The sequence below is a fragment of the Myxocyprinus asiaticus genome, chromosome 25 (assembly GCF_019703515.2).
Source record: "Myxocyprinus asiaticus isolate MX2 ecotype Aquarium Trade chromosome 25, UBuf_Myxa_2, whole genome shotgun sequence".
In the NCBI taxonomy this organism is placed as follows: domain Eukaryota; kingdom Metazoa; phylum Chordata; class Actinopteri; order Cypriniformes; family Catostomidae; genus Myxocyprinus; species Myxocyprinus asiaticus.
Window position 1 is genome coordinate 35,879,530 of NC_059368.1, and position 144,179 is coordinate 36,023,708.

At 40.5% G+C, this 144,179-nt stretch overlaps 1 protein-coding gene across 1 annotated transcript; it reads left to right on the forward strand.

Moving 5' to 3' along the window:
- Window positions 1–10,563: 10,563 nt before the first annotated feature.
- On the forward strand, window positions 10,564–114,153 carry LOC127416000 (disks large-associated protein 2). The gene is made up of 7 exons (XM_051655076.1): window positions 10,564–11,004; window positions 12,386–12,455; window positions 71,371–72,524; window positions 92,227–92,441; window positions 103,196–103,352; window positions 105,252–105,471; window positions 112,752–114,153. Exons 1-7 carry the CDS (start codon window positions 10,564–10,566, stop codon window positions 113,582–113,584), a joined length of 3,090 nt encoding a protein of 1,029 aa, XP_051511036.1. The 3' UTR covers window positions 113,585–114,153.
- The last annotated feature ends 30,026 nt before the right edge of the window (window positions 114,154–144,179 follow it).

Genomic DNA, 144,179 nt, shown 5'->3' on the forward strand with positions numbered 1-144,179 from the left:
AAATCCCCTTGTGTGTCATGTCCGATATCAGATCATTGTTATTATGATTGTCAATGTGAATGTTTGGTGCTGTGTAGTTCCAGAAGTGTGGTTACCTTTTGCTTTGCCTGTGATCATCGCCCAGTTCCTGTGGAGGACGATTCCTCGGTCTCTGCCCGCGTGTCAGGGGAGAGACATTTCCTGGGCTTGCTTAGTTTGAAAAGAGAACTTTGTGTTGAGTAATAAATCTGATTGAACTGCTTCCCTCTGCTTTTGGGTCCTGTCTCTCAACCGCCTGACAACATAAATATGGTAATTGTATAACAAAGCATGCCATGGTATTACCATCTGATACCATCAGAAATCATATTATTATTGCCCAGATGTTCTCTCTTTCTCTCTCTCTCACACACACACACAAGAAATTTGGCCTCTGATGATATATCCTGTAATTTTGTGTCTAGCTGCTGTATTTCTGTATTGTATAGATGAATATATAGATGAATAGTATACTGTATGTACGCAGAGTTTTTATACAGGAATGTGCAAATGAAATTATGTTTCAATGGCTATGGGTTTGTAGAGGTAGTAGTCTAAATCTGAAAAATAAAATGTAAAAAATAGTGATTTTTCATATTGAACACATGTTTGTAGAGGTAGTAGAATAAATATGAAAAATAAAATGTAAAAATAGTGACTCTAAATGTTGAATAGAGGTCGACCGATATATCGGTTTTGCTGATGAATTCCCCTAATGCAGATTTCTGGAACTATCGGTTATCTGCAAAAATCCACACCGATAGTTTTCCCCCTTTACATCTGGTGCTGGAGTGGCTGGGAAGGGTCCGCTGTCGTTATACAGGATGAGAGCACTGATGCCTTGTGGTGTTTGTTTTGACATGTGAGACTACACTCTGCATGGAGTGGAACACTTCAGATGCGGATTTAAAAAATTAAATAATTAATTTGTTGACTAGATGCTGCATTAGTAGAGAACAGCAGTATGTTCGCTGAGAGGACACTAACATTAAAGCTAACCTCAAGCGGTTAGAACAGTTTGACAAAAATACACGCAAGTCCTACTCAAATGTTTAAATGATACGATTGTTACCATCTGTTACCATCTATTTGCATTAGTTTATATCCAGCTGGTCAAGTTTATGCATTTGTTAGCCAACTAAGTTGCATATTTAAAGCTAGTGACGTGAGAAAGCAAATTAATATCTTCATGCCGCCGAGAGAAACACATAAACAAATCAGAAACGCATCTGATTTCAATTAAGTTTTTTTATCCTCACTGTAATACGATGACTTCAGTTAATCACATTCTTGCGCTAAAAAAGTCTAGACACAGTGCAACAAATACAGTTTAACACAAAGCAGGTGTCTCAATGTGCTTTTAAAGTTCTTTTTAATTAGACACATCATCTAAAAAACAATGCTCCTGCACAAGACGCTGAATAAACAAAAACAAAGGGAAACAAAGACATTCGTCTAGTGTGCGTTTACATAGAAAAACAAATGGATGGTTGCAAAAGCGTTGGTGGAGGTCTTTTGCCGCTGCATCTTGCTCTCTTATAAGCGTTTCTCAGATTAAGCGATGAGTTGTTTAAATGCTTTGTCAGGAAAGATGTTCAACTTGGAAACGTGTGTCTCGAGATCCTCGCGTTCGATTCCAGTCTGTTGTGTTCTGTCTGTTTGAACAGCCCCTGGCCTGGGCTCATAGTCTGAGCCGCTTCACCACCGAGTTCAGCCGAATACCACTGCTATCTGTGAATATTACTACTCTACATACAACTGTACTGAATAAAAACAATGTGGTATTTTGCTGTTATTATGAAGCTTGAGTCTGGAGTACTAGAAGTCAGTGTAACACCATGTGAACTGTCTATTGAAGTGTTTTCCCCCCTCATTTTACTTTTGACTTTTGAGAATATGGACCGACAAAAACATTTTATTTATTTATTTTATGCACATTAGTTGAAAATGAAATGTTCTTTTTTAACAGCCAGGATAGGAATGTTCTATGCAATAATATAACTATGCTGAATGGTTTATGTATTTATTGCGCCCTCTTGTGGACTAAGGAAACAACGTCAATTTAAAAATCAGCTGACTTCAAAATTTGAATATTAGTTCATATATATTAATATTTATATATTTATTTCATTTAAAAAAGTACAGTACATTTTCATGGTTCAGTCAGTACTGTTTATTTTTGTAATAAAGTTCAGCGCTATTTTACTTAGTGTGTTATTTTTTCATTCAGTATAAATTTTAAAAACTATCTGTTGATTAATCGGTTATCGGTAAAATCCACTATCGGTCGACCTCTAATGTTGAACACATGGGTTTGTATAAGTAGCATGTCTAAATATGAATTTACCTTTTCTTTTTTCTTTTTTACATGCACATACTGGTACATATTGCACCATACTGTATACTTGTATACTGTATTGCACTAAACTGTAATATACTGTACCAAGGCTTTGATAAACATCATGTGAATACATCTTTTAGATGCTTTGTCTATGACGGTATGCTCCGTGCATCTGCGGTTGTAAAAATATGAAGTAGTTTAAATGTAGCATGCTACTTTTGGCGTGTAGCTTGTAGTGTAACTTGCTACTTTCTCTGATGTGTAACTTTTAGCTTAGCTTAGCTAATTTGTCTGTTGAGTAGTTGGTAGCTTAGCTTGCTACATTTTGTTCCATACAATGCAAGTAAATTGGTGCAAAAATGTTGAACATTTTTTACATTTTGAAAGATTTTGAAGTAATCCATATGACTCCAGTGGTTAAATCCATGTCTTCAGAAGTGATATAATAGGTGTGGGTGAGAAACAGATCAATATTTAAGTAATTTTTTGCTTGAAATTCTTCTCCCTGCCCAGTACGGGGCAATATGCATGAAAAATTTGAATCACCAAAACATAAGAAGAAGAATGTGAAAGTGACCTGTTTCTCACCATCAGCTGAGAAATTCTTCTAAAAATCTTAATTTGTGTTCAGCAGATGAAAGAACATCATACACATCTAAGATGGCATGAGGGTGAGTAAATGATGAGAGAATTTTCATTTTTGGGTGAACTATTCCTTTAAATAAGCTAAAGGAGTGTGTTCAATAGCACATAAGCATATTAGCATATTTTTGCTGTGTTATCGATATTGGAATCGAGAATCGTGAAATTGAACTGGTATCGATACAGGCTACTGAAATTTTGGTGTTGTGACAACACTAATACTCAGGTATTCCACCAGAGGCTGTGGTAATTGAAAATTATCTGTATTTTAGTGAATTTTAAAAACATTGATGGTTAATTCAAATGCTTTGAAAGTCAGGGTTTTTCTTTAATTAAACATTTTTTGGTAGCCACCAAAGCTCAATTGCAGGTCTGTTGTGTTCTTGCCATTTCAGTGGCAGAATAAACATAAAAAAGCAAGAAACCACAACATAGTACTTTAACGGTGCTTTCACACTAGCACTTTTGGTGCACACCCGGGGTCGAATGACGTTAAAGTTCAGTTCGTTTGGATAATGTGAATGTTGTTTTCCGAACTCGGGTGCGCACTCGGGAACCGCCCCCGAGTCCACTTGAAAAGGTGGTCTGGAGTACGGTTCATGTGAACTCCAGTACGGTTTGCTGCTGATATGAATGTAATCGTACCAATCGAAGTGAACCGCTTGTGATGATGTATAATTCGCTTCTTTGCAGGATCGCAATCACAATTATTATGGTATAATGCATTTCTCATACCTGCATGTGTCCAAATACACCGCCTTCAGAGAGCAGCTCACATTCTTCACATCTCTTGCAACGCATCCGCATGCTTGCGGCAGAGAAACGCTAATATTCATCACATCATTGCACATTCAATGCATCCGCAGGAGACAAATCTAAGTGTTATTATGTGCATGGCAAGTTTTCGTAGTAAATCCAAAGAGACAAACTTCAATACTTCACTTAACACAGTGAAGTCTTCTCGAGTTGTTACCTAGTTACAGTGGTAAACAGCTGCCGCTTGTACTCACGTTGATGACATAATCGGACCACAGTCCATACTCAAATAAAATGATGTGAACAGAGACCAGCACGGGCAGCAGGAGGGGGAGGAAACGAACTCGTGTTCAGTCCAAGCAATCGAATCAAGTGTGAAAGCACCCTAACAGCGGATGACACTAGCGTAACCTCATCACATAATTAATAACTTACGTAGTTGTATCCGCATAACGAAAACACATTTGCAATTAAACCTTCTTTGAATGTGGTCAGAATTTTGAGTGTGGTCCCTGAACACCTCCAAATGTGGTTTCAGTGATCTGATCATGATCCACTCACAATGCGTCTTGGGTGCATTTACACCTGTCATTTAATGTGGTCAAGTGCAATCTGATAGTGATCCGATCACAGAAAACTCATGATAATGTAAGGTGTAAATGGGGTCATTTATGTATCGTGGCAGTTTACTGGTGAATTATCACATTGAGAATCAATAGGGACATCCAAAAGCTGAAACATGTTGCTTTCAGAGGCTTTATATGGAGTTAGGATGAAATAAGGTGCATTTTGAACTGTTCTGAGACCAGTGCAGACAGATACCATGCTGGAGGTGAAGTCATTCACTAAATATGGAGCAAGGGAGCACTCTATAGCTTTCCTATGCAGCCAAGTGCATTAACTCCAAACTTCCAGTCAAAAGATCAATTTCAGGCTGCAGATGATGTTTGGACCACTCAACATGGTTGGCAGACATGGGACAATGGTAATCAGTACATAGATTCAGAATTTATGATGCAAAATTTTATTTTAACATGGTTGGCAGTTATTGGATGATGCTGGCCATTACTTTAAATCAGAATTAATTATGATAATTATGTAGGGTTAGGTTAGGGTTTTTCTTCTATCAAAGTAGAAAAAAAAATACAAAAAAATAAAAAAAAATAAAAAAAACATTTTAACATAAAAGTCAAATCAAGTATTTTTTATTTGTATAGTTTTTTTTATTTTTTTTTATTTGTGCTTTTTTGAGCATGCTTATTAGGGGCTACTAGTTACAAATCAAAAAGGGAAATTGAAAATGCACACAGCAGTCGTGCTCAGGTCTCAGGAGGTTAAATATGGTTTATATTGGATTGTGATAGGGAGAGGGAATGCAGTGATATTTGCACAAAAATATTATTCTGTGAAACACTTTACAGTTGATATGTTTTAAAACATATTTTTTATTTAATGAAAGTAAATGGAATACATGCAACAAATGTTTCACAATTCCAACAAACTGACATCCTGTGGAAAGACCACAAATTACTTTCACACTGAACCGCTCAGAAAACATGATGCATGTCATATACTCTCTTCTGAAACATTGAAATGACTACTTTGGTTCCTTTGTGGTACATTATTGCAAGACTTAGAGAAAGTGATTTTACCAAACAGTTTAGGTAGAGTAAGTGATTCCTGAGAAAGACTGTTGATATTTGAGCTCAACAGCCAAACAAACACACTCCTCCCTTCAGTGCTCCTTCAGAAGCTCTGCAAATTCATGCACACGCAGTAAGTAGTGTTATGTGGATCGGTCCGATCCAATTTGTTTATTTTCCCATTTACAGAGCCAGGGCTGTGTACAAACACCAGATTTTTTTTTCAGTGCACACAGAGAACGGACAGCTAGCAGAGGTGAAGAGATATTTGCGGAATTTGACTAAAAATGTATTGGATTAAAATGACTTACTCCACCTTTAATATAACTGTATGATAACTGTAAAAGTTAGTTCATGGTTATTGATGGTAGAATGCTGTTTGCTGTTCTCTGGAGCTTCTTAAGCTTGCTGAATCGTACCTAAGCAAACATCCGGCTCCTGTGGCTCAATGATTAAAAGCTTCTCTAATTAGATCAAACTGATAGCACCCTGGCGTCATTCCAAAGCATAGACCCTTGAGGAATTTCTTGTACAGTTGTACACATGCCAGTGTTAGTGGTAATGTTCAGATGTGAGCACATGCTGTGATTCTGCTTGGCTATTTGTTACTCAGTTCTGTTGTACTGTTGTATTTAACTCAGGTGTGATGAGCCTGATCAATTAGAAATGGATTGTGCCTCATTGTTGATGCTGTACTGCTCCTGGGGCATCTCATTAATCGAGATAAATCGCTATCTGACTCGTTTCGATCAATATGTGCTGCACAACACACCCATCCTCTCTCCACAGTCACGCTTGTATTCATGATGTGCATGTCTATGGCTCATTGCTGCTCAGCGGATTTCACATTAACTAATTTTGTTTGTGTTCTTTGACTCTTGGTTGGGAACACTCGGCAAGTAAACAATGTTTGATTTGATCTGTTTGAAGATGAGAAAATGAGTGAATTATGTGTGCAATGAAATCTCCTCCTTTAACCAGCCCCAAACAGTAGGTGGCTGAATGTGAAAGTGAAAGTAAGTGAAAGATTGGATTCATACTAAAAAAGGACTTAAATATTGATATTTTTCTCACCTACACCCATCATATTGCTTTAGAAGATTTGGATTTAACCATTAGAGCCGTATGGATTACTTTTATGCTGCCTTTATATCCTAGTGGTGGTGGTGTAGTGGACTAAAGCACTGAACTGGTAAGCAAAAGGTTGTTGGTTCAATCCCCACAGCCACCACCATTGTGTCCTTGAGCAAGGCACTTAACTCCAGGTTGCTCCAGGGGGATTGTCCCTGTAATAAGTGCACTGTCAGTTGCTTTGGATAAAAGCATCTGCCAAATGCATAAATGTAAATGTTTTTGGACCTTTCTGGTCACCATTCACTTGCATTGGTCGGAACTACAGAGCTGAGATATTAATCTGAAAACCTTCGTTTGTGTTCTGCAGAGGAAAGAAAATCATACACATCTACGATGGCATGAGGGTGGGTAAATGATGAGAGAATTTTCATTTTTGGGTGAACTATCCCTTTAAAGTGAATGTGTGAAGCCAACCGCTCATAACTCCAAACTCCACAGAATCATGTGCACTGTGTGATTTATGAGATGACCGAGCAGAGCACTAAGCCACTGTGAAGTGCACAGCACATGCAAACTATACAGTATATTTATATAATTAAATCACAGTATTTGCATTTTAATGATTACACTGGGCCGTGTAGGGAAGTGTTGAAGCTTGTTCCATCAAAAACACATAAAAATAAAAAACATCACGTCAAAATAAAAGCTAGACGCATGAAATTGAAGAAATTGCCAAACTACTGAAATTTTGGTATTTAAGGTTCCATTCATAAATATTAGTTAATCCATTAGGTATCATGAACAGACAATTAACAAAATATTTTTTTACAGCATTATTAATCTTGGTTAATGTTAGTTAATAAAAATAAACTGTTCATTGTTAGTTCATGTTAGTTCATAGTGCATTAACGTCTCGGTTACTGTCGGATTACACATCTTTGCCTCTTTGGAGTGGAAAGGCGCTATACGCAAGCGATACACCTGGCCAGCTGCCCATGAGGATGCCAGACTCCTTGTGGAGTGTGCTTGTATTCCTGAAGGGGTAGGCACGGCCTGGGCCTGGTATGCCATAGCGATGGCATCCACGATCCAGTGGGCAAGCCTCTGTTTGGATACAGCGTTCCCTTTCCGCTGTCCGCCAAAGCAGACAAAGAGCTGCTCAGAGCATCTAAAGCTCTGCGTGCAATCCAAGTAGATGCGCAAAGTATGCACCGGACACAGCAACGACAGGGCTGGATCTGCCTACTCCTGAGGCAGCGCTTGCAGGTTCACCACCTGATCCCTGAAGGGGGTTGTGGGAACCTTGGCACATAGCCCGGCTGGGGTCTCAGGATTACGTGACAGTCACCCGGACCGAACTCCAGGCAGGTATCGCTGACAGAGAATGCTTGTAGGTCCCCGACCCTCTTGATGGAGGTGAGCGCAATCAGGAGGGCCGTCTTCAAGGTGAGGGCTTTCAACTCAACTGACTCTAGCGGCTCAAAGGGGGCTCTGTGAAAGCCTAGGAGGACCATGGAGTGATCACATGAGGGGAACAGGCTTGGCCTAGGAGGATTCAGCCTCCAGGCGCCCCTCAGGAACCTGATGATCAGGTCGTGCTTCCATAAGGACTTACTGTCCACTGTATCATGGTGTGCTGCTATGGCGGCCACATACACCTTCAAGGTGGAAGGGGACAGCTGTTCCTCCAGCCTCTCCTGCAGGAAGGAAAGCACTGACCTGACTGCGCATCTCTGAGGGTCTTCCCGTCGGGAAGAACACCAATTCACGAACCGACGCCACTTCAGGGTATAAAGCTGCCTCGTGGAGGGAGCTCTGGCCTGAGTGATCATGTCTACCACTGCTGGTGGTAGGCCACTTAGGTCTTCCATGTCCCATCCAAGGGCCAGATGTGGAGGTTCCAGAGGTCTGGGCGCGGGTGCTAGATGGTGCCCCGTCCCTGAGAAAGAAGATCCTTCCTCAGGGGAATTCGCCAGGGAGGGGCTGTTGCGAGGAGTGTGAGGTCTGAGAACCAAGTCTGGGTGGGCCAACGAGGGTGACCTGCTCCTCGTCCTCCCTGACCTTGCACAGGGTCTGTGCAAGTAGGCTTACTGGGGGGAACGCATACTTGCGCAGCCCCCGGGGCCAGCTGTGTGCCAGCCGTCAAAAGCAAACTGTAGGAAGGGTCAGTGTCGAGGTAAAACCGCACTTCAGGTCTACCGCCGCAAACCGATCTTGATGCCGGACACATGTCTAAGTCGCAGGTGCTCAGTGCCCGGTTGCCATGATAACGGTGGTCGTAAACACTGGCTATGTGACCCAGGGAGTGAGGAAACTGCTCTTTTATTGAGAATGTGGGTACCGCAGCCAGTTCGGGGTGCGGTGAACATAAAAGAAATGGAAACCAAGGATTTACCTCCCAGCTCTCCACCGGGAGATGGAGTGGTCTGGATACCAGCTCCGGGTTTGCAGCAGACATCTCGCTCCCTGGGTCGTCCGTCTCAGGGGTGCTTAGGAGCCTTCTGGGTCCTCGTGCCAGCCCATGAGGCGGGGGGCGTCAGCTTCCTGTGGGGGCTCTACGCTGGGGCCGAGAACTGGGCTCTGGCTGAGTCGGAGCCACCTGGGCTTTCGCTTCTGCAGGGGGATGCCCTCAGCGAGCAGATGGGATACTGGATCTTGTGTGTTGTATAGCATCCGTCTGCTTCCTCACCACCGAGAACTGCTGGGCGAAGTCCTTGACGGTGTCGCTGAATCAGCCGATCTGAGAGATGAGGGCATTGAGAAAGCGAACCTTGTCCGCGTCCCTCATCTTGACCAGATTCAGCCACAGGTGGTGTTCCTGGACCACGAGGGTGGACATCGCCTGCCCGAGTGCTCGCGGCGTGACCTCCGTTATCCACCTGAGGGACCTCCGTATAACCACGGGCTGCCCCGCCATCAAGGGTAGTGAGAGTGGACGAGTTGGGAGGTCGGTTTCGTGCAGAAAAAGGTGCCCTCCATGACCTCATCAGCTCGTCGTGCACTTCCAGGAAGAAAGGGACCAGCGGCGTGGCTGTGAGTGGCACCCCGAACCCAGGAACCAATCATCTAGCCGTGAAGGCTCAGGGGAGGGTGGAAGGTTCCACTCCAACCTGACACATTTGGCGGCCCGGGCAAGCATGGCGGTCATCTTGCCGTCAGCCTCAGACTGGGCGGGCCGACCCAAAGGTGGCAGCCCAGTCGAGTCCTCGGCATCTGACATCGCCAGTACACTCTCCGATGCAGCGATCGAGCACTCATCCTGCTCCAAAAGGGACACTAAGCTGGCCCTGGGGTGAGCTGGTCTCCTCTCGGAAGTCACCGGGGGCAAACGAGCGTGCTGGGGAATGGGAGGTAAATCGCCGGGTAAATCCCTGCAGAGCCGTGCCCATTGAAGCACCCAAATTGCCTCCAGCGCTAGCCAGGCTGGCCTCGTACCCGGAGGTAGAAGGCACGGCGCGGTGGGCGGCTAGAGTGGCTTTCCCCCGGAAGAAGGAAAGCCGCGACCGCAATGTTGCCATGGTCATATTCTCGCAATGAACCATCCGCGAACGCCGCCTCAGTGTGATTACAACCCAGACACGTGAGGCAGCGCCCGTGGCCTTCGGAAGCGGAGAGATAACGAACACATCCAGGAATCACACAAAAATCGAAAGGCATCTTGAAAAAGATGAGTCTTTAAAAAGACGTTCACCTCAATGTGTTTGCTGTAATAGAGAAAATATACTCTTTGCAGGAATATAAACTGTCCTAGCACTGTCGAAGCGCCCAGGGGCGTAATCTGCACAGATCTGTGCAGAAGGAGAGAAAAGACACTGGAATGCGCCGTATATCCATCAGCAAACGCTTCTTAGGAGGTGAATGGACCGGTAGTGGAAGACAGCTTGCTGATACACAACCGCTCGGCTCCGAAGAAAAAATCTGAATGAGTGGTTGCGAGCCAGCTCCTTTTATACGCGTATGTCCGGGGGAGTGGCATGCAAGTTCCACTCGCCAATTCTCATTTGCCTTTTCTCAAAGATCTGAGGTGTTTGGGGCTCCCAAGGGCGAGTTAAGAGTCCAGAGTCTTCAGTGGGTATTCCACCAACACCGATGAGCATAGTCACTAAGAGCATGGAGCTGATGGGTGCGTTCATGGAACTGTTCCGACAGGATTTTCCTCTCCTGGAATATTCAACTAAGTTTTACCAACTTGCTGCTACAACCTCTATATCGGACTCATACCTCAGAACCATGTGGAATGGGAATAAACTTTCACAGACCTACAGCTCTTCCGGAGGCAGAGAATCTTTCTTTTGCGGATTATGTCCGAGCCATGTGGTCATCCATTACCCCTCGCCATTATCGACAGGCGGGACAGAGGAGGTCACTCCCAGCACCCCCAAGGTAACTCCTCTCCCAGCATTTTCCCCTTACAATGTGGGTTATTGCGGGAACCCCGTGCCACCACCGCTGCCTGCTTCAAAGACCACGGAGCTTACCTCGTTATTTCCTGCACTATCATCTAAAGTGCATGATCCCCCACTGATGTCGGTACGTTGGGCCATGAAGACCATTCCTCACAAATTATCTACACCCATGCCTGCCACGGTTAATGAGCCAGTGCCCATGCCTGCCACGGTTAATGAGCCAGTGCCCATGATTGTAGCCTCGACCGTCCCAGAGCCAATGCCTGTAGCCTCGACCGTCCCAGAGCCAATGCCTGTAGCCTCGACCGTCCCAGAGCCAATGCCTGTAGCCTCGACCGTCCCAGAGCCAATGCCTGTAGCATCGACCATCCCAGAGCCAATGCCTGTAGACTCGAACGTCCCAGAGCCAATGCCTTTAGCCTCAACCATCCCAGAGCCAATGCCTGTAGCCTCAACCATCCCCATAACAACTCCCAAGCTGTCTGGAAGAGGTGGAGTAGAAGAGCTCCTACTCCCCAGTCGCCACCGGTGCTCACGACCGCGGAGGTTGTTCCCCAGTTGCTGCCACTGCTCACGACCTTGGAGGTCGTTCCCCAGTTGCCCAGTTGCCTTCATTGGCTACGCCCCTCGAGCCTCCCATGACTCCGCCTTACAAAGCTCTGCCCCTCGGGCATCTCCTGGCTCCACCTTCCTTGGCTCCTTCCATTGAGCCTCTATTGGCTCCACCTTCCTTGGCTCCTCCCATTGAGCCACTATTGGCTCCACCTTCCTTGGCTCCTCCATTCGAGCCTTCCATGGCTCTGCCTTCCCTGGCTCTGCTCCTCGAGCCTCCTATGGCTCCGCCCCTCGAGCCTCCCGTGGCTCCGCCTTCCATGGCTCCGCCCCTCGAGCCGCCCATGGCTCCGCCTTCCTTGGCTCCGCCCCTCAGGCATCTCCTGGCTCCGCCTTCCACAGCTCCACCCTTCGAGCCTTCCATGGCTCTGCCTTCTGCGGCTTCGTCCCTTGAGCCTCCCTCAGCTCCGCCTGCCTTTTCTGAACGCCTGGAGTGGCATTCCGTCTGCCAGGGGTCGGAGGACTGGCTCTGGTCCACCTGGGGAGGAGTGGCTGTTGTCCGCCGGAGGGTGGAGGAGTGATCGAGGACCAGGCGGCGGCGTGCCTGAGAACTGGCGAGTAAGTTTTGACTTTCTCTCTCTCACTCTCTCACTGTCGCTCCATGTTGGCCTTTCCCTCTCCTCTTTTTGTTTTGTTTTTCCCTCCCCTTGTCTCCCTCCCAGGACGCGGAAGGAAGGGGGGGGTGTACGTCATGTCGGGGGTTCCCCGGCCTGAGGCAAAGGAGGGAGGAGTGTGACAAGGAGGAGGGCGGGGCCGGGCTGTGACTATGCACGCCCGGTCCCCAGTCGGGCTAATCATCCGAGGAGAGGGATAAGTGCAATGAGATGCGGCAGTTAGAGAGAGAGAGCTACAGGCAGCTGCCCTGTATGTGTTTGTGTGTCTTTGTGTTTAAGTTTATTAGAAACATTACTTTGAAGCTTCATCCAGTTCCCACCTCCTCCTTTCCACTGAACCCTGTTACAGGTCTGTTTTCCTCTAAGACAAAAATACAGGGTCATTTTAAATGCTTTGAAATGATTCATGGTTGTTACAGCTGTGACCACTATAGATTATATAGTGATTTGGAATGTCTTACCATTTGTGGCAGAGAACCAAGGACATTGAATTGAAACATAAATCTTGCTTCTAAATATTGTTATTGCTTGCCAAAATATCATGCCCATGAAATTTTAGCCTCTTTTTTAAAAAACAAAACTGTCCTTCCTCAATGTAAAGTCTTCAAAACCTGACAAAAAGAAATGCAGGGAGTTTAGAACAGATTTAGGGTTTTGGGTTGGGAACCAAGAACCGGTTCTTGTTCAGAACTGATAACATTCTTTCAAAAATACTGGAATCGTATGATATTCATGACTTTCGGTTCCGTTAACAGTTCTCCAATGTGCAATTTTCCGCCGATGTTGCTGGAACACCGTCCTGAAATAATCTGACAGTGTTTCCAGCAGTGCAACTCTACAGCAGTGCTGCTCTCTACTGACTCTACAGTGTAAAAACACACAGTTCTCCCAGTGTATTTAATTCCCAATCTAACAAGTCTCGAGCCAGCTCTTTATAGCGTGAAACATATGCGTTTTCGGTACATTTCGATTTCCAAAATAATTATTCAAAGGAGCCGGTTCTTTTGAATCAACAGCGCAAAACATATGGTGCTTCCGGTATAGTCTGATCCTGAAAGAGCCATTCTAATGAGCCAGTTCTTTTTAATCTACAGTGCGAAACATGCAGTGCTGCCAGTATACACGTATTCTTATACTGATGTGCAAGTTATGAATGTCCAACTTGAAATTAAATAAGAACTGTTGAAGTCTCACAAGTCAGAAATACAACATCAGGCTACAAAACACAGTCTAAGTTGTCTCTGGAACTGTTACTGTTTATTTAATGATGACCTGTATCTCTATTAAATCAAGCAGTACAGTTACTGACTGGTTGTTCATATGACAATATATTATTAAAGATACACAAGTTTTGTTGTACTTGTAATAAGTGGAATTTTATAAAATAATAAACAAATTAATCAAAAATGCCATCACAATTCATGTTGGTTTAGATTTCTTTATTTAAAATAGAGTAAGGATCTATTATTGGATTGTATTTATGTCTCTAAATAGTCTGCAAACACACCTTTTACAAGAACTGTATTAAATTTATTTCTGATTTGTTATCAGAATATATATTTATGTATTTCTGCTCTGTACAAATCTAAAAGTCTCATTATTTGGTAAGAGACAGCAGAGGGTAGTAAATGCAATTAAGAATTGCATTTCTAATTTCTAAATAATTATTTAAAAAAAAAAGTACTAAAATAATTACTTGAATCGTTACTGGAACCATTAAGGAACCGGAATCATTAAAAGGAATCATTAAGAGGAATCGGAAATGTAAAACTCCTTATGATTCCAAACCCTAATCATGATGTTATGTACCACAATAGGGCTGCAACTAACGATTATTTTTAATCTAATGATAAATTAATCTAATGATTATTAGAACGATTATTCGACTATTCAGAGATTATTGCAACGATTAATCATTAGCTCTTAACCAATTATTTAGCTTGTGCCCCGACTTAAAAGTTTGCATTAAACATGCTTACTAATAATAAAGAGGACAAAATCATCTTTTAAAAATACCTCTAAATGACATTCACTGAATTAAAGGGGAAAAAAAAAAAACTTTTTATTAAGTTTAATTCAGTAAAGAAATTCACTGCACAAAATCCTATTATCAAGTGTTTTGTCTTGTTTTCCATTTAAAATAGTTTTAAAATCCTTAAAACAGGATACATTTACTTGAGAAGCAACCGTTAAGATATTTAGACTTGCTTTAAGAGAATGTATCTTAAATATAAGTGTATTTTTATTTTTTTTGGAATGCCCAATTCCCAGTGCGCTCTAGGTCCTCGTGGTGGCGTAATGACTCGCCTCAATCTGGTGGTGGAGGACGAATCTCAGTTGCCTCTGCGTCTGTGACGTCAGTCTGCACATTTTATCACTTGGCTTGTTGAGCACTCTACCGCGGAGACATAGCGCATGTGGAGGCTTCACACTATTCTCGCAGCATCCACGCACAACTCACCACTTGCCCCACGAGAGCGAACCACATTCTAGGGACCATGAGGAGGTTACCCCATGTGACTCTACCCTCCCTAGCAATCCGGCCAATTTGGTTGCTTAGGAGACCTTTCTGGAGTCACTCAGCACACCCTGGATTCGAACTTTGGTCTCTAGGGGTGGTAGTCAGCTTCTTTACTCGCCGAACTTCCCAGGCCCCTATAAGTGTATTTATTCACTTGGTTATACTTCTGCGAGTGCAGTAAAGACAAAATATACTTATATTCAAGATCTATTCTTTAAAAGCAAGCCTAAATATATATGCTGCCTCTCAGGTGAATGCATCTTTTTTAAAGGATTTTTAGATATTTTTAAATATTTGTATCTTTAATATTGTATTCAACATTCTCAGATTTTTTTTTCTTCTTCAGCATAGTTCCTAAAGTAAATGTACATTGTTTTAAATGAGTTTTAGATATTTATATTGTGAAACAAGCCAAAACAAAAACAAATCAAAAATGTATGTTGTTGCAGTGTATAATGGGGCAAAGACTACCCTCTTTCACCTTTCTGTTCACTTCAATCCATCTTTAACTCACAAAAAAAAAAAAAAAAAAAAAATCTCTCTGTTATTGGTAAAGCTACGTATTGCCAGTTTTCTTCCCGATAAGAAATGCACAGTGATACATATACTATGATTCAATAAGTCATGAGCCATCACATTATAATCTAGCTGCATTAAGTGTGCGCACTCGAGGGACGAGTGTCCCTGCGACAGAGTGTGCGTCAGCCAGATGCAGTTTCAATCTCTCCCCATTAGATCGGGACATTCGTGCAACTCATAGAAGAGGCGCTGACCGCACAGAGAAATGCCAGAACCAGTGTTTGTAGTTATTTACATGATCTGCTTCCATATTATTTGAACTTTAATAAAGCTATAACACATGAAATATAACTGCATTTAAGATGTAATTTTCGGGGTATTTCCTTTAAAGACGCTTGACACGCAAGTTTTGCTCCAGCTCCACATATTCCACAACGAGAGTGCTTCTGTATTTACTTATTTTGCATTTTTGCATTATAATTCCCTCATACATTGTTTGGAAAGTGCATCTGAACTGTGAACTGTGTAATTCTTCCTCTCTTCAGTCAGACACGAACTGCAGGGCTGCTCTCGCATGTCATCATTGAGTTTAATGTGATCTTATGTTATGTTAAATGAGATCAAACGACTATTCGACAACAAAAAATGTTGTCGACAATTGATTATTGTCGACGTTGTTGATAACGCCGACTAATCGTTTCAGTGGACAGCAGTGTTGGGGAAGCTACTTTGAAACAGTAGGGGCAGATCTTCCTTTGAGTGCTATAGGTCAAGGGTCTTCAACAGGGGGTCCGCAACCCCCAGGGGATCTGTGGTTGTACCGCAGGGGGTCCAAAAATATTGTTTGATCCACCATTGGTGGCATTTGTAATAATCACTCACTTGCACGCGAGTGACAGCGAGCGACAGGAGTATGAATTATCAACATGTTGAAGTCCTTCGCTGCTGCATGCTAAATCTTAAAGTGTGACTAAACAGAGCTAGTCAGCAGAAGCGCACAGCCCGGACAAATTCTTCACATGACCACCGCTTATCACGAGCCGCTCAAAGCACGACACCTCGGCAGCGCTGCAGTGGAGGGTCGCATGAGTAAACACGTCTGCTTTGCATTGGTTGCACATTGGTTCTGTGGTTGAGTAGATGACAGCCTGCTTTCAGAACAATAGCATACTTGCCTGGTGTAAATAAATGGTTACTGCTGAGATTATAAAGCTGGCATACAGGGTCCTTGATGTTCCACACACACAAGACAGTGACTCTAAAATCAACATAACTTTTTTTTTTTTTTTTTTATGGACTTTTTGGCTTTTTAATGGGATAGGGAAAGTAGAGAGGTGAAAGGAAATGAGAGGGAGGAGAGTGGGAATGGGATTGGGAAAGGACCTCAAGAGTTGGGACTCGAACTCAGGTCACCCGCAATGCATCAGCGCCACATGTCATGAGCGCAGCCCGCTAGGCTAAAATAATTAAAGTCATAAATAAAATCAACAGTAATATTAAAATATATGTATATGTAGATGAAGACTCCATTTTAGTAACCTTATAAAAGTTGTTTTATTCTGCATGGACAGGGTCTGTTTTTCTGTCTGTCTGTCTCTCTGTCTGTCTTTTTCTTTCTTTTTGGTGGTTTGGCACAGGGATTTACTGGTTTTGAACACTTTTTAGCTCATCAGGCTGGGAGACTAGCTAAGACCAGCCTGACCAGCTAAGACCAGCCTGACCAGCCTGACTAGCTAAGATCAGTATGACCAGCTAAGACCAGCCTGACCAGTAAAAAAAAAAAAAAAAAGGGTTTAAAACCAGCCTGACCAGCTATGACCAGGCTGGGCGACCAGCTAAAACCAGCCAACAACCTTATGTTGGTTTTAGCTGGTCTTTTCAGCAGGGCAGCATTTAATGATTATTTCAATGGCTTTGTAATGTAAACATCATGAAGTATACATACAGTAATATGTTAGCCTACCATCCATGTTTTTATAGGCATAAAACGCAACACTCAATTTTATACAATATGTAACGGGGGTCCCGGCTCCATCTCTCTACCCACCAAGGGGTTCTTGGCCTGAAAATGGTTGAAGACCCATGTTATAGGTTATGTATAACCACTGTTTTTTTTTTTAAACATTTTTCAACTCGTTTAACTCATTATTTATAACATAATGAATAGTATCAGCCTGATCTCATGCAATTTACGTGAACATGGCAACATTTTTGCAATTCAAAATGTACGTGCTGTATAACATGTTTGGCTGCAGTTTTCCAATGAAATGTCCAACTGAGGGCACCAAAAGCGAGTAAAATGGTGTCGTATTCAGACGAAGTTTTAAGGTGAATTTTAGTTAGATGTTTTATTGATTAAAATATACCTCCCTAACCTAAAACTTTTGCCTGAAACTAACCAATAGTGGTTTAAAATACAAACAAGACAGTAAAAAAGACATCCTTAGCTAATCAATGCCTAAACCTATCCAATAGTGTTTTTAAATGCAGAAGTGAAATAAAAAGCAAATTCTCTGAGGCAACCATGTCATTTCTTGTCGCTTCTATGACTCTGCCGTGTCACGTGTCAGCTTGAGTTCTTGGCTGGTCTTGAACCGTGGTCCTCAGACGCCCTATGAGGTAAGCTACCACGCAAGCTAATTATTCAGGAATAAGTGTATAAATGTAGGTGGTTCTGTAATACAAATGTTAAAATGTATTGTTTTTCAAAAGATGTGTTAGAGTAAAAGTGTGTCAGTATCATAAAATAGCAGAGTCTGAGTAACAGAGAGAAAAATAAGTGTTTATAAAGTCATAATCAGCCATTAAAGTCAAGATTTGAGTGAAAGCCAATAAAACACACAGATGTTGTAGTGCCTCTTGTGTTAATGATACCCCTATAAAAGAACTATCTACATGCCATTTACACTTTCCCACAGTACTAAAAAACAATGCTTAATAATAATAATATTAATAATAATAATATTTTAAATCACAGCAAGTTTCAAGTAGTAAACAGGTTCACAGTAGAAATGTTTCAAATCACATAAACCTACTCTGCTGTATACATCCCACTGTCCCCTTGCTCAATAAGAACAAAAAAGTAAATATGGGAAACATAATTTTTTATTCAGTTCAGCGTAAGGCTTTTTGACACAATTGTTCGTCATACAATACATATGATGTCTTATAACCTACCCTTGTCTTTTGATTGCCATACTATTTGTATGTCTGGCTTGTCAGGACCAAGTTGTTTGAAGGCCAATTAGTCTGAATTTGCAATAGAAATGACACGTTGTTACACATGTTCATCTAAAGCGCTTGCCATGTTGGCACTGCTGGTGTTCACTAATTCTAAAATTACCTTTCGTTTGTCTCTACGTTTATGGACAGATTAATTTCTGCCCCAATGCTTCTCAATGAGGGCTCATTGCAGTACCATGTTTGACCACAGATTTCCCTTGGAAAAATGAGGGGCACTGTGGAGTTCGGGAGGGCAGCAGGTTCTTTGCCCCATATGCCGTATATCTATATTAAACACTGTAATGGGGGTTTCAGTTACATTACGACTTAAATATGTATAAGAATAAAATTCAATTCTAGGCCTGCTTTTAAATACATACGTCAGCAGTTTGAACACATTTACGGGCTAACAAATAACATTATTGGCAGTTTATAGTCTGGATCTTTCTAGTGGATGAATATTTAGGTGGGGCTCTGCCCTACCTGCCCCGATATATGAGCCGCACCTGCTTTGAAACTGTAGCTTGTAAAGCTGTGCTACTTATTGTTTAAAGTAGTGCAACTACAGTCAAGCTACCCTTTTGAAAAGTAGTTAGCTGCTTTACAAGGTACTTTTATGGGGTGAGGGGTCGAAATATAGTGAATACATAAATTAGTCAAAAACATAGTCAACAGCAGCATTTAACAAAATCCTATATTATTTTGAAGAATTATTGCAGTAAATATTACAATATTATTTTGTATATCACTACAAAAAGTAAGGGTGTTAGATTTTGAGATTCTTTGAGTCTACACCGATTTCCGACTCCAGCCGTAGGAGTCTATGGAATTGACGACTCCACCATTTATTTTTAATCAGGACAGTCTTAAGATTCAGGGCCAATGCCAGGGGTGGCCGTTAGAGGGCAATGCCTTTCCAAGTGACATACTGTGAACCCCTAAAATTGCTTGGCATAATGGGAAAATCAATGAAATTGTCAGTTAATTTTCATTTTTCAAATATAGCTTGCACAAGCCACTGATTACTTACATCTGATTGCTGCTCCATGATAAACACTCTTAAAATATTGTTGGTGGGGACTGCATACTGCATGATGACAGGAACAAGCATGGAATTTCGCTGCATTCAGTAAGACCATGGTTATTATTAATTCTTCAAGTTGGCTTCCATGGCGATGCATATATTCATGCTTGATTTGCTTCAATAATTATCAATAGGCGAGGGCCTGCATGTGATTGTAAACAAATAAGAAAATAATTCATTTGGACTGTTGTTTTGAATGAGATGTGAACTTACTGTATGTATGGTACACAAAACTGCTTTTTATGGGCCATGTGGTAAAAATGGCAGCTTTTTTAATTTGACCCCAATGTATTAAGTCATTACATTGATGTCCTGTTCATAATGACTAGGAGTCAAACAAAACTAAATGCACAAAATTTCACTGCACGAAATGTGTGAACATGCAATGTACAATAAATATACAAGAAGATATATTTAGAATAATTGTTTGTGTATCAATGTCTATGTTTTCACCTATTTTGCTTGTGAAATAGTTACTAGATGGCCATCTAGCTAGCATCTGCCCTGCAATCCAGACAACATAAATGATGCCTTCAGAGGGCACTTTGAAGGGAGAGCACTAAATGCGTGTGGCCCGAGTTTTCTAACCGTGTGCACACTGAATGCGCAGTAGGTGCATGCCCCTGGAATAATTTGCACTAATAAGTGGGTCCACAAGGTGGCAACACTTACCGTTGAGCTGTTGCCATCACAAAAAAAGTGCTAGAAGATGTAATCGCAGCTGAACAACAGGAGACGAAGGTGGAAACAACAACAGTGGATGTGCATGTTAAGAGTGCATGTGAGGAGGTCAGGAGATGCATGCATTTGTATAACTCGAGTCTGACTACAAAGACAACTTTATGGGTCTTAACGCCTAACAAGAAATAGTTCAGTATTTCATAGCAGTCGTAGCGTACATGCGCCCACCGCCTGTGTATGCGCTAACAGTCAAATGAAGTATACTTTGAAAGGTGAGCATTTTACTGTATTCAGATGCTCAGCATTTGTATCAAAACTGAAGTATATTTAAGGCTTTAAGCATCTGACGTGTACATTTGACTGTGATGTGTGATTGACCAGAACGCTTTTTGGTTGGAAGTGGAAAATGTAATCTCTGGGATTACCAACTCTAACTTCATCTGGAACGCAGCATTAGTACAGCATAAAAAAATCCCAGTACAGACTATTTCACACATAACTATGTAAACAAAGCAGCATATGCAGTTCTGCTTCTGCCTCAAACGAAATTCTGAATTTTTTTTAAAGTCTTGGGGGCGAATTCACTAAAGATTTCCTCCACTCCTGTGGTATTTCAGCAGAAAATGTGTCTTATTCACCAACCACCCGCAATCTAATTTATGCAGGTGAAATCAGTGATGAAATTGCTGTGTGTCTTGAATATTTAACACAATGGAAGAAAGGTGTCTCAGGTTGTTCCAGGAAGGGTACCCAGCCTTACAGGCTCCTTATGTTTCGGATTGGGATGGGGGCAGTGTTAGGGCATCTGCTGCCTTCCAGGAACAAACAGAGGCACCTTTGTTCAAGGGGCAGTATTTAAAGGTGCACTCAGTAACTTTTTGTGCGTGCCATCTTGGATTTACAGTGACACCTAGTGGTGTGGATGCAGCATCATTCAAAATCAATAGTTTTCAGTTACAGATGCCATTGTAGAAATTCACTATTTACAATTAGCCATAATTAATTTAATCCAAGAGTGAAAGTGTCCAAAAACAAGATGGTTACTGAGATTAAGAGAGTAGTATTCAGCTGGTCATGTGATTCTAAAATGGTAGCCCCCATGAGGGCGCCCCTGCCCCATGTAGAATAAGACAGCTTTTATAAGGTTACTGATATGACTAGAGTCCTCATCTCTTGTGAGTGTTCATGATTTTATACATAAGTTTCAAAATTACAATTCATTTCTTTAGAAGTAAATCTTTTTTAATGGGCAAAAAATTACTGAGTGCACCTTTAAATTAAGTCATTGTCATTCCTTTCCGTGCAAACACACCTCCTTTCTATGTAAATTAGGCTTATTATAGATTGCGCATCATTCACAAAATTTACATTGCACTTTTACCGCCAGATGAAAGCAGGTGGTAAAATAAATTCAATTTAAAAGAGATGTTTGTGTATATTTTCTACCAATCATATCAGCAGTAATTAATCAAATAATGGAGAAAAGTATTATAACCTAGCATATATCCAGATTTGTGGTGTAGTCAAGTGCACTTTCGTCATGTTAAAGAGATGATTCGTGTGTCTGTAGTCCATGATGCTGTTCAGTTCTGCCAAAGTGTGTCAGATTACGGTGGTCAGCTGCATCCTCCACTAAATAGTGTTCAGAATCATCCCGCAAGAATGGAATTGTGCGTGTGAATTGTGTGTAGCTGCTATTTTGTGTGCGCGTTAGTCCCATTGCTTGATCTGCATAATTCCTTTAGTGAATTTGGCGCTAAAGTGCACAGCACGTGCAAATAACCGGTGCTTTTTCCATGCACAATTCATTCTTAGTGAATTCCCCCCTTGATGTCACTAACCTTTCTATTATTCTGATTATTTCATTCCAGTGAATAAGTGCTCGTTGTATCTACATGGAACCTTGTGAACATGACTCTGTTTCCAGGTGAACTGACATAAAGTTCTATATGCTTTTACTATCTGAGGTTCCATCAAATCCAATAAGTTCAGTGCTGCCTTGTTCGAGAAAGTTTTTTTTCCAGTTTTGTGTGTCATATCCCAAGCCATGTTGGGAATGCTCTCTGGCAGCTACAAGCTGCGTCAAAGTAGGGGAGATCGGGGTACAGATTAAAACGGTGCTAGTTGTTACACACTTGGCTTAAAAGTGTTCGCAAACACCGGTAAAGCAAAACTTCAGTGGTGTGCTCATTGCCATATCAACACTCTGTAGACAAAAAATTGGAAGATATAACCAAAAATTGTTTTTCTGTAGCAAAAGTAAAATTCCACACAAAAGTTAATTTTCATATCTGATTTAATGTTAATTTGAAACAAGACAAACGTATCATTTTAATTTCCAGTCTGTTAGCTAGCATCTTGCATAGTCTTTCAGTAGGCTACTTAGCTAGCCAGCTAAAGTGACTAGCCAGATATAAATTCCAGTGTGTTACAATTTGCCCCAATTAGAAAAAAAAAACAAAAAAAACCTATATGCGATTCTATGCAGCCAGCTATTTAATTCACATAATTTCCTCTGTATGTGTGTGTGTGTGTGTGTGTGTGTGTGTGTGTGTTGGTCTTGTTTCATAAATACATTGTATGGTATCATCCATCCATTATTTTGGCCTACGATGTGGCTTTGTTGTGTGTTCATTGTCAAGTGTTAAACTTATTGCTATATTTTATATGAAAATGTAAATAAATAGCTTTAATGGTCAATAATATTAAATTAATGTATTTTAATTAGATCAGATACAATTGTTACAGGTGTAGGCCCTATTTTAGGGTGTCATTTGGTCATGTTACAGTGTGCCCCATCTGCATTTCACTTCACTTCTTTCCAGATAGACAAAGAAAAACATATACAATGTATTCATGAAACAAGACCGCATATTTGTACCAGACATGTGTAAAATTAATGTGAATGACTCGTCCCTTTAAAAAAAAAAAGCACACACACAAAAAAAGAAGCCAACAGGCTTTAGTTTACATCATAGCACATACACATAAACACATACACAAACACACCTTACAACCATGCTGCTCATGTCAGAGAGGCTACTGGAGGCTACTGGGGAAACTGAGAACCTTTCTCAATACCGGCCCGCTTGATGATCAAACTGACAACATTATTACATAACAAACCCACAAACAAACAGCACATTGTGGTGTTTGCTTATGATGAGGCTGGAACCGTTGTCCAATACAGATGAATGAGAAACAAGCGAGTCAAAGATCACAATATTTCAAAGTTTTTAATCACAATAAACTAAATATAAAGAATATAGAACACTTAGGCTACAAGTGCAATACATCCTATGATACCTCCAAAAAATGCCTGCTCTTAAAAATATGAATAAACTCCAGCCACTTTCTCCCCATCCAACTCACGTTTCATTCAGAAGTGATCACCTCTAGAAACATTCAGGTGTGAAAGGCCGAAAGAGGCATGCTCGATTTTGGATTTGACTTTGGGAAACTAATCCTAGACCAGTAGTTATGGGCCACTTTATCCTATAGCAGTAATTGAAAGCAAAAGGCAATGAATTGAAAGAGATAATTCAGCTATGAACTCTCTAAGCACGAGTGGAGGTCCTAACCAATTAAATGCTCATGTGGACATTGGCGGTATCATAGCAGAATGCTGTGCCTGCAAATTAACATTCCAGATTAACATTTTTATTGGCTGATTCTCGAACATAACACAGAACAAAGAAAAATATACATGCACAGAGTTAACCATTATCCCCCTGAACCCCCATTAATTCCCTATCCCCCTCCCAGTCCCAACCCCCAACAAACATTCCCGTGGTCCAAGCCTGAGTATACACATATAAAAGAGAAAAAAAAAAAATTCTCTCCACATAGCCCTCACCGAGAGCCTTCCAGAAAGGTCATGTATTTGTCCCATTTCTTATCATATGCATCTAATCTGCCAAGCTGTTTGTATGATATATCTTTTCGAATGCCGAATGCCCAATTAGGTGAACCATTCTTGAAATGAGGGAACGCCAGTTGATTTCCATCCTCTAAGAATTACTTGTCTGCCAATCATTACACTAGTTTGGACCAAGCTTTTTGTATATTTGTCACCTACTTTAATAACCGCACCATCACCCGATATACTGTACATAGTCTCTAGGGCATATTGAAATTTGAGTATCTAAAACCTCACAGATAAAATTCTGGACTCTTAACCAGAATTCTTGAATCTCAGTGCAGAACCACAGAGCATGGGCTCTATCCTCCAACTGACATCGCCAGCAGGTAGGTGTGTCTTTTAAACCAAGCCTGAACAATCGAGTAGGGATGTGCGATAAAACGTATTTTCTTTTCGATCCGATACCAATAACTTAATGTCCAATATCGTCGATACCAATACCGATACTTCTATTATTTTTTTATTTATTTTTTTTTATTTTTTATTTCTTGGGATAAAATGGGTAATTTAAAATATAATTTGTAGTCATAATTAATGTTTTTTTTTTTTTTTTTACATTTGTGAGCCTAAAAAGAAAATTATTAGACTTAAGTTTTGTTTACCCTTACAAAAATTAACCAAGGTTTCAATGCAGTAACTATAGTTTAACCATGGGATTTAGTTAAACTATAGTTACCACACAATTAAAACCATGGTTAACTATTTTTTTTAATTACTTATTAACAACAATTACACACAATTATAAGAAATAAGAAATGTCACCTTTAGATATGTTGTTATTTTAACGTGAATTTACTCCAGAAACTGTAATGTACTAGTGTCTGAAGAGGTGGGCATACTGTGAATTTATGAAAGATGCATCAATGATGCGTCTTTCAGCATCAGTAATGTTAAGATGAGAGGAAGAAATAGTTTCCATCCCTCACAAGTATTTGCTAATATAGCCTAATCTTTTTTATTTCACTTTGAAGCTTATTGTTCATGTTCATGGTAACCAAATAATAATATAATATCCTTAGTTTCGATCCGAGAATCGATATTTTTGTGAGGATCGATATTTTTGATGCAACATCAGTATCAGAAGTATCAATACTTTGGGTTCGATCCGCCCATCCCTAATCTAGAGAGAGTCCAATAGAAACGATGCAAAATCTTAAACTGAATAAGGCATACCCTTGCATCCCTAGACATAGTTTTAACATTTGTAAAATTCTTTCCCACTCCCCATTAGGGGTGCACCGAAATTTTCTAAAGTCATTACGGTTGTAATTCTGACTCGCTGCACTGTGAGCACGGAGAGGATAAAGAGACTGCAAACGTGTATAAAAACGAATTAACACATAAACGTGTATATAAATCTGAGTATACATGATGTAACGTGAGTCGTGACAATCAGAAGTTGTGTTGAGCGATAGAGACTGTTTGAGCGATCACGAGCACTTTCAGCTTCACTCCCTTCAATATGCTCACTCGCAGTGGCAATCAAACATGCGTGCTCTCCCAGTGCTCTCAATATTTCATCAGTCACTCATCTCAGTTCTATTCTGTGAGGATCCCAATTTAAATCAGATTAATGTTGGTCACATTACCACTAATCACAGCAATTACATTTTAACCATAACGGCACCGCGTCTTCATGCATTTGATTAATAATTAGTGATTTGTATTACAGCAAAACACCAAAGACAGTAAACAAATCATAGATAAATGATTTCTCACTGGAGCAGTTTTAGAGCTTGTAATGGATATATTTTTCTTATTTTTGAACACTGTGTGTGATGCTCTCATGGTTTTTACTGCTTACCAGTATGTCGCAATGACCTTTTTATATTGACAGAAATATTCATAACTGTTTCAAAACAAATAAATGTTAGCAATTCACAATTAATGTAATTTTAATGTAATTTTGGTAACTTTATAAAAAGGTTCCATTTGTTAACATTAGTTAATGCATTAGGTATCTTGAATAAACAATGAACAATATATTTTTACTGCCTTTATTAATTATAATGTTAGTTAATAAAATTACAATTGTTCATTGTTAGCTCATGTTAATTCATAGTGCATTAACTAATGTTAACTAATACAACTTTTGATTTTAAAAATGTAATAGTATATGTTGTAACTAACATTAAGTTCATTAGTTCATGTTAACTACAGTAATATTGTTAATTAATGTTAACAAATGGAACCTTTTTGCAAAGTGTTACCGTAATATTACTATGTGGGGCATAAACATATAACTGCACAATATAACTTGTAAAAGTGTGGCAAAGGGCAGTTTTAAAAAAATCGGTATCAGTATCGGCCGATCTTAGTGTTAAAAAACAGGAGATCGGTATCTGCCTCAAATTTCCTGATTGGTGCACCACTACTCCCCATCCTCCAATTCCAAGTTCATATCTCTTTCCCATAACCTCTTAAGAGCTGTTAAGGCCCCATCACCAAGACTCTGAATCAACGAGGAATAATACACTGACGCTTCATGTCCCTCTCCCAAGGATGTGAGCACTATACAAAGAGTGACTGCAGCTTTAGGGGGCTGTGTACAACCACCAAAAATAGTACAAAGTAAGTGGTGCAACTGTAAATACCTGAAAAATTGAGACCTAGAAATCCCAAATTGCTGTGTTATATTTTCAAATGATCTCAAAGCTCCGTTTTCATAAGGTCACCAAGTGTAGCAGCACCACTCTCCATCCATTCTTTCCAGCAAAAGGGGGATTTGTTAATACATAATTTGGGGTTCAGCCATATGCTCGAGGAATCATTTAGGTAAGTATCAAAACTGAACATACGGGAAACCTTTGTCCACACTGAATGTAAGTGTGAAATAATGGGATGCATTTTTACTTCTCTAGGCAGTTTGATAGAAAGACTTTGCAATGGTGAGATTGGGGCAAGGACCACTTGTTCAATGTTGTACCAGGGAGGAGCTCTCTCAGGTGGAAGAGACCAATGGGCAAAGTGTCTAAGATTAAAAGCGTAGTAATAAAACCAAATTTTGGGGAGGCCTAAACCTTCTTTGTCAATAGGTCTATTTAACTTACTGAAATGTAAACAAGGTAATTTACCATTCCAAATAAAAAAATAAAAATAAGAAAGAGGAACTTCTAGAGGGAGAGACTGCAATAAATAATTGAATTTGGGGATACCGTTAATTTTTTATAACAATGACCTTCCCAGCCATAGACAAATGTAGTGAAGCCCAGCTATCAACATCACACGAGAATCTTTTCATAATGGGTCAAAATTAACTCTAACTAAATCTCTCAAATTTGCTGGAAATAAAATGCCTAAATACCTAATGCCTTGCTTGGGCCATTGAAAGGCGCCAGGTTGGAAAGCTGTGGTAGGGCAATATGCTGTCAGAGCAAGAGCTTCCTATTTAGACCAATTCGCCCTGTATCCTGAAAGTTTGGAGAAAGAATTAATAATTCTGTGGAGGCTAGGCACAGATCTTCTAGGGTCAGGGACAAATAATAATATATCATCTGTGTAGAGTAAAAGTTTATGCACCAAACCTTCTGCTACAATACCAGGAAAATCATCCTCTTATTGCGACTGCTAATGGTTTCAGGTCAAGACAGAACAGCAAGGGGAGAGAGGACAGCCTTGCCGGGGTCCCCTACCAAGACAAAAAATATCTGAAATTAATCCGTTAGTATGCAATGCCACTGATGGATGTTTATAGAGTAACTTAATCCACCAAATAAAAGTGTTCCCAAACCCATAAATCTTAATCTTAAAACCCAATCTTAAAACTCAAAAATCTTAAAAAGATAGTCCCATTCCACCGTATCAAATGCCTTCTCAGTGTCAAGTGAGATGGCAGCAAATGGGGTCAGATAATTTGCTACTGACCACATAATATTTATAAAACGTCTAATATTATCAGAAGAACTGCAACCACAAATAAACCCCACTTGATCTATATGTATTAGAGATGTAATTACTCTGCTTAATCAATTAGCCAGAATGTTGGACAATAGTTTTACATTAGAAGAAGAATTATGAGCTTTATTGCCAAGTACACATACAAGGGATTTGTCTTGGTGACAGAAGCTTCCAGTGCACAAACAATTCAGCAACAAGACAGAGATAATAATAAAAAATAGAATACAAATAAAGAATAAAATAAAATAATAGAATAAAAATAAAATATATATAGAAATACACAATAGGACAATATATATATATATATATATATATATATATATATATATATATATATATATATAAATTATGCACAATATACAAATCTGTTATATACAGAAGCAAGGGAATGTAATGGCAGAAGAGGTGTGGTATGTTGGATAAAAATTCATCAATTTAAGAAAGTTCTAATGGCTCTACGAAGTTGCTAATATCCTTATCGGTTGATGAAGACGTGGAACTATAAAGATTGAAATAGAATTCTTTAAAGGCCGAGGCATATCTTTGGCAGAGGTTAATACATTGCCTCCATAAGACTTCACGGAAGGAATAGTGTAAAAAATCTCTCTCTATATCAGGAAAGTTTCCCTGCCTTGTCTCCCGACTCAAAGTATGTCTGTCTTGCCCTGAATAAGCAAAACTCTACCTTCTGTGACAAAATAGTATTGTAACCTACATGTACCTAAGACCATTGGATGACATTCGGTGCTTCAGCTCTGTTTCAGCACTTTTAATACTCTTTTCCAATTCCATTAATTCCTGTGCTATGATCTTTTTAACAAATTAGGCATATTGCATGATCTAAGAACTGCATTAAGCACCTCCCATGCCACGCCCACAGAGGACACTGAGGACCAATTGGCCTCCACATACATTTGTTGAAATGCTGGGTCCTGTAGAAGGGATGTATTGAAGCACCGTCTATATGATTTTCTTTTCACTATATGTGGCAACATCTCTAAACATACCAAAGCATGATCTGAAACTAAAATGTTGAGCAATTGGTGGCAAATGAAAGAAGTGACTTAGATATAAAAAAATATATTCTAGTGTAAATCTTATGAACTGATGAAAAAGGTGTAGTCCCTCCGAGATGGATTGAGAAGTCTCCAAATGTCTGTAAGACCAAGATTTTTACATATCCTCTGTAGTGTCAACGTTGCTCTAGGGTCTACACACTTTTGCATTACTATGATCAAGGACCAGATCCATTAAAAGATTGAAGTCTCAACCCAAAACCATATCATGAAGGATCCCAGCAGCTTGTAGCTTACCCTCAAGATCTATAAAAAAGTTCTAATCATCAGAGTTGAGTGCATAAATATTAGCCAAAATAAGATTTTGCACCTGTATTTCAACCAAAACCACAATGGCACCTTTTATAGGGTGCCCCAGCCAATTAACATTTCACATGGAAATAAACATTTTACCTATATTAAAGTGTGACATATTGACAAGCAAAGAAAAATTGTGTACCCAAGGCTAAATTATATAGACCACAATTCAATATTGATGTACCATAAAATCCTTAATAACCCACAGAACAGAAAAAAATGTGCTTCAACCTTATGCATAACAGTCTCAACGGGTGTCCATCCCCCGGAAATCCGACATTCCACGCATGCTCACGAAACCCTCCATGAACCCATTGCTACAAGATTACTTCAGTCCAGTGTTTTTTTTTTTTGTTTTTTTGTTTTTTTTTTACATCGTACTATTGAACTGCACATAAAAGTTTTCAATGAAATAGGCCCCAGTAAATAACAACATCGAACCCACAAAATGAACAAATAAACTCAACAATAGGCTGTAACCAGGTTTGTTGTTGGGTGAAGGAAGGAAGCTGGGACTGGGTGAACAATCTACATAAATCTTTTATTAATGTGACTTTTCAGTCTAAACACACAAGTTTAGCTTTTCAGCACGACACACAAACACACACTCAGGTCAGACTCCCCTCATCTGGTGTTCTCTCCCTCTTTATAACTCTCCCCAGCATTTCTGCAATGAGACACAGCTGTTAATCATCAAGAATGTGCTCAGGTGTGAACCCTTACCGCTCTCTCTCCGGACGAATGCTCAACCACACCCCCACCGCCCGACTCAGGCCAGGGAGCCCCCCCCCACACCCCATTTCTGGAGAGAAAATCAGCAACAGCCATCTGCATCCCCAGTCTGTGGACCAACTCAAACTTAAAAGGCTGTAAAACCAGATACTAACGGGTGATCCATGCATTAGCATCCTTCATGTGGTGGAGCCACTGAAGTGGTGGGTGAAGGCTCGCTCCAACAGATAGTATCGGAGGGTGAGAATGGCCCATTTGGTGGCCAGACATTCCTTCTCAGTAGTGCTGTACTTAGTCTCTCTCAGCGATAGCTTGTGACTAATGTACAGCACTGGCAGCTCCTCCTCCTCCACCACCACCTGTGAGAGCACAGCCCCCAGCCCCATGTCCAAAGCGTCCATCTGTAAAACAAATGGGAGGGAGAAATTAAGTGCATGTAAAAGTGGCCCACCGCAAAGTGCAGCTTTCACCTGTGTAAACGGCTGTTGACACTGCTCTGCCCACTGGACCGGGTCTGGAGCTCCCTTTTTAGGGAGATCAGTCAGTGGACTGGTGACGTCTGAATAATTAGGCACAAACCTTCTATAGAAGCCAGCCAGCCCCAGGAACTCACCTCCTTTTTGGTCTTGGGTCTTAGGCAGGTCACAATCACTGCAGTCTTATCAATTTGGGGATGCACCTGCCCGTGACCCAAGTGGAACCCCAGATACCGTACCTCCACCCATCAAATTGCGCACTTCTTGGGGTTTGCCATGTGTCCCGCTCATCGCAGCAACCTCAGAGTAGCCCTCAGATGCTGCATGTGCTGCTGCCAATCATTACTGTATATAATGATGTCATCCAGATAGGCAGCGGCATAAGCAGAGTGTGGTCTGAGGACCTGGTCCATAAGGCACTGAAACGTAGCTAGGGCCCCGAACAAACCAAACAGATGTGTCACGAATTGGTGTAAGCCAAACGGTGTGGAGAGGGCCATTTTTCACGGGACATCAGCGTTAAGGGAATCTGCCAATAACCGTTTGTCTTATCCAGTGTTGAGTAAAAGTAAGCTGTGCCCAACCAATCGAGCAACTCATCAATACGAGGCATTGGGTATGCGTCAAATTTAGACACTACATTGACTTTCCTATATCCACACAGAACCGTACTGACCCGTTGCTCTTAGGGACTAGAACGACTAGGCTAGATCAATCACTGTGGGATTCTTCTATTACTCCCATATCGAGCATTGCATCTAATTCTTCCCAAACTAATTTTTTCTTGTGCTGGGGAAGTCTGTAGGGACAACTACGTACCACTACCCTGGGCATAGTCTTGATGTGGTGCTGTATGAGGTTTGTACGACCAGGCAGAGGCAAGAACACGTCTGCAATACTTTTTGCAACTTGGCAACCTCTGTGACTTGAGACAGTGAGAGGTGGTCCCCACAAGTGACATGATTGGCTTTTAAGTCCACCTCTGGCCGGAGCTCCACCCTCTCCGGGACCACCATTGCCAATGTCACAGGGACTGCCTCCCTCCATAATTTCAGGAGGTTGGGATGGTATATTTGACTTGTGTCACCTCTATCTGTTCATTTTACCTCATAATCGAGATCTCCCACTCGTCGTGTGACCTCAAAGGGCCCTTGCCACTTGACAAGTAATTTGGAGCTTGATGTTGGGAGTAATGCAAGCATTTTGTCTCCTGTTGCAAATTCCCATAGCCGAGTGCCCCTATCATACAGTCGGCTTTGACGTTCTTGAGCTTGGAGCAAATTCTCCTGTGTTAGTTGACCCAAAATGTGGAGTTTTGCTCTAAGATCAAGAACGTACTGAATTTGGTTTTTACTGTTTGAAGGTCTCTCCTCCCAAGCTTCCTGCATGACATCGAGCACGCCGCATGGCCAACGCCCATACAGCAGCTTGAATGGGGAAAACCCTGCGAAGGCTTGGGGGACCTTTTGAACTGCGAATAACAGGGGTTCAAGCCACTTATCCCAACTCCTAGCATCCTCGTGCACGAACTTACTAATCATATTTTTCAGGGTTTTATTAAATCGTTCCACCAACCCATCTGTTTGTGGGTGATAAACACTGGTGTGAATTGATTTAATACCCAATAATTCGTACAGTTCACGTAGTGTACATCATCCTCATACATGTAGTGCCTTGATCAGTGAGGATTTCATTTGGAATCCCCACTCAGAAGATTATTCTGAAGAGTGCCTCTGCAACACTACGTGCTGAGATGTTGCGCAGAGGCACTGCTTCCGGATATCGCATTGCATATTCCACCAGATCTAATACAAAGTGATGCCCGCGTGATGTCCGTTCTAATGGCCCGACAAGGTCCATGCCAATTCTTTCAAAAGGAACTCTGATAAGCAGTAGAGGGCGTAATGGCGCTTTTGGTGTGGTCGGTGGATTCACCAGCTGACATACACACCACCTGCGCACATCCCCGCGAATGCCCGGCTAATAGAAATGGGCCATTATATGGTTCAGTGTTTTTCCCTGTCCCAAGTGTCCCACCATCGGATTATAATGAGCTGCCTGGAATAACATTTCCCGACGGCTCTTTGGCACTAACAACTGGGTTGTATTTTCCTTTGTCTGAGAGTTTTACCCCAGAATTTAATGATGAGGGTAACCAAAGGATAATCATGAACATACCCATGCACACACCTTACCTTCACCCTCCTATTTGTGCCCAATGCCTCATTTTGAATCAAACATTGGTGAATTGTGGTTTGATTACAACCAGAATGTTGTACCCCCCCAAAATGCAGCCTGCAGCGAGTCAGGAACCCGGACCAACGTTTCCAGCTCCATTACTGGACATTGGTCTCAGATTTTCCCAGGGTTCCTGTGTCTCCGGCAGGCAGGCCCAGACGTTACACCTGCCCTCGCGGTAGTGGGTTCCACAACCTGGGGGGGAGAGTGTAGAGAGAGAGGGGTTAGTGGCAGTTAGTCAGACCCCGGAGCCAGGATGCAATTGTACAATTGCATTTATGATCTAATTTGTATGAGTAATTTTCCACCTGTTGTCTTTTAAGTCAGTACAAAAGGGGCAGATGAAAGTATTTGGAGAGGAAAAATTTGTTGGATTTGGGGAGGTCGTTATATAAAAATTTATTTTGATTATATTTTATTTTCGTTTGAAGTGAAATTTGAATGTAGAAATATTATTGGATTAAGTTTTTCATGTTTTAATAAATCAATAAAAAATTTAAAGGAAAACTGAACGGTAGAAGTAAAGTGAGTGCAAAAAAAACAAAAAAACAATTCCTTGATCCATAGCCTAACCTGAAAGGCCAATACGATCACTGTTAATACAAGCCATGATTTGTGTCACTTCATCAAGATGATTAATAATACTTACACTCTCTATCATTTTAACTGAGCCTACATTCAAATCCTGAACCTCGTTTCTCATGCGTACAAAAGGAGCACATCATTGTCATAAAAATATGTCTGAATTTCAATATTTCTATTCTTGTAATTCATTGCATACAGTCCATTTACACTACCAACATTTTATGAATGTGCTGTCTGTTTATATCACTGGTGCTTAAGGGAATTAACTACATGGGATGCAGACGATGCAATTACTGGACAAGAAACTCAGAATTAAATTGCACTTGACCCAGCACATTAGCGCTTTGCACACACAATTTTTCAGAACCCACTTGTGGCTAGACTTAGCGCATGCTTGCATGGAATTACCAAAACTTTATGCCAGTGGCCAATGACTTTGTGCGTGTGACTTAAAGCATAGCACTACGCTCAGCACTAGTACTCTTAAAATAGGGCCAGTCTGCAGCATGCAAGATCTTTAAATTTATCATTGTACATGTTTTTGTGTTTGGAATGGCTAGAAGCTTAATTTCAACTCAAACTTGTGAGCTTTGCTCATTGGAATGTCAGTCTCTGGTGGAAACCGACTGTCTTGGCTTCACAGGTGGAACTGAACATGACGGAACATTCTTATGTACTAAACAGAGCTCTTCTCAGATCCCAAGGGTGGTGTTTCGTTTTAAAGCAGCAGTACATCTTGCTTGATGGCAGTTTCATCTACCACTGGTACAGAAGAACACTCGCCTTAGAGGCAGAAGAGAGACAGTCTCAGGCACATTAGAGTTTAGTTGTCTCTCTTGGCACCAGTTGAAATGATATCTGTTGCTCAGGACTCAAGTGAACTCAGGGGAAATAAGGCACACATTCCATGATGCCGCAGTATAAACCATCACACACAATAGGCTGCAGGTCCCAACACATGCCCAATCTACTATATATAAATTGCATTCATTGCATTAGAGAACAAAATATCAAACAAAGTGGTATCTGATAGGTGTGAGTTTCTGACGGTTAGATTACCGTCTGAGAAAAAATTGCGGTTTACCGGTTTTACGATTATTTGATAGTTTTCTTATTATGCATCAGCACTGATGCAAAAAATTCATATCACATCACAACTGAACATCTTAGTGGATTTATTTCTAGGGGATATGTGGACGCTAAGGGCAGCCATACAATTAGAAAACTGAAAAATACACACCGCTTATGCACATTACGCATATGCTCAAAAGTGCGTAAATGTAAGATTATTCTGGGTGCGCAACGTGCAGTTCACGGCATCCAGAAGTTTTACTTCTGCAGCAGTTTATTAAAGCAATTCGTTGTCTGTCAGACACCCCAACATAAAGAATCGACAATAGACTCTATAAAAATACTGTCCTCAACATCTCACAAATAAACCTTTGGACTATGCATAATAAAGAGAACATTGCTTACAGCAGGCAATTTAAAGTCCGATAATGACTAAAATGTGCATTTATTGCTGAATGTGATAAATTTATACAGAAGCAATGCTTTAAATAATGAGGATGATTTAAGATGCAACTTTTCCAAGTTTACTCGCTTATAGTAACTACACACAAATGCACCGCACGCTGTCAGAACGCTTATACATTACAAAAAGTTGCATCTTTTAATTCATCACTTTAAAATCACCACAGCTAAAAATATTAAACTTACTAGTTTGTTGTTGTGTTTCTTTCTATGACTTCTGTCTGCTTGTTTTCCATCCGTCGTCTTCAGTCAGTCATTTCAAATCAAATCAAATCAAATCACTTTTATTGTCACACAACCATATGAACAAGTGCAATAGTGTGTGAAATTCTTGGGTGCTGTTCCGAGCAACATAGTAGTCGTGACAGTGATGAGACATATACCAATTTACAATAAACATCAGATTTACACAACACAATTTAAAATATAATATACACATAATTACACACAACACAATATACAAATAATAACATACAATGTACAGTATACAATACACACAATATAGAATACACATTATACAATAAAAATAGTATGTATAGTATATATAAAATCTACAGTAGGTTGTATTGTACTGTATTGACATTCAGGCTGTCGGTTGATAGTAAGTTGCCAGTGTGTTGTTAAGAGAGAATATAATTTATGACAGTTCGGTATGAGATAATAAGAGTAATAAAGTGCAGTGCTGATGAATTTGATCGTGAGAGATCAAGAGTACAAAAGTCTGATTGCTTGGGGGAAGAAGCTGTCATGTAGTCGGCTGGTGCGGGTCCTGATGCTGCGATACCGCCTGCCTGATGGTAGCAGTGAGAACAGCCCATGGCTCGGGTGGCTGGAGTCTCTGATGATCCTCCGAGCTTTTTTCACACACCGCCTGGTATATATGTCCTGGAGGGAGGGAAGCTCACCTCTGATGATGTGTCTGGCAGTTCGCACCACCCTTCGCAGGGCTTTGCGGTTGTGGGCGGTGCTATTGCTATACCAGGCAGAGATGCAGACAGTCAGGATGCTCTCTACAGTGCAGGTGTAGAACTATGTGAGGATGTGGCGGTTCATTCCAAACTTCCTCAGCCGTCTCAGGAAGAAGAGGCGCTGATGAGCCTTCTTCACAACAGCCTTAGTGTGGACCGACCATGTGAGTTCCTCAGTGATGTGGACACCCAGGAACTTGAAGCTGCTGACTCTCTCCACTGGTGCTCCATTGATGGTGATGGGGCTGTGTTCACTTTCTCTTCTCCTGAAGTCCACCACAAACTCCTTTGTCTTACTGATGTTGAGGGAGAGGTTGTGCTCCTGAAACCAGTGTGTCAGAGTGTGCACCTCCTCTCTGTAGGCTGTTTCATCATTGTCAGTGATCAGACCTACCATCGCCGTATCATCAGCAAACTTAATGATGGCATTGGAGCTGTGTGTTGCCACACAGTCATGTGTGTACAAAGAATACAGGAGTGGGCTGAGAACACAGCCCTGTGGGGCTCCAGTGTTGAGGGTCAGTGATGAGGAGATGTTGCTGCCCATTCTAACCACCTGGCGTCTGCTTGACAGGAAGTCCTGTTTAAGCCTAGAGCCCGGAGTTTCACATAAAGCTTGGAGGGCATTATGTTGTTGAATGCTGAGCTGTAGTCTACAAACAGCATTCCACATAAGTGTTCTTTTTTTCCAGGTGGGAGAGAGCAGTGTGTATTGTGGATGCAATGGCATCATCAGTGGAGCAGTTGTTGTGGTAAGCAAACTGCAATGGGTCCAGTGATGGAGGCAGCACAGAGCAGATGTAATCTCTGATTAGTCTCTCAAAGCATTTGCTGATGATGTGGGTCAGAGCAACAGGACGCCAGTCATTTAAGCAAGTGATTTTGGATTGCTTTGGAACAGGCACAATGGTGGACGTTTTAAAGCATGTGGGGACCACAGACAAGGAGAGGGAAAGGTTGAAAATGTCCATAAAAACACCAGCCAGTTGGTTCACACACGCTCTGTTGACGCGGCCCGGAATGCCATCTGGACCCGTGGCTTTGCGGATATTCACCTGTCGGAAGGATCGGGTTACATCCGCTACAGAGACGGAGAGTGAACTAACCTCTGTAGCTTCGGCCGCAAGAGCTCTCTCCACGAGGGTGGTGTTATTTCCCTTGAAACAAGCATAAAAAGTATTTAGCTCATCCGGGAGAGAGGCAGCGGTGTTCACGGCTGAGTTTTTATTCCCTTTCAAGTCCGTGATAATGTTAATTCCCTGCCACATGCTTCTAGAGTTGGTGGTGTTGAACTGTCCTTCAATCTTGTTCCTGTACTGACGTTTTGCTCTTCTGATGTTCGGAGGGCATAACTGGCTTGTTTATGCTCCTCCGCGTTCCCGGAATTAAAAGCGGAGGTCCGTGCAGCATCGCTATTAATCCAAGGTTTCTGGTTTGGGTAGATCCGTATTGTTTTGGTCAGAACAACGTCCTCTACGCACTTTCTGATGAAACACGTTACGCTATCGGTGTAAAGCTCGATGTCATCATCAGAGGTGGACCGGATCATCTCCCAGTCCGCGTGATCAAAACAGTCTTGTAGCGTAGAGTCTGATTGGTCCGACCAGCACTGGATCATTCTGAGGGTGGGTGCTTCCTGTTTCAGTTTCTGCCTGTAAGCAGAAGAGTGGTCCGATTTGCCAAATGGTGGGCAGGGGAGGGATTTGTAGCCATCCCGGAAGGGAGAGTAGCAATGGTCCAAAACCCAGTCCCCTCGTGTGTTAAAACTAATGTGGTATTTTGGTGCGACTGATTTGAGAATGGCTTTGTTAAAGTCCCCAGTCACAATGAACGCAGCCTCAGGGTGTGCGGTTTCCTGCTAGCTTATAATCCCGTACAGTTCCTTGAGTGCCCGGTCTGTGTTGGCTGGTGGCGGGATGTACACAGCAGTGATAGTGACTGCTGTGAATTTCCTCGGTAGCCAGAATGGTCGCCACAGAAGGATGAGAAATTCCAGATCAGGGGAGCAGAAAGACTTGATAGAATGTACATTCCTCTGATCACACCATGATTTGTTGATCATAAAACATACACCACCACCTCTGCTTTTACCTGAGAGGTCTTTCGCTCTGTCTGCTCGGTGCACGGAGAACACCGCGGGTTCAATGGCTGAGTCTGGAATCTCCGCAGACATCCAAGTTTCTGTAAGGCAGATAATGCAGCAGTCCCTCGTCTCTCGTTGGAAAGAGATCCACGCTCTCAGCTCGCAGAGCTTGTTGTCCAGAGACTGAACATTTGCCAGTAGAATACTGGGTAGCGGGGGTCGATTTGCGCGACGTCTTACTCTGATGAGAACGCCGGCTCTGTTTCCCCTTTTCCTTCTGCATTTCTGTGGCCGGGCTGCCCAGACAAAGGGCTCCGGCGTGTTTGTAAACAGCGGGTCGGCATCGAGGAATTTGAAGTCTGGTTTACGGTGTGTAATTGCAGAACCAATGTCCAAAAGTGTTTGTCTGTCGTAGACAATAAGGTAGACAACATCCAAGACAAAAAACATAAGAATTGTAAACAAAACAAACAAAAAACTACAATGTTGTGTGGGAGCTCGCAACGCAGCAGCCATACTCGGCGCCATCTTGAGTCCAGTGCTCCCAAACAGCTGATTTAAGTAGCTTTTTTTGGTGGATATGAGTCTGGTAGATTGAATTCCTCTGTCATATTTTGGAGTTTGTGTGTAGTAGCCCCAGTTTCACGTGAATTTAAAGTTCACGTTCAGTCCGCGACACCTGGCCAAGCACCACGTGGACACATCCTTAACCATAGCAACAGCTCCAGTACCCACACAGGCACAAGAGTTTTCACATTTAGGCTTACAAAATCGTATTAATAACTCTTTTATATTATATATTTATACATTATTTATATTATTTTTGCCAAGTGTAAATAAAGAATTTCACAATTTTTAACTGTGGATTTAAAATTCTTACGGTTAAATTAACCGTGACGTTTTTAATTGCGCTTAATAGTAATACCATATAATCGTGGCATCCCTATCTACAAACAAATGATGGTAGAGCTTTTCTCAAACTAACGTCCCTTTTCTGAGCCATTTTACAATTACTTTTAACCAGCAGGTCCCAAGGAGATTTTTAGTGGATATATTAAATCAAGTTCAAACAGATGTCCTAGCAGAGTAAACTAACTATAGACATGTTCCATTGACATTTTATAATCTGAATTACCAAATATTGTACATGTTAATGTTGAACACCATATCTGTTGTTTTATAATTTGAAACGTGAAAAGCTTTTTTTTTCTTGCTTGTCCTATCTTTCTTTAAAATAGGTGCCACTTGGTTTGATGTTGTTATATAATGCAAAGACATTCACACATTTTTGGCCTGGGTAGCTCAGTGGTAAAAGATGCTGGCTACCACCCCTGGAGTTCACTAGTTTGCTAGTTCAAATCCCAGGGCATGCTGAGTGACTCCAGCCAGGTCTCCTAAGCAACCAAATTGGCCCAGTTGCTAAGGAGGGTAGAAGTCACATGGGGTAACCTCCTCGTGGTCACCATAATGTGGTTCATTCTCGGTGGGGCGTGTGGTGAGTTGAGCGTGGTTGCCGCGGTGGATGGCGTGAAGCCTCCACAAGCGCTATGTCTCCGTGGCAACACGCTCAACAAGCTGCGTGATAAGATGCACAGGTTGGCAGTCTCAGACACAGAGGCAGCTGGGATTCATCCTCCGCCACCCGGATTGAGGTGAATCACTACACAACCACAAAGACTTAAAAGTGCATTGGGAATTGGGCATTCCAAATTGGTAGAAAAAAGGGGAAAAAAAAATAAATAAAAAATTTGTGATAATGTTTACATGCACCCAATTAACCTTATGAGATGTGTTTGCAGTGTAGCTTTCAAACTCCCTGTATGTCCTTGTAGAGTAGCTAGATGTCAGTTTATGATTTTATAGTTCCCATAGAAACAATATTCCTTAAATACTCTCAGTATTAATAGTCTGACTGACAGAACCCTGCAAGAAAAGACAGAAACGAGCTGCAGTTAACATCTGCCTTTTTGGTTTCTCTTATCTATAGAATGTGTTCATTATTTTTGTTGACTTTTTATGTGAAAAATTACAACTTATTCACAGGGTATAATTTGGCACAACTGGCATCCTCATAGCTACAGAGACTTTTAGACCATTAACAAGTAATTTATTCTCTTTTTATTGTGAACATTCAAAGGGAGAGTTCAAATTCACAAAATTAAAATGGTGTCATAATTTACTTACCCTATGAGCACAAAAGATTAGGCAAAATGTCGCAGCATTTAGCTTTATGGCAGTATGCAGTAGTTTCCATGGCAATATTATGAAATGTTCAGCTGTAACTTAATGTGGATGTTGAAATGTCCACTTTCTTAATTCCTTCTTCATATTTTATCTTTTTATATCAGTCTCTCTTTTTCTGGTCTGGCTTTCTCTCGCCTATATTTATTTCTTGAAATATAATTTATTATTTCCCTTATCACACAGAAATTACAATACATTTTAAATTCATTTTTGGCAGTTTATGTCAAATCCCCCTTTGAAACCACATTATATTTGAGTAATAATGTGGAAAGAGTTAAGTTCTTGTTGGATGCTGTCCAGGCATTTGGACAGAGATTTTTATAATCATTTAATTGGGATTAGTATCACCTAAAAAATTGCTTGGAGGGGTTATTCAGACTGCAATTCATAGAGAGATCAAATCTTCATACTTTGAAGTTGCACTTAAGGATGCTGTCTGCTTTTTTTTATGTAATGACACAGAAAATGTCCCTATTGCATGACATATATCACTGAATTAGATTTACAAGTGTTAGATCACAAGTGTCTCTGTAACAACCCTAGACCGTAAACAGCACAAAAAAATGTGACCGTGTCAGATTCTTTGCTCACTGCCATGAGCCTTCCATCAGTGGAGTCTGTCAGTTTCTTGATCTATTCACAATCAACTTTCGCTGAAGCAGCAACCACAGCCTCCCAAATGCTGTTCAAAGAGGTGTATTGTCTTACCTCACTGTAAATCTCACATTTGAGAAGGGCCCACAAGTTCTCAATAGGATTTAAGTCAGGTGAAAAAGGGGGCCAAGTCATTATTTGGGCATCTTTGAGGCCCTTACTGGCTAGCCAAGCAGTGGAGTACTTGGATGCATGAGATGAAGCATTGTCCTGCATAAAGATCATGGCCTTCTTGAATGCTGAGGACTTCTTCCTGTACCACTTCTTGAAGAAAGTACTTTCCGGAAACTGGCAGTAGGTTTGGGAGTTGAGTTTCAGTCCATCTTCAACTCGAAAAGGTCCAACTACCTCATCCTTAATGATAGCAGCCCACACCAGTACCCCTCCTCCACCTTGCTGGCGCCTGACTCGAAGTGGTGCCCTGTGTCCATTAGTGATCCAGCCACGGGCCCATCTATCTGGTCCATCAAGAGTCACTCTCATTTCATCTGTCCATAAAACCTTTGAAAAATCTGTCTTTTTTGCCCAACCTTGACACTTCAACTTGTGAATCTTATTCAGTGGTGGTCATGTTTCAGCCTTCTTGACCAAGACCATGTCTCTGAGCATGGACACCTTGTACTTCCGGACACTCCAGGTAGGTTGCAGTTCTGGAATATGGTGACACTGGAGGATAATGGGTTCCTGGTAGCTTCATGTTTAATTCTTTTCAAGCCTTTTGCAGTCTCCATGCGTTTTTTTGTGCCCCAGTTGACTATTCGCAACAAAATGTTTGATTGTCCGGTGGTCACGCATCAATAGTTTAGCTATTTCAAGAGTGTTGCATCTGTCTGAAAGGCATTTTAAATTTTTTTACATTTCAGTGCCAGTTAAATCTTTTTTTTGGCCCATTTTACCTGAGGTAATGAAGCTGCCTAATAATTATGCACACCTTGATATAAGGTGTTAGTCACTTTCGCCACACCCTCCCTCATTACACAAATACATATCACCTGAAAATGATTGAATCCAATAAGCATTCAAGTTTATATGGTTTGGAGATGGAAAATTTGCATGGAAATAATGATAAGATCAGAATACTGACTTGCCTAATAATTGTGCACGCAGTATACAGGCCAGAATTTTGTGTAATATAGCGTGACCGAAGGTCACTTAAGTACTGTGGAGCTAGACCATTCAAAGCTTTGTATGTAGTTAACAGAATTTTAAAATTTATACGAAATTTTACAGGTAGCCAATGTAACAACGATAGAATAGGACTAATATGATCATATTTCTTGGTTCTAGTCAGAATTCTGGCAGCTGCATTTTGAACCAATTGAAGTTTCTTTGTTGAACTTGCAGTACATCCTCCCAGTAATGCATTACAATAATCTAGTCTTGAGGTCATGAACGCATGAATTAGTTTTTCGGCATCAGCAATAGAGAGCATGTGTCGTAACTTAGCAATACTTCTGAGGTGGAAGAATGCTGTTCTACAAACATTTGAAATTTGATTTTCAAAGGACAGATTGGTATCAAATATAACACCTAGGTTCTAAGCTGTAGAAGATGACATAACAGTACATCCATCAAATTATATTTTAGCTGCTTATTTATAGAGGTTTTGGAACTTAAGTGACATCCCATTCTTAATCCATAGGGTTTAATATGACGTCGGCCCACCCTTTGCAGCTATAACAGCTTCAACTCTTCTGGGAAGGCTTTCCACAAGGTTTAGGAGTGTGTTTATGGGAATTTTTGACCATTCTTCCAGAAGCGCATTTGTGAGGTCAGACACTGATGTTGGACGAGAAGGCCTGGCTCGCAGTCTTCGCTCTAATTCATCCCAAAGGTGCTCTATCGGGTTGAGGTCAGGACTCTGTGCAGGCCAGTCAAGTTCTTCCACACCAGACTCGCTCATCCATGTCTTTATGGACCTTGCTTTGTGCACTGGTGTGCAGTCATGTTGGAACAGGAAGGGGCCATCCCCAAACTTTTCCCACAAAGTTGAGAGCATGGAATTGTCCAAAATCTCTTGGTATGCTGAAGCATTCAGAATTCCTTTCACTGGAACTAAGGGGCCAAGCCCAGCTCCTGAAAAACAACCCCACACCATAATCCCATCCTCCACCAAACTTCACAGTTGGCACAATGCAGTCAGACAAGTACCGTTCTCCTGGCAACCGCCAAACCCAGACTCGTCCATCAGATTGCCAGATGGAGAAGCGTGATTCGTCATTCCAGAGAACGCATCTCCACTGCTCTAGAGTCCAGTGGTGGCGTGCTTTACATCACTGCATCCGACGCTTTGCATTGCACTTGGTGATATATGGCTTGGATGCAGCTGCTCGGCCATGGAAACCCATTCCATGAAGCTCTCTACGCACAGTTCTTGAGCTAATCTGAAGGCCACATGAACTTTGGAGGTCTGTAGTGATTGACTCTGCAGAAAGTTGGCGACCTCTGCGCACTATGCGCCTCAGGATCCGCTGACCCCGCTCTGTCATTTTACGTGGCCTACCACTTCGTGGCTGAGTTGCTGTCATTCCCAATCGCTTCCACTTTGTTATAATACCATTGACAGTTGACTGTGGAATATTTAGTAGCGAGGAAATCTCACGACTGGACTGGACTGGACACAGGTGGCATCCTATCACAGTACCACGCTGGAATTCACTGAGCTCCTGAGAGCGGCCCATTCTTTCACAAATGTTTGTAGAAGCAGTCTGCATGCCTAGGTGCTTCATTTTATACACCTGTGGCCATGGAAGTGATTGGAACACCTGAATTCAATTATTTGGATGGGTGAGCGAATACTTTTGGCAATATAGTGTATCTTATATACACATAATTACACAACATAATATACAAATATTAATATACAATGTACAGTATACAATACACACAATATAGAATACACATACACACAATATAGAATACACAGTATATAATAAAAATAGTATATATAAAATATACAGTAGGTTGTATGTGCTGTATTGACATTCAGGCTGTCGGTTGATAGTCAGTTGCCAGTGTGTTGTTAAGAGAGAATATAATTTATGACAGTCCAGTGTAAGATTAATAAAGTGCAGTGCTGATGTATATTGATTGTGAGAGATCAAGAGTTCAAAAGTCTAATTGCTCGGGGGAAGAAGCTGTCATGAATTCGGCTGGTACGGGTCCTTATGCTGTGATACCGCCTGCCTGATGGTAACAGTGAGATCAGCCCATGGCTCGGTAAACTTAATGATGGCATTGGAGCTATGTGTTGCCACACAGACATGTGTGTACAGGGAATACAGGAGTGGGCTGAGAACACAGCCCTGTGGGGCTCCAGTGTTGAGGGTCAGTGATGAGGAGATGTTGCTGCCCATTCTAACCACCTGGTGTCTGCTTGACAGGAAGTCCAGGATCCAGCTGCACAGCGAGCTGTTTAAGCCCAGAGCCTGGAGTTTCTCATCAAGATTGTAGGGCACTATGGTGTTGAATGCTGAACAAACAGCATTCTCACATATGTGTTCCTTTTTACCAGGTGGGAGAGAGCAGTGTGTAGTGTAGATGCAATCGCTTCATCAGTTGAGCGGTTGTTGCGGTAAGCAAACTGCAGTGGGTCCAGTGAGGTAGGCAGCACAGAGCAGATGTAATCTCTGATTAGTCTCTCAAAGCATTTGCTGATTATGGGGGTCAGAGTAACAGGATGCCAGTCATTTAAGCAAGTGATTTTGGATTGCTTTGGTACAGGCACAATGATGGATGTTTTAAAGCATGTGGGGACTACAGAAAAAGTGAGGGAAAGGTTGAAAATATCTGTAAAAATACCAGCCAGTTGGTTCGTGCACGCTCTGATGACACGGCCCGGAATGCCGTCTGGACCCGTGGCTTTACGGATATACACCCATCAGAAGGATCGGGTTACATCCACTACAGAGATGGAGAGTGACTAACCTATGTAGCTTCGGCCGTGAGAGTGGTGTTATTTCCCTCTAAATATTTAGCTTATAGGCAGTGGTGTTCACGGCGGAGTTTTTATTCCCTTTGAAGTCCGAGATGATATTAATTCCCTGCCATATGCTTCTAGAGTCGGTGGTGTTGAACTGTCTTTCAATCTTGTCCCTGTACTGGCGTTTGGCTGCTCTGATAGTTTTGCGGAGGGCATAACTGGCTTGTTTATGCTCCTCCGCGTTCCCGGAATTAAAAGCGGAGGTCCGTGCATTAAGTGCCGCATGAACATCGCTATTAATCCATGGTTTCTGGTTGGGGTAGATCTGTATTGTTTTGGTCGGTACAACATCCTCTATGCACTTCCTGATGAAACACGTTACGCTATCAGCGTAGACCTCGATGTCGTCATCAGAGGCGGACCGGAACTTCTCCCAGTCCGCATGATCAAAACAGTCTTGTAGCATAGAATCTGATTGGTCTGACCAGCACTGGATTGTTCTGAGGGTGGGTGCTTCCTGTTTCAATTTCTGCCTGTAAGTGGGCAGAAGGAGAATGGAAGAGTGGTCTGATTTGCCAAATGGTGGGCGGGGGAGTGATTTGTAGCCATCTCGGAAGGGAGAGTAGCAATGGTCCAAAACCCGGTCCCCTTGTGTGTTGAAACTGATGTGTTGGTAGTATTTTGGTGCTATTGACTTGAAGTTGGCTTTGTTAAAGTCCCCGGTCACAATGAACGTGGCCTCAGGGTGTGCGGTTTCCTGCTTGCTTATACTCCCATACAGTTCCTTGAGTACCAGGTCTGTGTTGGCTTGTGGTGGGATGTATACCGCTGTGATAATGACCGCTGTGAATTCCCTTGGTAGCCAGAATGGCAGACACAGAAGCATGAGAAATTCCAGATCAGGAGAGCAGAAAGACTTGATAGAATGTATGTTCCTCTGATCACACCAGGATTTGTTGATCATAAAACATACACCACCACCTCTGCTTTTACCTGAGAGGTCTTTTGCTCCATCCACTTGATGCACGGAGAACCCCACAGGTTCGATGGCTGAGTCTGGAATCTCCACAGATATCCAAGTTTCTGTAAGGTAGATAATGCAGCAGTTCCTTGCCTCTCGTTGGAAATAGATCCGCATCTCCGTGTATACACCTTAGTCTGATGAGAACGCCGGCTCTCCTTCCCCTATTCCGGCTGCGTTTCTGCGGCTGGGCTGACCAGACAAAGGGCTCCGCTGTCGTGTTTGTAAACAGTGGGTCGGCACTGAGGTATTTAAAGTCTGGTTTTCGGTGTGCTATTGCAGAACCAATATCCAAAAGTGTTTGTCTATCGTAGACAATAGTGCAGACAACATCCAAGGCAAAAACATAAGAATTGTAGACAAAACAAACAAGAAACTGCAACATTGGGTCGGAGCTCGCAACGCAGCAGCCATACTCAGCGCCATCTTGAGTCTCCTATTTTGGCAAATGGCAAAGTATAAAACTCTTATTTTGGCAAATGGCAAAGCATAAAATGATATACGTATAAGAATAAGCAATGCTAAGCAGGCTAGAAAGCTACAAACACAGAAGCGTGCTGTGTGCCAACATTATGTTAGAATCCACATTATGTTCTAAGAGTGCCACCTTGTGGTGGAATGATGCAAGGACACCACATATTGCACTTAATGTAAAAAAACATAACAAAACATAGCGCTTAGAGCAAGATCTGCCCCACCTATATCTGTAGCTGCTACTGCACTCCACAGACACTAAGCCGCCCATAGACCTGCCAAATTCCTGGGCATAGACCTTGGTGGCTGGACCGGCAATTTGTGCCACATTTAACAAGCACCACAATGGCAGTAGCGCCAGAGACAGTCTCAGAGGCTGCTTTGTCCTCTTTCCCTGTCTGTGGGGGTAAGTTATGGTAAGCACCTTACCTGAGCACCTACATGTCTCAGTAATGAAAAGACCAGCAACAAAATATCCCTGACACCACCATCGCCAAAAATAAACATTAGATTAGTTTGTAGTCTTGAGTTTCATGTGTTCACAGTGAAAGCAATAAGTCTCACTAAGTGCCACTTATAAAACAGTGTTCGTTCCCATCAGATAGAGGGATATATTGACTGTTTTCATGTGCCTGTGGAAATATTTGCAAAATGCTGTCTTTAAAATGAGGTCGTTAAGCAAACGGCTGTTTTAGTTTATTTTCATAGATAGAAAAACACACAAAGCAACACAATGCAATCATCATTAAACATGGAAGTGTTTAAAAGATACACCATCTGTTGGAGCACACAGGGAGAAAATAGAAGATCCATTTGCTGAAATAGTTCAGATCCAAATGACAGTTATCGTTGATTTGGATTCCAGAGCATGAGAGATGTTCCCACGAACCTGAAGAGGAAAATTCTGGTGATGTAGCATTGTGCCCCGGCATATATGCATTAAGCTCGCTCCAGAACAACTCGATTTGGGTGGGGAGTGTCACACTTAGTGACTGTTTTCACTGATCTTGCCCTCCTAGTCAGTGAGCCTGTCACACTTACCGATTAAAAAGTTGTTATGTTATGGCAGTCATTATGTAGAGATGTCCTACATAACGACTGCCTTTGAATTTTCTCAACGCTTCACTGTCACGCCCCATTTTCACAGCCAATCAACCTGAAGCTTTTGAATACACAGGTATTTTTCAGTATTACTCCAAGAGTCTGCAGCATCTGCTATGCTTGGTTGATTGTAAAAGACATATCCAATTGAGATTGCAAAAAGAAATTGCATCCTTTTCATTCACACATTTATTGTCAGATTTTGCAAAGAGCTGGGCAACAAATGTGTGTCATTTGGTAGAAAGTGAACTATTCAAAAGTATATAAAAGCATCATGTACTAAAATAACTCAAAAGTACAAACTTGTAAGGTATACATATTTATACACTACCGGTCAAAAGTTTTGAAACACTTGACTGAAATGTTTCTCATGATCTTAAAAATCTTTTGATCTGAAGGCATATGCTTAAATGTTTGAAATTAGTTTTGTAGACAAAAATATAATTGTGCCACCATATTAATTTATTTCATTATAAAACTAAAATGTAATAAAAAAACAAAAAGTTTTTGAAATTGATGACTTGGACCAAATAATAAAGAAAAGCAGCCAATAAGTGCCCAACATAGATGGGAACTCCTTCAATACTGTTTAAAAATCATCCCAGGGTGATACCTCAAGAAGTTGGTTGAGAAAATGTCAAGAGTACATGTCTGCAAATTCTAGACAAAGGGTGACTACTTTGAAGATGCTAAAATATAACACAGTTTTGATTTATTTTGGATTTTGTTTAGTCACAACATAATTCCCAAAGTTCCATTTATGTTATTCCATAGTTTTGATGACTTTACTATTATTCTAAATGTGAAAAAAAAAAAAAAAAAAAAAAAAAAAAATATATATATATATATATATATATATATATATATATATATATATATATATATATATATATATATATATATAAAATAAAGAATGCGTAAGTGTTTCAAAACTTTTGACCGGTAGAGTACATAATGCTGTATTAACGTATACTACAATATATTTATATAATCTAAAATTGTATACAAATATAAAGCTTATGTGTACATTATATAAAATAATATAAGACCCAAGTATTAAATGTAAAAGGTTTTACACATTTATTATCACATTGTGCAAAGATCTGGGCAGCAGAATTATTTTTCTTTTAATAGTCTGTCATGATATCATATATTAGACATAAAAACAGACTGTTTTGGCTCATTTTAGTGCAAGAAAAAAGCTTGGTGATAGAATCTGAGTGCGATGAAAACATTCACATCAGCTTGACATCTTGTCTGTTCTTCAGTAAAAGAAGCTCATTGGTCACTTGTCGAGAACACAAGCCCCCACCTCAGTGACAGAATGATTTTTTTCAAACAAAACTGCTTTTTTTCAGTCTTTGAAGCCATTAACTCAGCAGGGAGTCCCGACAGTCAAGTGATTAACACCACCCGCTGAGAGATGCTAATGCGCGCTCTGTCTCCCTCTGCCTGGCAGGTGATTATGTTAATTAATCTAACACCTGAAAATCATTGGAAAAATCAGCTAGTGAGACATCGCCTTTAGATATGTGCTCATAGGGCTGAGCAACAAGCACCACCTGCCAATATGTAACTACTGTGATTTTATAGGGTTTCAGAAATCGGTACCCCTGAGAGGAGTTCCCATAGCATCAGCTACTGATGCAGCATCGAAGTGACCGATTTGAAAGGGAACTATCTTATATTTGAGCTTCTTCAAATTTTCCACACTCTGTCTAGATTACAGCTCTGCACACTTTCACACTTTCTCTCAAGCAACTTGTGGGCTACATTTCTTTCACTATCTGCTCTAACTCATCCATTTAAAAAAAAAAAAATGTATAACATTTTCCTGCCACCATCCTGTGTGTGCCAGTGGGTGTGAGTGGGTGACTGAGTGAAAGGTGAGCTCTTGATCAGTCACCTACTAACTCTTATCTCTGGTCTTTGCTACTGTGGTAGTGGGGGCATGGTTGAGTGCCAACTTGTGAATGGAGAGAGAGATCAGGAGATGAGAATGGTAAGGATCATCACCTGGCAATGATTGTCTCCAACAGCTGTTTGTCATTGCAGTGAGAGTTGGAGATGGATTTAAGAGTGAGCCAGATGCCAGTGAGGCAGAGTGAGAGAGAGCTACCACACATACCCCGAGACTCTATTAAGCTGTGTGCACTGAAAAGCATGATTATTGAGTGAAGTGCTGAAAAGTCAATTTTATGTTATAAAATAAATACCGTTTGAGTTACGGTAAAACCTCGCTCACTGTAGCAAATCCCTTAAAGGTTTCCCTTACCTAAGAGAAGTGTCTAAGGGATTATATGCAACACCCTCAAATCTTTCCCTCAGGTAAGGGGAAATCACGCTTTAAGTGTTATACTTATGGGAAAAACTTAAGGTGTTTTGTGCAACCAGGAACTGTCCTTTTACAAGTGCGCATGCACGTTAAACAAGAGAGATGAGATGAGAGAGATGCATGGAGAGACATGGATTTACAGTCCTATAGAAAGAAACAATTAACTACTTGTGTACTTGTGTGTGGATTAATAATTTTCACAAACATGTTAAAATGAAAACACTGTGAACATGGAATGTGCTGGGATCATTTTCTACACATTAGTAATAGATGCTGCAAAGACACGGAAAAGAGTGAGGGCAGTTCTTGGAGAGCTCGCTTGGTGTCTGCATGCATCTTGTGTGCTTATGCAACTGTCCCTCACCGCGTCCAGTACATTATGCATACATTCAGTATAATGATGCTCGATACCTATACAAACCCATGTGTTCAGTATGCAAAATCAATATTTTATTTTTCATATTTATACTACTACCTCTATAAACCAATACCCATTTGAACATAACTTACTGAGCACTTCATTAGGAACACTACACTAATACTGGGAAGGGCCTCCCTTAGCTCTCAAAACAGCCTCAGTTCTTCGTGGCTTGGAAACATTTGGAATACTGGATTGTTGGAAACATTCCTTTGAGATTCTGGTCCATGCTGACATGATTGCATCACGCAATTTCTGCAGATTTGTCAGCTGCACATTGATGCTATATTCATATTTCATATTTACATGGCGCTTCAAGGTAATACAAAGAATACCATGGTACTACCATGGTACTGCACTATATGACTACCATATTCATGTACTATTGTATGCTATTGCAAGGTGCTCCCAGGTAATGCCTACATGTCCAAAAACATGGTAATGCCATGGCACTTTTTTTTAATGTGTTTTCATGTAGGCTACTAAGTGTTTTGATGCTTACGTTCACAAGCTGCATACATGTTGAACTTAATAACAGTGATGCACCGAAATGAAAATTCTTGGCAAATCCGAAAGTACTGGACACTCTAGGCTGAAAAACGATTACATTTTTTATTTTATTTTTTATTTTTTTTATTAGACTTTGTTTGGAATAATTCTTAATATTATAAGTTCTTACACTTAGAAAACACATTAATACATAACATTTAGATGAATAACTTATAATTGTTATAATAATATTTTTATTCTTATTTTTTAAATATTGCACTCTCTATACAATATGTAAAAACTGACTTTTGCCTAATACAAGTGCTAATAAACTACTTAAGAGTACACAACAAATTACAAATGCATATCCTCCTATTCTAATAGTTTTCCTTGTATCACTTACAGATCCAGTTTCAGTTGACAAGTGTGAATTTGCGCGACACTGTGAGTGGCAGATGCCGAGCATGTGGACACATACACACACACTTTAAGGAGGTATGTGTGTCTCAATTGTAAGCACGACGTAGAAATATATAATGGAGTGTCTATTTGCACCCTGGTGTAAATAGCATCTGCTACAAAGTGCAACTATTTGCACCCCCGATAGTCTGGTGGAACCACAGAATTATACGAAAAACTAAGCATAAAGTGTTGTTGCAGTGGTGTGGGGTGTAAAGACGGTGTGAGAATGAGTAGTGTTGTCCTAGCGACCGCGGTTCGAATCCAAGTTTTGTCACACTCTTTTTCCCATCTGATTTCCTGTTTCCACTCTTATTATTTCCTTTAATACTACTTAAAGTAATAGATACAAATTTATATAGATGTTGATTCCATTTCACAGTGATTTGGTCACTGTGATTGTCGGGGAGTGCAGAGAAGGGGTCTGTCGATCGCACTTGTCCACGCGGCTCGGCATCACTTGTGTGTAGATTGCATCACTGTATTACTATAGTAATATTGTAGTAACTATGTTTTTTGGAAGAAACCATAGTTTTAATGCAATTAACCATGGTGTTATTACAGTAATATGGTGGTAATATAGTAACCATGGTTAATTTTGTGGTTAATGAAAATGTACAAAAAATACCATTGTGAAACTATGGTTACTGTAGTAAAACCAAGGTTGTTTTTTCTAAGGTAAGGTTAAGGTTAGGTTTAGGGGTAGAGGTTAATGTAATGTATCTCTGGGACTATAAATAAACACAGTAAACACACTGCAGTGATGCCCATACTGTCTGATAGTATTTAAATATGGGTGCAAATAGAATCTGACACTATTTGCACCAGGGTTGGGGTGCAAATAGTGGGGGGCATGCTGCTGAATTATTTAGAGCAGTTTCTTTGTCAACGCTACACCACTACCTTATTAATAAAATAGCTTCGCTACTGAAAAGCTATTTTATTTAAAAAAACTAGCGAAGCTACCACCTTGCTACTGAGCAGTGTAGTTAAGTTACCCCTCACAGTAAGGCAACCCCCACCTGCTTTGGTGATATTTTTAGCAGAGCAGCTCATGCTCTGTTGGAGTGATGCCTGTTACTCCCCTCTTGGCTCCAGTGATCTTTTGTTTCACTAGAGGTTTGGTGTAGAGGTAGAGAGACTTGATGATGCTGTGTTAGCTAGCACTGGAGAAGGTAGTGGAGCAGCCTTTTCTTTAGAATATATGGTGCATTTTCTGTCTGTTCTTTAAGGTGCTTGGGTTAATTGCAAGCTCCTTCTATGAGAGGAATCAAGCTTTGGAAAAATATTGGTGAAAAAAACTAAAATGGGAATTTGCATCTGATAATAAAATGTTGAGTTTTGGGTACTGCAGGCTTCTTAACTAGCTTAACCAACAAGACCTTCTATGTAGATTAGGGATCGATGCCTTTTTCAGGCATCAATAATCAGAAAATTTTCCCGATTATTTTTGATCCATCCACCTTTTTCCTAAACACAGAAGTGTTCCACGATTTGCCTGTTTTCAATTTCCAGTCTCCAATGTTTTCACTTGCATCAGCGTATATTCTTAGCAGGTAATGTGATGTTAAAGTATTACATTTGTAAAAACTGTCAAAAAACATATGGCTCTTTATTGCAGATACTTTAGAGTCACGTTTTTTGACAGTGCCTCACCTAAATGGGTACACTGTAAAAAATAATCCTGTAAAAAAACAGTAAACTACTGGCAGCTATGGTTGCCAGCATTATACTGTAAAATACGGTGTGTTACCGTTCTTGAAATTAACAGCAATATACTGTTTTTGACAGCTACAGTATACAACTGCAATTTAGCAGCATATTGCTGTTAAATTACATACTGTCTACTGTTGTTGAAATTAACAGCTATGTTCCCAGCATGCACTGCGGTATGAAGAATTTACTTCGATTTTTTCTTCGAATTTGCTGGTTTATTTTGACATTGTTTTTGTTGTAGTCTAAGTTACTTGTATTTTAATGTTCAGCTTTTACTTTTTTACATAAAAGTATGTTTGTTAACTATCACCATTGTTGCATTTTGTATGCCGAGAGTTGATTTCTGTGTGTGACTTGCAGAGGCGCAAAAACCATATATGCAAGTTATGCTATGAAAAATATACATTTCAAAATGTCACTATAGCTTTCACCAAGATGATATCACGATTTTAAATGTTCATTTTCCCTTAATGCCTTGCATAGAACAGCTATTTACCGTAAAACTAGTCACTTCACAGTGAGCCTGCTCTTGATCTCCCAGAATGCAGCATTTTTAACAGCAAGCTACTGTATTTAAGAATCACAGTAGATTGCTGTAGGAATTTGGCCGTAAATTTACAATAATTTTTACAGTGTAGATGACATGAAGCGATGGTCTGATGTTAGTTATGTTTATATCATTCATTAATTTGAGTTGTTATGACACCCAAAAACTGCACTAGTTAAGCCTGAAATTAATTTTTACTCCAAATGACACTTAAATGGTTGTTGTTCTCCATCTACTTTGCTAGTTTTGGTAGTTTTTACATTGCATCTCGTGACCAGAAACAGAAAACGTCGTGGTTACTGGTGTAACCTCCGTTCCCTGATGGAGGGAACGAGACCTTGGTGTCGATGTAGTGACACTAGGGGTCACTCTTGGGAGCCCGAGACACCTCTGGTCTTTGATAAAAGGCCAATGAAAATTGGCGAGTGGTATTTGCATGCCACTCCCCCGAACATACGGGTATAAAAGGAGCTGGTATGCAACCACTCATTCAGGTTTTACGCTGAGGAGCCGATATAAGGTCCGGCCATTTCAGCGGGTAGTTCAGCATTGTGGCAGGAGGGACCAACGTCTTGTTCCCTCCATCAGGGAACGGAGGTTACACCAGTAACCACGACGTTCCCTATCTGTCACTCACTCGACGTTGGTGTCGATGTAGTGACACTAGGTGTCCCTATACAAAACGCCACAAGGCTAAACTGTGTTACGTGAACTGGCGGTGTGTGGTGGGCAGACTTGCTGTGTGCCTCATAGCCAGCGCACCAGGTCGACACGTAACCTCCCCCAACACAGTTATGAGTGTCGAACGGCCCTTTTTGGGGACAAGTCGACTACCCAGAGATAAAGACAGGCTTAACCCAGTCGTGGCCTCTTTCCCTTTCTCTTTTTCCACTCCCTAAAAAAGAAGGGGGATTATCTGACTGGGCCGCCAGATCTAGTCGGGGGGTGTCCCTCCCAAGGGGAGGACACCGCAGAGACCACACCTCGCCCCAAGAGAGGGGGGGATATTTAAGTGGAAGAATACATCACATGGTCTTTCCAACCATGTGTAGAGCCTTCAAGGCAGATCCTGCCCAATGAGGGAGGAGTTACTACAACATGGAGACTGAGGGGCTCTGCCCAAGGAAGACGCAGTTTGCCAGTAGGGAAACGAACTAGCGGAAGATATAGATTTCATGGGGTTAGCCTTACAGGGAACCGCCACATGCGGAGCACCTACCCCAAAACCGGGCTCTTAGTTAGCGTGTGTACTGGGCCGGCAGCGAGTCTCTCCGAAAACTCGACTGCCACAGGGCTCGGAGGAAGTCAACCAGGGAACAACTTTTGTGAACACTACTGGGAATTAACAGCACACGTCTTCAGCTCAAAAGGAGGTGGAAGGCGCTATGTGCAAGCGATACACCCGGCCGGCTATCCCGGGCTTATCCGCTTGTGTTGCGTGCCACTACCTGGGATGAAACCGGTTCCACCGGTTGTAGAACCTTGCAAAGGTGTTGGGTGTTGCCCAGCCCGCTGCTCTGCAAATGTCTGTTAGAGAGGCACCTCTGGCCAGGGCCCAAGAAGCCGCTACACCACGGGTAGAATGGGCTCGTAGCCCTACCGGGGGTGGCATGTTTTGGGCGAGACATGCCATAGTTATGGCGTCAATGAGCCAGTGGGCGATCCTCTGCTTGGAGACAGCGCTTCCTTTCCGCTGTGCACCAAAGCAGACAAAGAGCTGCTCAGAGATTCTAAAGCTCTGCGTGCGATCCAAATAGATGCGTAAAGCACGCACCGGACACAGCAACGCCAGGGCTGGGTCTGCCTCCTCCTGGGGCAGCGCTTGCAGGTTCACCACCTGGTCCCTAAAAGGAGTGGTGGGAACCTTGGGCACATAGCCCAGTCGGGGGTCTCAGGATCACGCGAGAATAGCCCGGACCGAACTCCAGGCACGTTTCGCTGACAAAGAATGCTTGCAGGTCACCTACCCTCTTGATGGAAGTGAGCGCAGTCAGGAGGGCAGTCTTCAAGGAGAGTGCCTTAAGCCCGGCTGACTGCAAAGCTCAAAGGGGGCTCTCTGTAGACCCTGAAAAACTACAGAGGTCCGATGAGGGAACAAGGCGCGGCCTGGAGGGATTCAGCCTCCTGGCACCTCTTAGGAACCTGATGATCAGATCATGCTTCCCTAAGGACTTACCGTCGACTGCGTCATGGTGTGCTGCTATGGCAGCAATGTACACCTTCAAGGTGGAAGGGGACAGCCTCCCTTCCAACCTCTCTTGCAGGAAGGAAAGCACTGATCTGACTGCGCACCTCTGGGGGTCTTCCTGATGGGAAGAACACCACTTAGCGAACAGACGCCACTTAAAAGGCATACAGGTGCCTCGTAGAGGGAGCCCTAGCCTGAGTGAACGTGTCTACCACCGCAGGTGGGAGACAGCTTAGGTCTTCCACGTCCCATCCAGGGGCCAGACATGGAGATTCCAGAGGTCTGGGCACAGGTGCCGGATGGTGCCCCTTCCCTGAGAAAGAAGGGCCTTCCTCAGGGGAATTTGCCCAGGGGGAGCTGTCACGAGGAGCGTGAGGTCCGAGCACCACGTCTGGGCGGGCCAGTAGGGTGCTTACCAGGACGACCTTCTCCTCGTCCTCCCTGACCTTGCACAGGGTCTGTGCGAGCAGGCTCACTGGGAGAAAACGCATATTTGCGAATGCCAGGGGACCAGCTGTGTGCCAGCGCGTCTATGCTGAGGAAGGCCTCGGTGAGGGCGTACCAGAGCGGGCAGTGGGAGGATTCTTGGGAGGTGAACAGGTGCACCTGTGCCTGACCGAATCGACTCCAAATCGGCTGGACCACCTGAAGGTGGAGTCTCCACTCTCCCTTGAGGGTAACATGTTGTTACGGCGCGTCCGCCGAAGTGTTGAGGTTGCCCGGGATGTGAGTAGCTTGCAGTGACTTGGTGCTGCTAACTCCGTTGGAGGAGACGGCGGGCGAGTTATGACATACAGCGGGAGCGCAGACCGCCTTGGCGGTTGACATATGCTACCGCTGCCGTGCTGTCTGTCCGAACTAGCACGTGCTTGCCTTGGATCAACGGCCGGAACCTCCACAGGGCGAGCAGAATTGCCAGTAACTCGAGGCAGTTGATGTGCCAACGCAGCCGCGGACCCGTCTAGAGGCCGGCGGCTGCGTGCCCGTTGCCAACAGCGCCCCAGCCCGTTTTGGAGGCGTCTGTCGTGACCACGACGCGCCTGGAGACCAGTTCTAGCGGAACACCTGCTCGTGGAAACGAGAGGTCGGTCCAAGGGCTGAAAAGACGGTGACAGACCGACGTAATGGCCCGCGGTGTGTCCCGTGGCACCATGCCCGTCTCGGGACTCGAGTCTGGAGCCAGTGCTGAAGCGGCCTCATATGCATCAACCCGAGCGGGGTGGCCACCGCCGAGGATGCCATATGCCCCAGGAGCCTCTGAAAAAGTTTCAGTGGAACCGCTGTTTTCTGTTTGAACGCCTTCAAACAGGCCAACACCGACTGGGCGCGCTCGTTCGTAAGGTGCGCTGTCAAGGAGACTGAGTCCAACTCCAAACCGAGAAAAGAGATGCTCTGAACCGGGAGGAGCTTGCTCTTTTCCCAGCTGACCCGAAGCCCTAGTCGGCTGAGGTGTGAGAGCACCAGGTCCCTGTGTGCGCATAACCCGTCTCAAGAGTGAGCTAAGATTAGCCAGTCGTCGAGATAGTTGAGAATGCGAATGCCCACCTCCCTTAATGGGGCAAGATCTTCGTAAAGACGCGAGGAGATAGGGAAAGGCCGAAAGGGAGGACTTTGTACTGATACGCCTGACCCTCGAACGCGAACCACAAGAAGGGTCTGTGTCGAGGAAGGATTGAGACATGAAAGTATGCATCCTTCGGGTCTACCGCCGCAAACCAATCTTGATGCCGGACGCTCGCTAGAATGCGTCTTTGCGTCAGCATCTTGAACGGGAGTCTGTGTAAGGCCCGGTTCAGTACTCACAGGTCCAAGATTGGCCGCAACCCACCGCCTCTTTTCGGTACAATGAAGTAGGGGCTGTAAAACCCCTTCTTCATCTCGGCTGGAGGGACAGGTTCTATCGCGTCCTTCCGTAGGAGGGTAGCGATCTCCACGCAAGGTAGCAGCGTTTCCGACTTTCACCAAGGTGAAGTGGACACCGCTGGACCTGGGCGGATGCCCGGCGAAGTGAATCGCGCAGCCGAGTCGGACGGTCCGGACCAGCCCTCGTGACGGACTGGAAAGCGCAAGCCATGCGTCCAAGTTCCGCGCAAGGGGGACCAAAGGGACAACGTCATTGGATGTACCGGCGGGTGGGGCCTCGCAGCGGGGTGGAGCTTGAGGTGCCACACTACATCGTGGCCGTGCTGAGTCCGAGGACATCGAAGCACTTACCTGGCTCCTTGTGACCACCCCCGGAACAGCCTGGGACGGGGGAGGAAGAGGCCTGTCCTCATGACCCGTGGAGACTGTCACATCGGGGGCGGATTTGTGCCACAGCTGGGCGCTCAGGGCGGGAGACCGCCGCTGGAGCGCCAACCTGCCAAATGGAGTGGTGGACGGTGGTCGTGATGCCAGCCATACACACCGGATATGTGACCCAGGGAACAAGGAAACCACTCTTGCGGAGCTCTTGAGTACTGCAGCCACTTAGGCATGCAGCGCAATTAAATGCAAAAGGTAACAAAAAGATGAAGATCTGCTTACCAGCTCCAGAGCAGCGGGTTTCGTTGTCCCTGGGTCGCCCGTCTCAGGGGCGCTTCGAAGACCTCCGTGGGTTCTTCTGTGCCGGCTGTGAGACAGGTGGCGTCGGCTTCCTGCGGTGGGCTCCAAGCCGGGGCCGGGCCGGAGGGGCGGGCTGCAGCGGAGCTGGTGCAGTCACCGCAGGGGGACGCCCTCGGCGATGAGTAGATGGGGTGCGGGATCTTGAGCCACGCTGGGGCAGGATAAGCCGGCTAGCATCCATCTACTGCTCTACCATCGAGAACTGCTGGGCAAAGTCCTCGACGGTGTCGCCGAATAGGCCCGCCTGGGAAATGGGGGCAGCAAGGAATCGTGTCCTGTCGGCCTCACCCATCTCGACCAGGTTGAGCCAAAGGTGGCGCTCCTGGACCACTAGTGTGGCCATCGTCCGCCCGAGAGACCGCGCCGTGACCTCCGTTGCTCGGAGAGCGAGGTCGGTCGCCAAGCACAGTTCCTGCATCAATCCCGGGGCGGAACTACCCTCGTGCAGTTCCTTTAGCGCCTTGGCGGACTTGCAGGAGAGCCATGTCGTGCAGGGCGGAGGCGGCTTGTCCAGCAGCGCCATAGGCTCTGACCGTCAGAGATGACGTAAACCTACAGGCCTTGGACGGGGGCTTTGGGCACCCGCGCCAGGTGGCGGTGCTCTGCGGGCATAGGTGCACCGCGAGTGCCTTTATCCACCGGGGGATTGCCGAATAACCCTTGGCCGCCCCACCATCGAGGGTAGTGAGAGCGGGGAAGCTGAAAAGATCGGGACCGGGCAGTAAAAGGTGCCTCCCACGACCTTGTCAGCTCTTCATGCACTTGCGGGAAGAAAGGAACGGGGCAGGGCGTGGCTTTGAGCGGCGCCGCGAGCCCAGGAACCAATCACAGAGCCGCGAGGGTTCAGGGAAGAGCGGTGAAATCCACTCTAACCGACGCTCGCGGCTGTCCGGGAAAGCATGTCGTCATCTCCGCGTCAGCCTGTGACTGGGCGATCGGCCCCGAAGGGAGGAGCCCAGCTGAGGCTTCCGACTGGACGAGCCCGCTCTCCGATGCTGCGCTCGAGAGCTCATCACTTTCGCGGGCTCCGAATAAGAGGTCGAACTCGCCGTGAGACGAGCCGGCGGACTCACCCGGAAGCCCGATCGGGGCAGACGAGCGTGCTGGGGAATGGGAGGTCCGCGGGGGGATACCCGGCGGAGGCGGTCCCATTGGGGTCCCCAAATCGCCCCCAGTGCTAGCCGCGCTGGCCTCAAACCCGTGGGTAAAAGGACCGAGGCGGGAGCCTCTGGGGTGGCTTGCTTTCTTACGAAGGCGAGCCGCGACCGCAACGTTGCCATGGATATATTCTCGCAATGAGAACGTGACCATCCACGAACGCTGTCTCCGCGTGAGCAGTGCCCAGACACGAAAGACAGTGATCGTGACCGTTAGAAGGCGAGAGATAACGAGCGCAACCAGGAATAACACACAATTGGAAAAGCATCTTTAAAAAGACGCATCTTTAAAAAGACGTTCCGTGTGTGCCGCTCTTTTAGAGAAATATATACTCTTTTAGAGGGGAAAAATGCTCTTTCAGAAAATATACTCTCTAGTTTTTCTGCCGAAGCGCCCAGGGGCGTTCTCTGCAGTGCACCAGTGCAGAGGAGGGAGAAGCCGCTGAAATGCGCTGTCAGATCCAGCAGGTGAATGAACAGTAGTATTCAGCTCAGCGAGCATGACCGTTCAGCTCCGAAGAGAAAATCTGAATGAGTGGTTGCATACCAGTGGTTGCATACCCGTATGTTTGGGGGAGTGGCATGCAAATACCACTCGCCAATTTTCATTGGCCTTTTATCAAAGACCAGAGGTGTCTCGGGCTCCCAAGAGTGACCCCTAGTGTCACTACATCGACACCAACGTCGAGTGAGTGACAGATAGGGAACAGGCATTTAGAATAATCGGGACGACGCCCAGTGATTGCTCAGGAAAACTGTGGATATATGCATTATTTCAGATATAAATAGGGCTAATTGTTGCACAATAGTTTTTGTCTCATAATACATTCAGTATTTCTCAACACAACTTTGGTAAAGTGTAAGTGGCAGGGTAACTTAAAGGGGGTCGCATACCAGACACATCTGGCGGACACACAGCTATTACGCTCGGCGTCTAACGGCAGCGCCCAGCTATGACTCCGGAGGCTGCTCAGCACAGAATGCAACTCACATAGTTTTCCATTAAACTTTATCCAAATCTTTATCAAAGGATGTAGATTATTTACTCTAGCCAACACTGGATGATATATTGTAAATATGTATATTTCATATAACCCATAGCCTAGCCTACACAATTTATTTTAGGAAACAAATATGTATTTTTGTGTCTGACATCTTAACTGAAACCTATTCAAGGTTACATACAAAGAAACTGCATAATAAACATAAACATTTCTTTGCACAGTTACACAAGTTTCATATACTAACCTACAAATTCATCAGTGTCACTTTGTTCCTTCTGAAGAATTAACAAAACCTTCATACATTTTGTTTGTATGGTGACTATGTTCACAACTTTGGACTGCCACTTGCACCTCATTAACTTTTCCTTAAGTATTAAAAGGGTCATGAAATGCTTTTTTTATTATCATTATTTTCCCTGAGGTCCATTGAAAATGTCAGTAAAGTTTTTTTTGCACCAAAACTCTCATAGTTTAGTAATAAATGATAATTTTCCACCCTGTCTCTGGCCCTCTGACTGAAACGCTTGGTTTTGGCCTCAGCATCTCATATAAACTTCTATGTTAATGCCCACTGTTCTGATTGGCTAACATTGTGCAGCCCCTCAAATTCAGCCATATTTGAAACTCAATCAGAAGAGAATAAACAAGCTGTCCACAACATTATAAACCAAATTTCAGAGTTTACACATAACGCACGTCCAACACATTGCATCTGAATATCTTAAACTGTTCACTCAAGCATATTAGCACCATAACTATCAAACAGTCATGACATATGAAATATTCATATTGAAACTGTTAACTGACGGTTTTGCTGTCAAGTCTAAGTGCCCCATTCTTCAATGACAGTTCCTTTGCAAAGCTTGAATCGCATTATGACTAGTTCACAAGCAGTCCACACTGATTTTAGCTGCACAAACACAGTCCATAGAACATTGAAACATGACACACACACATAGGTGCACTGAGGTGCAGATCACCAGAAACGCTTCCAAACAGTCAAAGATGTCCAGCTACTGCTTGTTTACATACACCAACAATAAAAAATAGCACAGATGGTCGCAAGAACAGCAAGACGACGCAGAACAGCTGAATAAAGCCTAATGGAGTCTCCTTTTCTGAGTTGTAACTGACACCGCGTCTTTTAAAAGCAGCGCGATAAACATGACAATGGTCAAATACGTTTGTATAATGCATTTGTGTGTGTGTAATAATAACATAATACACTGAAAATTTAATCAGATAAATAGCATATATCAATATTTGCTGGAAGTGGCCCCCATATAAAAAAAATTATTCAAATAATAATAAATACAATGAATATAATTTAGATAATTCAAAATCATTACGTTATTATATGGCAGATGAGTAAAGCATTGATTAGACAATACAATGTCAATATATTGTTTGGTTTATTTCCCTATCATTGAACATAAGATATATCACTGACCTACAGTCCACAGCAATCCATTTTATAATTGAGTTCATCAGTCTGTCCGAGGTAGACTTAAGCTGTTCTCACAGGCTGCGTTCTTGAGCTCCTTCTGTACATATGCAGAGGTTTTTGGTGTCTCACCGTGCATGCTCCATGTTTCATTGGTTTTCAGCATCTCTATCCATAAACGTAGAGTTTTCAAGATGCTCTGTCAAGTTCAATGTAGTTTAAAGCTTTACAAAATGAGTCTTGAGACCCCTGCACTCAGCTCCATCCAGCAGTCTTCGAACAGCTGTCTACTGCCCCCTGCTGACAGACTCGCAAAAATATGAATGTGGCACTTCAAGCTTGAATTGCTCCATTGGTAGGAAAATTCCTAATTACAGTGGGATTATTAATAGTGTTTATTTTTTAACACACTTTTTTTTACAATGATTAATCACACTGAATTAACACATTAAATTGACAGCCTATATACAGTTGAAGTTTACAGTTTACATCCACTTAGGTTGAAGTCATTGAAACTAATTTTTTACCACTCCACAGATTTTATATTAGCAAACTATAGTTTTGGAAAGTCGTTTGGGACATCTACTTTGTGCATGACATGAGTAATTTTTCAAAAAAGTTGATTACAGACAGATTGTTTCACTTTTAATTGACTATATCACAATTCCACTGGGTCAGATCTTTATATACACTAATTTAACTGTGCCTTTAAGCAGCTTGGAACATTTCCAGAAAATGATGTCAAGCCTTTAGACAATTAGCCAGTTAGCTTCTGATAGGAGGTGTACTGAATTGGAGGTGTACCTGTGGATGTATTTTAAGGGCTACCTTCAAACTCAGTGCCTCTTTGCTTGACATCATGGGAAAATCAAAAGAAATCAACCAAGACCTCAGAAAAAATATTGTGGACCTCCACATGTCTGGTTCATCCTTGGGAGCAATTTCCAAATGCCTGAAGGTACCACATTCATCTGTACAAATAATAGTATGCAAGTATAAACACCATGGGACCACACAGCCATCATACCGCTCAGGAAGGAGATGCATTCTGTCTCCTAGAGATGAATGTAATTTGGTGCGAAAAGTGCAAATCAATCCCAGAAAAACAGCAAAGTACCTTGTGAAGATGCTGGAGGAAACAGATAGACAAGTGTCTATATCCATAGTAACGAGTCCAACATCGACATTACCTGAAAGGCTACTCTGCAAGGAAGAATCCACAGCTCCAAAACCACCATAAAAAAAGCCAGTCTACAGTTTGCAAGTGCACATGGGGACAAAGATCTTACTTTTTGGAGAAATGTCCTCTGGTCTGATGAAACAAAACTCGAACTGTTTGGCCATAATGACAATCGTTATGTTTGGAGGAAAAAGCTGAAGAACACCATCCCAACCATGAAGCATGGGGGTGGCAGCATCATGTTTTGGGGGTGCTTTGCTGCTTTTAAAAAAATAGATGGCATCATGAGGAAGGAAAATTATGTGAATATAGTGAAGCAACATCTCAAGACATCAGCCAGGAAGTTAGAACTTGGACCCCAAACATTCCTCCAAAGTTGTGGCAAAATGGCTTAAGGACAACAAAGTCAAGGTATTGGAGTAGCCATCACAAAGTCCTGCCCTTAATCCGATAGAAAATTTGTGGGCAGAAATAAAAAAAGCGTGTGCGAGCAAGGAGTTACACCAGTTCTGTCTGAAGGAATGGGCCAAAATTAAAGTGAGAAGCTTCTGGAAGGCTACCCAAAATATTTTGTCCTAAGTACAAACAATTTAAGGGCAATGCTACCAAATACTAACAAAGTGTATGAAAACTTCTGACCCACTTTGAATGTGATGAAAGAAATAAAAGCTGAAATAAATAATTCTCACTACTAATAATTCTCACTACTATAATTTCATTTTCTTAAAATAAAGTAGTGATCCTAACTGACCTAAGACAGGGAATGTGTTCTATGATTAAATGTGAGGAATTGTGAAAAATTGAGTTTAAATGTATTTGGCTAAGGTGTATGTAAACTTCTGACTTCAACTGTATACTGTATACAGTATTTACAGTATGTATGTATATATATATATATATATATATATATATATATATATATATATATATATATATCCTAGATAACTGCAGATGACATAACAGACTCTACTACACAAGTGTCTCTGGACAAATCTCATCTCAAACACCACATTCTGTCAAGTCAGACTGACACATTTATTCAGGATCACACCACAAATCCCTCATTTCTGGGAAACTGACCCTGAATGTATCATTTTGTGTAAGAGAGTGTGTGTCAGGCAAGATACTAGATGTAGGATTACATGGTTGTCTTTCTTTGACTCATTTAGTTGCTACGGCAACCACATGTTCTTTATCATCTTCTGTAGCAATGTGTTGCAAAAATAGTGAAAGAGATGGAGGAAATGGAGGGAACATTGCATATTTAAACCTGGCTTGGTGTAATTACTTTGTCCCCAAGCTGGTACACTCCGCACTTAAGATCCATAGGTCCAGAAGTCATTGGCTCATTGAGATCTTGATCACACAGATGTGACTAAAGCTGCCTCAACTGGTAGAGCATGATGCAAGCAATGACAGGTCTTGGATTGTATATGAATGTAATGTATACCTTGAATGGACTGGTGTTCAGGCCATAAAGATTCTGGTTATGAAAGGGAAAAAAATTAAATAAAAACCTTCAGGATTTAAAAGCTGTGAACAGCAGTCCTGCTGTGCATTACTGTCATCCCTGTGTAACAACCTCTGAAATCTGGTTATCATGGTCAGAGTTCTTAGCAATGGTTACCATGAGAACTCTGTGTTATATCTCGTTCTCTCTGATATACTGCTGCAATTGATTACGGCCCCTGGGCATTATGTAAGAGGAGATTTAGCTCTAAAAGTGTTTCCTGCTCTAATTTCTCCTTTAACACATCAGTTTAATTGCAGTCTTCATTTATGTCAACATTTACTGATATTGGGCTCTATTTTCATGTGTGCGCAAAGCGCAGCACTACATGGAACCACCATGCGCAACGTCTTATTCTAATCGCAATTTTCGTTCCAGCGCAAATTGTGCGTGGGTGGGAATGTTTGTGCTATTCTGGGTGTATGTGCGCAAACTGTTGGTGTATTGTTTGCAGGGGCAGACCTACCGGGGTGGTATTGGGTGGCAAATGCCACCCTAAGAAAAAGCATTGCCACCCCATCTGCCACCCCAGCATTAGTATCCCAATGTATAAAAAATAAATGTACATTGTGTAGGGGTTTATTCATTTCGAACTGCTTTAATCGAGCCCACAACATAGACCTATTGAGTGAGTAACCACAGCAGCGACCAATCACATGATAGATTACATCAGAGCCCAGTCATGTGATAGATTACATCAGTGGCCAATCATGGAAATGCTGTGCTGCTGCAGCGCATATACAGTTTTGACCCATGCACACCACAACAACGACAACATGGACAGATACATGGAAAAAGAGGTAAATTAATATCTCAGCTGTTTCTCAGTCATAACTGAAAGATTATTAGATACATCACTTTCAATTATGGGTGTAAACGGATGAGACATGTCCTCAACACTTTTTGAAATTGCTTTTGTCAGGTATATGTATAATCCAGTTGAAGCATATCCAGTTCTTGAGTTAGAGTTTCTGTAACGAGCGATAGTGAGAACAAACAGTTCAAAGGATTTATTAACAACTAATATGAGCAGTCACTGGGTTGTGGAATGACGAAGATCGCGGCACTGGCAGCAGCGGGAAACGATCTCCAATAGCGTGCGCACCATGGCTGCACAAGAGGCAATCCGTGAAGAGTGTGTTCGTAGGATGAGTGTGTGCATTGTGGAAGTCAGGAACAGATTAGAAGAATCCTCTGTTGAAGCTTAGTGAGGTGCAGAACGACATCCAGCAGGGTAGGGCGATCTAGCTCCCGACAGGCGGGAATAGACGAGGTATCCTTCGTGGAAACACAGTTGACATGCAGCGAACTGGAAGGCAACACACACCCAACACATGGGCAACCAACAGATACATGAGACAGGACCAACTAGGCAGAGAGAGCGAGGTTAGTTACTTCACACCAAACAACAATCTAGCAAACATACTGAGAACGCGACGGGCTTAAGGAGGGAGTGAATTAGAGGAGAACAGGTGTTGCTCGGCACGCTAATCAGTGGTATGATCAGCGTTCCCCCAGGAATAATCAATGTTCCCATGGAAACATGGATCGTGTATGCCGGTCGCGCCTGCGAGACTTGAGGGAGAGAAAATGCAAAACAAACCGGCAAACTCTCCGGAGCTGTGACAGTTTGTATTTCATATGATCTGTTTGTGTTCTGACTGGCGATCTGGCATTGGATTGTGTTATTTTGAATGCTATGATGAGTGTTGTTGCGGCTGTTATTTTTGTCGTTTAGTGTTAGCAGTTTTTCCGCAGCTCATGCTCTTTTCTAGTGGAATAGTAAAGCTAAATGTGTTTCACATCTCTGATGTACAGATGTAGATGCAATATGGTTTATTATATACACTGTGTGCCCAATTATTAGGCAAATTGTATTCCTCAAGATTAATTTTATTGTTGAACAAACACAATGCTCTCAGTCAATCCAAAATATTATTGAACCTCAAACCTGAATGTTTAACAAAGAAAAAGTGAGTTTTGTCTTTCTCATATGAATATATAAGTGTGCACAATTATTAGGCAACTATTAGTGTGCACAATTATTAGGCAACTAAATTACAAAAATAATTTCTCCCAACTCAATTGTTTATTCTCAATTTTTAGAGTAGGTGCAACAAATAAGTAACAACATTTTCTGACCTTTCAAAAATATTCAGTGACCAATATAGCCACCCTTCTTTTCAATAACTGCCATGAGCCTTCCATCCATGGAGTCTGTCAGTTTCTTGATCTGTTCACGATCGACTTTCGCTGAAGCAGCATCCACAGCCTCCAAAATGCTGTTCAAAGAGGTGTATTGTCTTCCCTCACTGTAAATCTCACGTTTGAGAAGGGCCTACAAGTTCTCAGTAGGATTTAAGTCAGGTGAGGAAGGGGGCCAAGTCATTATTTGGGCATCTTTGAGGCCCTTGCTGGCTAGCGAAGTAGTGGAGTACTTGGATGCATGTGATGGAGCATTGTCCTGCATAAAGATCATGGCCTTCTTGAATGCTGAGGACTTCTTCCTGTACTACTGCTTGAAGAAAGTACTTTCCAGAAACTGGCAGTAGGTTTGAGAGTTGAGTTTCAGTCCATCTTCAACTCGAAAAGGTCCAACTACCTCATTCTTAATGATAGCAGGAGAGACTCCTGACTCGAAGCGGTGCCCTGTGTCCATTAGTGATCCAGCCAAGGGCCCATCCATCTGGTCCATCAAGAGTCACTCTCATTTCATCTGTCCATAAAACCTTTGAAAAATCTGTCTTCATGTATTTCTTTGCCCAAACTTGACACTTCAACTTGTGAATATATTCAGTGGTGGTCGTGTTTCAGCCTTCTTGACCTTAGCCATGTCTCTGAGCACTTGGTACCTTGCACTTCCGGACACTCCAGGTAGGTTGCAGTTCTGGAATATGGTAGCATTTGAGGATAATGGGTTCCTGGTAGCTTCACGTTTAATTCTTAAGTCTTTTGCAGCTAATTTGCACCTTTTCTTCTCCATGCATTTTTTGCACCCCAGTTGACTATTCGCAACAAAACGTTTGATTGTACGGTGGTCATGCATCAATAATTTAGCTATTTCAAGATTGTTGCATCTGTCTGAAAGGCATTTTACAATATTTGACTTTTCAGTGTCAGTTAAATCTCTTTTTTGGCCCATTTTACCTGAGGTAATGAAGCTGCCTAATAATTATGCACACCTTGATATAAGGTGTTAGTCATTTTTGCCACACCTTCGCTCATTACACAAATACATACCACCTGAAAATGATTGAATCCAATAAGCATTCGAGTTTATATGGTTTAGAGTTGGAAAATGTGCATGGAAATAATGATAAGATCAGAATACTCACTTGCCTAATAATTGGGCACAAAGTGTATAAAAAGTTATATTTGGGCAAAATAATATGTATTACAAACAAATCAACATACCAAAAATGTCATAAGGCATCAGATAGTCAGCTAGACTGTGTGTAGGGTCCTATAGGTTGCCATGGAAATGTGCCTAGTAGTTTGACAACTGAGGGGAAAATTATAAGTGCATTTGGATTAAAAAACCCATGGAATGATTACTTGTTATTTGAACTTTAAATAGGTTTTATGCACACATACTGTAGCTCATTGTATTTCATCTCATCAGGTTTCCCAAATATTCCATCAGATATACAGTACATAAGCCTTTTCCCCTTATGATCATACTTCTTTTAAAAAAACTGGTCTCCTTTTCTGTCATTGCTAGTTTAATGTGGTGAATAGGCCCACCTGGGAAATGGGGGCAGCAAGGAACCATGTCTTGTCGGCCTCGCCCATCTCGACCAGACGAGCGAGGTCGGTCGCCGAGCGCAGTTCCTGCATCAATTCCGGGGCGGAACTACCCTCGTGCAGTTCCTTTAGCACCTTGACGGACTTGCAGGAGAGCCATGGCGTGCAGGGCGGAGGCGGCTTGTCCAGCGGCACCGTAGGCCTTGGCCGTCAGAGACGATGTAAACCTACAGGCCTTGGACGGGGGCTTTGGGCACCTGTGCCAGGTGGCGGCGCTCTGTGGGCATAGGTGTACCGCGAGCGCCTTTATCCACTGGGGGATTGCCGAATAGCCCTTGGCCGCCCCACCATCGAGGGTAGTGAGGGCGGGGAAGCTGAAAAGATCAGGACCGGGCAGTAAAAAGTGCCTCCTGCGACCTTGTCAGCTCTTCATGCACTTCCGGGAAGAAAGGAACGGGGGCGGGGCAATCGTCCCCGAAGGGAGGAGCCCAGCTGAGGCTTCCGACTGGACGAGCCCGCTCTCTGATGCTACGCTCGAGAGCTCATCACTTTCGTGGGCTCCAAATAAGAGGTCGAACTCACCGTGAGACGAGCCGGCGGACTCATCCGGAAGCCCGATCGGGGCAGACAAGCGTGCTGGGGAATGGGAGGTCCACGGGGGGATACCCGGCAGAGGAGGTCCCATTGGGGTCCCCAAATCGCCCCCAGTGCTAGCTGCACTGGCCTCATACCCGTGGGTAAAAGGACCGAGGCAGGGAGCCTCTGGGGTGGCTTGCTTTCTTACGAAGGCGAGCTGCAACCACAACGTTGCCATGGACATGTCCTCGCAATGAGAACATGACCATCCACGAATGCTGTCTCCGCATGAGCAGTGCCCAGACACGAAAGACAGTGATTGTGACCATCAGAAGGCGAGAGATAACGAGCGCAACCAGGAATAACACACAATCGGAAAAGCATCTTTAGAAAGATGCGTCTTTAAAAAGACGTTACATGTGTGCCGCTCTTTTAGGGAAATATACTCTTTTAGAGAAATATGCTCTTTTATTTCTGCCGAAGTGCCCAGGGGCATTCTCTGCAGTGCACCAGTGCAGAGGGGGGAGAAGCCGCTGAAATGTGCCGTCAGATCCAGCAGAGGTGAATGAACAGTCGTGGGAATTCAGCTCAGTGAGCATGACCATTCGGCTCCGAAGAGAAAATCTGAATGAGTGGTTGCATACCAGCTCCTTTTATACCCGTATGTCCGGGGGAGTGGCATGCAAAAACCACTCGCCAATTTTCATTGGCCTTTTATCAAAGACCAGAGGTGTCTCAGGCTCCCAAGAGTGACCCCTCGTGTCACTACATCGACACAACATCGAGTGAGTGACAGTTAGTGAACTGTATTTTGTATAGCAGAATGTTTTGACTTGACTTACAATGAATAGAATACAATAGTAAAGCTGGTAGTTTGTATTGCCATGCTAAGCAACATAATTTGTGTTTTTTACTGACATATTTTATGCTTAGGCCCTATTATGCTTTTTGGGATTTTACCTTTCCTTTAGTGTGTAATATAGCTGTTTGTGCATGTAAATGGTCTGCAAAGTTACAAAGCACAAAGTCCATGCCAAAGCAAGCTATTTTTCCCACAGGAAACACTGCTCCTGAACTGCCTGAAGCACCTGGTTTGCAGTCCAGCCATTACTTCCGTGACTTAGATATGTCACTATGTAACACATTTGCATAATGCCCGCCTAAGGGCTACTTTAATCTGAAACTCGGTTATGGAAAGGGCCGTTACATTTCCAACACATGCTCTAAGCGGTTGATCAATCACAACAGGCTGGGCCAGCTGACCAATCAGACCAGACTGGGTTTTTCGGAAAAGGGAGCTTTAAAGAGACAGGAGTTAAAACAGAGCGTTTCAGACAGATGGTGAAAAGAGGTGCTGCAGCAATGGTACACTATGAGAAAAATAATGTGTTTTTTGAACAATAAAGCATGTAAACCTATTCTAGTAGACCCCCAAAATAAAATTATGAACCTGTAAATGAACATAAAATGGGCTCTTTAAAACTGACATGTCATAATTGCATTAACATTATGTTCACTTAACCTAGGAAGTGGCATTCAATTTAATTTTCAACTGGAAATGTTGTTTAAACCAATATAAGTCTAAGCAAATATGATTTGAGGTATAACTGATATATGAGCTTAGAGTTATTTTAAAGTTTACAATTTGACATTTAAAGAGATAATTCACCCCAAAATTAAATTATCTTATTATTTACTCGCCCTCATGCCATTCCAGATGTGTATGACTTTCTTTCTTCTACAGAATACAAATGAACTTTTTTAGAAGAGTATTTCAGCTATGTAGGTTCATTTGATGCAAGTGAATGGTGACGAGAACTCAGAAGGTCCAAAAAGGACATAGAGGCATTAAAAGTAATCCATAAGACTCTAGTCTACTCTTCAGAAGTGATATGATTGGTGTGGGTGAGAAACAGATCAATATTAAAGTCCTTTTTTACTGTAATCTCCACTTTTACTTTCCACATTCTGGTGTGGAAGTGACTTTCACGTTCACATTCAGCCACCTACTGGTTGGGCCTGGTCAAAGATGGAGATTTATAGTAAAAAATGAATTAAATATTGATCTGTTTCTCACCCTCACCTATCATATCACTTCTGATGACATGGATTTAACCTATGGAGTCACATGGATTACTTTTATGTTGCCTTTATGTCCTTTTTGAAGATTCAAAGTTTTGGCCACTATTCATTTGCATTATGTATACCTACAGACCCGAGATATTCTTCTAAAAATCTTCATTTGTGTTCTACAGAAGAAAGAAAGTCACACACATCTGGGATGGCATGAAGGTGAGTAAATGATGAGAGAATTTTCATTTTTGGGTGAACTATCCCTTTAACACATTAATTAAGATTGCATCCTCTTCTGGTCTTGGTCTTGGACTCAACTTACTCTGGTCTCAGCCTGGATTCATACTCTGATTAGCTGGTCTCAACTACAACATTGGCTCTTCTACTTTATTTGAATAGTTACTGCTGGCATGATCAATAGAAAATGTACACAAACTTTTTTATTATTATTAAATTCCGTTTACAACTTGTTTTCCACAGGTATGACGCTAGCTGCTAATCAGCAATCTTTTCACTAATCTACTAACAATCACTAATCAACATTTTCTCTTCTTTTCTTTATTTTTCTAGACCAGCAGTATTCCCCCTGGTCACTATCCCAAAATTTCAATGCGGATAGTGGTGTCATTCCATCCAGGAACATGAAGGGCTTATCAGGTGGTCGAGCACCACACCATATTCCCACACTGCCCCCGTGTGGGCTGGCAGAGTGCGAACATCTCCACGACCTGCATGGCATGCATGTGTCTAACCTGCGCCACTCCTACCTGCTCAGCCCCACGGAAACCTGTGTCATGGACTTCCATCACTACCTTTCCCCCCGCAGCTCCATCCATTCCGACTGCATGATCATGTCCCCTGTGGCGTTACCGTCCACTGCCCCTGCAGACCATGTCTCTAGCAGCACCTTCCCCAGAATGCACTACAGCTCGCAGTACTACGACCCGGCCGTGCGGGAAGACTGCACAGCCATCACCACCTCAGCCACATCTGCTGCTGCAGCTGCCGCAACATCTGCCTCTCAACACGGCGGCAGCAAGAGCAACCGCATCCCCGCCAATTTACTGGACCAGTTTGAAAAACAGCTTCCACTTCACCGCGATGGTTTCCACACGCTGCAGTACCAACGCACATCTGCCACCAGTGGCGGCGAGCAGCGCAGTGAAAGTCCTGGACGTATCCGCCACCTGGTGCACTCTGTCCAGAAGCTCTTCACCAAGTCTCACTCATTGGAGGGATCGTCCAAGATGAACGGTACTAAAGGTGACAGTGGGGGTGGAGGAAGTCATCACCATCACCACGGCAATCACCACTCATCCAAGCACGGCAGCAAGCGCAGTAAAAGCAAGGACCGCAGGCATCGGTCAGTTACGGGGGGCTGGTGGAGCTCGGATGACAACCTGGACAGTGATAGCACCTACCGCACTGCCAGCGCCATGAGCCGCCACCATCACGAGCACGTTGGTCACAGTTTCCCAGAATCCATGCACAGTCACTTTGGAGATCACTCTCTCAAAACCTCCAAAAGCAACAATGACGTCAAGTGCTCGGCCTGCGAGAACCTGTCCATGGCACCTGAGGGAAAGTTCACGAAGAGGAGTTCGTGGTCCACTCTCACTGTCAGTCAGGCCAAAGAGGCCTATCGAAAGTCCTCGCTTAACCTTGAGAAGCCCATGATACATCCGGACCTTAAACCTTCATTCCGGTCCTCACACTACTTACAGGTGAGTCATGAGTTACTTCCTTGAGAACATTGTCCTTCAGAAGATGGTATGGTTGTTGCCCAATTTTCAGAATAAAAGGTGTTCTGATTCATGGGTTACTTCCTTAAGAAGTATTGTCCTTCAGAAGATAGTATGGTAGTTGCCTAATTAACAAATTGAAAGGTGTTCAATTAATCAGCAGTTAAATAATAGGTGGGATGAATTGGTTTAAGGGTTTATTGTGAAGTGACAATATCTTCCTGACAGAAAATGCTATTTTGTTACATGTGGTCAGAACATATCTACTTTGGTTTTAGTGTACATTTTGACAGAGAAATTCCCTAAGAGATTGAATAATTGACAAAGATTTGAAATTCACTTTAGTGTTTGATTAATATTTATTGGGAAACATTATTTTAGATAACCACAGTGTGTATTGCTTAAAGCTGAAGTGTATAATTTTTCAGTCACTAATGTCACCAAATTTAATTGCAAGATTTTAAAAAATAAATAAATAAATAAATAACACCTCCCCCTGTCTACCATTGGTTGTACAAAAAGATAGTCCCACCTCAAGCTCATACCATTGGTCGAGCCAGTGTCCTTGTGTCAGGCTGGAACAGGCAAGTATTAAAGAGATCAAAAGATTTAAAGATATTGCCAAGCAATGCTGATCATTATATCCAATACTGATCAACTTATTGTACAATGGTGGTGGTAGCTTAGTGGTTTCATTTCTGTTCTAGATATTCAACCATCACCAGTTCAAACCCCATTAGGGGTGATTCATAAACTGGAAAATTATTGGGAACTCCTCTGTCATGATTGTGCCCATGAGCAACACACTTAACCACATGTGTCTCCAGATTTTCTAGTAATAAAAGTTTGGATAAGAAACGTGAACATTTAACTATTTGTGCTACACACAATAACCATGCACTGCATCTTATAACATTTTCATAAGAGCGCTAATTCTAAGCGCAATTCTTGTGCCAGCACAAATCACAAGTGAGTTGGATTGGTGTGCTTGCGCTATCTGTGGGCGTATCCACACAAACTGTGGGTGTATTGTTTTTTAATGAAGTGGCGCAAAGAGCAATTTGCTTTTTCCCAGAGAAATAGGTCATTGTGTTATGACGTCTGAGAAGCAGTGTTGGACAAGCTACTCAAAAGATGTAGCTAGCTAAGCTACCAACTACTCAACAGAAAAATTTGTTAAGCTAAGCTAAAAGCTACACTTCAAAGAAAGTAGCAAGTTACACTACAAGCTACACTGCCAAAGTAGCATGCTACATTTAAGCTACATCATAATTTTTTTCAACCAGATGCACAGAGCATACTTTCATAGACAAAGCATCTGAAAGACTTATTAACATCATATTTATCAAAGCCATGGTACAGCATAGTACATTATAGTGCAATACAGTATACAGTATGGTGCAATATGAAATGTATGTGCATGTAAAACACGTTAATTCATATTTATACATGCTACCTTTACAAACCCATGTGTTCAACATGAAAAATCACTATTTTTACATTGTATTTTTCATATTTATTATTACAGTGTGTGTGTGTGGGTGGGCGTGTTTGGGTGGTTTTTGAGGAAATTTTTTTAGTTTACAAACTGGTAATTACAAGGGTATTATGCTATAAATGTGGTTTATGAGGACATTTCTAGTGTCCCCATAATTCAAATCGCTTAAACAACATACTAAACTTTTTTTTATTTTTTTTTTATTTATTTTTTTCTTTTCTTGTGAAAATGTAAAAATGCAGACATTTTTTTGTGAGGGTTAGGTTTAGGGGTAGGGTTAGGGGATAGAATCTATAGTTCGTACTGTATAACAATCATTATGTCTATGGAGAGTCCTCATAAGGATAGCCGCACACACACGTGTGTGTGTCTGTGTCTGTGTCTGTATGTGTGTCTATGTCTATGTGTGTTAGCACAACTGGGCAATAACAGTGTGATATCTGATGGTATCAGATGGTAATACCATGATACTCTGTTATACAATTATTGTACCATATTTATGTACCATTCTGTATTTACATTGTGCTTCAAAGTACTTCAAAGTATACCATTGTACTACCATGGTAATTTAATATATGATTACCATATTCATCTACCATTTTATTAACATGGTGATCCCAGGTAATCTTATATGTCCAAGTAACATGGTAATGCCATGGTATTTATTTGACGTGCTTTCATGTTGGCTGCTAAGTGTTTTGATAGTCTTTTGGTGGTAAAATGCTTTACCTGCAGTTATCGTTCACAAGCTGCACAGGTGTTGAATTTAATAAAGACCTTCTTCATCACTGGCAAATGACAGGACGCATTTGCAGGTTTGGTTTCCAATGATTGCAGATCCACTGCAACCAGTGTTATTTTTATTTTCAGTATTTAAAAATATGCCATGAGCATGTTGGTAAGTGAGAGCGTGCACCATATGATTCAGAAGCGAGCTTTCAGTGAGCTTTCAGAGTCATTCAGATTGAATCGCAAAACAATTTAGACCACTTTGCTATCACGTGTAACCAATTTATTGTAAAGAACCAACTCAGTTGAGCAATTCATTTGTGATTTGGACATCTTTAGTTCTGATTCAAAACTGGTCTATCTGACTGTAATTGCATATAAATCCCCATCATCCCCCTCCCTTATCCTCACAAGATGGTACGCGTTGCGGAGATCTAGCTTCGTGAAGACAGTCGCCCCCTGCAACAACTCGAAGGCTGAAGACATCAAAGGTAATGGTACCTGTTCTTAACAGTGATGTCATTCAGCCCCGGATAATCAATGCAGGGATGTAACGAGCCGTCCATCTTCCAGAGGAAGAAGAACCCCGCCCCTGCCGGGGAAGAGGAAGGGTGAATGAGGCCAGCTGCCAGAGACTCACTGATGTATCTCTCCATCAACTCCCGCTCTGGAGCCGGCAGAGAGAAGATCCGTCCTTGTGGCGGAGAGGTGCCTGGGAGGAGACAAATAGTGCAGTTGAATGGGTGGTGCGGCGGAAGATATGCAGTCATAGACTTGCTGAACATCGCTTCCAGGTCCTGGTATACTGCCGGACCCCCAGAAAGATCGACCGCCACTTCCTGAAACACAGAAACAGAGGGAGAGACAGAAGACTGTGCCGACCCCAAACAGTGAGAAGAACAGTAAGGATTCCATTCTGACACAAAATGTCCAGCCTAGTCATTGTGCAGGTTGTGCTTCACCAGCCACGGGTGTCCAAGCACCACAGGGGTAGATTGAGTCTGTAGCAGGTAAAACACAACCACCTCCTTGTGATTGCCGGAAATTCTCAGACACACCAGAATAGTGGCTTTAGTGATCCGACCCAATGAAGTGCCCATGAGTGTGCAGACCAGAACAGGAGGGTTGACAGGGCCCACAGGTACACCCCACTTGATTGTCAGAACGGTGTCAAGGAAATTCCCATCTGCTCCGGAGTCAATCTGATCAGAGATCTTACAATAAGATCCTCTCCAGGCGATGACAGCTAGCAACAGGGTACGGAGCAAAGAGGACTGGTCAGGAAAAGTGGCGCCCACCCGCAGTCCCCTTGTACCGGATGGACACTTGGCTTTTACTGATGTTTCAGTCTGTGTGTTTGTGGTTCCGGATGTGTGTTTGGACAGTTCAGGACAGTCTTTGTATGTCTGTCCCGTACCTCCACAGTTAGCACACAGACCCAGGCATCACCGGCGGTCTCTTTCCTTGTGAGGTAAGGAGTTGCGACCCAACTGCATGGACTCCGACTCCTCCAAGGCAGATAGCTGAGGTGGCGGTTTTGGGGGAAGCCTCAGTAGTAACAGCCGCATTTGCTGGTGACGAGCGAGGTGATGGTCAACTCTGAGGGCCAGACTGATAAATTAATTATACATTTATAATTTACAAGTTCTTGCGTTGGCAAAGTCACCATAAGATCTCTGAAATGAGAGGGGTACCAGGTTGTTCAGTCTATCCTGAGGCTTTTCTGATCTCAGATAGTTTTAGCAAATCATAACTTTCTAACTGACGTTTACATAGGGTCCAAAATAAACTGAAAATATTATTAAACTAATTATAATATTTATAATTTATTCATAATCAAATTATTTATAAAATCAAATTCTTACAAGCCATGCAACTGAATTTTGCATTATTTTATTTATTTATTTATTTTGTTACTGTGATAGTGGAATTATTTAGCAAATTGTGTCCTTGCAAATCAGTGACAAACAACACAGGTTATTAATTCTGTCAGGAAAGTAAACTGAACCTCATAGAAAAAAAAAATATTGTAACTTCTGTTGTGGTTTTTGCCTGGGGACTTACTATTGGCTGTTGTGTTCACATAGTTAATTAGGTAGGTCTGTGCAGGTTTTCAGCACTGTTTGGGGATATTATTAATGAACATTTAAAAGTAATTGGGGGTTATAGTCAAGTTCATTTCAAGTTCCATTTAATGTTAATAATGTCGTCTTATGTTATGACAGGGGTTTTCTTTTTAAATACCATGAGTGAGATTTGTGTTCCCATGAGCTAGTTGTGATCCTGTCACTAGAAATATGAAGCGTGTTTTGTTGATTGAAGGGATTGTGTGCCTAGTTATAAAGACTGGATGTCAGTCTCCATATATAGCCAATCATAAGTTGCCATGTATTGTATATAAATTATGGATGAGTGATACCACTTATTTTCTATTCGATCTGATACCAAGTACTTAAAGGGCAGCATCGCCGATACCAATACCAATACCTCTAATAAATAGAATTCTTACGAATGCTTTGGATAAAATTAGTAACTTAAATTATATATGTATATTTTTATATATTTATAGGCCTAAGCTGAAAATTATTAGGCTGCTTTGTTTACCTTTTAAAAATGAGTAAGTATAAGCAACATATAAAACCACAAATTAACCATAGATATTATTATATGGCTACTACCAAGTAACAATATGGACACTACAGTAATGCTGTAGTAAAACCATGGTTAATTGTATCAAAACCTTGGTTACTGCCAAAAAAAAAAAAAAAAAAAAAAAAACAACATTAAAAAAACATGGTTACTACAGTCGTAGTTACTAGTCATTGTTAATACAATATTACTACAGTAAATCCATGGGTAGTTTTCATAAGGTTATCATTTATTAACAAGGATTAATGATCATTATCAATGTTTTAACAACTCTGAATTTAAATAAGCCTGTAAAAATGGTCACACAAGCCCATTATAATACATGTCATGTCTAGGTTTGTCATTACTTAATGTGAATAACTCCAGATGCTGTTTTTCTGCCATTACCTCAGGAAAGCACTGCTCCCTCTTTGAACGAGCGCTATGACTGAAAGGGTGAGCGCTGTCTGCTGGTGTATTTTAGCATTTCTGCGCATCAAGATGAGCGGAAGAAAAAATAGTTCAAGTTCCATGCAACAATTCACTAATATAATAATTTTTTTTACACTTCGAAGCTTATGAGGTGCATTAATATTCATGTTATCTAAATAATAAGATCACTAGTTAAAAAAAACAACTTCAGAATCGATATTTTGATGTGAGGATCGATATTCTTGATACCACATCAGTATTGGAAGTAGCGATACTTTAGTATCGATCCACCCATCCCTAATATAAATTTTTTTTTTGGCATGCAACAAAAAAGTAGAATTTCAATATATTATATTAGATGTTCTCTATCTGTCACTCACTCAATGTTGTGTCGATGTAGTGACACTAGGGGTCACCCTTGGGAGCCCCAAACACCTCTGATCTTTGAGAAAAGGCCAATGGGAATTGGCGAGTGGAATTTGCATGCCACTCCCCCGGACATACGGGTATAAAAGGAGCTGGCTCGCAACCACTCATTCAGATTTTTTCTTTGGAGCCGAGCAGTTGTGTTCAGCGAGCTGAATCCCTCTGCCATTCCATTCACCTCTAAAAAGCTCTTGGAATTACGGCGCATTACAGCGGTTTCTCCCCCTCGTGCACTGGTGGAGTGCAGAGAACGCCCCTGGGAACTTCAACAGAATATTTTCCCTACTAAAAGAGCGGCACTGACGAAGAGCGTCTTTTTAAAGCTGACTTTCCATCTGTGTTTAATTCCTGGTTGTGGTCATTACCTCTCCTCTTCGGATGGCCACGATCGCTGTCTCACGTGCGTGGGTGCTGCCCACGCGGAGACAGCATTCGTGGACGGGTCATGTTCTCACTGCGAGAACATGACCATGGCAACGTTGCAGTCGCGGCTTTCCTTCGTCAGAGGGAAAGCCACCCCAGCGGCTCTCTGCCTCGGTCCTTTACCTACGGGTATGAGGCCACCTCGGTTAGCACTGGGGGCGACTTGGGGACCCCAATGGGAGCCGCTCCGCCGGGTAACCCCCCACGGACCTCGCATTCCCCAGCACGCTTGTTTGCCCCGGTTGAGTTCTGGGATGAGACTGCCGGCTCGTCTCAGGGCGAGTTCACGGTCTCATTTGGGGCTCGCAATGTGCATGAGCTCTCGATGGCAGCATCGGAGAGCGGGCTGGTTCAGTCTGACGCCGAGGACTCGTCTGGCTCCCAAATTCGGGTGCGGTCACCCAGTTGCAGGAGCCCAGGAACCATGCTTGCCCAGGTGGCTGCTAGCGTCGGGCTGGAGTGGAACCCTCCACCCTGCCCTGAACCCTTGCGTCTTGATGATTGGTTCCTGGGCTCGGAGCGCCACTCACGGCTGCGCCCACCCCAGTCCCTTTCTTCCTGGAGGTGCATGAGGAGATCACAAAGTTGTGGTGGGCACCTTTCACTACCCAGACCCGATCTCTGAGCTCCTCCGCTCTCACTACCCTCAATGTTGGGGCTGCCAGGGGGCACTCGGTGATTCCCCAGGTGGACAAGGCAGTTGTAGTGCACCTGTGCCCGCAAAGCGCCACCACCTGGCGGAACCGCACGAGACTCCCATCCAGGGCCTGTAGGTTTACGTCGTCACTCTCAACTAAGGCTTACGGTGTCACAGTACAAGCCGCCTCTGCCCTGCACGCCATGGCTCTGCTGCAAGAGCACCAAGCCAAGGCGCTGAAAGAACTGCACGAGGGTAGTTATGACCCGGGATTGATGCAGGAGCTGCAATGAAGGTCACGGCGCTGACACTTGGGCAGGCGATGTCCACCTTGATGGTCCAGGAGCACCACCTATGGCTCAACTTGGTCGAGATGAGGGAGGCTGACAAGGTACGGTTCCTTGACGCCCCCTTCTCCCAGGTTGGCCTATTCGGCGACACCGTCGAGGACTTTGCGCAGCAGTTCTCGCCGGTTAAGAAGCAGATGGAGGCCATCCAGCATATCCTACCCCGGCACAGATCATTATCCCGCACCCTGTCTGCTCATCGCCAGGGGCGTCCCCCTATGGCCCGGCCCTGGCGTAGAGCCCCCCGCAGGAAGCAGACACCCCCCATCTCATGGCCTGCCGCCAAGAACCCGAGGAAGGCTTCTAAGCTTGGTAAGCAGACCACTCCATCCCCCGGTGGAGGGCCAGGAGGAGAATGTCTTATGTTTTCCTTTGATTTTGCCACATGCCCGAGGGGCTGCAGTACCCACATTTTCAGAAAAAGAGCGGTTTCCTCATTCCCTGGGTCACACACTCGGTGTTTACGGCTGTCGTTATCACGATTGCCGGACACCGCACATTTATTCATGGTGGTAGACCTGAAGGACGCGTACTTCCACGTCTCAGTTTTACCTTGGCACAGGCCCTTTCTGCGGTTTGCCTTTGAGGGCCGGGCGTACCAGTACAAGGTCCTCCCCTTCGGTCTGTCCCTGTCACCTAGCATCTTCACGAAAGTCGCAGAGGCAACCCTTGCCCCGCTAAGGGAAGTGGGCATCTGCATCCTCAACTATCTCGATGACTGGCTGATTCTAGCTCACTCTTGAGACTTGTTGTGTGCACACAGAGACCTGGTGCTCAGGCACCTCAGCTGGTTGGGGTTTCGGGTCAACTGGGAAAAGAGCAAGCTCTCCCCGGTTCAGAGCATCTCTTTACTCGGGTTGGAGTTAGACTAAGTCTCTATGATGGCGCGCCTCACGAGCGAGCATGTGCAGTCGGTGCTGAACTGCCTGAAGTCATTCAGGCGGAAAATGGCGGTCCCACTGAAGCAATTTCAGAGGATCCTGGGGCATATGGCATCCTCCGCGGCAGTCACGCACATCGAGTGGTCATCACGCCAATCTGCCGCCGCTTATTCAGCCCTTGGGCGGACCTTGCATTTCTGTGGGCAGGGGTCCCCTTAGTGCAAGTGTCCAGGCGCATCGTGGTTATGAAAGACGCCTCCGAGTGTGGCTGGGGCACCGCGTGCAATGGCTGTGGCCGTTGATCCAGGGCAAGCATGTGTTGGTCCAGATGGACAACATGGCGATGGTAGCATAAATCAACTGCCAAGGTGGCTTGTGCTTGCGTCGCATGTCGTAACTTGCCCACCATCTCCTCCTCAAGTCGTTGCGAGCCGCTCACATCCTGGAGGACCTCAACAGCATGGCAGACACACTGTCGTGGCAGGTCATGCTCAGGGGAGAGTGGAGACTCCACCCCAAGGTAGTACAGCTGATTTGGAGTCGATTCGGTCAAGTGCAGGTAGACCTGTTCACTTCCCGGGAATCCTCCCACTGCCCGCTCTGGTACGCCCTGACCGAGGCTCCCCTCGGCACAGATGTGCTGACAGCTGGCCCCGGGGGCTGCACAAGAATGCGTTACCCCCAGTGAGCCTACTTGCACAGACCCTGTGCAAGGTCAGGTAGGACGAGGAGCAGGTCATCCTAGTAGCACCCTACTGGCCCACCCAGACTTGGTTCTTGGACCTCACACTCCTCGCAACAGCCCCTCCCTGGTGAATTCCACTGAGGAGGGTTCTCATCTCTCAGGGACGGGGCACCATCTGGCACCTGTGACCAGACCTCTGGAATCTCCATGTCTGGCCCTTGGATGGAACGTGGAAGACCTAAGTAGCCTACCACCTGTGGTGGTATACACGATCACTCGGGCAAGGGTTCCCTCTACGAGGCGCCTGTATTTCTTGAAGTGGCATCTGTTCGCTAAGTGGTGTTCTTCCCGACGCAAAGACCCCTAGAGATGCGCAGTCAGGTTGGTGCTTTCCTTCCTGCAGGAGAGGCTGGAGGGGCAGCTGTCCCCCTACACCTTGAAGGTGTACGTGGCCGCTATGGTGGGGCACCACGATGCAGTTGACGGTAGGTCTCTCAGGAAGCATGACCTGATCATCAGGTTCCTTAGAGGCGCGAGGAGGCTGAATTCTCCCAGACCGCGCCTCATTCCCTCATGGGATCTCTCCGTGGTCCTGCGGGACCTGCGGGGAGCCCCGTTTGAGCCCTTGGAGTCAGTTGATCTAAAGGCGATCTTTTGAAGACTGCCCTCCTGACTGTGCTTACGTCCATCAAGAGGGTATGGGACCTGCAGGCCTTTCTCTGTCAGTGAAACGTGCCTGGAGTTCGGTCCGGAATACTCTCACGTGGTCCTGAGACCCCAATCAAGCTATGTGCCCAAGGTTCCCATGACCCTGTTTAGGGATCAGGTGGTGAACCTGCAAGCGTAGCTGCCCCAGGAGGAGACAGACCCAGCCTTGTTGTTGCTGTGTCCGGTGTGTGCGTTGCGCATCTACTTGGATCACACGCAGAGCTTTAGACGCTCTGACCAGCTCTTTGTCTGCTTCGGAGGACAGTGGGAAGGGAGTGCTGTCTCCAAACAGAGGATCGTTTACTGGGTCATTGGCGCCATCACTTTGGCATACCATGCCCAGGACGTGCCGCCCCCCTTGGGGCTTTGGGCACACTCCACCAGGGCACACTCCACCTCCTCCTGGGCCCTGCCTCTTAGCAGACATCTGTAGAGCAGCGGGCTGGGCAACACCCAATACCTTCGCAAGGCCTCAAAAGGTTGAGCCGGTTTCGTCCATTGTGCGGTCAGGTACGATCAGGTAAGTTTGCGGGACAACTGGCCAGGTGAACCACTTGCGTATAGTGCCTTTCCCCTCCTGGAGGGGGAGACATGTGCTTTTTACCCCCCAGCAGTGTTCACGAGACCGTGGGACCTGGATGTCCTTCCTCCTTAGCCCTGTGGCAGGTGGATTCGCGGAGAAATTCAATGCCGGCCAAGTACGTGTGCTAGTAGGCCCTGTACTGGGGTAGGTGCTCCACACCCCTAGTGTCACTACATCGACACAACATCGAGTGAGTGACAGAAAGGGAACATCCTGTTTACTTTCGTAACCTCAGTTCCCTGATGGAGGAAACGAGACATTGTGTCCCTCCTGCCACAACACTGAACTACGTGCTGAAATGGCCGGGACCCTGTCTTGGCTCCTCAGCACAAAACCTGAATGAGTGGTTGCGAGCCAGCTCCTTTTATACCCGTATGTCCAGGGGAGTGGCATGCAAATTCCACTCGGCAATTCCCATTGGCCTTTTCTCAAAATCAGAGGTGTCCCAAGGGCGACCCCTAGTGTCACTACATCGACACAACATCTCGTTCCCTCCATCAGGGAATGGAGGTTACAAAAGTATCCAGGACGTTTTACCAGTGCTCAATTTTTTGAGGGCCCTTAAAAGCATGAAATTGACATTTTTTCCCTGTCTGCTGCCTATGACAGCTCAGTATGGTCTTTGGATTGGACACAGTTTTGTGGTGCCATCAGCCAGTTAGCGTTGTCAGGACATAATGTTCCTTCAGCTCCAGAGTAACATGCCCCATGCCATTTACGGCTCAGGTGATTGGCTCAAAAATGAATGTTTCCGGAATTGAGTGCCCCTGTGCAAAGATTGGAGAGTTTAAATCATCTGCTTCTGGGTGTGATGTGCCAACCGAGCAACTGCCATTGAGATGAATGTAAATGCTCATGTTAAAATAAAGTAATTATTTTGATGTTCTTAGAATTCTATAAAACCACTCAGTATTTCAACAGTATATGTATGCAAAAGTTTTTTGTGCAACATTGTTCTTACTGTACGTCCTTTAGATTTGTTTACTTTTTTTTTTTTAGAGTGAAAACTGATAAAAAAGTATTCAGGAAGATTTCAGGTTTTCAGGAATGCAATGCTAACCTTTAAATTACGTCCCACTCATGTAAACTGGACATTTTCATGGTTCCCACAACCACAATGTAACATTTAAAAAAATAAATAAAATAAATAAAAAACGCTTTAAAAAATACATCTGTTTGCTGGATATAGACCTCCTTCTAATGAAGGTCATGCTGACTGCTGTAGTTATGCTGTATGTTATTCTGTAATCAATTCCTGACATCTAACTGTCATCTTACTCCTGGAAGGTTAATTATGCTAATCAGGACTTGTAGCTTCGTTGTACGCTGGCGTGCCGCAGCACGTTGGGGTGCTATCTGGCGAGATCAGGGGTGCCATGTAAAAAATCCTTCACATATTTCTAAAATCCTTATACAGGTGCATCTCAATAAATTAGAATGTCGTGGAAAAGTTCATTTATTTCAGTAATTCAACTCAAATTGTGAAACTGGTGTATTAAATAAATTCAGTGCACACAGACTGAAGTAGTTTAAGTCTTTGGTTCTTTTAATTGTGATGATTTTAGCTCACATTTAACAAAAACCCACCAATTCACTATCTCAAAAAATTAGAATATGGTGACATGCCAATCACCTAATCAACTCAAAACACCTGCAAAGGTTTCCTGAGCCTTCAAAATGGTCTCTCAGTTTGGTTCACTAGGCTACACAATCATGGGGAAGACTGCTGATCTGACAGTTGTCCAGAAGACAATCATTGACACCCTTCACAAGGAGGGTAAGCCACAAACATTCATTGCCAAAGAAGCTGGCTGTTCACAGAGTGCTGTATCCAAGCATGTTAACAGAAAGTTGAGTGGAAGGAAAAAGTGTGGAAGAAAAAGATGCACAACCAACCGAGAGAACCGCAGCCTTATGAGGATTGTCAAGCAAAATCGATTCAAGAATTTGGGTGAACTTCACAAGGAATGGACTGAGGCTGGGGTCAAGGCATCAAGAGCCACCACACACAGACGTGTCAAGGAATTTGGCTACAGTTGTTGTATACCTCTTGTTAAGCCACTCCTGAACCACAGACAACGTCAGAGGCGTCTTACCTGGGCTAAGGAGAAGAAGAACTGGACTGCTGCCCAGTGGTCCAAAGTCCTCTTTTCAGATGAGAGCAAATTTTGTATTTCATTTGGAAACCAAGGTCCTAGAGTCTGGAGGAAGGGTGGAGAAGCTCATAGCCCAAGTTGCTTGAAGTCCAGTGTTAAGTTTCCACAGTCTGTGATGATTTGGGGTGCAATGTCATCTGCTGGTGTTGGTCCATTGTGTTTTTTGAAAACCAAAGTCACTGCACCCGTTTACCAAGAAATTTTGGAGCACTTCATGCTTCCTTCTGCTGACCAGCTTTTTAAAGATGCTGATTTCATTTTCGGCACCTGCCCACACTGCCAAAAGCACCAAAAGTTGGTTAAATGACCATGGTGTTGGTGTGCTTGACTGGCCAGCAAACTCACCAGACCTGAACCCCATAGAGAATCTATGGGGTATTGTCAAGAGGAAAATGAGAAACAAGAGACCAAAAAATGCAGATGAGCTGAAGGCCACTGTCAAAGAAACCTGGGCTTCCATACCACCTCAGCAGTGCCACAAACTGATCACCTCCATGCCACGCCGAATTGAGGCAGTAATTAAAGCAAAAGGAGCCCCTACCAAGTATTGAGTACATGTACAGTAAATGAACATACTTTCCAGAAGGCCAACAATTCACTAAAAATGTTTTTTTTATTGGTCTTATGATGTATTCTAATTTTTTGAGATGGTGAATTGGTGGGTTTTTGTTAAATGTGAGCCAAAATCATCACAATTAAAAGAACCAAAGACTTAAACTACTTCAGTCTGTGTGCATTGAATTTATTTAATACACGAGTTTCACAATTTGAGTTGAATTACTGAAATAAATGAACTTTCCACGACATTCTAATTTATTGAGATGCACCTGTATGCATGTTAAACATTAAAAAAAAAAAAAAAATCTCAAAATTAACAAGTGATTTCATCTGTTAATTTTCAGTGCATTTAGTTCATTTTAAACTAGTGAGCATTTACTTGAACTTTCATGTACCTAATGTTTTTGCAAACCCAAATGACTTTCTCCCTTGGAACTCAAAAGGAGTTGGTAGGTAAAATGTTAGTCTCAGTCACCATTCACTTTCACTGTATGGAAAATATGTCTTGCTGATTCAAGTAAAATGCAAACCTGTAAATGTTAGGCTTGTGCGTTGTAGGTATTTTACTCTGATTGCTGGGAAAGACAAATGTTCAGGGGTTTAAGTTGCCAGAATTTGTCCAAGATGTTTCTTCTAAAATTCCCTTTTCCTAGCCACTTTGGGAGAAATATAAACAGACCCAAATGAGACAATACTTGACATATAGGGTGAGTATAGAGCTCTCTCCAGGCATTATAGAGCTTCTTAGTTAAAAATCTATTCATGATTTTGTTTGATACAGTGGTTTTCATTTAGTACGTCACACACAGTGGCTGAACAGCCCCCAATTAACCAATTAGCTTCCTGAATGCTAGCATGAGGAATGTGAAGTGCTGTTCATTTGTTTGCAAATGTACTTTATTTTGCAATATTTTAAAGGTGCACTCAGTATTTGTTTTCCCCATTTAAAAAGTTTTACTCTAAAGAAATTAATTGTAATTTTGAAACATATGTATAAAATCATGAGCACTCACATGAGATGAGGAATCTAGTCATATTAGTAACCTTATAAAAGCTGTTTTATTCTACATGGAGAGGGTTCCCTCATGGGGGCTGCCATTTTAGAATCACATGACCAGCTGAATACTACTCGCTTAATCTCAGTAACTTGTTATTGGACACTTTCACTCTTGGATTAAATTAATCATGTCTGATTGTGAATAGTGAATATCTACAATGGCATCTGTAACTGAAAATGATTGGTTTTGAATGATGCTGCATCCACACCACTAGGTGTCACTGTAAGTCCAAGATGACACGAGCAAAAAGTGACTGAGTGCACCTTTAAGACTACCTTCCTTCTCAGACTATCCTGGAGACACTTCTTTCTAGCAGCAAATAGAGTAAATGAGTAGCGAAATATCTTTCTGAAAGGACTGAACTCCATATGACTTTGCAATAATAGCATGCATTCTCATGTTGAGTGGAAATGTATTCTGCAGTCATTTTTTCAACATCTGATGGCTTCATCTCATTTTGATTGTTCTAAATCTCTGCTCTTGAGTGGAGTTGTATTTCTGTCTGCACACCTTCACTGTCAGTGCTTGATGAATCTATTCACTCACGTGAGTGTGTTGTCTGGAGTGCCTCGTTGTGGTAGAATGAAGTAATGCAACCCCCTGCTAACACATTTGGAAGAAGAATTCTAAAGAGATATGTTTAATTACAGATGTGCGTTGGGTTAAAATGATTTTTGCATATGTATTACCAGTTTTAAGGTTAATTTTGTTAGTATACAGAGAAACGCTGGGCAGCAGATTAATGCTTAAAATGCTTTTGGCTGATAGAGCTTGGAGATGCAGTTAATTATTACATTGCGTGAATCTTTATTGTGAATCATAACTGTGAACACATTGTTCAAAGTGATTTGAACACCTGGCAAGCCCTGTGCACAATGACAAATTTAAAGCATCATTTTTCTTTATACTTTAATGTTTAGGAAAGGTTTAAAAACTTTAAAACTAACAGGAAAAATGAAATGTAAAATGAAGCATAAAGGTTATGCTTAAACATGTTATGCTTAAAGGCCATACACACACTACAGTTGTCTTTACCCCATTCTGAACACACAGAATTAGGTTATTTATGGGAGTGACATGACAGGAGTACGTGTTTTTTTTTTTTTTTTTTTTTTTTTTTTAATCAATGGCATCCATGTTTCTTATTTACAGCCACAAGTCACCAAAATAGAGATCCAGAAAATGATTTGGTTCTCTTCTCTTGATACTGTCTAGAACTTATCTTTGATTTTATCACAGTGATGTGAATCAGAATCCAGTCAAGGCACAGAGAATATTAAACTTTATCATTTAGTACTACAGTTGAATTAGTCGTACTCAGCTGAAGATGCAGAATGAAGAACATGGCATAGACTGCCAGTCCTGGGTTTAAGACGATCTTTGACCCTCTAGGAAAGCACTCAAATCTTTATTGCTCTAGATACGAAAAATCTTTTTACAGAAAAATGAGGAATTATGATGCACTTATAAATAACAAGAGCAATTCTGCAGTACCTAACTTTATGAGGCCTGATTACAAGCACTATGCTTACATTTACTTTTGAATGTGATCTCATCCAGAGACTGGCTGTATTTGAATGAATAATTGTTTTTAACCAAACATGGTTATTGTTTGGGTTTTAACCTATTTAATATGCATATATATTCCTGTTTGAACGGCATTTTATGCAGTAATCTTCATAAATTGCTCTGGGTGCCTCTGGTATAAGCAAGCTCAATCTTTTATCTGGAGTTGTAACTGCATTGTTGCATATGCATGGAGTGTTCATGTTTATTCATGTGTGGTTGCTATGACTGCAACCTACACAACATTTCCAACACTATCCCTTGAAAACAGATCTGGAGGTGTTATTTTTTGTGTTCAGATTTAAGACATTTAGGTTCCCTTACCCCATTTTCTCATTGCGGTCATACCGGCAATTAGCTTGTGTACTGTCATTTTCATTTTACCAGTATTCTGATGTAACTTTAGAGAACTGTCTAAGGAAAGACTGTTTAAAAGACATTTTTGGTTAGAGCTGTAATCTAGATGTGCTCCCATACATTGAGTGTGATGCTCATGCAGGTGGTTTGAATCTGGCTGGCAGCATTTAATGACTGAGTGTCAATCAGGTGGTCAAGTTTTAGTGTTTGTGTTGGAATTTAAGCTTCAGCAATTTGTGACCTCAGTTTTTTATAAGGTTCTATGCAAGGGTGTAGCCAGAAAATTACTTTTGGGTGGGCCTCAACAAAAATGGATGATATATATATGTATATATAACAGATTTTCCTAAATAACAGAGAAGCAGTACATTCAAACAGTTCTTTCACACTTTCAGAAATCAGAATTTATGCATTTTTAAACTATTTATAAATATATATTTTAAGTCAAAGAATAATCTCTAATATTCTGGGTGGGCTTGGGTCTAATTTGAGTGGGCCTGGCCAACCCTTCACTATGAGTAAAAATGAGTTAAGCCAAAGTCCCTTTAGGGCAAGTCACTTCATTCGGCGACGATGTTCAAAACACCTCCGGGCAGTTGGCGGGACACTGTTTTCTATGGATTCAAGTACAGCTCCTAGACCGAAATCTCCAAAACAGTTGGTCAAGATTATCAGCAAAAAACATATTTCAAATCAGCAATGGAATCTGACAAATTGTACCATTCAAATTGTGGTTCTTTGCCTCAGATCACGCTTAAAAACACTTAAAAACGTACATTTCTACAGCCGGCATATTCAGTGTTGTGATTTTGCTCATTCATAAATACACCAGTGACCCATCTTGTTCTTTACAGTCTCTGGTTAAAGGTATAGTTCACCCAAAAATGATAATTCTCTCATCATTTAGTCACCCTTATGCCATCTCAAACTTGTCTGACTTTCTTTACTCTGTGGAACACAAAGATCTTTTTTGATAGAGATATAATGAAATAAATCCATACAATACAAGTCATTGGGGTCATAATATTTGATTTTCCCCAATGCATGTCAATGGGTGAAAAAGGAGATATATTTTGGTCTGTTCACACCCAAAACTGATCTTATCGCTTCAGAAGATGTGGATTAAACCACTGTCTTGTGGATTACCTTAGCTTTTTTGTTCTTTTTGGAGCTTAAAAGTTTGGACCTCATTGACTTGAATTGTGTGGATATATTCCATTCAATCTCCATCAAAATATCTTACATTTTGTTCTGCAGAGAAAAGAAAGTCTGAGAGTTTGAGATGGCATAAGGGTAAGAGTAAATGATAAATGAATTATAATATTTGGTGAACTACATACACCTAATCAGTAACGACAATGATTTTGTGTGGTTATTTTTGTATTTCCAAGAATTATGGGTCTAATATTTTAAAAAGCCAAATGTTATATCTAAGCCTGCTAGCCAAGAAGTGGCAAAACTATAAAGCCCTGTATCTTAAAATGAGTCAGGGGGCAGTTGGAATCTTCAAGGTCACAAGCTGTGTTCTGTTTTTTTTTTCTTGTTTTTTTTTTTCTGCTAACATATAAACTTAAAAAAAATTATATTATATTATAGTAAATGTTTAACCCTTAACAGTGTTTGTGAATGAACAATTACGCCCCTTCACTGAACCAGTGGAGTCGGTCATTTGTGTCTGAGCAAGATGAGACTTCTAGTTCATGAACGAACTGAATGTACTGGCACACTCGTTCATGAACGAAATTACTCTGTCATCTCGTTTGTGAACGAAGATTTGCAGAATGAACACAAGGAGGCATGCCATTTGTTCAGTTCGGCATGTGAGTCAATTGCTTTCAACAAGGAAAGAAAGGGGTGAAATGCACTAAAAAAGTTTATAGGTATGCACAAAACATAATCCCCAATTTATGAATGTGTACAAATGACTGAAGACCATACAGTTAAAATTGCATGAATTACCAATGGAAATGTTGTGCTTTGATGCACATTTCTTACCTTGGTAAAAATTAAGCCTTGCATTTGACAAAACACAGGAATTGTTTTTGGGTGAAAAAGATTTTTACAGTGTCTTCGTATATCGTACATTTTAGACATGCAAATTTAGTTTGTGTCGCTTTTAAAGACTGACTTTAGTGCGAGCCAATAGCATTCGAGAGCAGGCTGCGAAGGTGCATATCATTGGTTTGACCCACTGAATGAATACAACCCTTTTACTGAACTAGTCAGTCATCTCATTCGTGTATGAACTCAATGTACTGGTACACTCGCTCATGAACTAAATAAATGAACCAGTCATCTCGTTCATGAATGAGGATCTGCTGTTCGACTGAACAAGAGGAGAAGCTGCATCATGTTGTTCATTCAGTTCATCAATCTCGTTCAACAAGACAAGGGGCCGGATGAATTATGAATAAAAGTGAGTGATGACCACACATTAAAATGACATACGGACACTGTTGAAACTCATAGTTATTTTTTTTAAGACTGGTATTGTTGTCTTTTTTTGTTTGTTTTTTGTTTTTGTATAGCTTGATTAAACATGCTCAGAAGTTCACAATATTATAGACAGGGCCTATGCTTTGTTGTCATTTGTGGGAAAACGTTTATGATGCTTTAACACTCCGCAGTGCTGAAGTCTCTTAGTAGATTTGTTGACATGCAAATTTTAATAAAGGATCATTATACTTGTTTTGGTTGTGAATGACTCTTGTGCTTTTAATTCCATATAATTTACTCAATGAAAACGTAAAAGATGGTCATTTGGGCCCCATCTACTGCCGTAATAGCGTAATTTGTAGAAATGGTCAATGAATGAATCAGTAAATGAATCTGAAGGAATCTTTTTGGTAAATGGATTAAAAAAACTTGAGTCACTGAGATGAATCAAAATCACTAACACTATCTCACTGTTAATTTTGCAACAGTCAGTCGAAAGTTCTTCAGCTGAAACTGAAACTATATGCTTACCGAAATTCAAATCACTGCACACAAGTTGCTGAAGCTGGTAGTGTTGTTAAACGGATGGGCACATGAGAGTGACATGTCCACAGAGTGGCACCAAATGTGAGTTGTATTTTTAGTTTTAAATGATGTAATACAGTCAACAGGAATGAATATTTTATTAACTCTACCCTTAACCCAAACTCCAACCCTAAACCTAACAGTCAGTGGAGTAAAAATGTAATTGAGCAAAAATTCAACCTCCGAATTGCTCTCACCTTTGTTTATGTGAACGTGATTACTTCCTGGTTTCCATGGAACCAGAACCCGTGTCTCAGAGATTGCACACACTAGAGGGAAATGTGATCACGGTTGAAATGATGCAAAAATGTCTGATGGGGACTTCATTGCACTTCTTAGTAATTCTGCTTAACAGGGTTTATTTCTCAGTACGTAAACTTTTGGAAGCAACATGTTGATGTCCCATATGATCATGTTGAAGTTGCGTAGGGTTTCATGCACCAGCTGAGCAACTGCCATTGAGATAACAGGTAACGCTAATGGAGAGCTTTCTCCTGGTATTTTAGACCTCAATGGTTTAAACCTGTTATTGATGTGATTCTCAAATCTTTATTTATAACTTAATCACTTGACCAAATTAACACATAATTGCTAAATTTAGTTTGATATGACTAAATTTGTAAAATAAATAAAAAGTATGCATTTTGAGTGGCTCCACTATTTTTAATGAGTCTAACTAACTGCTCCCAAGAGACTGCAAGATAAGCTTGTTTGGGACCCATCTTTTCTCATGGGGATCTGTGATCCAAGCTTTTCGAAATCTGACTCAGCTCTCTGTGTCTTTCTACTAATTGGCCTCTGTTGGAGTTGCCAATAAGAAAGATATTAGTAAGACAAGCTCCATTCAGGTTGGAGTTCATGGAACTCCTCAGTAATTCCTTTTTAAAAGTTAGCTGCAGTGCTCGACGTGAGGTCTGATGAAAGGTGCATTTTTTTCCTTTGTTCAGTGTGCGAGATCAGGCTTTGAAAGTGTGTGTTTGTGGATCTGCAGGTGCCTCAGGATGAGTGGGGAGGTTATCCAGGGATTGAGAACGAGGAGGAGATTCCATGTCGCCGGATGCGCAGCAGTAGCTACGTCAAGGCCATGGGAGATGATGATAGCGGTGAGTCAGATACCAGCCCAAAGACGTCACCTCAGACGATTGTCCGGTCCGATGCTCTTGTCCTCAAATCAGCCATGCAGAGGCCACATATAGACACCCAAAGGTAAGTCTGATTTGCTCGTTATTTTTCTCATTTTCAATGCTGATGTGCCCGCAGACTGTCTGGCTGTTGTTTACCCTCCTGCTTTGTCTATCAAATGCATTTTAGAAGCTTAAACTGTTTCCAATGTGCTTTTCAGACATTCTCATACAAATGAGCTAGTTTTCTCCATGTTTTTGGGTTTAGATGCTGTGGTGTTGGAATTAAGTGCTTTAGGTCACATTCAGGTCAGTGCTGTCAACAGTTTATGATGTGTAGTATGAGGCCTGGCCACACAAGTAAAAGAACTGTTACATTTAAAGAGCGATTTTAATCCATTGAAGAGTGATTCAGCACAAGGTTAGTTCTTACGTTAGCTGATTGAGTGGTTTGCTTATTTGTGGAGGAGTTTGGGCTCTGGATTTTTTGGAATACTCCTATGGAATGAGTTTTGTTTTATAAATGTGATTATGCTGTTTTGTAATAAAAGGCTGTTGTGTCATATCCTTTGCTTTATCGCTTCTCTTACACATAATACCTGCTTACATTTCCAAGCTAGAACTACGTTCTAAAAACATTTTATTTTATTTTGGTCATAAACATGCATTTTATAAACAAAAGTATTTTTCACCACATTTTTTAAACCTTTCATTTAACAGATTATGTTATTTTAAAACCTTAGTGTTATGTTACCTTTTAAAATGTAGGTGCACTTGGTTTCTAGAACTTAAGTTTTTCCATTTTTGTAACCTAACTGCAACCAAAATGCAACTTTGCAAAATGTTTAAAAACTTTTTGTGCTTGCTGTGTTGCTTATTTTTTTCTGATTATGTGTAACAGGTAAAGATTTGTTTTTGGCTCAATCATAAGTCCTGACAAAAAAGACTTCTTGTACATGAAAACTGCTTATGATCATTGTTCTTGAGCTCTTGTCTGTCCATTAGAAAATCTAGTGCTAGTGCTGCAGGGAGAACTGAAGCAAACCACGTCCCGTCCGGGTTTTCCGGAGAGCTTCATCAAGTCTAAGCACTTGTCATTCACAGCTCTGTTCTGCTTTTTAAATATACAGTACATCAATTTCTATGCAGGGCATTTTAAAACTAGAAGAGTGACAGTGATCCCTCATGTATTCTCAGTTGTCATGAACGGCATCATTAAAGCCATTGCTGCAGCAGTAATATGCATGCTTGTGCATTGGGTTTTCAGATTCAGTCCCATCATGCAGGTGTGTTCCACGAACTGGAGATGTACTGAGATCATAATTTATTTCCATGGTGCCCTTCCTACAAGACATTTAACCCTCTCATTTCCGCAGGGAGACTTTTCCTACAATAAGTGTGCCATAGGTTGTTATGGACAATGGTATAACTAAACAACAAAAGGGACACTTAATACAGCTTAGACACCACTGAGGTATCACAGACGTGACATTATTTCATGTCATATAATGAGTATTTTGCTGGTATGATATTCTCTATATTCTGCACAAAATTGAATTTGGTGAAGTCTAGTAAAATCTAATTTCAATCTAGAAAAAAGTAATTAATAACTAGGAGGTTTCAATTTAACACATTAATTTATTGTTAAAAATAACTTCTCAATAAAAGTAAAATTTATGCCATTCATCATGCCTTTTTATCCGTAAATAAATTCTGTAATACAAGTACTTATTTTCCTAGCATCTGAGCAATTCAAGCTTGAACTACATGTAACCTCATTTCTGATTATCAATTCTGATCTACAGTCTCGACAGTTTATAATCAAATTACTGTGTAATATCAATTTCTCTTACAAAAAACTTGGTAACAATTTATAATAACAGTACATGAATAATCATGAATTAATACCTGAATTAATAGTTAGTTCTGCATAAATTAATGATGAGTTAAGGAATGGACTAATCAGGAACTAATGACGAGCTAACACTAACTACAACATGAGTCATATGAATTCATGCATTAATAACGGTCACCTTAATTACATGTTAGTACATGTTTGATAGTTAATGCATTAATTAAAATTAATAAATCAAACAGGCTTTATAAGAAATAATGTGAAGTACTTCAACCTTGAATTAAATATGCATAATTTAATATGGACATAATTTAAAAAATATATATAACTTTTGATGTCTTCAGTTTCACCATGAACATCACTGGATGATGCAGGATTATTCTGCATAATTTACTTGGATCATCCTTATTGAATGTTGAACATAAATAAATAGTTCTTCCATCATTAACTCACCCTCATGCCATTCCAGATGTGTATGACTTTGTTTCATCTGCAGAACACAAATGAAGATTTTTAGAAGAATATTTCAGCTCTGTAGGCCCATATAATGCATGATGCAAGTGAATGGAGACCACATTTTTTAAGTTCCAAAAAACACATAAAACAGCATAAAAGTAATCTGTATGACTCCAGTGGTTTAATACAGTGGTTCTCAACCCTGTTCCTGGAGGCCCCCCAAACACTGCACATTTAGTATATTTCCCTTTTCTGACAGACCCAATTCAGGTCTTGGAGTCTCCATTAACGAGCTATTGAGTTGAATCAGGTGTGTTTGATTAGGCAGATATCCAAAATGTGTAGTGTTGGGGGACCTCCTGGAACAAGGTTGAGAACCACTGGTTTAATACATGTCTTCTGAAGTGATGCAGTCAGTTTTGGGTGAGAATAAACCAAAATGTAAAAAAAAAATTTCACTGTACATCTTGCCATTACAGTCTCTAGGCACAATCATGATTTCAAGCTCGGTTACACTTTCTATTGCTTGACGCATGCGCTGAGTGCCTGATGGTGCAAGAAAGTGTAACTGAGTTTGAAATCATGATGGCCAAGGAAAGTTATTGTGAAAAAGGAGTTATATTTTGGTCTGATCTCACCGAAAGCGATTGGACAACTTCAGAAGACTTGGATTAAACCACTGGAGTCATATGGATTACTTTTCTTAGCTTTAAAGTTTTGGTCAATATTCACCATTTAATGGACCTAAAGAGCTGAGATATTCTTCAAAAAATATTTGTTTGTGTTCTGCAGAAGAAAAGAGAGTCATACACATCTGGAATTTCATGAGGGTGAGTAAATGATAAGATAACTTTCAGTTTTGGGTGAACTTTTCCTTTAATGATTGCCACCAATAATTATTCTTAATGATAATAATAATAATTGATCTCAACCCATTCTGTGTGATTCTCCATTCCTTTCCCTTCATACTCACCCTACCACTGTGGGTCCTACCAATCAGTTCACTTACCATCCAAATGCAGGCCATGTCTGCATCTCAGCTTTTACATTATGACAAACAAACCAAATTATGATAAACAATATGTGATTTAACTGGGATGAATACTAGTGTAGTACATGTGTAGTTGATAGTAAGTTTACAATGATGTGCCCCACCAAGTAAAGTCAAGACATGATGCTGCATTAACAAGTCATGTGCTCATGGGTCTTTAATAATGAGTTAGTAATGATGTGTCCCTCTAAGTAAAGTCATGACATGATGATGATGCTTTTACAAGTCATCTGTTGATTATAGTTCATGGGTAGTTAATAATGAATTAATAATTATGTGCCCCACAAAATGAAGTCATGACATAATGCTGCATTAACAGATCATTTAATGCACATGCACCAGTGAAATAAAGACCAAGATTTTATTTTTAAGATCTGCTTATTTGAAAATCCAAATCCACAGCATATATGACATTAAAAAAACACAACATGTTAAGGGAAAACACCTTTAATGAGGGGGGAAAAAAAACTATATTGAAAGACAAGTGTCAATCTTCCACCAATATGCTTTAAATGAACTAAATCTCTTTTAAAACATATACCAACTCAAAAGAAATCCAAACATACCTGTTAAGACATACAAGACACTTTTAAATGATTTATAAGGTGTGTTTTGTCTCTCTATATCTCCTGATGTCAAATCGGAAATGTTAGCACTTAATACATTCAAATAACAAAATTATTTCAAATACTCCCCATAACGACATCAAAATGGATATTATGAACACTGACTTCATCATTTTATTTACTACCTTTTTATTTTTGCATTGCCATTGATACAATTGCCTACAATTTTTATAATTTAAAGTTAAAGTGTGTAATTTCTGTGTAGTCTTCAAATAGGCTTTATAAACACTCCCCTGTCTATAATTCAAACAGATAGTCCCGCCTCAAACTCACGCCATTTGTTGAGACAATTTTGTTGACAGCTACATTATATACACTTTTTCATCAGAAGCTATTTGTTTAATTCCTTTTTGTAATTTTACTTATAGTTTTCTCTGCATATTAAGCTGAGATGGGAGAAAGTATTTTGACATTGACAAAATTACACACATCACCTTTAATTTTACTTTTAATTTTATTATATATTTTCAAAAACCTTGACTTTTTTTTAAATGTTAAATTAAATCATGTCTTGGAAGGGCGTTCATGTAATGTTCTAGTAGAACTATTAGTCATGCGCTCTTAGTAATTTTCCAGCTAATATCTCTGAATAGCTCATGTGTGATGAATGGACTTCTTTTTGAATGTTATTCATTTGGATCCTTTTGGCTGGATTATATTGGCTGATGTGAGTTTGCATGATGTGGAAAGCCCTTTGGCCATCTAAAGCAAATGCAAAAATTGTTTGTTCTTTCTTTCATTCATTCATTCATTCATTCATTCATTCATTCATTCATTCATTCATTTAATCATGGAATGGGAGGAGGGCACACAGAGTAATACACTGAGCACATTCCCAAGCAAGAAGTTTCATGACATAAAGTGGATAAAGAGAGAGGGATGAAATCTTGGCTGGTGTTTGGTGATCCAACATGGTATAGGTGCTTGGGATAATTACTGTGTCTGGGTTTTTGAGAAAAGGGAAGTTTAAGTATAAGACTTTTCATTAGAAGTTGACCGATAATGGATTTTGCCAATACCGATAACTGAGGTGGTGGAAAATGCTGATAACAGATTTAGCGGCTAATAGTTTTTAAAATAACTGAAATACACCGAGGTCTCTTATTTTGAAATTACAGAGACTTGGGTCTGTTACAATGCTCTTTATGTAACTATTTTCCAAATTAAGCTTTATATAGCATATGTATTTACCAGATTAAGACTGTATATATATATATATATACATACACACATACTCTGGTGGCCAAATGTTTGGAATAATGTACAGATTTTGCTCTTATGGAAAGAAATTGGTACTTTTATTCACCAAAGTGGAATTCAGCTGATCACAATGTATAGTCAGGACATTAATAACATGAAAAATTACTATTACAATTTGTAAAAAAAAATGTACAGAACTTCTTAAACTACTTCAAAGTGTTCTCATCAGAAAATCCTCCACATGCAGCAATGACAGCTTTGCAGATCCTTGGCATTCTAGCTGTCAGTTTGTCCAAATACTCAGGTGACATTTCACCCCACGTTTCCTGTAGCACTTGCCATAGATGTGGCTGTCTTGTCAGGCACTTTTCACGCGTCTAGCTGTTCCCACAAAAGCTCAGTAGGTTAAGATCCATAAAACTCTTTTCCAGTTATCTGTTGTCCAATGTCTGTGTTTCTTTGCCCACTCTAACCTTTTCTTTTTGTTTTTCTGTTTCAAAAGTGGCTTTTTCTTTGCAATTCTTCCCATAAGGCCTGCACCCCTGAGTCTTCTCTTTACTGTTGTACATGAAACTGGTGTTGAGCGGGTAGAATTCAATGAAGCTGTCAGCTGAGGACATGTGAGGCATCTATTTCTCAGACTAGAGACTCTGATGTACTTATCCTCTTGTTTAGTTAGTAGTACATCTGGCCTTCTACATCTCTTTCTGTCCTTGTTAAAGCCAGTTGTCCTTTGTATTTGAAGACTGTAGTGTACACCTTGGAATGAAATCTTCAGTTTTTTGGCAATTTCAAGCATTGTAAAGCCTTCATTCTTCAAAACAATGATTGAATGACGAGTTTCTAGAGAAAGCTGTTTCTTTTTTACAATTTTTGACCTAATATTGACCTTACGACATGCCAGTCTGTTGCATAATGTGGCAACTAAAAAACAAACACAAAGACAACGTTAAGCTTCCTTTAACGAACCAAATAGCTTTCAACTATGTTTGATACAATGGCAAGTGATTTTCTAGTACCAAATAAGCAATTTAGCATGATTACTCAAGGATAAGATGTTGGAGTGATGGCTGCTGGAAATGGGGCCTGTCTAGATTTGATAAAAAATGACTTTATTCAAATAGTGATGGTGCTGTTTTTTACATCAGTAATGTCCTGACTATACTTTTGATCAGTTGAATGCCACTTTGGTGAATTAAAGTACCAATTTCCTTCTGAAACAGCAAAATCTGTACACTATTCCAAACTTTTGGCCGCCTGTGTATGGTTTAAAATTAAGACAAAAAATGATTTGGACACTTGATAATGGCATCATTAAAGATAACAAGTTCAAGTGCTTTAGTTTTACTTTGCAATTCTTTCATTTGCAGAACTTCTTGACAACATCTGGGCATTGAATCAACAAGTTTCTGTAAAAGTTGTGGTGAAAATTTAATCCAGGTTTCAGCCACCAAATCTTTCAGTTCATCCACACTAGAACATCCATGTATCGGTCTACCTCTACTTTGCATCATCGCTGTTTTCAGACCTATTTTCATTTTCTGTTCATGTGTGAACGTGTTTGAGAATTTACACTATTTACATTAGCTTCTGGTGAGAGAATCGTGGATGAAGGGAACACTGTCAATCTTTAAGATGTCTTGGCAGTGAGGAGGCATTAGACTTCAAAAGTGCAATCCGATTTCTCTCTTTCGCTTTCAACACTTTCTTTCCTGTCCATGGGCTTGCCTAGTGTTTAATGCTGACAGACACAGCTGCTGTTCATGGTGCTGAACTGTGTGAGACTGGGACAAGTGTTGATTGAATGTGTGTTCCAGGGTCTCACTGTGATTCATTTCTGATACAAATATGATTCTGAGATTACATGATTTGCTTAATTACTATGGTTAAAAAGTTAAAAGTTGCACTGGGTTAGGCCACCACACCATATAAACACCATATACTGTATGAATCAGTGTTTCTCAACTGCTGAGTTGCAGATTTGTTGTAATATTTCCATGGACAGCAGGGCAATGCCATGACATGCATAGTTAGCAAATGTGCAAAGAATAGAAAAATAAATTGGCTTGTTTACTTATAGATGGAAGGAGAAAATACTTCCTATATCTTTTGTTGTTTCACTTTTTCGTCCAGCCAAACATTACAGTATTTTGGTGCATTCATCTGTTAATGGTAAAAGCTATCCAAATTTATCGATGCCAACATGGACAGGTTGCTTGAAATTCACTGAATTTCAGAAAGCCCTACCTAGGGCTCTATTTTCGTCACTGCACTAGGCACAGCACAATGCACAAAAAACTTGTGCATCATCTTAGCAGAGAAATAGGTCATTGTGCTAAGATGTTTCAGAATCTGAAAGGCCGATACATTCACTGTTAATACTAGCCATGATTTGTGTCACATAATATGATTAATAATACTTACATATTCTTTCATTTAACAGGGCCTACATCCAAATACTGATGAGAACCACAATTTCTATGTGTATAAAAGGAGAGTGTCACTGTCATATAATAATGCCAGACATTCAACAAGGACATAGTTAATGCACAAAAGAACATAAGTTCATATTTCTATTCTTCTATTTCATTGCATACAGCCCCATTAATGCTAACAACTTCTGAGGAATATGCTGTCTTTGTTTATATCGCTGGTGCTTGGCAGGGAATCGACTATAATATAATATCATAATATTTAATATGACGCGGACAGTGCAATAACCAGAGAAGAACCTTAAATTAAATTGCACTTGACCCAGCCCATTAGCGTTTTGCGTGTGCAATTTTGCCAAATCACTTTGCATCAAAACATTGTACGAAAATACCAAAACTTCATGGCCATGCCCCAATCCCAATGTCTTTGTGCATATGACTTATTGCATAGTACTGCACTTAGAGCTATTGCTCTTAAAAAAGGGCCCTTAGTCTCATTACAAATATTTGACTATGGGTTAATGTTTGCGGAAAGGATAAATGTTACATTTTTAAAGTATTGCTGCAGTTTCAGGTGATAAAGTTGCACTGATTGGCTTTACTCCCATTAAAACTTTACTCCCATTAAAATAAATAAAGATAACAGAGGAAGGTTATTAGTTAATAGTCACTTTCATTTCAGTCTGTTCCTCACACAATCGCTTCAGAAAACTTGAAGCATGAAGAATTTATGTGGAAAAGTGCAGTTTGAGGGAGAGTACATAATAACAAATTTTTAATTTTGCATTAACTATTCCAGTACAAATATTCTGATGTAGGTATGTTGCTTGCTGTGGTGGTAGAGCATGGCACTCGCAATGCCAAAGTCATGAGTTCAAGTCCCAGGGAGCACACAAACTGATAGAATATACCTCCAATGCACTGCACAAGAGGTGTAAATGCATCAGCAAATATAATGCTCTCCTAAGGTTTCATTTTGGATTTCAATTCAATTTTTAAATACGCAAAGTTGTAGGTTTAAAGTTAGGTTTAGGTAGGGGCAGGTTTATTAAAATATGCATTAATTATTTAAAATTCAATAGAATTATTTATTTGGATATATATTATGCCTTTTAACCTTATAAGTGTAAAGCCTAGTCTCTTTGGAGAAAATAAAAATAGCTTTTGGTGCCATTTAGTGGACATTTCACCCGGAAGGTCTATCGATACGTACTGTACATCACTGAACATTTAACTCTTTGGTAAAAATGTAGCTATAGTCATGTTTTTGTAACAAGACTAGGTTGCGAGAGCCTCAGATACAAGACAGCATAACCCAAACAGTTAAAGACGGGTTCTCTCGAAATGTGGATACGTTTATCACAATTTGTTTTGTGCAGTGAATTATTTGTTTGCCAAGATCATGAAACCATAAAAATTCAAGAGACACTTAGGGCCTTGTTTTAAGGCAGCTACGTCTTAAATGCAGTGCTATGCGATACATTACTAAGGTTTAACACTAAGGTTCTTCTCCAGTTAATGTGCCACCTATGTCCTATTACATACTTATTTCTCTGTCAAGCAACATCAATAAAAATAAAGACACCCCATTTATAAGAATTTGGTAGTGTAAATGGGCAGTATCCAATGCATTAGGAGAATAGAAATATGGATGATTTTTGTGTTATGTTCTTTTTTTTGCATTAACTGCATCCTTGTTGAATGTTAAGCATATTTCTATGACAGTGACAAGCTCCTTATATACGCATGGAACGTGGTGCTCATCAGGACTAATTGGATGGTGGCTGTGTTAAATTATAAAGAACTTAAGTACAATTAATCATATTGATCTTCTGACACAAATCATGGCTTAATTGAAAAGTGATCGATAGCTCTTTAAAATCATATGCTGGTGGAATCCTCAAACTGCAAATCCAGTAACTGAGTTTAGACTGCACAGAGAATAGATGTGGTCCTGAGACATCTTAGCGCAATTACCTATTTTTCAGGAAAATAGCAAATTGCGATTTGCGGCACTTTATTATCATAGAATACACAGACAGTTCACATGCAAACGCCCATCCAAGCCCACTTGCAACATTGCCCAGGCACAAAAATGTTGCATAGAATTAGTGTTCCCACAAAAATTAAATAAGGCCCGGACAAGCAATAAGAGCCCTAGGAACCAAAATTGTAAATTTTCCTATTCAATTTATGTTGTTTTCAATATATGTTGTTTAAACTATGTTAAAACTTTTGCGTATTTTTGGGCATATGCAGTTCAAGGCAATATTAATAAATTTCAATATTTAAACATTTTTGTTTATTCTTGTATGATGAACAGTTTTGGTTGTGTGTTGGGTCGCCACTTGTAACATTTGAATCCTAGAACAAAACCAGTTGAGAATCACTGTAATAAACAACTTTTATTGTTGCAAATCCAGGAAACGAGGTGGCTGATAATGTTTGTGAGGTATTCTCCCTATTATTCTTGATGTATCAAGACTAAAGGCTGTCGCACACCAGACGAGAAGTGACACACCGCTTCGCGGCTAGGACACGGCACAGGTATCAAACACAGGGCACGTCAATGCGGTTCAGGTGGCAGACAATACACACAAAATTTACCAAAGTTTTTCCCTTCTTCAAGAATGAACAACGAGAGAGTAAATAATTATGTCCTTTGATATTAATTTGGGTCAAATTTAATGGAAAATGTGCATGTTAATCTCCCTGGCGTGGTAGAAATTTGATCAGCTTCAGGAGTCGTAGCTGGGCACACCTGAAAGAGTGACAAGCGGCAGCGACGGTGTGTGTACATTCATTGAAAACAGTTGTTTCGATTTTTAGAATGCGCCATGTCATCCGCCAGACGCATTGGGTGTGCGACCCCCTTAAGTCACTTGTAAACTGAACAAACAACCCTACTGTATGATTTTTTTTTGGGTTGCTAGCACCTCTGGGAAAACAGAGTTTGCTTTCAGCACCTAAAATTTGGCATGGATCTGCATGCATGTGGCATTTAATAATTTTGAGTACTTGTTGAAATGTCCCACATTTGGGCTCATGACAGTAAAGCTGTTAATTGAGTCACTTTCTCTCAAATCAACCTTTCTTCAACCTTTTCAGAAAAACAAAAGTTCAGTAAACCATTGATGGTTTTTCCAGAGTGACTCTTCAATCTAATTCTGAGTAGGTTTCTCTGTGGCTACATTAGTCTTTGGTTGTTCCTCCATTTAGCTCGGGCTACCACTTGCAAACAACAAGAGATATGCGCCCTCACCCCAGTGTGTCTCTGGATCCAGCAACCAACTTCAACCCTGTACAGTTTCGCTCCAGAAACCAGAGCTACATGCGTGCAGTCAGTACCTTCAGTCAGGCAAGCTGTGTCAGCCAGGTGAGTCCAACCATTGCAGCACAACACGTCACTGACACACTGGTACAAACAGATAGAACCCACCTTCAGTAAGCTGTCTGAGATAGTCTGCTCATTTCTCAGATCATAAATTGGCTTTGTGAGATGCTGTGTCTTGAGCTTATGTGAAGAGTAGACTTCTTTTAGACTTTATGCTAGTAGATTAGGCTTTATCATATGCTTTGTAATTGATTTAAGGGTTTCCCTGCTGGAAAATACAGCCATCTTAAAATAGTTGCTGGTTTTACATGGTTTCAGAGCTGCTCATTACCTGGTTTAGATGGTTGATCAACTGGTCCACCAGCAGGTGGGGCCAAGGTTGACCTTATAGACTATTTTGATCAACCTGGTTAGAGCTGTTAGACCAACATTCCAAACCCTATTTCTTACCCTAACAATTAACTTCTCCTAAATTCAGCAGGAAATTATTGGTTAAAGTAATAGTTCAGCCCAAAATGAAAATTTTCTCAGAATTTACTCACCCTCATGCCATCCCAGATGTGCAGTAAAAAAGGACTTAAATATTGATCTGTTTCTCACTCACACTTATCATATCGCTTCAGAAGATTCTAACCAACGGAGTCGTATGGATTAATTTTATGCAGACTTTATGTCCTTTTTGGACCTTCTGAGTTCTGGTCACCAATCACTTGCATTGCCAGGACCAATAGAGCTGAGATATTCTTCTAAAAATCTTTGTTTATGTTCTGCAGAAGAAAGCATGTCACTGGGTCATCTGGGATGGCATGAGGGTGAGTAAATGATGAGAGAATTGTAATTTTTTGGAGAAATATCCCTTTAATAAGAATGCTGTTCAAGCCCCAACCCTAGACCGAAGCTGAACCTAACCTAACACTATCCCTTCTTTGTCTCCTATCCCTAAAATCGTACTGGTTTATAGCAGTGTTTATCCAGGGCCAATATTGTTGTAGATCCAAGCACATGGCTAAATTCAACATTTACACATCCAACAACATTTCAAGCTTTGGCCACTGGGGGCAGTGGTTTGAATTTCGGTAAGCACAGACCGATTTCAGTATCAAAACTTTCGACCTACTGTCGCTGAATTCACAGTGTGATCAGTCTGGCTAAATCACGGTCACCTACCTCTTAGGATGGGTTTTCCAGCAGGGTTATGGAGATATTTTCAAATACATTAGAACAAACAGATTTGGCTTTTGTGATGTTTGGAAAGAGGCTAAAAAAATTAAGTTTGTTTGATTTGCTAAATTTCTTTCTCATGAGCAACTTTTAAGACTGTTAGTGAATGTCAGAGAGATGAATTCAAAGATTTCTACTGTTGAGCTGTGGTGATGTGTTAGTGCAAGGTGGTTTAAGGTACAGTAGGTGCCTGTTTTTTTGGGGGGGGGGGGTATTGATGGAGTATGCTGAAGATGTTAATTGAGATGTCTGATGAAAGTGTTAGAACATGCTAACTTTCAAATGTTTTTAAGTAGCCTATCCCAGGTGCTAGGCCACAGTGCAAGGGCGGCAACAGCATTTCAGTTTATCGGGATAAGAGCATTAAATTGATGGTCACACAGTAGTTTAAACTCTTAATAACTTTTAGCTTAATATTTATCTTAGCCAATCTTCTGCAAATTCAAGCTTTCCTGCTATCTGCTGCTGTTGACTGTTTGTGTCGTTTTTCCCTCAGAAAAGTTCTTCAAACAATCTGCTTTTCTTCTTGAAATTTCATTTTAAAATGAGATGGTTTTTTCAACCTGCAATGTTTTCTCGGTCAAGGTCAGAAATTGCCAGTGGTATTTTCCTCCTGCTAACACTTCCTTCATATTCACTGTGCAAAGGAGAAGAATCAAAGTGAGAAAGAGAAAGGAAGAGGAAAAATTAAGGACTGCTATTCCTGTTTTTGTCTCTCAGGTGAGTGAGACTGAGGTCAATGGACAGTTTGAGTCAGTTTGCGAGTCCGTTTTTAGTGAAGTAGAATCCCAGGCCGTGGAGGCCTTGGACCTGCCCGGCTCTTTCCGCACTCGAAGCCACAGTTACCTGCGTGCTATTCAGGCTGGGTATTCCCAAGATGATGACTGCTTGCCTTCAATGACATCTTCTACTGTCACTTCAACTCTTAGATCCACAACAGGTAACCGTATGCCTCAAAAATCCCACCTGAGAGAGAGAGAGAGCGAGAGAGAGAGAGAGAGAGACAAGGCTTAGAGCACATACCCGTCATACATTCAGCACATGCTGAACTACATACTCTGGCATACCTACATATGTACAGTGGGATTCCCTTGTGCTTGAGAAATGATTGATTTGAATGTTGTTTCCGTCCGTTCCTGTATGTTTTGTGTTTTTGTTTTCTTGCGTCCTTGCTCCCTGAGTGTTGAAAGACGGTTGCCTGCAATTCCCTTTGCACGAGTCATGCCTCATTTTCTGGCCTTCTGATTGGTTGTGTTCGGTGGTAATGAGAGGCTGGACGGGGGAGAGAGGGAATTAGGCCGCGGATTATGTGACATCACAGACCTAAAATCACGATTCAGCATGCTTTAACTAGCAGAGCTGTCCAGAGCATGTGATGCACCGTGGGGAAGTGTTTTCACACAGCACAGAAAGTCCAGTTTGGCTCTAAATCTAAATCTAAATCTCTAAATCTAATCATAGTCCTTATGTTTTAAAAATGTGTGTTTATACAATATATATATATATATATATATATATATATATACACACACTATCGGTCAAAAGTTTTTAAACACTCATTCTATATTATAATTTTTTTTTTTTTTTTTCACATTTTAAAATAATAGTAAAGTCATCAAAATTATGGAATAACATAAATGGAACTATGGGAATTATGTTGTGACTAAACAAAATCCAAAATAAATCAAAACTGTGTTATATTTTAGCATCTTCAAAGTAGTCACCCTTTGCCTAGAATTTGCAGACATGTACTCTTGACATTTTCTCAAACAACTTCTTGAGGAATCACCCTGGGATGCTTTTTAAACAGTATTGAAGGAGTTCCCATCTATGTTGGGCACTTATTGGCTGCTTTTCTTTATTATTTGGTCCAAGTCATAAATTTTTATTTTTATTAAATTTAGTTTTATAATTAAATGAATTAATATGGTGGCACAATTATATTTTTGTCTACAAAACTAATTTCAAACATTTAAGCATATGCCTTCAGATCAAAAGATTTTTAAGATCATGAGAAACATTTCAGTCAAGTGTTTCAAAACTTTTGACCGGTAGTGTATATATATATATATATATATATATATATATATATATATATATATATATATATATATATATATATATATATTATTTCGGTTCAGCTTGTCATACTCTAAATGCTGTTTTCGGTCCTGACTGCACAAAGCAATGACTGTGAACTATATAAACAAATGTATTGATGTGATATGTGTTACATAAAAACATCTTATATAACTGAGTAAAATGAAATTCAGATTCAAGCAGTGCTTTAAAAGTGGGAGTCATGATGTACAAAAACACAAATAGAAACCATATGTAGTGCTTAAATGTGCTATAAGCAATTTCAGCCATTTTGCTAACTTGAACCACATGTCCTCTCTACAAACCCCTGGCCTCCAAAGACATGTCAGCCAACCCAATGTCTGCAATCCCAAACTCTTAAAATGATTGACATTTCAGTGATATCTCTCAGGTAGTAGGAACATTTTATTTTTGGTATTTAAAAAAAAAAAAAAAAAAAAAAAAAAACACCTTTAATATCTAAATAACTCAAATCAAAGTCTTTCAACAAATTTTATTAGGGAAAAATTTACTTGTTTTGTTGAGTGCCCCCAGCATGCAATAATGTATAAATCTTAAGAAACTAAATGCTAGATGAAACTGAAGCAGATTGATTATTTCTAACTGTCTTAATATAATTAAAAGTTAATCTATAATCTAGTGGCGAGTAGAAGTGTAACGGTAGCCAGCTGGTAGGTAGCTGTGCAGTGTGTAAACCTCACTCCCCTGGCCTCAAGAGGCGCACTAGCGACTGACGCCAGAGGCAGTAGCCTTTAGCCTCCTCATTAGCGTGCCCACCTCCCATGCCGGAGATGCTGGTTCAAGTCCTGTTCGGAGCGGGTTGAGTAGGACCGATTACAGTGGTGCCATGACCTGGATGGGAGTGAGGTTTATGGGGTTGAGTGTAACGGTAGCCAGCTGGTACATGCTGTGAAGTGTGTGTGTGTAAACCTCACTCCCCTGGCCTCAAGAGGTGCACTAGCGATTGACTCAAGAGGCTGTAGCCTTTAGCCTCCTCGTTAGTGCGCCTGCCTCCCATGCTGGAGATGCCGGTTCAAATCCCGCTCGGAGTGGGTTGAGCAGGACCGGTTAAGCCATTTCGGTTTCGTATTTGAATATTATAACCCATTGAATACTGATTGAATATTTTAATAGAATATTTTCACCTCACAACTAGTTCAAAAGTTCTTTTTTTTAAACGCTTCCTGGTTGCTGATGTGAGCAATTTAGAATTTAGTTCGTTGTGTTTATGTTGAATCTGTTTTTATGATTTACTAATCACTCAGTGCAATCAAAAACTGAAGGTGAAATCCCATTATCCTAAACCAGTTTTAACATTAATCCTAACTAATGAGTAATTTAGTCATCCTAAATGAGTTTTCGAAGGCCTGACAGAGCAAGGTTGGAGGTTTTGTGCAACACATACACATCGGACATCTGAAAGTGTGTATCACTTCTTATAATGTGTCTCTGCTTCTTTGTGCAAGCAGAGTGCCCACCTTAACACCCTGCCCTCCAACACGCCTGCTGTGTTTGATGTACACATGGAGTAAAGCTATGAACCCTATTGAAATACTAAAATTTGATGTCAAATATTGCATTACTACAAGAACCTTTTTATTCATTGTTTCAATAATTTAAACAAAAATGCTAATTTGTTTTGTATGATTTGTTTGAGTCAAACATTGTTTATTAATTTGATGTGGGTTTCTTTATGTTTGTTATTCAAACTGGAGTTTGATTTGATTGGACCTTCGTAATTGGTCAGAAACCCAAACTGGCCCCACTCCCTGAAGACTATAAGGAGAAAGGAGAGCCCTCCAATCCCACCGTCTCACTCTGCTGAAGTGATTTCATCCCATATGGCTCTGAATGCAATCCCTGTCAGCTCAAGTCAACTGGCTGTAAGACAAAACCATTGTTCTCAAAAGGATTTCATCCACTTTGTTTCACTTTGGATCATTCCTTTGTCAGCAGTCCTGTACTCCTTGGGTTTTACAGAAAGAAGCACAGTTTGTGGATGTGTTAGAAGCTAAATTAGACCACTTTCTTCACATTTAGAAAGTTCAAATAATTACTTAAGCTCTGGTCTCTATGTTCCCTTTGCTTTTTGGTTCCGGTTAACTTTAATCACATAATGATCCAAAAGCATTGACATATCAGAGTAATGTTATCAAGCATTCAAAATCCCATAGATTCACCATGTGCATTACAAGGATAGTTTACCCAAAAATGACAATTCTGTCATAATTTACTCACCTTTATGGTGTTCCAAACCTGTAGGGCATTCTTCAACATTTCTCCTTTTGTATTCCATGGAAGAAAGAAAATCATACAGGTTTGGATCAACATGAGGGTTCGTAAATGATGACAGAATATTTTGTTTTTCCGTGAACTATTCCTTTAAGCTAAATTTAGCCGCATCATAAATTATTCAGCATTATTAAGCAAGATGTTGGGTGTTCTGTGATGGTGAAGAGGGAGGGTTGGCGGCAAGGCCTGTCTTTGGCCAGCCATCACAGGAAGGAGATCCAGGGGAAAAGAGCAGCTGGAGGCACATCAGGGATGCCTGTCACAGGTATTATAATGTCAACACGCATACATCTATCTATGGATATGTGTGTTTTTACACTGCCTTCTCAACTGAATCAGGACTAGTCCACAACAATAAAAGGTTAGATTAGGGAAAAACATGATTGTCCAGTGGCCAAAGTGGCAATGCCTGTCTATGTAAGGCACTGAATAACAAAAGAAAAAAGCCAAAAAGTCCCAGCAATATTTGTACTACCACTCAGATTTTTGCCCTCAACCTCTGTTCTGATTATTGTATTTTATTTTGTTTATTTTTGTATTTGCGTTCCCTTAAATTAATATTCCGGGTTCAATACAAATTGAGCTCAGCCGACAGCATTTGTGGCATAATGTTGATTACCACAATGAATTTCGACTCGTCCCTCCTTTCCTTTAAAATAAGCAAAAATTGCGGTTACAGTGAGGCACTTACAATGGAAATGAATGTGGCCAATATTTGGAGAGTTTAAAGGCAGAAATGTGAAGCTTATAATTGTACTAACATTAATTCTTCTGTTAAAACTCATGTATTATTTGAGCTGTAAAGTGTTTAAAATTGTCAGTTTTACAGTCATTTCAGGGTTTATTGACATCACATCATCATGGCAACAAAGTTGGAAAATTGGCTATAACTTTACACAGAAAAGGTTAGCAAGTGATTTAATCACACTAAAATCATGTTTACATGGATATTGTTCATGTCTTGTAGCTGTACTGTTGAAAAGTGACATTCAAGAATTGGCACCCATTCACTTTCATTGTAAGTGCCTCACTGTTACCTCCATTTTTGCTTTTTTTAAAGAAAAGGAGGGGCAAGTCAAAATTAAGTTTCGATTGAACTTAACTTGTATTGAACCTGTACTATTCCTTTAAAGAAAGGTTCCAGGTTAAATACAAATGAATGCTTTTGTTTTTCACAGAACTCGTCCCTCAGTTTTCGTGTTTACAGTAATGAATTTACAATGGAAGTCTATGGGGCAAGGCATTTCAGGTGGTTTAAAGCAGAAATATGCTGTTCGTATTTTTGTTAAATCACCATTTATATTTATTCTTACATACAAAAATGTTATTTGTAAAGTTTTTTTCTAAACTATCTTTATAGTGGTGGGAATACTTTTCCTGGCAAAAGAGCGTTGTTGAATCGTAAACAAATCACATTAATCTCATGTTAACGTGTGAAGTCTTGTGGCTATACTTTCAAAACTCAGTGGATTTTAACGTTGACTTCCATTGTAAGCTATTTTTGTTGTCAGAATTTAAAATCTGAGGTAGCATGTCACAGATGCTCTCAATATAGCCACAATCAAACCTGGAACATTTTTATACACTTCTGAATGGTAGCCATTATTATTAATTTTAAATTTCAGATGTATTTTATCATGACAATGTATTGTAGATTTTCTTAGAATATTGCTCTAGGTTCAAAAATGCTTGGGTCACTTTTAACATTTCACTTATTTTTTACAACAACGCTGGCATCCTTGAAGGACAGTTGTGTCTGTGGTTTGAAGTAAGAGCTGATGTGGAAGATTTCAGATGTGATGGACAGTGGGATTGCAGCCTCTGCCTGGTGCAGCCCTCACAATGACATAAAAACTCAATTGGATAGGATCTCTTCTTAATCCTGCCCCTAAAATCTCCACTTGGTCAAATCAGCTCTATAGATGGGCTCTTAACATATTCAATAGGGTTCATATCTACTTGCCTGAATGACTGCATGAAATTTGTTCTTGCCTTTTCATCTTTTCTTTTGCACAATAAAAAGAATGCACTAAAATCTGATCTCCTTAAATTTAGTCTCCATGGAAATACCATATTTGCTATGATGCTTGGTGATTTGATACGAATCAATGGATAATAGTTGTTTAAAAGCACTGAGATATTGCTATTTCATTGGTTTCACTGTGAAGAGATGGAAAGGCTGTGCAGACGGGATTTTCTTTGACACAAGTGAGAAGGCAGTGTAAACACACATTTCAAAGATAAATGTATGTGAGTAGAACAAAGTGAAAGACCCTGACAGCAGCAACACAATATGGTCGCTTGAAATAAATTGTTAAATTAAGGCACAAGCTTAAAATGAATACATTCCTTAAACCTAGAAATATATATATATATATATATATACTCTATTGCTTTTCCTTAGATGGTTTGCTGGTTTAAAGGAATAGTCTTGTATCATTTACTCACTCTCATCTTGTCTCAAATTCGAATGACTGACTGACTTTCTTCTGCAGAACACAAACAAACGTATTTTGAAATACGTATGAGGTGTTTTTGTCCATAAAATGAAAGTTAATGAGGCACAAAAGTTTCAAGCTACAAAAAGGACATAAAGGCAGCATAAAAGTAATCCAAAAGACTTGAGTGGTTTAACTATGTCTTCCTAAAGCAATATGTTTGCTTTGGGTGAGAAAGAAACCAAAATGTAAGTCCTTACTCACCATAAATCTTGACATCCGGCCCAGTTGGAACACAGTGTAAGCTTCAAGATGGTGATTCTTTGATGCTGCACATGGTCGCCAGGTCCTCAATCCAGGTATCATTATACATCCATGAGAAATATCTTTTTCATTTTCTAGTATTTACCAGAAACCTTTTGGCGACCATGGTACATTTGAAAAGTATTCCAAAAATCATTCTATCTTACATCTGCATTTTTTAAATAACCCAACTAGGCATGAAAACCCCAAACCTGGCAACACTGTGTCTGGTTTGTGTACAGTGCTCTGAGTATGTGTCAAGTTCGAGGAAGTGTGTGAACAAGATTCTCTCATTTAGTGCCAACGAGACTGTGGATGTAAAGGTTTATAGTGAATAAGGACTTACATTTTGGTCTGCTTCTCACTCAAAGTGATTGTATCGCTTTAGAAGACATGGATCACACCACTCAAGTCATATGGATTACTTTTATGCTCCCATTATGTCCTCTTTAGAGCTTGAAAGTTTTGGACCCCATTGACTTATATTGTATGAACAAAAACACCTCATACATCCTTCAAAATACTGTATATTTGTTTGTGTTCTGCAGAAAAAAGAAAATCATACACGTTTGAGATGACATGAGGGTGAATAAATGGTGAGAGAATTTATGGGTGAACTATCCCTTTAAGATGATCTAGGTGGTCTCCCAACCTGTCAAGCACCTACCTCTCTAAAACCAGCAAACAAACCAGCCTGACCATGCTAGAAGGCCATCTAAGACTGGCAAACCAGCTAGTTTAAGTTTGAAAAAGTTTATTTATTCATAAATTATTTATTTATTCAATACTGATTAAATAATAATAAAAAAACTAATGCATAATCTATGCATGATCTATTTCTTTAAACGTTCCATAATTCTCTAGTGACAGTTGTTGAAATTACACTCAGAAACCAATGGAGTAATCAATTGAAAACTGTGTATACAGGGCCTTCACATACTGCTGATATATACTGTAGTACACTTTATGAGACATATAGCATTACCAAGTGTTGACATTAAGATTTGAAATGAGAGGCTTTCACCGAATTCCACAGCTGTTCATCCCTTTGAATTTCCCTATTTGCATATTCAAATTTGTCTTCCAGAGGGGTATGATGCTTTGGAGGGCACCTCATTGCTAAATGAAGAAATGATAGAGGATGACGATGGCGCCAGCTCTTCGGCTTATCAAGAAATCGAGCGGTTCGAAAAAGAAAACGCTGCACGTAGTCAACACAGCACAAGTTCCACAGTCACAGCCATCTCCGTTCCACCCAGCTCCACTCATGCCTACCGAGTCCCCTGTCCACCCCCTTCCCAGCCCCCTCCAGATCCCCCCGTCCCTCAAGCTATTCAGGCTTTCAAAGAGTCTGCAAACATGGTGGCTGCCTTCAACATGCAATGGAAAGAAGAGATCTCTGCGATGCGCTACGAGCTTGCAGAGTTACGCAGAGACGTCTGTGGGGAGCTCAAGACCTTCAACAGCAACTTCTTTAATTTCACCCAGTGCTATAACATGTGGGCAATGTGCCGGGAGGCTGCAACTGGCACCAGTTCCTCTCAGTCCAGCGAGAGAGTGTCTGTTGGTGTCCAAACTGGTGCTAATGGTCTGGTGAGACAAAACACTGCAGATGCCTCAGTAATGTGTCAGCCCGAACCAGCTGCCTTCAACATTTTTGACCTGATGGATCCTCCATGCATTGAGATCACTGAGGGAACTCCTGAAGGAACCATGGCCACCAACAGCCCAACCAGTCCTGCCAGCCCCGATAGACCCACTGACCCACCACTGTCCAAGCTGCTGGCAAGGTCCAAATTAGATGCTGACAGGAAGAAGAGAAACTGTAGTCGTGCGAATGGTCAAAGAAGCGCCAGCCTTGAACTCTGGTGCAGGAAGTATACTAGTGGACCAATGTCCTACTTGTCTCTTTCATTCTGATCATACTCATCTGGACCAGGTATTGACATACCTTCTGAATCAGCCCCATGCACCTGGGAGGAAACCCTGCATCCAGAGAAGACAGGGGAGCTTAGAGCTTGTCTCTTTTCTCTGTGCAAGAGGATGGCTTGGTTCATATTCCAGTCTGAGGAGAAGGTGCCTCTGGCATAACAGGGATAGTGTAGCCATTCTAGATGAAACCATGTGCTGTGCCAGATCATACAATCTGTTTGCATCACCACAGAAATTATTCATGAATGTCATTTAGCACTGAAAGGAATGTCACTATTTGTGATTGTCACCGTCTGTGTTTTGTCCATGGCTAAAGCAGTTCTTGTTTGACAGGGGTAAGAATGACCAAAAAGGGGTGATGAATATTGTAGAAGGATGACAAAGTTTGCTTATTTGTTTATTTACATAAAAGTTCAGCGTACATCAGATAAATTATTTCATTACAGCAAAGTACATTTTAATTTGGCAATCACCTTCATAACCTGCCTTTAAGTTATTTTCAGTTCTAAGTAGTCTGTATTAGTAGAATGTTACTGTTGTAGAAATGACGAACCATGCACAGCAATCATGTTGAAATAAAACATGGATTATCGGATTGGCATTCTATACATTTTGTAAATCTACTTAATGTCCTTAGTTTCTCAGAGTCACATATAGATGGATAACAGGAAATATTGTCACAAAATTCAAATTTGAACTTAAGCATAAGCCCTTAACTGAAAAAAAGCGCACAACTTTATTCATCAGTTGGTTTCTCAGTGTGTAATTACGTAATTGCCAATATACTGTAAGCATCTGGAACATTTTCAAAGTAGTGCTAGGTGGTACCAGTGTTATAGTTAACGAAAACTAAAACGAAATATAAAAAATAAAAAAACTGAAATTACTGGAAAAACTGAAACTAAACTAAGATACTTTTTCATAACTCCAAAACTAACTAAAATAAAATAAAAATGAAATTCATTTTAGTTTTAGTTTTTGTTATACTAGGCTGAATATGGGCAAAGTGGGACACTTTTGGACATTTTACTTTTCTTGAAACTTTGAATTATGATCTAAACAACACATAACCTAAGATTATACTTTTAAAGAAAGCTTAGGATGTATTCTACCTTTGTCAAAAGCAAAAATGAAGAAATATTCAACACTGGGAAGTAGAACCTTTGAAAACCCTCTTTTGACCAAATCCCAGATTTTTTTTAAGCAGTACTGGTAAAGTGGGACAGAGGAAAAATTATTCTCAAGAAAATATCTACATCTATTTGGAATAAAATGTTTATATTTTCATATATACTTTCACATCATAACATTAAGTTAACTTTACATTAACAAGATTTACCTCAAATTTCTGTCATTTTCTTTACCATTGCTTTTCCAACCAGTGGTCATGAAATGAGTTCTGCCACACATCCCAAAGTAAAATCATCACTTTAAAACCTCAAAAAGATAAAGGGGTAGTTCACCATAAAATGAAAATTCTCTCATCATTTATTCACCCTCATGCCATCCCAGATGTGTATGACTTTCTTTCTTCCGCTGAACACAATCAAAGATTTTTAGATGAATATTTCAGCTCTGTAGTTCCATACAATGCAAGTGAACAGGGTCCAAAAAAAAATTAAAAATAAAAAAAGCTTATAAAGGCAGCATAAAACTTATCCATACGTGACTTAATCAATGTCGTCTGAAGTGATCTAATCTGTTTTGTGTGAGAACAGACCAAAATGCCTTCTTGCAGTTGCAGTCTACATGACTGATCATTATTTCAAGCTCGATTACACTTACTAGTCGAGTCTGCAGAGTGCTAGATGGAGCTGGGAAATATAATTCATGATTGCCAAGGAGACAGCTGGTGTCAAGATTTACAGTGAAAAAGGACTTAAATATTTATCTGTTTCTCACCCACACCTATCATATCACTCCTGAAGACATTGATTTAACCACTGGAGTCATATGGATTACTTTTATGATGTCTATATGTGCTTTTTGGACCTTCAGAGTTCTGGTCACCATTCACTTGCACTGTAAGGAGCTACAGAGCTGAGATATTCTTCTAAAAATCTTCATTTTTCATCATTTGTGTTCAGCAGAAGAAAGAAAGTCATACACATCTGGGATGGCATGAGAGTGAGTAAATGATGAGAGAATTTTCATTTTTTGTGAACTATCCCTTTGATTTTTTACTCCCCAAAGATTAGTTTAGTAATGATTTATCATAATTTACGGAAATACATATGGATGCAGTGTGGATCAAGCTTCAGTGTCCTTTGTCACTTTACCCTTATTCACCCTATATTATACAATTTTCAACATTTACAATCCACATTAAACATGAAAATACCACTAGATAGAGGTAACACAAAACTGCCCTGAGAACTGAAAAGATATTAGACTTTTTAAGTCTGGCTTTGGCAGCCATAAAAAATACGAAAACTAAAACTAAAATAAAAACTAAACTGAAACTAAAAGACAAACTGTGAAAAATAACAAAAACTAAGTTAAATTGTTATGACAAATTGAACATAAAATAAAAATAAAAACTAAATTGGAAATCCAAAGTTATAATAACACTGGGTGGTACAAATCCTTTCTAAAATTAAAATATTTTTAATCAGGGATAGAAGTAGATTGAATTTATTTCATTGATAAGCACTCAACAAAAATGCCTGATACTTAAAAATTGACCCTCAAATGTAAATATGTGGTTATAGCTTTGCAAAGCACCAGTAGTTACTCTAAACCAAGTAAGTGTGACAGTAAGTTGATATACTTGATTGATATACTTATAATTTTGAATAGATAACTAAGTAAATTTTAGTAGTATCACACAGTTTCAGTGTACCTTATAATAATTTGCACATTATAACTGGAAAAAATAAATGAATAAATAATATATATATATATATATATATATATATATATATATATATATATATATAAAAATGTATTATATATATATATATATATATATAGTATAGATGTATACAGTACTGTTCAAAAGTCTTAGGCACATAATATTTTTCACAAAAATTTTTGTTTTAAAACTGTTTTATATATTCTGCTTTTAGTGTGTCAATAGGAAATATTGATTTTAGATTTCAACATTCCCTATGCAAATAGAATTGAACAGTAGAAGAACAAGGAGCCCTGCAACAGATGGTATGGCCCCCACAGAGCCCATATCTCAACATCATTGAGTCAGTCTGGGATTACATGAAGAGTAATCCCATATGATATATGAAGATATATATATATATATATATATATATATATATATATATAGAGTATAGTATATATAGTATATACACCGATCAGCCACTACATTAAAACCACCTACCTAATATTGTGTAGGTCCCACTCATGCCGCCAAAACTGCGCCAACCCGCATCTCAGAATAGCAATATGAGATGCTATTCTTCTCACCACAATTCTTCACCTCACCACACATGGTTATTGGGAGTTACCATAGACTTTGACAGTTCGAACCAGTCTGGCCTTTCTCTGTTGACCTCTCTCATCAACAAGGTGTTTCCATCCATAGAACTGCCACTCACTGGATGTTTTTGGTTTTTGGCACCATTCGGAGTAAATTCTAGAGACTGTTGTGCGTGAAAATCCCAGGAGATCAGCAGTTACGGAAATACTCAAACCAGCCCGTCTGGCACCAACAATCATCCATGCGATTATCTAATCAGCCAATCGTGTGGCAGAGGTGCAGTGCATAAAATCATGCAGCTACGGGTCAGGAGCTTCAGTTTATGTTCACATCAACCATCAGAATGGGGAACAAATGTGATCCCAGTGATTTGGAGCGTGGCATGATTGTTGGTGCCAGATGGGCTGGTTTGAGTATTTCTGTAACTGCTGATCTCCTGGGATTTTCACACACAACAGTCTCTAGAATTTACTCCGAATGGTGCCAAAAACAAAAAAACATCCAGTGAGTGGCAGTTCTGTGGACGGAAACACATTGTTGTTGAGAGAGGTCAACAGAGAAAGGCCAGACTGGTTAGAACTGACAAAGTCTATGGTAACTCGGATAACCACTCTGTACAATTGTGGTGAGAAAAATAGCATCTCAGAATGCTATTCTAAGATGCAGGTTGGCGCTTTTTTGGCGGCACGAGGGGGACCTACACAATATTAGGCAAGTGGTTTTAATGTTGTGGCTGATCGGTGTATATAGTTATATATTTTTTGATATACTGATAAAGACTTTGAGAAATGTACCTCATGTGACCAAACTATTCATGTAACTTCCTTAAGTATAATGTCATAAAGATCAAACTTTTAATTTTATAGGGGGACATATCACAGCATAACAGATTAGGGGAAAAGTGCAAAGACAAATGTTGCATTTTCTTTGAAAATAGTAAAATAATAATTTGAATTTCAATTAAAGCAAAATATACGTATGTAGAGGTTTTATATATACAGTATATATATATATATTAATCTTCAATTACTATTATTTATTTTATTTTCCAAATTTGCTGATATTCCAAAATGTTTTTGGAATTAAGTGGCATTAAACACATCAAACACATTAAACATCATTTACTCACCCTCATGTTGTTCCAAACCCCTGTCTTACTTTCTTCAGTGAAATACACCAGGAGATGTTAGACAGATTTACTGCCTCAGTCACCTTTCACTTCCATTATATGTAAAAAGGATGCAATGAACGTGAATGGTGACTGGGCTGGCATTATAAATTAGGTGAACTATCCCTTTAAATCAAATAAATCAAATAGTGTTGTTAATTACATCAGTAAGTAATGGGGACACATATACTGTAGCACACAAATGGCATAATTCCCTGAAAACGACCCTACTATCCACATTTAGGAGCACACACACTTTATATCCTAAATGCACTTAAATATTTCTAAAACTTTTTATTTTAAAAAAATATATATTATTTTGAAACAAAATATGCACTCTTCATTTGACTCATTGGCAAATGATAAATCTGTATGCTGTTTTTGTAAGATTGGGATCCATAATATTTTAAGTGGTGAAGGGTGAGAGTGTTTTGAAGCAAAAGATCAAGTCCTAACCAAAATAATTATATTATTTTGTATAATATTATTGACTGTTATTTAGAATTGAATATTAAATCAGGTGATGACATTGCAAAAATCAACCTGTGAGGTTTTGATACTTTAGATTTCTTTCTTTTTTTTTTTTTTTTTTATACATTAAATTTATAGGACCTGCACTGCAAAAGCACTGCAACTAATCATGTTTCATGACTAAATTGACTAATTAATTTTAAATACTTACATTACATTATACAATGCATTAATTTAATTTTAATGTTTCACTATTTTTGAAGTGACAGAGCAAAGTGTGTTTGGTAGTGTGTCCTACAGTATTAAAGATTCTGCATAATTCTGCTGACACTTTGTTAATAAAAGATATATATAGTGTTTAATAATTATTTTAATATCTAAAGGCATATCATTTTTATTATTTAGATTTTGCTTCAAAGCTTGCAATCATCAGAATTTTCAGAAACTCAACTTACAATACATAGAAATGAAAACTGATTATCTCACAGCACTTCTCTATTTGTACACTTCCTATCTTCATAAACAGATGCAAGATAATTTGGCAAGGGTTATTCATAAATGTTCTGTAACTGTGACCCTGACCCCCACCCCCTATATGGGCTACTTTCTTAGAGAATACAAAAAAAAAAAAAAAAAAAAAAGAAAACAGCTTAAGTTCATTTTCCCACCATTTCATTATTTTTGCATATGTCTTATTCATCAGTGCTCTAACCAGTCTATAGTGATTCTCCTTTTTACATATTTCAAGATTACACTTATTCTGCATTGAAGGGACCAGCTAAATTTGTCTCCACGTGACACACACCGCATTTGGGACCAGTTTTACATATACAAAATGTACATGAATAAAATGAGGTGTTGAAATTATACAATTAAATTGTGTGAACTTTAGAACAATCATTTATTTTATTAAGGTTTGGTCACAGGACATTAAATCCACTATAATGAAATACATGTAAATACACTGTGACACTTATGATAAAATACCATACAGTATATAAAAATAGTTAGCATTGCAAGTATAACTATTAAGTTAAAAATGTATTAAGGTAAACATTCCTTAATACAATATATTTCATGAACTAAAATTAAGTTGTTTATTCAAAACAGAGGCTATATAAAAATATTTTGTTTACAAGAAAATTAATTTCATCATGTCAAAGTTTAAGGCAATATTTGTCTGTTGAAGAATTATGAATATTTGAAGCCACTGCTGACAGGAAGTATGACTGCTGAATTAGTGATGTTTGAGAAACTGGGATTAAAATTGTGTTAGATGTTTTGAAAATGTGTTTGATTCTGTTGCAGTATACCACTAACGGTCAACTTGTTACAACAAATATGAAATTCACATCTATTTAGAGTGTTACACCATAATGACAGTACAAATAGTAATGTAACGGTCTGTTTATTTTAAAATGTTACAACAAAATTCATGTGTTTGCTTTCCCATTGTTTTAAACAGCATCCTGCCCTTGAATTGCAGTAACAAAAGTTTTCATTCTTAAATAACTAAAGTACATTAAAGAAACCCATACATTTATTTGTACGTGAAACACAACATCATTTTATAGACATGTCGTCATCTTCTGTCAGAAAATTCTGACATTCTCCGTTTATACTTTACTTGATAGTCAAAATTTCCGTTAAATGCTTGTGATTGTTCTCTGCATTATCATTTCTAAAATATTTTGGTATTAAACCACAACATCCAACTATGGCCGGCTAAATTCCTTAAAAATGATATCATTAAACCTATAAATTATATGAATCAATAAATCACTAATTAAATATATAAATGTCCAATCTATTGCATTTTAAAGCTTTGCATTGATTTTTAATTTACCATAGCTTTGGGCCTTTTCATTTTGTTTTTAGGGTTATGGTTATCGGCACATCACTCAACGCAAGTGGGCGTCAACTTCTTGAACTTACTGGTTAGTGAGTAAAATTTTGGTCAGTACTGACTTGCACTAAGGAGGTGTATGTGTCTGAAATAGTTTACACATTCGCTATTCCTTATATAGTGAATGCCACATGCACAAGTGATATGGCAGATGATTCAAATATCTGGTAATGACATGCAATTTATTCGTCTAATTAATTAATATTATTGATAACTTATTACTGCTTTAAACAGTAGATCTGCCCAATAACTATTCACTGAGCACAAAAATGCTGCACAACTTGGATAGGAGAGTTTCCAGACAGAAGGCCCAAAGCAATTGATTTTAAAAGGTGACGCTCACTTGCGCTGAGTGATGTGCTGATCATAACCCTTAAAAATGTATATGAAAAGATGCAACACTTGTGCATTAATGGAAATCAATCCAAAGCTAAAGGTAAATAAAAAACTGATTCAAGACAATCGAAATTAAAATTAAATACATGGGAGACATTTATTGATTGATTTAATGATTAAATGGTTTAACCGTTTTTTAACCAATTTTAATTGTATTTAATGGTTCATATTTAATTTTAAACAAATATTCATATTTCATATTTTATTTATTAATATATCTTTTAATCATATTTATTTTTTTATTTATTACAATTAATATTTACTTATATTTAAATGTGTTTTATTATTGAATTTTGAGAAATTTGAGCCTCCATTGCAAACAACTCTGATGAAACAATCCTCCTGTCTTGTCATTAGACACATTGGCAGTCCTTCAGTACTGAGCCCAGACAATTATTTGGCATTAAAGATACTGTCAAATGTCCTTGTTCTCCTGAAAAGCACATAGTGGCATGGTTTGCTTGTACTGACACCATCATCACTAGTGATGTTTGGCTTTTTTTTAACTCATTGATCTGTGGATGAAATCTTGTTGATGTGTGTCCTGCTGCTCATGGGTGGGGTTGATTTGCAGTTGTGGGTGACAGTTAGATTATTTCTAATTGTATACAGTACAATGCCATAATTCTAAATGCTGGTGTGATCAAAGATTCTGAGATGATAGCCTTCAAATCTTCAACTGATTTGATCAAAGATCAGTATTGGATCTAGGTATTTTTGTTTTATTTATTTATTTTTAAATCAGATTTTTATTTTTCTGTATTTTTATTTATTTATTTATTTATTAGGTTCTTGAACCAATGTTAAGTAGAGAAGAGTCACTGCTTGGACCTCTTAAATTTATTCTGTGCTTGAGATAATTTGCCTCATGAACAAGAATAATAATTATTATTTTTTTGAATCAGAAATAAGAGAGGTACTTTGAAAGAGAGAGGGAATATATCTTTAAAACACCTGTGGATGTACATACTATTTTATTTTAAATGTCCACGGAGTGGGAATGTGATTTAATACAAAAGTTGTTCCACCATCTGACTTTATATGCCACTTTATATGCTTTCTCTTTCAAACATCAGCTCTTTATTACATTAGCCATATAGCCATTAAGGAAATGATAACAGTTTACAATAAGGTTCTATATGTAAATAAATAAATAAATAAATAAATAAATTCTATATGTTTCATGAACTATGATATGAAAGTATTTTGTTAGTTCGTGTTCAACTATTGCATAATTTAATGTTAACATATTAAACCTTATTGTACAGTATTACCAAGAAGACATTAACATCTTAAAGGGACAAATTAATTGTTTGCATTATTTATTGTGGTATCAGGGGGACCTAAGAACTGTTACAACTATTCAACATTTAAATACAATTTATCGGCTTATTTTTCAGCAGGTTGATATTTATCTGTTGTCAAGAGCTTATACTTTCTTATATATAAATATAACTGCAGTGGGTACCATACTGTAATTTGTTTCCTTTTTTTTTTTTTTTTTTTTTAAACAAATTTCACTGTTTTATGGAGAGGTGCAATACACTGATCAATTGTCCCAGTTTCTAATTTCCCTGTTTCTGATTTGCTAAGAGTGTTCAGGGATTAAAAGGATGTTTGTTTAAAGGTGCTGATGATAATGTCGGTGTTCTCACTATCTTACAACCTTCATTCCTTCTATGCAAGTCTTGTGTTTTTCTGCATCAATCACTGGAATATGTCCATATCATTCTACACAGCACATTTTTGACAAACCGTGCATGTATCTCAGGCATTTCTTGTAACACTTTGCTTCTTTGGTTTCTGTTAATAATGTTGTTATAACAGTTTGCATTTGTCTTTTATGCCAAATAATACTGTTTACAAGTAGCTTTTTCTTTTTTTTTTTTTTTTTTTTTTACCATTGTCATGAAAATGTAAATTAAGAAATGAACAATTCTGTACAGTACAATTATAAAAGTATAAGGCAATGTGTCCTCTGTAGCTGTGAAATTAAGATACCAGATTTAATGGGCTATGAAAGTTATGGACAGCATAATGATGTCACCAAAAACCAAAAAGGATTTTACTAAATGTAGCTTGCTTATAATTGAATGCTATAAATATCATGAGGACTTTTAAGGGGGGACTTACTTTTCTTAAAACTGCCCAGAACAGATCATGTTGCTCATTAACAATCTCAAACACGTTATATGTGCTTCTCTTTCCAAACTAACTGTGATTTTGTTTGTTTTTTTCAATGTATACATGCCTTATGTATTTTTTTTTCAGAGACAAATATAAAATAGTGAAATGATTAACAGATATAACATGGAATGCGCAGTTGTTTTCAATCATTTGACATCAAAATTTCATTTGGGATCATAGCTGCACTGCTGTGTTAAAAAAAAAAAAAAAATGTCAAGAAAAGTGCAAACCAATTCTTTAATAAGTACGTATGATAATATAATAAGCAGAATTAGTATATATATTTGCACTTGGTATTTATGATGTGACAAACTTGGTATTGATCATGGCATCTATGATCAAAGCTGTCAAATGCCTCTTACTCATCTTTTTCAAAAGCATTAACCACCATTTGACTGCCGATGTAAAATTCATTATAAATAAAATACGTAAAGTTCAGGTATTATAAATGCACTATTGACCCTTTGCTAAGTCTAGTTATTGTTGCCAGCTCTGTCCAACTTGTTCTGTCACCAGCAAACATGGAGATTAACTGAATTACCCCAGGAAGTACAGTATTAACATCTGACAAAGGTCAATTGGATTGACAGTGCTTTACATCTTATAACTACCAGTATGACATGAACAGCTATATCCAAAAAATTTAATTGGACAAGGAAATACATCATGGCGAGGTATGCTTCAGAATCAAGTTTAAAGTTTGTTGTAGTAAACTAAAAAGGGAGAAGGCTCATTTGATAACAATAGTGTAACTGAACAGAAGTTTTTCTACGACCCTGCTTCCACCTGGTATTAAGATACGTTTTTGGTGATCCAATCACATGTGGTCAGCACTAAATACAGGTCTAAATGGGATTTGAAACGTTTTGTGATCAGATCACAAAAAACACATACGAATGTGGTCAAAAATGCATGTAACCACATCACATTTGAGGTGTAAACGCTAATCCATCCTGTATGCATCCCGGCAGCAGCGAAGCACCACCTCTCACCTGTCAGTCCAATCAGAAAATTTAAAAAAGCGGATACACACCCAAGCGTGAGAACTTCACGGATCTTCTTCAGTGTGTCCGAAATCAACATGCAGGTACTCTTATGAGAAGCACGAACATCTGCAGCTCAGATTAATACAGGTAATCACTAAAATAATGGACATTTCTGCTCAAAATATTGCTTTTGTGGTAAGATTACATTTCAGCTGCATCTAAGAGAAATAGCGCACCATTTTTCTGCACTTTCTTTGTCTTTTCTGTCTTTGCTGTGCTTTAATGTCATGCAGTACACACTGAAATAGTGACTGATGTATGTCGTCATGAAACAGTCCCTCCCCTCCAAATCCGATCACAAGTGGTCACAGGGGACGCATTTAAATGACCAGATGTAAACAGCGATTTGTCTCACCTGACCACATGTGATTGGATCACCCGAGATGCATCTTAATACCAGATGGAAATGGGAACTAGATTACATGGCAAGTTTTTAGTCTTGATAGGTTAACATTACTACAACACACTGTGAACTCATTTACTATCGTCACTACTATTAGACTTATGCTGCTTTCAAGTCATCTTAGATTGATTACTTTTTAATGAGTTGAATGCACACGAATGGCACCAGGGTGTCTTAATTACCAGTGGAAAACTCTGGGTTTTCTTTAAGCCCTGACTGTGTGTCAATTTAAGAATCATGGCAGATGCTGATTGATATTGGTATTTTACACATTTTGTGTACTGTTGATGAGCAATAGCTTAAAAGCTTCCCAGAAAAAATAACTCATTAACCACTCTGTGAGGAGGAGGCTTTTGTGACAAAATGTCTCGGTTACTCTTGTAACCTTGGTTCTCTGAAAGGAGGGAAAGAGGTGCTGCCTCAGAAGCTGACGCTGTAGGAGAATGCCTTTCATTGACTTTGACCTTACCCTATGCCACCACATCAATTTGACTGGCTGGTTATGCATATAAGCCGGAATCTAGAATTTCTAGAATAAGCGTGACACCATCAGAATTTTCCGAGTGAAGGGAAGGACAGTGTATCTCTCCTCCCATTACAGTGAAAAATCAGTAGTTACAGCAAAGCTATGCAGTGTCTCGTTCCCTCCTTTAAGGGAACAAATGTGAGGGTAAACGAGATGTTGCCTTTCAAGAAGGTAATTTCAACACTGCGTCAAAAGCTAACGGTAAGGAAGCCGCATACCATAACACATCAGTGTAGCACTGATGGGCAATGCCCACTAGCCAACAGGGTAGTAAAAAGGCATTGCTGTAACCACCCCTTCATACTGAAAATAGGAAGGAAATTGGGGAACAATAAACCAACAGCTCGATGCCAAGACAGAGACACTAGCCATCCCGGGTAGTGGTCCAATGACAAAACACATCTTCCCAGTTAGCGGGAAGGAGTGGAGCAGAACAGTCACCAGGCTAAGGCTTTTTTACAATGACACTAGCCAACAGGGCAGTAAAATATCTCACACTAGCCAACGGGGCAGTGAAATATCACAAACATCCGGAGTAGTGGTCGATGCCAAGACAGAGACACTAACCATCCCATGTAGTAGTCCAATGTCATGACTCATAACAAATCATTCCAGTTAGCAGTCCATTCAAACCAGTGGGAATGGAGAGACCACAGTTTTTGATCAAACACCAATATAACCATTAGATCAGTGAATAACTCTCTTCATCTGTAAAGATCTGGGAAGAGAGTGAAGATACAAGCAGGTTATTTAACCTGTCAAAGGTGTTAGGAGAAGCCCAACCTGCAGCCAAACATATGTCTTCTAGTGACACACCCTTTGCCAATGCCCAGTAGGAGGCCATATTCCTGGTAGAATGAGCTTTTATGCCCATGGGATATTGTATGTCTTGCGAGTCATGTGCGAGTGCAATAGCATCCATGACCCAGTGGAAGATTCTTTGCTTGGAGATGGCCAAACACTCCAAAGCAAACAAAGGGTTGCTCCGATACCCTAAATTGACTCGTTCGGTCAATGTACTTTATATGTGTAATGCCTTCACAAGGAAGAGCATGTGTAATCTTTTAGCAGTGTCCGACTCAAAGGGAGGAGGAGAGAACGCCTGCAGTGTAACAGCCTGAGACCTAAAGGGGGTTGCCAGCACTTTAAGCTTGAAAACTCTAAGCAATAGTTGCTGGCCAAAAGGGCCTGAAGGTCCCCAACATGTTTTAATGATGACAAAGTGAGTAGCAGCACAGTGTTCAAAGAGAGTATGCTAATGCTTACTTAAATAGCAGGGTGAAAAAGGGTCTTAGACGTCTTGCACCATGCAGAAATCTGCTGACGAGAGGGTGTTTGCCTATAGACCAACCCTCAGAGGTCACGAGTGGTCACTATGTTAGTGACGTAAACCTTGAGTGTGGATGGAGTTAGTCCTGCATTCAAATACTCTTGCAGGAACGAGAGTATCGTCTGCATAGGCCAATGCTTTGGGTCCTTACCCCAGGAGGAGACCCAATCAACAAATAGTCACCACATTAAGGCATACAATAGCCTCGTTGAGAGGGCCCCGGCCTGTAGTATGGTTCCTGGCACCGGTTGCGACAATCCTGTTGTGTCAGACGAGCCCAGTTCAGTGGCCAGACATGCAGTCTCCACAGTTCTGGCTGAGGATTCCAGATCATGCCTCGAGCTTGCAAGATCAAATTCCATCAATGGAATTTCTCATTGGGTAGCATCCACAGCTCTACTACCTCTTGGACCCAGTGGCTGTTGGGTAATTTGGTGCACCTAGTATCATTGTTTCCTTTTCTTCCCATATTTTACACAATACTTGATGTTGCAAGCTGACGGGGAAAACGCATATTCACATTTCACTGGCCATATGTGAGCTAAGGCATCCAAGCCTAGTACAGCTTGTGTCATGGAGTACCAGAGGCGATATTGCAAGGTCTCCGGGAAGGCAACAGGTCCACCTCGGCTTCCCCGAATATCTCCCAATTCCTCTGAACTGTTTGAGGGTGGAGTCTCCATTTAGAGGTCTGCGTGGGGCAGTTTTTTCCATCCCGCACCCACCCGCTCCCGCAAGTTTCTATCCTGCACCCAAACGCTCTCGCTGAATTTTATTTCATGTTCACCCACACTCTGCCCACAATGATTTTTCTTCCAGACCACTCCTGTTCCCATAACCCCACATTTGTTAACCCCAAGTTCAAATAGACAACAAGTGTACTCAAAGAACATTTTATTTTTCTGCTATTATCAGATATCATGTGAAATTATTCTCATCTGAATTTTCTGAGGTTGATTTCTTAACACTAAATTGACCATTTTCTAGTCCAAGTTTTACAGTACATCCTTTGATGACACATTATGTCATGCTTTGCTCTGCCATTAAAGTGCCTGCTCTAAACATTGGATAATTTAATGCACGTGCCATATGCATATTTTTACGTTACATTTCATGTTTATTGTTATCAAAGTTAAATTAGTTGTAATATAAAACAACAATTATTGTTTTTTGCATTCAATAATTAATAAAATAAAAAAAGATATCCACATCAGATTTTTCAGGCTATTCTCTGACTGCCCGCTCTCACACACACAACTCATGGACATACCATCTGCTACCACCTTCAACTCGAAAATGCATTCCTGCACCACAAGAAATCTAATCAGGTCCCGCGGGTCCTGTGGGAGTTCCGTGAGAAGAGTTCCTCTATCTCCATTCCCTCGTCCTGGCACCATGATGTGAGAGTAAATCTGCTCCACTGTGTAGGTGGCCAGGGATGTGCATTGCACGTATTGATAAGAGACATGACTCGGTCCAGAGGAGAATTACTTTCCCCAGCCTGTGTCCATGGTGACAACTTTGCATCTGACCATCTCTGCGAGTTTCACACCTTTCAAACAAACTCGGCTCTCCTCCAGGAGCTAGCATGGGTTAAACAGCGAAGAATCACTAGGAGGCAAAAGTGACCATGTCACCAAGCATGATGAGGGACCCTCGTGCTGAGCTAGCATTGGAGAGGTCTTATCTGTAACAAGCCTAGCAGGTTGATGGCGGCTGTATGTGCCATCAAGCCCAGCGCTTGCTGGTACTGACGTAACGGCAGGGTTCTTTCAGATTGAAATTTGTCAAGTGTAGGAGAATGGACTAAACGTGTTTGTCGGTCAGGTGCTGACATGGTTGCAGAGACGAGTTTCATTCCTAAAAAGTAAACTTGATGACTGGCCACCACATGTTCTTTGTCCAGTTGACCTTGAGGCGTTAATGCATGAGCAACAGATTTCTATGCTTTCATGCTTGTCCCTCTGATTGAGCTAGCAGCAACCAGTCATCAAGGTAACACAGCCGCCACTGAGCCTCACAGAAGCGAGCGTCACATATACACATTTAGTAAATCTGCGAGGAGCCAGGGACAACCCGAATCCTTGAATTGGAATGCAGTCCCTTTGAAGGGGAATCCAAAGAACGGCCTGGAGCAAGTGGTTATCTGCACAGATGCATCTTGAAAATCACTTGACACAAACCAGTCTAGTGGATGGACATGAGACAAAACCTGTCTCTGATTAACTTACATTTATGCATTTGGCAGACGCTTTTATTCAAAGCGATTTACAGTGCACTTATTACAGTGACAATCCCCCTGGAGCAACCTGGAGTTAAGTGCCTTGCTCAAGGACACAATGGTAATGGCTGTGGGGATTGAACCAACAACCTTCTGATTACCAGTTATGTGCTTTAGGCCACTACGCCACCACCACTCCTATCTTGAATGGAGACATATAAGTGTCTCCGGGTACATGCAGTGGGTCAAAGTACATAGGGACTGGTGTGTGGCCTGTGGTGGCTGAATGCCGAGTCAGTTAAGATGGATGTTTTTGCTCACTTTTGTGAACATGTCTGTTCCTTGTGCAGCCGCTACCAGGTATGTCAGTCATGTTGGGGCATGGCAGTCTTATGGCATACTGCCAACAGCAAACATTTGTAATACTATTATCGTTCCCGTCGTAAAACTGCAATGAAAGTAGGCTGTTCTGGGAACACAGAAGAACCCATTCCACAGGGTCTATCCAGCATGCATGCCTTGTGCACAAACAACGAGGTCTTAAGTTTGTGTTGCATCATGGAAGTCTTATGCCATGGTGTCAATAACAGTAAAAACAGGGATTGAAGTGACCTGTGTCATGTCACAAACTTGTTCCTGGCTTGTAACAGCAGGGAAACAGTGAGGGCTGCTTAGGCTACATGAAGACACCTAAAATCTCAGTGTTGAGACATGGCCATCCTCTGGCATGGTGTCAAAAACAGTAAAACCAATTTCGTGGGTAACGATCTTGGTGGCCGGAGTGTCAATGGCGCTTTTAAGAAGCACCGTAAAGGCAGCTGCACCAGTGACCTGAACTCTTATTGAATCAGGAGAGCGTCAAGTTACAGTATAATGTGCAACTCTGAAAACTCGGCAGCACTGGTGGCGAAGTTCGAAGGCGTGCCAAAACAGGAAACACCTTTCGTCTTTTTAAAAGGCAGGGTTGTCAACAACTTGAATCAGTGAAAAACATGCGTCACAAAGTCACGAGTTCGAATCCAGGGCATGCTGAGTGACTCCAGCCAGGTCTCTTAAGCAACCAAATTGGCCCGGTTGCTAGGGAGGGTAGGGTAGAATCACATGGGGTAACCTCCTCGTGGTTGTGATTAGGGGTTCTCGCTCTCAATGGGGTGCGTGGTAAGTTGTGCATGGAGAGTAGCATGAGCCTCCACATGCTGTGAGTCTCCGCGGTGTCATGCACAGCGAGCCATGTGATAAGATGTGCGGATTGACTGTCTCAGATGCGGAGGCAACTGAGACTTGTCCTCCGCCACCCGGATTGAGGTGAGTAACTGCACCACCACGAGGACCTACTAAGCAGTGGGAATTGGCCATCCCAAACTGGGAGAAAAGGGGATAAAAAAAAATGTATTTTGTCTCAAAAGAAATGTGTTAATTTCAGGGATTTTCATTAGCTACATTAAATTTGCAACATTTTAAAAATATTACAAATTAGATCATATTGCCTCAAAATCAACCTATAAACACCACACACAAAGATCTCATGGATCTGGAAAATGTTACAGTTTAGTGACAAACAGGTGTTTAGGAAAGTGCTATGGTAGTTTTTGTTGCTGTTTAGTGTTTTGGGAAAATAAAATCTTAGCTCCTTTAGTCCCACTGAAACCTACCTAAGGAAAGAACCACTTAATCCAGAAAAAAAAAGGAGGCACAGAAGGCTTCAGCCTGCAACAAACCCCCTCAAATCTTTGCACTATGTAGGCTATTCCATCCTCTCATGTCTCATTCATATGGTTCATCTAGAGCCGCAGAGGAGCAAGCGGGAGAAGAGGGGAGCACTTTTGACTTTCAGAACGAAAGCGAGCTGCTAGTGCCAAGTGTCAGAGTTTCATGTGCTTACATTGAATGCAATCAGTCTTAATGTGCTGTTAGAAAACAGCACTCATGTCCATCAGACAGAGGGATGTATCGTTCATATGTGAAAAAAGATGTGCTTTTCAGCAAGTGACTCTTCAGTATATTTCTTCAATATATTCTTTTTAGGATTGCAATGTAAACACAACACAAACCCGGCAGAGTTTTTGAAGAGGTGCTTATTTGTGCTGGAACACAGCAGGGAGAAGAATATAACTCGTTCTTGCTGACCGGGTACAGATTAACAGCGAAGTGTTGGGTTTAGGATCCCAAGGGCATGAGATATGTTTACGCTGCCCTGGAAGTGGACAGTTCTAACGGTGTGGCGCTGGGATCCGGGTAATGGCCATTATGACATCAGCATATGCGGAGCACCAAGCATCACCAGCCAATCAAATTGCTGTGATGGTATAGGGCTTCAAGGTCACCACCTTCCGAGGAGTGCTACCATAGTGTCAGATGGTAATTACAACTTCCAAAATCATAGGTAGAAACTTCCCAGGAAGACTTGGTGGCAGCATTATATTAGACAAGAACAGCTGTTGGTAAGATAACATAGCAAGAGGCAATTCAAATTGGTCAGTAACATTTAAAGACAGGACTTTGCGGAGGGTCAAATTGATGCCTAAAAATCAGTGTGCCGGCTGATAAATTGTGACAAAGAAAGTGAGTCGTCAAGCAAGAATTTATTAGTTATTTTTTGGTGTTATAATTATTCTATTCTTGTGAGATTTTTTATTGTTTGGGCAGAATTTCACAGAATAAAAGTTGCTAACTCTAGGTATACTACAAGCATTCAAAATCCAACACTTTACCCAAATCTTGAATAACATCAGATTTGGGTAAATAAAAAAATAAATAAAAAACCACGCACTATAATATACTATAAATTACTAATTACTTAACTGAAGTTGTAATCAGATTACGATATAAGTAATCACTTAATTGGAAAAATAATCACATTACTAATTATTCTTCACAGAATTTTTTTTATTTTTCCACCTTTTTTTCCAAAAAAAAATAAAAAAAATAAAATAAAAATAATTTTTTTCTGTATTACTAATTAGAACAAGCAGTTATGTTTAGGGGTGTGTAGTAAAATTCTGAGGCAATTAGTATTATCTTGATTTTGTTTGACATCATTTCTTAACAGTTAAATTACACTGTAAAAAGTGAAAATGTGCAGTTGCTACCTTATATATTATATTTCACCCAATATATTTCAAGCAAAAATGAAAATTATTTTATCATTTACTCAATCATTGACGTTTACCCTCATACCATCCCAGGTGTGTTTGACTTTCTTTGTTCAGCAGAACACATTTGAAGAAAAATAGAAAAATACCTCAGCTCAGTAGGTCCTTAAAATGCAAGTGGATGGTAATTAGACCTTTGAAGGTCCAAAAATAACAGACAGTCCAGCAGTTAAATTAATGTCTTCTAAAGCGAAACGATCGCTTTTGGTGCAAAAAGATCAATATTTAAGTACTTTTTAACTATAAATCATCGCTTCCAGTAAGCTTCAGGAGAGGGTGGATTTCACGCGGTTTCTCATGTGACATATTCGTGTTAGCATGTTACAGACGTAATCTCATGTTCTTCTCTTGGTTGAGACATCCAGGACACAAACGCACCATTGTGAGTAAAGAAACAGATACAAATATAAATCTAAACCAAAACCTATGAAGCTTCTGTACAGCATTCCTCTTACACAGTTGTAAACAGCGCTGCTCTTCTGGGTATGTCGCACATGCATCAGTTCTCACATGAATATGCCAATGCAATTATGTCACATGTGCATACCACCGCTAAGCGGAAGTGATGATTAAGAGTAAAAAAAGTGCTTAAATATTGATCTTTTTTGTACCAAAATTGATTGTGTCACTTTAGAAGACATTAATTTATCCACTGGAGTCGTATGGATGACGTTTATGCTGACTGTCTGTTTTTTTTGAAGCTTCAAAAGTCTGATCACCATCCACTTGCATTTTAAGGACCTACTGAGCTAAGATATTTTTCTACTTTTATTAAAATGTTTTCTGCTGAAGAAAGAAAGTCATACACACCTGGGATATCATGAGGATGAGTAAATGATGATAGAATTTTCATTTTGGGGTGAACTATCTCTTTAAAGACTTGACCAATGATGGTGAAAACCAGTTAATTTAGATGTAACCATATAAAGTAAATATTTAAGTTACCTGACAAAATATTTTTACACTATAGTTTAGATGCCAAACACTAACAGCATCTGCACAAAATTCTTTGTGAATTCGCCTAAGTGTGTTTGTTTGTTTGTTTGTTTGTTCGTTTTTCTGATGAAGATGAAGATACATATGAGTTTTGCAGAGTGTATGTCACAATGCATGAGTCAGAGACAGTGTGTAGGTCTTTACCTTTCATTGTGCTGAATTATTTTCTTTTTTTCTGTGTTTATTTATTTTAAATTCCTTTCTTACTAAGCTATCACCTTTTTTATTTTTTTTATTTTTATTTTTTATTTTAGGGGCCCGTAGCTTAGCTGGGGGGCGTAGAATGTACGGTAGGTCTAATAAGGATTTTTTTTGTAATATACTGTACCTGTTGTACTTCATTTCATGTCATTGTTTTGTCTACTTTCATAATCTAGTTCTGTGAAAACTTAGCCAAGGGCCATGGTGTTATAACTTTGCACTATAGACTATTTTGGCATAATGGAGATTTTTGTTTGCAGATTGATAGAGTGTGAGACCAAACCGCAGAGGCAGTTTATTTGCTTTGGCTGCCTGGCCACCATTTAAGGGCAAATACTGTAATTAACAACTGGAAGATAACAGACTTCACTTCAACTTATTTTATTTACATTTCAAGAGAAGAATTTTTTTGTTTTTTTTTTAAGCACATCAGTACTTTATTATTATTTTTGCTGTTGTTTTTATTATTATTATTATTATTATTATTATTATTATTATTATTATTATTATTGATTTATTTTTTTCATTTTTTTTTTTTTATTTGAATTCACAGGGGATTGCAGCTTTAGCATATTTGTATACTCTAAGTCTAAATGAAACTGTTGTTATTTAGTCTTTGATATAACTGCAGTGGTCCTCAGGAAAGACTCTGAGCAATATCTGAGCATTATTAATGAAAGGTCTAGGGAACGAGACGTTACGTCCATGCTGATGTCAGGGGTCTCTCCTGAGCCCCCTGATCTCTCTGAACGGTTCTCCATCACGGCAATTTCATTGGCAGATGTCGTTCGAAGTCCTGCCTCCCACGCTTGGCGAACATGTAAAAGGTGGGCCAAACAACAGCCTCAGGATATATAACTGAGGATGTGAGAGGATCTCTAAAACCTTTTCAGCAGCAATCAGTATTGTGGCAAAGCTATGTAATGTCTCGTTCCCTCCTTTCAGGAAACTGGGGTAACGATTTTAAACTAAACGTTCCCTTTCAAGTCAGTCACTTGACGTTACATCGATGTAGACACTAGGAGTCCCTATAGCACAATGCCACAACACTGATTTGGCTGTGCTTGCTACAAAGAATGTGGTAGAAAGCTTGCAGAAAGTGCGCTTCCACACCTAAGTAGGGAAGAGCCCGGGACAATGAGTGACACATCACTGACGCTAAATAAATATATCTTGCTTGAAAGGAGGCAAGATAATAGTTAGAGGGTAGCCAATTTCTCCACAGAACTCATGTTAGGTGAGGTGATGAACTGTTTGGAGGGAGGACTGTATTCACAGTCCTTTGATCGTGGTTAAAAAGGGAGAGTTGAACCTTCCTATATGGAATTGTGGAGTAAATTGCTAGATTAATGATCACAATAATTATTTTACCAATATTGGGAAGCAATTAATGTAATAGAAAAGGGTCACCCACGGGGGAGCACTTTTAAATATGGGAGACAGGAAGAGTAGACTTCCAGTAGTATATATATCTTTAGGAATTAATCACTGAACAGAGTGAGTACATAACTGTTTTATCCTAAGGGGAAGCAGCCAAAGTGACAGAAGAAAAAGCCTCGCCATTGTTGGGAGCTTTTTATTTTATTTTTTTATCCCCCTTTTTCTCCCAATTTGGAATGCCCAATTCCCAATACTTAGTAGGTCCTCGTGGTGGTGCCGTTACACACCTCAATCCGGGTGCCGGAGAACAAGTCTCTGTTGCCTCCGCTTCTGAGACAGTCAGTCCTCGTATCACGTGGCTCACTGGGCACAACACCACGGAGACTCACAGCATGTGGAGGCTCATGCTACTCTCCGCGATCCATGCACAACTTACCACACCATTGACATGAGAATGATCTTTTGCGCAGAGTGAAAAAGAATCAATACTCAACAACCAATCCAAAGTTGGAAGAGCTGTTATTAAAAGAGATGTTTGCCGACAGGGAAACAATTTTCTTTGTAAAAAAGGAAAGGAACAAAGCCTTTCAGATATAGAGAAAACATCTAGATTGTAAAATCTAGGGAAAGTGTTTGGGGAGGACAACCCTGCAGCCAGGCAGATGCCCAGTAATGACATTGACCCACACCCAAGAGGAAGACGTGCCTCTGGTGAAGTGGGCTTTAAACCCCATAGGGCATTTATAATTGGAGTGGTGGTGGTGTAGTGGACTAAAGCACTGACCTGGTAAGTGGAAGGTTGTTGGTTCAATCCCCACAGCCACCACCATTGTGTCTTTGAGCAAGGCACTTAACTTCAGGTTGCTCCAGGGGAGCAGGGCACTGTATTCAGGGCACTGTAAGTCGCTTTGGATAAAAGCATCTGCCAAATTTAAATGTACAATGCGATAGCAATAACAGTACAGTGAGAAAGTCTCTATTTAGAGACTGTCATGTCTTTGGAGCATCCTCCAAAGCACACAAAGAGCTGGTCAGTTCATCTAAAACTGATCGGTATGCGCCACATAAGTGTGCAGCACTGGCAGATGCTATATGCAATAAGCACTCCAATTAAAAGGGAGGGGGAGAGACAACTAAGGTTATCATGTGCCCTGAAGGGGGTGAATAAACCTTAGTAACATAGCCCATATTAGGCTTCAAAAATGGTATTTGAAAAGCCTGGACCCAACTTTAAGCAGGAATTGTTCACTGATAGAGCCATAGAGTGCTTTTCAGCACCAAGGACAGATCCCACACATGACAGGGCTAGAAAGCTTGAAGCGTCTCACATTCCATGTTAAAAAAAAACTTTTATGACAAGATTTTTCTTGCCTACGTAAAGACCTCCAACGGGGGCATGGCTTCTGCTGCAATGGCAACCACATATATTTTTAAGCATTGACGGGGTTAAACCCGCATCTAAGTGCTCATGTAGAGAGTGAAGCACAGCTTTTACAAAACAGTGTACTGGATTTATATTACGAATAAACACGAGTCCGTAAACCCACGTCATTATAGGATGTTTTTTTTTCGTTTTTTCCTAGGTGGTGCTTCCTGCGTCTCCACCAACTTCGGAAACCAAGGCTGGCTGGGCCATTTCGGCGCAACCAAAAGCACTGTTTCCTGAGTTTACACAACATTTGTTGTATCAGAATACATGGGGAAATGCATACTGTACCTGCGTTTGTCATTAGTGAGCTAAGGCATCCGAACTCAGCGGGGTCTGACTCAACTAGTACCACTGCTGCAATGTGTGGCAACTGATGTGTTGTCTGTCTGGATCAACACATACATATATATATATATATATATAATCCTTAGCACAGGAGTTGGATGCACTAACAAGGATGCTATAAAGCCATATATATACAGTGTGTATATATATATATATATATATATATATATATATATATATATATATATATATACACACACTGTATATATATGGCTTTATAGCATCCTTGTTAGTGCATCCAACTCCTGTGCTAAGGATTGCTGGTTGAATCCCGCTCGGAGCAGGTCGAGTAGGACCGTTGACACTGGAACACCAGTTTCAAATAACTTTTTGGAACACCAGTTTCAAATAACTTCTTAATTACAGGCAACCTGTGAATATGAAGATAAGAGCAACAAACAAAACAAACACTAGAGGGGAGTAGAGGATTAATAACGACAACAACAATATAACAATAAAACAGGAAGATATAAATCACAAATATAGCGACCTATACCTTCGAGAATGTAACAATATATATATATATATATATATATATATATATATATATATATATATATATATATATATGTGTGTGTGTGTGTGTGTGTGTGTGTGTGTGTGTGTGTGTGTTTGGTTATTCAACCAAATGCTTCTAACACCGTTTGATCAAACAAGGTCTTTTCAGGTAGACATTGTGGCTAAACAGCGGCGTGTCATCAGAAGACGCAGTCGGTCCTTTCTTTTTCTTTTTATGACATCATGCATTCCATCGCACTCTCACATCGATCCCGCACTGAAGGAGTCTCATGTGAAGTAGGCCCAGTGGCATGACAGAGGCTGAAAACGTGTGCCCATTAAACCCAGTGTTCTCTGAAATTATAAAAAAATTGTCAGAAGGCCTTTCTTTGGGATAAGAAATTGATGGCTGAAAAAGCCCATTTGGGCTTCGTTCGGTGGGACGATCTCCAAAGTTTGTTTGGCAAGGAGGTTTTTCACCTCTGAACACAGTATAGGCGAGTCCTGCAAGGTGGCTGCCTCACGCATTGAACTGTGTAACCGTACATCAACCGCACATCAACCACCTGGAAATGCCTGGTAATGCGCTCTATTCATTTGCGTGAAGTGCGAGAGGGCACAGAGTCTTGGTTTCTGGCCGAGAGAGTGTGGGTTTGCGGCAAAGTGGCAAAAAACTTTTTCAGAGTATGTAACTGCATCTCTGGGCAACAGCTTCGATATGCGTACTCTCATTTTTATGTTTGCAAAAACAGATGATTTTAACTCTCTTCCCTGCAGTGATTGCATGGAGAAGAGACATGAACCAAGCCTTCTTCTGGGCCAGGGCAAACAAAGGTTTGGGGCTCTGGTTTCCTCTTTTGCTGATCTAACATAGTCAGGAGCGCTTTGGATGGCCCGGTGGTTTTTTGAGCCTGGCTGCAACGCTTTGTGTCTCGGTCATGGGCTCAGCTCGGCTTACTGGGACTGAAGCTAGAGAAGCATTAGTTTTGGCAGGGTGTGGCCCGAAGCATGAGCAAAGACGCTTTTCAGCGGCTGTAGCACAACAATTCTTTGCAGATTATATATTTTTTTATTTTGTTTTTTTGGGGGGAGAAAACAAATTCGCGTCTCCAAACAATCTCGGCTGCGACACCAGTGTATCAGCAAGCCTTAAATTGTTTGCCTCGCACATCTCTGAAGGTTTACTCAGAGATGTCTCCTGAGTGCCACAGAACTTCCGATGGCTTGGGCAGTTATCTCAGTGGCATGCAACGCGATGCGCATAGCGCAACTCTTTAAAGAGAGAGAGGTCCGGATTCCATTCCATAGTGGTTCAGCACGGTAGAAGTGTGGACTTCTGAAACGTGCGCGTGAGTTGAGTAGGGTGCATGCCACATTTTTGGAGAGTTTGGCATACATTCTCGGTGAGAATGGCACATTATTCTGGGATGCGGCTTCTCCATTTCTTGGATAGAATGCGTAACAGTTCTGCTGAACTGTACCATGCCTATCCTTCTTACGCAGTGATAGACACCACATAATCATCTGGAGATAAGCCAAATTAAATCAACCTGTCAGTCCTGACACAGGGATGGAGATCTTCGCTGGCATACTCCACAGGGAAGATGCTGTTAATGGAGAGTAGAAGGCCCACAAAGCTTGCGCCAGTGGGAGACCTTCCTCAAATTCTCCACACTTCATGTCTGAGCCTCGTGCACCACCCTCATGTGTTCCCTCAAGAGACACAAATGGGGAAATTGCATGGAGCTGCATATGCGGCGTCATTCTCCAGAAAACAGTGAGCACACTATGCATCACTGAATGCTTCTTCGCCCAAGCATTGCCCAAGCATGACAGACAGCGATCGTGCCCATCCTGTGGTGGAATGTGTCTACTGCAGGGAATGCACTTGCGATATTCCATCCTGAAAAGGACGTATATACCGCAAGTGTTGCTCTTTTAGTCAGATTTGAATGCCTGTATAAAGAACACACAAAACAACAATATTTTATCAAGAGGGTTACAAATCCTCATTTGATAATTATAAGGATACACCTCAACAGAAACCCAGGGAATAAACTATCCTTCTGCTGAACCAAGAGATCTACAGTATATTCATCTCTGAAGGAGAAGTTCTGAGGAGGCTGTCGTTCACATCAGCGTAACATTGAGTGACTTGAAAGGGAACATTCTGTTAATAAGAACATAGTATATAAGTGATGGTTCAAACACTCTGAGGATGAACCAGATTTTTTTTAAATTGTGAGATACATTGCATATTGAGTACATTAAATATAATATTTGAATGAAAAGTTTTGAAGATAGGATTCATTTAAAATCTTAATTTACAATGTTTAACCAAAGTACCAGCATAATAATCAAGTGGAAGCAGCTCTCTAATCAGGATTACACTAGAATAGCTGTACTGCTAATTCATTTACATAAAGAGTGGCCCCAAAGGTATTTGGACACTTAAGACCAACTTAAAAATGTTTGATTGTCACTACATTACATAACAAAATATCAAGCCAATTGCCATTGTAAAAAAAAAAAAAAAAAAAAAAAAAGAGAGAGATAGCAAAAACACTTTTCAAGCAAACATTTCACAAAAATGCATTTTTTTTTTTTTTTTTTTTTTTTGAGGGGTTTAAATCATAGAACAGTAAATATACTGTTTAAAATTAAGATAAAGTATTTGGACACTTTCTGATTGTTACACATTAGTGGAAGTGTGAACTAATACTGTGGTTACTGTGCTAGGACACCCACTGTATGTGAACCTCTGGGGCACTGCCTTGCAGTTGGTTAGAAGTAATTTCTAGAAGAGCTGTGAAGAATTTTGTTATTTTTGTTTTCTAATGATATTCAGACATTTAAGTGTGACTTCAACACTTTTTGGGGCTACTAATTTATCGAGTCTTCGCTGGGATGTCATGTGTGAAAAGATTTAAATTGTTTGTAGTTAATAAAGAGTGATGACATCCACTCTGCATTCATGGGAACATTGCCACTGTATGTATGTATGTATGTATGTATGTATGTTGAGAAACAATTGGTCAACTAGCTCTAACTTCAGATCACCACCGAGAGGTTAGCTGTGTCAACTGCCACTAACACATCTTGCACCTCCATGTTGAAATGGTAGAGTGGGAAAATGACTCTGGTTCTGATGGACTGGACATGGCAGAGTTCTTCTCACCCCTCTCTTCATTGACCTAATTAGTTATCAGTCCATCCAACCATCCATCCATTCATTCATTCACCGTATGTCTACAACACACAATCACTGAAATACCTCTGTAAATCTATTGCAGGTAGAGAAATTAGTCAAAATGGAAAGTCAAAAGACATTTTACTATATGTTTTTGCCCCATCTCTACAAAACTTCGTCTTCAAAAGACAAAGCTGCCAACCCGATGTCCAAAATGATCTTAATGAAGTTACTAAATGTAAGTTTGGGAGGAGCACACCCATCTAATATTCCAATTAATTATCAGAGTATAAAAGCAACCTCTTACTGTACCTCGTCACAGTGTCAATTCTCCCGGCATCCCACCACTTCCCCCACTCCTCCTTTAGTTATTTCGCCCATATAAACCATCTCCATCCATTACTAGTCCCGGGGGGTTCGTATGTAAAATGTGGTTCTATCATATATGCATTTTGGTAGGTTTGCATAGACATTGAAATACTGTTTTGACAGCACTAAAAAACAAACCCATTTACAAGTGAACAACGTACAAAATGTAAAAATGTTTACAAATCCTTTGGGGTTCAAAGAATTGGATGTTTCTAAACAATTTTGAGATTAGTGAAACAAACGTTCATATTACACAGTAACATCGACAGTGTTTCACTTCTATTTCATACTTAATGAGTTTTGATGATAAATACATTAAGCCATACAAAGAGTGGAAATGAATTTACTTTTATTAGTGTCATCTGGATGTCATTTATACATAAATATGCCATTATAAGGACTTTCTCTGACACAGTTTCTCCATCATTCACTGATAAATGAAAATCCCACTATTAGATTATGTCTGAGGATCACCTGCTTGATTATCTGCAGCGGTAGCCTCGAAAAGATTCTGGGAATTTCTGTTCCGATCAGTTGTCAGAGGATTCGTAAAGATTTTTATGTCTCTAAAGCTGTCCATACGTAAAAGTGGTTAAATTTTAGGTGCTGTGAATGTTTATATTGTATGTTTCAGTGTCTATCCAAACATAAAAATGGTTCATGTCAACATTACATACACATTTCTATGAATACTAATAATGAGATTACCCCTCAATTTTTTTTTATGTATATAGGGCCTAGGGCTGTCACAGGGACAGGTACTATTTCTAAGGACATGCATTTCAGTGATATATGTCAGGTAGTAGGAACATTTTATACATAGTAAAAATACTAAGGGGCGAAATTACTTAAAGGAATATTCCGGGTTTAATACAAGTTAAGCTCAATTGACAGCATTTTGGCATAATATTGATCACCACAAAAATTTATTTTGACTTGCCCCTTATTTTCTTTAAAAAAGCAAATATCTGGGTTATACTGAGGCACTTATAATGGAAGTGAATGGGGGCCAATTTTTGAACATTAAAATACTTTTTCAAAAGTATAGCCACAAGACATAAACGTATCTGTGTTAACATGATTTTAATGTAATACAATCACTTACTGACCTTTTCTGTGTAAAGTTAAAGCCAATTTTTCAACTTCGTTGCCATGACGATGTAACGTCAGCAAACCCTAAAACGACTGTAAAAATTATGATTCACTCAACTTTACAGCTCAAATAATACATGAGTTTTAACAGAATAATTAATTGAAAAGTGCTTTTATAAAATTATAAGCTTCACATTTCGGCCTTTAAACCCTTCATAAATTGGCCCAATTCACTTCCATTGTAAGTGCCTCACTGTAACTTCGATTTTTGCTTTTTTTTTTGTTTTTGTTTTTTTAAAGAGGGACGATTAAAAAAAAAAAAAACATTTTTGTGGCAAACAACATTATGCCACAAATGCTGTCGATTGAGCATAACTTGTTCTGAACCCAGAACATTCCTTTAATAGTTGTGCCATTTTTGCCCATAGTATTTCAGCGCAAAAAGCTGCTTCTTATTCAGTAACAAGCCGCAATCTAGTTTAGGAAGGTGCATTCAGCATCAAAAGAGCTTTGCGTCTTAAATTAAATTCCTTTCTGCACAAACATGCCTCCTATCTAGGCAAATTGGTCTCATTATAGATTGCGCTTCATTCACAAAAATTGCAGAAAAAATGTCCTTGCACTATTACCGCCTGAGAGAAACAGACAGTGAAATACATTTTATTTAAAAGAACCGTTTGTGTACTGTTCAAAATTTTTTTTTTTTTTTTTTTTGATCGTGGCATACAGTAATTCGTCAAATAATGATCAAATGTTGGAAAAGAGCATTATAACCTGGCATATATCCAGATGTGCAGTGTAGTCAAGCACTTTTTTGGCATGTTAAATAGATGATTCAAGTGTCTGAATCACAGTGATGATGTAAAGTCCCGACAGAGTGGGTCAGATCACATTGGTCTTCTGCGTCCTCCGCTATATAGAACTCATAATCGGCCATCGAGATGGAAATTGCGCCTTGCAAATTGCATTCAGCACAGGTTTTGTGACAGCTTTTGCGCAGTTGCCTGATCTGCATATAAACCAGCGCAGAAAGTGCATGCAAATAGCCAGCGCTTTTACCAGCCACATTTAATTCTTAGTGATTACCCCCCTAAAGGTAGAATAGAAAATCAGTAGAAAATCTGTATCTGCCTTTACTTTTAACAGGACCCACAGTACAATAAAAGGTTTGGAGACCTGCCTCTAACTAAAGTAATTCACATCAAACTTGAAAACTGTTCCCATTCTTAATTATTATTATCTGCTTTTAAATACATTGATTAGATGTACATGTCAACCAGATCATTAGGTAAATGTTCTGGTGCAAATGTTTTCATTAAGCCTGTGTCCCATTTCATTGAAACCCCCATGCATGTCACCATGCAGTTACTGAGCATATCACCTGCCTGTGAGAGCCCATGCACACATGATAATGATGACCCAGCCGAAACGTCCAGGATCAAGAAATGCTCTTACGGGAATCTTCAGTGAATGAACTGGCACTATGGTGAATTTTTCACTGCAACTGAAATCGGATATTAATGCAATACTTGTGGATGACTGCAAATCTGAATAAATATTATTTAGGCTTTGTTTTTTAAGATTTAAAGTTTTAAGTGTAGTTATTCATCACTCATACGCTTAAAAGAGGAATACTTTTTCATTGCAACATTTATATATATATATATATATATATATATATATATATATATATATATATATATATATATATATATTATTATTATTTTTTTATTTGACATATTTCATTGCTACATATTTATATAAATTAAGAAGTTATAATAATAATAATAATAATAATAATAATAATAATACGCTTATTTTATATAGTGCCTATCTTGAACCCAAGGTCACTTTACATGAGAGCAATTACAAGAAAAACAGCAAATGGACTGACACACACACACACACACACACACACACACACACACACACACACAAAAGGCACTCCCTAACTAACTAGCAGCTGAGAGATAACACTGAGTGAAGAGATGAGTTTTTAGTTTAAGATTTAAATGATGAGAGAGTGGTGAGTTCCCGAAGAGGTTGTGGGAGTGCATTCCAAAGTCGAGGAGCAACTGTCATAAATGACCTGTCTCCCATAGAAGACAACCTAAACTTCGGGACAAACAGGAAGTTTGCACCAGTAGACCTTAGAATGCGAGCAGGAGTGTAAGGGTGATGCAAATCAGTTATGTACTGAGGAGCAAGTGTGTGAAGAGCCATGAAAGTTATAATCAATATTTTGTATTGAATGTGATCGGTAATTGGTAACCAATGGAGCTGTTGCAGAATGGGAGTGATGTGTGCAGACTTTTTACTGGAAGTAAGAACTCTAGCTGTAGAATTTTCGATGTACTGTAGGCGATTTAGGGTCTTAGTGGGTTACTCAAAGAAGAGTGAATTACAATCATCCAATCTAGAGGAAATGAATGCATGGACTAGTGTTTTTGCATCGTTCGTGTTGAGCACTGGACAGAGAAGGGCAATATTTCGTTGGAATTATGCCTTTGTAATATTATTTACATGCGCCTTGAAGGTGAGTGATGGATGAAGAATCACCCCAAGGTTACGAACAGTGAGAGAGGGCTTAATGGCAGTACCATCAACTTCCAAAGTAAGGTCTGAACAGTGTGATACCAATGCTTTGGGGCCCATTATTAAAATCTAGGTCTTCTCCGCACTGAGCTTCAAGAAGTTAGCATCCAACCAGAGACTTAAGTGGAGGCATGCAGATAATGATGGTGGTAGGAATGGTATTGCGGAACTATAACTGACATAAATCTGAGTGTCATCTACATAGCAATGAAAACTAAGGCCATGTTTCCTAATAATTTGGTCAAG

What these genes read in the sequence shown, in the direction of transcription:
- LOC127416000 (XM_051655076.1), top strand. Translation starts at nt 10,564, where the DNA reads ATGAGCATAGTCACTAAGAGCATGGAGCTGATGGGTGCGTTCATGGAA. An exon ending in TCCACTGAACCCTGTTACAG is followed by an intron (nt 12,456 to 71,370) that starts GTCTGTTTTCCT and finishes TTATTTTTCTAG; the next exon opens with ACCAGCAGTATTCCCCCTGG. An exon ending in AGGCAAGCTGTGTCAGCCAG is followed by an intron (nt 103,353 to 105,251) that starts GTGAGTCCAACC and finishes TTTGTCTCTCAG; the next exon opens with GTGAGTGAGACTGAGGTCAA.